The following is a 144,179-nucleotide window of genomic DNA, read 5'->3' on the forward strand; positions in this document are numbered from 1 at the left end:
GAGAAAAACAAATATCGTATATTAACGCATATATGCTGAACCTAGAAAATGGTACAGATGAACCAGTTTGGAGGGCTGAAATTGAGACACAGATGTAGAGAATAAACGTATGGACACCAAGGGGGGAAAACAGTGGGGGGTGGTGGTGTGATGAATTGGGAGATTGGGATTGACATGTATACACTGACGTGTATAAAATGGATGACTATTTAGAACCTGCTGTATAAAAAATAAATTCAAAAAATCATATTAGATACTACAAGACGAAATACGTAGACTTTAATCTGGGAGAAATCAAAATGCTTTGTATGCTAAAAGAGCCACAAGAAAAGCTGGCCACACTTTCTCTCACTTCTGTTAAAACTAAACAAAATTATCTTTTTTTTTTTACACCTTTATTGGAGTATAATTGCTTTACAATGGTGTGTCAGTTTCTGCTGTATAACAAAGTGAATCAGCTATACATATACATTTATCCCCATATCTCTTCCCTCTTGCGTCTCCCTCGCACCCTCCCTATCCCACCCCTCTAGGTGTTCACAAAGCACCGAGCTGATCTCCCTGTGCTATGCGGCTGCTTCCCACTAGCTATCTATTTTACATTTGGTAGTGTATGTATGTCCATGCCACTCTCTCACTTCGTCCCAGCTTATACTTGCCCCTCCCTCCCCCCAAAAAATACTCCAGCAACATGGGGAATACACACCCTGCCCCACCTCTACCCCTGCCTCCATCCCTGCCCATGCTCATGCCTTCCATTTTAGACGAGTGATTCCTATGCTATTGCTTTCATGTCTGTTCTTCTGCAGCCAGAATGAGCTATGTAAAACACAGATTTGATCTTTTTATCACTTAGCATTGTGGTACATGATGAATGTGATTGATTTTTAAGAACTAGGTTCAGTTTAGATTTAACCAGCAGAAGAACAACCGAGGAAACAAAGACTGTGAGTAATGGAGAAGCTGCTCTCAGAAGGCCACTAGGCTCGTCCTGTGGGTAATGGAAAATAAGCTGACAAGACTGTCCTTGGCTCTTCTGAGGGCATCACACCAAATCATGCATGTGAATGGACACTTTGCGAACTGTGTTGCTGGTCAGAACACTTGGTTTGTGTTCTTTTCTGGACACTAAGAGCTAGAATAAATGTCATCTGTAGCTTCCTGAGGCTCAGTTAGATGTCGACTGGGGAAACAAAGCTTAGGGAGCAGGAGGTAGGAAATGTTGGGGTGTGTAACCATAGACAGTGGAACACATGTTTGGAAGAAGGTGTAGACGGCAGCGTTGTAACAATTGGTAATGCGAAGGAAGAGGAACCTAAAATTCTGATGATGGGTGTTGTTCCAGTGAAAATCCTATTTTATTATTGTTGAATTTTTCTAAGCCTTTGAAGAACATTTCACGAATAGGGCAAGGTTCTCATTTGTCATGGACACTCAGCCTCCTTAAAGATTCTGTTGGTAGTTTTGGCAGGTGTTACGGATGTGAATCTTGTGTCATCCGGATTTTTATATATTACAATACGGCAGTAGGGCCACAGGATGCGGTGAGGTCAGTATGAAGTTCAGTATCATCAGTGACCAGGGGTGTTGCAGGATTAATAGGTATGAATGTTCTTTCTGAGTTCCTTAATCATGTCCTTGGGGAGAGGTTCGTGCTTCACAAGTAGTTAGGAATGGACTACCGTACTTCGTTCTGGACAACAAACACCAAAAGTTCCACGTTACTTTGTGAAAAGTTTGAGAAACATTTCATTGGCCTGAAGGCAGGGTCACAGCACAGAGGTATTTTATCTGCTTATATCTACTCATGTAAATCACATAGGTGTAGAGAACTCTGAATATGGGCAGTGTCAGATAAAGCTTGTATTGTTGGGTACCATGGGGGTTGCTTTTTTTTTAATTGGAGTATAATTGCTTTACAATGTTGTGTTAGTTTCTGCTGTAGGACAGAGTGGATCAGCTCTATGTATACATATATCCCCTCCCTTTTTAGCCTCCCTCCTACCTCCACCCCCCCATCCCATTCATCTAGGTCATCACAGAGCACCGAGCTGATCTCCCTGTGCTATACAGCAGCTTCCCACTAGCTATCTATTTTACACATGGTAGCGTGTATATGTCCATGCCACTCTCTCAGTTTGTCCCACCCTCCCCTTCCCCTCCTGTGTCCACAAGTCCATTCTGTACATCGGTGTCTCTTTTCCTGCCCTACAAATAGGTTCATCAGTACCACTGGATCCAACTTTCAGTGAGAAGTGGTTTGGCTTTCAGTGTCCTCAGTAAGGAACTAGCACTGAAAAAGTTCTGGAAGTTATGGGAGAGGGCTATTGATTCCAAATATTAGTAGGACTCAGATGATTTGAAAATCAAAACGGAAAAAGAATCAGACATTATTCTTTCTGTAAAAGCAGAAGGCTAGTTTTGTTTTGTTTTGTTTTTTTGGTCAGCTATATACCTATAAATCATGATTTCATAAGCTTTGGCCCCAAAAGTGTGCAGTCATCACATTTAGGGGCACCAGAAAAAGTGGGAGTTAATAGTAGTATCTGTTTTTCTGTCTGTCCAGGGCTAATGCCTAAATGTGGGAGCTAGAACAGCTGAAGATAGAAGATGGTAGCAGGTCTAAAAGTATTTTCCCCGACCTCATTTTTTAAAGCCAGTTAGTCATTATCATGGACCATGTTCCCATTGATAAATATACATAACTACTGGGTATAATGATGTTCTTGTCTGAGAGGGGGAAACGATTGAGATTTGTGCTGCCCCCTTGGGAAAATTCTCACTTTTTTGTCTCCTCTGCAGGAAATGTCAGAGGTAAAATGAGATGACCAACCCTAGGAAGTCACCCCAATTTAATCAATGCCAGTGGTTTAGTATTAGCTAATACTAACCAGGGGAGTATATTTGCTATTTAATCTAGACTGGAGAGAAGGAGAGAGAAGATGAGCCAAGAAAGCCTTGGACTTCAGAAGCCCCCCAAAACTGTGACCTCAGAGAAGTGAGTGGGAGCTTGGTGACTGAGTTCCACAGCATTGCATTTACCCATAGGGAAATAGGTAGGGTTCACAGCACTGTCAGCCCCATGTTAAGCTTTGGCCTGGAGAGTGAAGAGCCTCCAGTCACATCTCTTGGAGTGGGATGTGTTGCTTTCTCAAGTTTCATTTTGAGGACTCAGCAGCTTCAAAGCATTTGTTCGTTTGTTTGGTTCTTGTGTATTTTGGGGGGGGAACAAGGTAAAGTAAAATGATTAGGCAAAATATATCCATATTAAGGTCATATGCAAGGCATGATTTTACCCGATGTTCTTTGCCATTCTACTCCATCTAGGGAAATTTCTCTCAACTCCTTTTCATTCTCAAGCCCTTGTTTAAGTGCTCTCATGGTTTTGGCTTTCTGCACCACAGGACGGCCCCTAATAGACAATAAATATACTGCTCTGGAGATGAATTTCAAATGTTGAGTCTTCCAGCAAAATTGAAATTTAGCCAAATATCTTCTCCCATTCCTGTTTTTTATTCCTTATAATTTCTGAGAAACTTTCCTGCTAGCAGACCTCTCAGACAGTGACAAACTGGATCCTCATTAAAACAAAGAAAGGTTAAGGGGCAAAAATAACCTATTTAAAATGAGGTAACTCACCAGTCTTTCAGCTGTAAATTGACAATAGGATTTATATAAATCCATAATTGTATCTCTTTTACCTGCAGTTAGGCTAGTTAATGATAAAAAAAAGTATACAGCTGATTGTGTGGCTTTAATGAGGATTCTTTTTACAGAGTTAAAAAAACCCACCAAATTAAATTCTGCCAATTTACTCCATTGCAAATTGAGCACCACCCTGTGAGAAAAGAGAAAAAATAGAGGAAAAAGAAAAGAAAAAATAAAAGAAAAAAAATCATCAAGTAGCTTAAATCAGTTACAGCTAAATGTGTAAGTCAGCATGTGCTTTAGCCTTTAGTCATGAAGAATATATTAGATTTTAAAAATAAATGGCTTTCTGCTGAGCCTTCATTGCAATGGCTTTCTGACTTTTAATTAAATTTTCAGTACTTGTGGATGCTTGCTCATGTACCCTGGCCACAGAGCCCGAATTGCCTCCATCATTAAGAGGAGTGGAAAACCCAATTGGAGATTATTAAGCTTGTTCATTTCTTTGTTATCAGTAGCTGGTGATACTCTCTCGTTTTTACTTGTTAAGTAAGGATGGAGCTTTCTACCAGCATATTTTTCAAGAATGAAATAAGCTCTTGTAAACAGAGCATGATTAGCCCTAATGCAGGAGCTGGTTAAATGTTCCTCATTATACATTTCTGGTCTGTTTCATCAGTGTTAAATGAACTTAATGTAAATTAATAAAAACAGGTTTGCGTTATTTGTAACAGGATTGAAAGTAAAGAAGAAAACTGTAAGCAACACCAAACTCAGCAACTGAAGTTTGCACTTGTCCTCTGTTGCCCTTTCTATTCTATGGAATTGAATAAATTGTTCCAAAGGTTTAATATTTAGTCTTTTGGAATGGAGCACTACAGTTTAGGTCTTACATTAGAGATTTGCTAAAACTGCTAATTTGGTGCTTTTCTGCAAATTTTATCTTTGCTCCTTTTGAACTTCCCAGAAACAAAGAGATTTATGAGAATTATGTATTATTGTAGGAACCAATCTCCAACAAAGGAATTTGAATTTTTATACCAACAGGGTCAAGAACAACATAATTTTGGCTCTAGACCTAATGGTTGGTTTTAAATTCATATTTGTTTTGATTTCTAAAAATGAGTTCATTGCAGACACAAGACAAATGTGTGATGTAAATTCACATTGTTTTAAACAGCGACATACTTAAAATACAAGGCTTCTTCTCCTAATTAAGGGGAAGCCAAACTGAAAAGACACTTAAACATGCACAGAAGGTCAAAAAGCTAAGGGTCGGTAATCTAAGTGATAAAATGGTTTATCTCTGAGATGTGGAATTAGATGCCCATGAGCAAGTAAGAATAATTGGGGATCCCAGCATTTAAAATTTCAGGACCTTCATTAACTAAAGTCGAATGTGCCTGAATTTCAATCTCCTTTAGATTATATTGTCAGAAATGTGAGGCTACAGGGACTTCAACTTTGTGGTTGTTGATGGGGCTAGTGGAACATCCGTATGTGATAGTTGTGGTTATTTGTTACCTCCACAAACATCGAATGCTCACAAGGGCTGAGCTAGTGTTTAAAATTTTGTGAAACCAAGATAAAAGCTACTAAGTTATGGAAAAATGTATCATGCACCTGAGGATGCAATCTTATTTTCTGTAGGAGTTTTCTGGAACTTAACTTTTTACTAAAAATTTTGTAGCCCACAGGTTCCTAGTGGATATTAACCATTTGTATAATGTCAGTGGTAACAAATTCTAAGAGAACGTCATGTTCACAGTCCAGAAAACACAGAACGTATTCCACAAATATCACCCATGGCAGATATAACTAATTGTTCACAGCACTGTTTCCTGCTCAGCCTGGATTAGCCTCAGACTCCTTCTCAGCACAGTAATCTAGGCACGCCCTACCAAGAGATCGCAGTTGTTACCTGAGATGAGGCCTTTTTTGCCGTCACTATTCTAATTAGTGAAAGTTTGTATTCCTTAGATTGAGTTAGAAAATCTTTTTAACTTTTGTGGCTGAAATATTTTAGATTGTTTTCTGCCTTAGTTGGGAATGGTGAACACATTTTAATTGTCATGTCATGATTCATTTTAATCTTCACTCCCTGGAGATCTTATTGTGCTTCAGTGCCATCATTATGAAAATTAATTTTATTTTCATAATGAATTATATATTCAGAAAGCACAGCAGATTAGACTGAAATTGTACTGAACTCAGGATATGTACTGGGAAATTTCTCTTTCTCCCTCCTTCCTTCCTTCCTTCTTTCTAATGAATCCTGGATTCCTTGGGATATGGTCGTATAACCAAGAAACTATTTACGTTTTCCAAAGCATGGCTTAGAGGAAAGGCAGAACGTAGGCTTTCTGAAATGTCCGGTCAATGTTAAAAATGTTGTCCATCTGGTTTTGTCACAGAGTTCTCCACTTTGAACTTCAGCCTCCTTCTGCTTTGTTGCTCTCTGTTTACCTTATGCCCTGGTTCAACTTTGATCTCATCCTCTGACATTTCCATGCTGGCTTCCTTGTTACTGGTCCTTTGACTGGATTAGGATACATAGTTCTCTCTTCTCTTACTCCCCAAGTAAAGCATTAAAAACAGATTCTGATTTATTGACAGACAGCTTTTATTCAAAGAGCTCTATTTAATGGTTTACTAAATATATTAACTAAGAGAACAGCAAGCTGAAACCCATTCTTGCTGGTATGTAATAAGGACCAACCAGTAATTCTATGTGTGTCTGAGTGTAAAGGTCACAGGGAAAAGTTTAGGCATTTCAGAACAGCCTCAGACATATCAAATCTTAACTTAGTATAAAGAAAGGAAATTTAAAGATTTGACATGTTGCCTACAGGTAGAGTAAATGTGGTAACAATAAATGGCTCTAGATGATCACAAAATCAATTTAAGTGATATACGAAAGAGTAACAAGAAAATATTCTTAAAATTGGAAGAAAAAGGAATGAATCATATGTTTGTGAAATAATAATAATTTAATAATAATAGTAGTGATGATGATAAAACATTAATTGAAGACTTACTATGTGCTCACGCTACTCTAAGAGCTTTAAATATATTAACTAATTTCATAATCACTACAACTCTATGGGGTAGCTACTATTATTTTCTCCATTTGATGAATGAAAACACTGAATCGTAGACAACGAATGACTTGTTCATTGTATACAGCAAGTAAATGCCAGAGCTGGGAATTAAATTCAGGGAATCTGACTCTAGAGTCTACATTGGTTTAGTTGTGCTTTCTGAAGCCAAGTGCTGTGTTTTTCTCTTAGCATTCTTGGACTTACGCTAAGAAAGAAGCTTTGTAGGTACAGTCGCATCTTGAGCCAAGCTCTTTTGGCAGAAATAATAATGCTAGAAAGAGTAGGGGAAAAGAGAGGCTTCTGGAGACTGATAGAAAATGGGAGTATTACCCAAAGGGCATTCACTTTTATCAGTACAAATGTGCTAACCTCCAAGAAGTCAAAATGAAGCAGAAATCAGAAAAGAGTCACCAAATCTCAGACTTTTGCATAGAACTGGACCTAAAGATAGGATTATTCTTCATTATTAATTTCCCTGATTTCTTTTATGATTAGGTGTTGGGGAAGAAATGAGATTATTTGTTACTTTATTGGATGGTTTGAAAATGTTCATAGGCACCAAAGGAGGTGAGTGACCAAAGCTTCGAGTTGGTGTTAAAGCAAGAGCTGGCACAAGTCAAGATGAGGTGCTGGGTCAAAATCTACCATCTAGTTAGGAAGCAGTAGAACAAATGAAACTGGAAGGTGCAGGTAGGTGATCTAAACGAAGTCGATGGCGGTGATGATGATGGTGAAGTTCTGGGGTAGGGAAGGTCTGGCCATTGGTTGACACCCTGATCATCTGACAAAGTTGATCGTGGTGTACCCTAAAGTAGTTGCTTTTAAGAGCTTTCGGTGTGTTTTGGATCAATTCTAAGAAGTTGCCTTTTAGAAATAGATTACTACTCTTTTCATACTTATTGAACATCTAATATGTATGAAGACTTGTGCAGAATCCTAAGATGAACGCAGGGATCCTTATAGGTAGATTTAAAAAATGATAGGCAGTCATGTTTTCCTTTGGCTCCACTCATCCCCCTCATATTAGCAATGCTGACATAGTTGAGGGTCACTCGGAGCGGTACCATCAGCCATCCATTTAATTTTCATTAAAATTCTCTCTTCTCTGCCACCTTTCAGGCAGGTACTGAAAGGGCCTAGGTAGGTGCTAATTTGCACAGTTAGAACATCCTCTCCACTATTCATCCTTCCACACATAGGCTCTTTATCAAGTAAATGTACACAGTGTGTTAGAACCTAAAAATATGACACAAAAACTTGAAAAAACTGATGAGGGAACTAAGAAGTTATAATTCTGACTTCTGAAATCTGCAGTTTATTTCAGGGAAAAAAAGAAAGCAAAGGAAGGAACATTTCTTATTCATATAATCTTAGGAATATCTTAACAGGTGGTGAAATTTCTTTCTAGAATGCTAGGTAATCTTATCAGTTGAAAGTAATCCCTGTGATATTTAGCAGAAGTGAGGATTGCCACAGAGGCTGCTCTGCCGGACTTCCTTTGGAGGGTTCTTTGAAGAACTTTGAGTGGTTTTCATTCATGTTTGCCAGTTTCACAGATTTTCTCAACATGAATTCAAACAGCAGAGGGAAACCCTAAATGCATTTTTTTTCAGTTAATTTTCTGAGAGGAGTTTTCTCAGAACCAGTCTGGCTTGTGTGTCACTCTGATAGGGCAAAAGGCCCCAAACATAACTATTCAACTTGCCCGGTCCTGCCCTTCTTTCATTTGCCCTGCAAAACAGCCCATGAATGGATCAACTGGCATAATTGGGAAGCTATGCAATAGCAATAAAATGCTGTAATAATAATAACTACAACTTATTAAACACCCAGTCCATAACAGGCGCTCCACGTGTACCATTTCTTTTAGTTCTTGTGGCAACACTGCAGGGCGGGTACTATCCCTATTGGTTGGTTGGGAAAAGTTAAGTGATCTTAGCCCCTCAACCAGTGGTTGAGCTGGGGTTCAAAGAAACCTCTGCCGATTGTAAAGCCAACGTCTTCAACACTACACCATCCTGCTTCCCTATCTTGCCTGCTGTTAAAAAAATTTTGTGTCACCTACTCCATGCCAGAAACGAAGGAACAGCCATCGCCATGTTAAATAGTTAAATACTTCGAGGGGCCAGTCAGCCCCACCTGAGCATTTCTGATCACTGTTTGAGAACTAACGCTTTGGGCACAAGCTTAAAAATTAGGCAGGTGGGTTGGCTGGATGGGATTTAAGGCCCGGGAACTCTTTGCTGAGCAAGGTGCTCCTTCCTGTCAGAATACGTTTCCATAGAGTCCTGCAGCCTGCAAGCTGGTAGCACCTCCTCCTGCTTCTGCCTCCTAGTGGGCTGTCTGAGGGAGGCTATACATATGTATTAAGTTATTAGGCGGTGGTATGGGTTCTCACAAGTTCAAACACAAAGCATGCTGTGTCTCTGCTCGAGCATCTCCAGGAGGGCCTGGATTAATAGAAATGCAAATGGAGCATCTGCACAAGGCCATATGATTAGAGCCTCCCCCTCACACCTCAAAGTCAAGAGCAGAAAAACACTGCCTGTGAAATACAACAAAAAATGGTGATATAATATGCAAAGTCTGTTACCATTTCAACAGCAGTCAGCAAAACATTTCTACTCACACCACTCAGAACAATTCTGCCCCAACTTTATTATGTAAGCTAATGTTTTTCGTCGGGATAAACTTGCCGTTGGTGTGTTAAGAGTCCCTACTGACTCCTTTAATGCTTAAGATTCTGCACACCCTTGTCTGGCCCATTCTGGAAAGATGCTATTAAAAGAAGAAGTGGGGCTTTCATTTTTTTTTTTTTTTTTTTCACCTCTGCTCTCTTCATCTCTCTGGGGTAGAAATGCGATGGTCAAAGAAGGAGTCAGCCCAGAGTTTACTTTTTCGGCTTTAGGAAAGGGCTAGTGATCTCAGCCTGCCAGGGCCCGCCTTCCAGCCTGGTCTGGTGTGAGTCATGGCCTTCCCCAGGTTGGTCTGGGCTGGAGGGCCAAGTTTCAGGTTTCATCTCCATTTGAGTCAGATGGCTTCCATCTCTTTTACAGCTGCACTCTTAATCCTGTGCATTGGCAGATATCACTCTGTCACTTCTCAGGACAGGGACCAAGTCCCAGCACTGTCACCAGCAGTGTTCCGTATAGGTGTGTGGGATGATCGAATGCATGAATAAGCAAAAGAACAAAAAGGCTGCTTGCATCTCAGTGCGTGCTGTGGGCAGGAGGGGTCTGTGTGAGGGAGTGTGGGTGATTTAGTGCAGCCATCCCCAATGGAGAAACAGCTCGGAACCCACCTGTAACTGTCCCTTGTCTCTTTTTTTTTTTTTTAGCTGTACGTGGGCCTCTCACTGCTGTGGCCTCTCCCATTGCGGAGCACAGGCTCCGGATGCGCAGGCTCAGCGGCCATGGCTCACGGGCCTAGCTGCTCCGCGGCATGTGGGATCTTCCAGGACCGGGGCACGAACCCGTGTCCCCTGCATCGGTAGGCGGACTCTCAACCACTGCGCCACCAGGGAAGCCCCCCTTGTCTCTTTTTGCTAGTGTTTCCCCTCCCTGAACTCATCCTTCTTCTTTGCTTCGGTTGGTTAATTTGGCCGATGTTTGCCTATATGACTTTAAAAAATAATCTTTCTCCAGTCATGATCCTGCAGGGTTATATACTTGAGTGAAGGATCACAGCTCTTTCCTGTCTCACAGCTACAGGGGCGCCTATGTGGCTGGGAGTGAGTCACGTCTAGGGATAGTTTGTATTTTCTACGTTCAGGCAGCTTCATGCTTTGAGGGACTGCTGAGTTGCTGGAGAAGTCACTGAGAGACTCATCGGAATTGGTGCCTATGTTTATACTTAGTTGTATTTCTGGAGAACATTATTCATTAGAGTACATTGCTCATGAAGTGTCGCAGTAGATTTTCTTACCTTATTCATACAAGACATCCCATCTACTGCCTTCTTTTATTTTTTTGTTATTATTATTTTTTAATTTTTATTTTATATTGGAGCATAGTTGATTAACAATGTTGTGTTAGTTTCAGGTGTACAGCAGAGTGATTCAGTTATGCATATACATGTATCTATTATTTTTCACATTCTTTTCCCATCTAGGTTATTACAGAATATTGAGCAGCTTACTGTAGTGACACTCCAATACCACCCCGGTTTCTCACCTGGGCTAAGCTATCTTCTTCTGGCCTCTGGGCTCTCTCCATCATTCAGTTATACACACACACACACTTCTTCCAGATTCATCATGCTAAACATAGCTCTGGTAACTCTTCAGCTAAACATCTTCAATGACTTCCCATTGCCTAATAAGTAAAATGCAAGCTTCTTATTCTGGCATTCAAGGCTGTCCAGGATCTGGCCCAGCCTGCATTTTTCAACATTTTAAATTGCCTGTACTCCATTCACACCACACAATTCATCATTCCCTCTCACTGGAAACCCCTTACCACTGTTCACTTCACTTAAAATGGAGCTCCGTCTCAGCCCTACCCCACGTGCAGACCTGTCCTTCAGGAAGCATCTTAACTGTCACCTTCAGTTTGAAGCTTACCAAATGTGTCCCAGTGATTTCTTTGTGTGACTGCTCATCGCACTTTGTCCCTCTTTTACCCAGTATCCTGATTTCCCTTGTGTTCCAGGTGATGCTTGTCCCTTGGGTAGGTAGGCGATAGGTATTTATTGAACAAGTGAAAGAATGTTGAGTGACTGAGTACCTCTGTCTTATCTCCCTTTAGAGTTTGTGAGATTCCTGAGGGGGCAGCAGTGTGATGTAGCAGAAAGCATTCGGGCCTGGGGGTCGGAGAGACCTGGGTGGGAGCTCTCTGCCTGACTGTTTATTAACTCGGGGCCCTGGGTGAGCTACCCAGCTTCTCTGCACCTCACCTCTATCAATGCCCGTTGAATGTGTGAACTTCTGTGGATTTTTTTTTTTGTTGTTCATTGGCATGTTCTGTACTCCCTGGAAATATTGAAAAGCAAAGCATTAGTTGTCTTACAGATACAGAACATTCTCTTCACATATAAATCATGACATGAACTGGCCTCATAATATACACCACAGAGCTAGTAAGATTTCACTTGAAAAATAATGAGGCAGGTAAGTGTTACATGATCACATTAGCATCTACCCCTTTGACAACTAACTCTGAACAATGGAAACTGTATGTTTGCTTTTAAAGACAGACTATACGTTTTGTTAGTTTAACTAATTTGGGCACCTGGTAATGGAAATGACACAAGGCTGCTAATCCAAACATCTATGATGAGGAATTCCTTGGAAAAAGAGAGAGAAGGAGGGAAACGTTTCCACAGTGATTTCTTGCATCTGCAATCCTAAATCTAATTTAGTATTAGTGCTCCTGACAGGAAAAGAAATTTCAGGACAGTTACACTTTTGAAGGTTTTATTTGGTTTAACCTCAGAAATAACTGTACTGATGGTGCTGGGTGCTCTCAGGTGCGGGTTTTCTCTCTGAAATAACGGATTCTTGAGTTTCTTCTCTTCCTAAAATGAGGTCTGAGGTGCTGTTGGAGCTTCTTGATGAGTGGCTTTAACTACTGTGTGATGCAACAAAAAGAATCCTCCACCCACTTCGTGGGGTATTTCTTTGAGAACACGTGGGAAGGCGGGAAGCCTCACCTACCACGACATAGATGTTAATGTGATGGGCAGCAGGCCTCGCTGAGCCAGGTTCCCAGCATCGTCTACCTCCCCTGTGACCAGGGCTGCTCTGTGCCCCGGCCACTGAGTTATGAAGAGAATTCCATCCATGTCTCAGGTCCTCTCTGGCAGTCATTTACATTTTGTTTACAGCATTGTCTCCCTTTCATGGCATTTGTCCTTTTCTTTCAAAACTTCCCTCTGGCCTCTTGTCAAACTACAGTAGTAAACATAAAACTCATTTTTCTGTTGGGCCTGAGCTGAACAGCCAAACAAGTGTCTGTTATAAGATCATCGATCTTATAACAGACACTACAGGTGTCCTATTACATTATGTCATAGCATTGGCAAAAGAAGGAGTTCCAGTTTCGGTATGGGATGTAATTCAGCACAGGACTAGATTTTTATTTGTATATTTTTGCTTTTTTATTTTTTCCTTGTCTCATATAATCTATTAAGAAATCTCTAAAAAAATCACTAACATTTATGTAGTTCTTTACAGTTTATAAAGCACTTCTCACAAAATTCTTCTTTTTTAATAGAGCATCCCTGTAAACATGATGTTGTTTTTAGTATTTATATTTTTCTGATGATGAAACTGAGGCAGGGAGGTCTCACAAGTTAAGTAATGGAAATCATGGGTCACCTTTTAATGGCTACAGCCCTGCCACCTGCAGACTTCAGTAACACCAGGACTCGGAACTCCACTCTCCGACAACAAGAACCTGGGGCACAAGACAAGGCCTGGTTTCCAGAGCCTGAAATAGAACTGGCCTGAAGGTTCCAGACCATGAAGTCGAGAGCGATCTGAGGCGTGGAAGAAGCCCAGATAAAAGCCAGGCAGGCAGTTTAGAAGTGTCATTCTGAGGGGGCAGCAGAAGAGGCAGATCCAAGGAGGAGGTAATAGGATAGAGCTCGTGCCAGCACACCAGGCTGTGAGGGTCTAGATTAAAGTTGGAGCTTGGCGGGAATCCCTGAGTCATAAAAAATAGCCGCAGCCCTTTGGTACAAGGCATTTGTAGCCCTGGCCGTGATCTTAGAGAGCGAGCTCCGATGTCAGATCATGAAATTGGGAATGTCGAGTTCATCCTTAAGAATGACAGTCTCCAGAAGATACAGCAAATAAAGTGAAGAAACATCTGAACACGTTATGCATGGAAATAGAAATGGCACTGCATCTAGCGATTCCTAGGCCATCTCTCTCTTCCTTCTTTCTTTTCTCTTCTTTGACTTTCTCATCTTTCTCTATCCTCCTTCCCTCCTCCCACCTCCCTCCTTCATTTTGTTTCTTATAGTACAATTACTTGACACTTTGCTAGAGACTGTGTGAAGCTCCGGGGATGCAAATATGACCGAGAAAAACATTTCCACATTTTTGTCAATGTGGAAAGCTGTGTGCCTATTTCTGAATTATTTTTGTCTACATTTTTAAACTTTTCACCTCAAGTAGGTGAATTCATGGGTTGAAACAATTTTTTAATCATTTTGGATACTCTTACTGAGTGTCTGTGTGTTTTTGTGTTGTGTGCACACACAAAGAAATATATTACTTACTGACTGGGGTATTTAAGTATGATAAGGAATACCCATAGTTTGAAGTCGTGAGTTAACTTTTCATATCTCTTGTAGCTTTCATATAGCCCAACTCATTTGTATAAACCCAGCAAGCAGGCAATAAATATTTGCTGATTTATTATCTTTTTTTTCCCACTAACTTCAAGCTTTCCATAAATCTCTGGTCCTAGAAGAGAATGGTTTGTATTTCAGTATTTTAATATACTCTTCCTATATGATTTAAAATACACTTTATCATTCTTCACCTTGCTTTCACTTGTTGGCTGGATGCTTAAACAAAGCAGGTCTGAAGACAGCATGGGGGTTGGTTAAGATAGCTGTACAGGTAATGTGTAGAATCCTAAACCCTTTGCTATGGAAGCAAAAGTGTTTTGGGCTTGAAAAATGGAGACTGTCTTTCTGTGTAGACAACAGTTAGCCTGGGTAGCAATGTATATTTTTAATTAGTATTCTTCATTAATAAACATTTTCCTTTATGGATCGCGTGACTGTGCAAATATTACAATGTTCAGGAAGAGGGTAGAGGAGTTAATCAAAATATACAAACTGACCCTAGAGCCTCACTTTTCTGAGAATCTGTGTGTTAATGGTCATGAAAGAACTTTGAACAGGAAATAGCACTAAATCAACAAGAGGTATTATATTATTACCATTTAGCATTAACAGTTCATCAGCATGCACTTTCCCTATCCCAAGATACCAAAATTCAAAGCACTGGATAGATTTAAGCTTTACCTTCATGGGCTTGTCACTGAGATTCAAGAACAGTTTATGGAAAATACTACCTAATATTCTAATTATGTATGTCTATTTTATTTGAACTCAGACATTTCAAAATCCCTTGTGCATAGTTTTTCCAAATGATCGCCCAAATCAAAATTACACAGGCAAAAAGGAGGAATAATTAGCAAAATGAGAAGCTAGATTTGGGGCTCATATCATTTTCTATTCTCTATCATTTCTATGCTAATTGCTTATCTTGGGAGCCCATTCTGGGAAGTCGTAGGAGGTGGATTTTCAATATGTGTATACCTGGATGTGGGGCCTTGCCAGTACTCTTCAAGCAAGTGAACAGCATCTGTGGCCCCGGAAAATCCTCCCTCAAGTGATATGGGGAGACAGCAATTCCTCTTAACCGAAAGAGACTCTCACCTGAGATTTTCCAGGGGCTGATTCTAATTCACTGTATCTCCTGGACATTTTATGAAAGAGAAAGAGGCAACTAAGGAATATTCTCCCACTCCACAGATAGTCTCACTGAAGTTATCTGTCTCAAGTTGTAGATTGTGGTCAAAAGTAATACCTAGCCCTGAATTTATTGTGTAGGTAATTCACCAACCTAAGTAGAAGATCAGATAGGACTACAAAGTCCAAGAAAAAAGAAAGTATTTACAATGGTAACAAAATGCCTATAGGACCCCCTCGCTTTTCCCAGCCCCTCACCTCCCAAGCAGATAATACTGGCTACTAATTGCTTAGTAAATCGAAAGACAGATTTATTTCAGCCAGCATCAGGAGAAGATCATGGAAGAGACGGGAGACCAGATCTGAAAAGATGGACTAAGCCAACTGGATTCTTTTGAGAAACTGAGCAAGTTGCCAGTGAGGAGATGGGACAGAACAGGATGCATCAAGAGATGTCGAGGTGGAGAAAGGCCGTGATGGGCCACGTGCAGGCTGAGGAAAGCCAAGGACGCTGGCCGATAGGGAGGAGAGCAAGCCACCAACCCGTGTCAACCAGAGACGGATCACAAAGGCTCCAGGAGAGATGAGCTGTTCCCCAGAGCCCTCAGGGACTAGCATTAGCTCCAGTGAAGCCTGTTGCAGTTCTTGGGCTCCATTAAGATCATTATATTTGTTATCACTCCAGTGTATCCTTATATTCACTTATTTGTCACCCCCCTCAGCGTGTTCTTTGAGTTAGCTTCTGTTTCCTGCAATCACATCAACCAGACATAAACCTCTTTTACAAAAACAAACAACACTCCTCCTTCCCACAGGAAACAACCAACAACGTTCCTCAGCATCTATTACAAAGCAGGTTTGCATTTATCTCTACAATGAGAGATAACGTAGATGGTTGGCAGAAGCCATCTTTTTCTTGCTCCGCTGACTTATTGCTGTTTAAGGGCTTTTGGCAACCCTGGTGGAGATCAGGTCACCTAAACTCATGGTCCTCAACCAGCCTTTATTCAACTGAGTAATCTGCAAAATAGTGATGTGCAAAACCTTTCAAAGTGGAGACTGAACTGACAGTCTTGTCTGGGGTTTCAGTGGTTTCTAATACTCCTGTCAAAGTTCCTTGTAGAACTGTATTGATTAAGTCACCGCTGCTTGCAGGAGGGCGGGGCGGTGGTGAGGGGGGAGAGAGAGAGAGAAAGTAAACAACTGAGTTATGGTGATGACCTAGTCCTAAGTCATCAGGTAGATCTCCTTGCTAACAAATTTCCTGGTTAACAGGCAGGTTGTCACACGGAACAATGCCCTCATTCAGTCTCTTTGAAAGCCAATGATCGGAGTCAGGGGCTTCCTATCGCCCTACATAATGCCAATACATCAACAGTGTTCTGCGGCTAGCTGAGAACCCCTTAGGCCCTGCTGTGTTGCAGCTCTCCTGAGTGGTAGGAGAGAGAGAGGGATCTGGACCTGTTTTGATTTCTTGAGAAAAGTTCTGAGCTTGTTGTTATGTGGGAGGTATAAGATGGAAGAGGATATAGGGCATTACAGATACCCCAGATATGAAACAGAAAACATCTCTCTCCATCAGGAATTTGTACACAGGGGTATGTTCCTGCTGTGCTCCTGAAGTCAGCGTCTGGTCTTTGTGCTCTCATTGCCAAGTGATGGATCCCAGGCATTTCAGGTAACAAGCTACCTGCTGTCTGAGTGGAAGTATTTAAATTCCTGCTGTTTTTCATCATTCAAGTTGTTTCTCCCTATGTTTCTCCTGCTAGGGAGCAAGGCTGCCATATGTACAGGGCCACATGGCTGGCAAAACAGGAGGATCATATTTGGTATTGGATTTATTTGATGGCATCATATTCCTGGCAGCTGGGCTTAGGCAGGGTTTGCTTTGGCAATTCTGGGAGGAAGGTGTCATCATTTTGCTCTAATTTATAGACTATCTACTGAGTTCTAGTCTAAGCTGAAAGGCTGGAGGCATGTTAGTGTGATGAGCATTGCCTAACAACTAGGATGGAGTCGTCATAATTATTTTGAATGTTAGCTTCAAACCTTAGAGACATTCAGTTTTGAGGAGTGCTTAAGATCTTGGGTTCTGGTGTGGAGAGGCCTGGGTTCAGAGCCAGGCTCCACTTCTACCACTGTTTGGCGTGGAGCAAATCACCTCACTTCTCCAAGTCTCAGTCTCCTTATTTGTAAAGTAAGGATAAAACAGTAGCCATCTCACAGGATTGTTTTAAGGATAAATGAGGTGACGCCTGTGAAGCCCTGCCCTTATGTCTGTCACACAATGAACATTCAATAAATATTAGCTATGTAGGCTTGTGTCAGATGTGGACAGCTGGTCACTTCTTATCCTTCTCTTGTACCTTCCTTGACCCAGTTTGCAATGCTCAAAGTATTAGACAGCTTGTAGAAAAGATGTAAGATTTATTTTCTACTTTTTTCCTTTAAATATTTCAGGAAGCTGAACTTTGCAAGATTCATGCCAAATGCAAAGCAGTTCAAAGGAGTATAAATGCTGGCTTTTTTGGTGGCCCTGCCTTTCAGAAAATACTAGGTACGTGAGACATGAAGGCAATGTGATAATAATTCTCTGTGTCATAAGTGTGTCACTGAGTGTTATCCTTAGCTTTCTATTGGTGACTTTAATTTTAACAAATTTGTTTCATCTCTCCTGTTCTGTTCCTGCTGGCTATAGCCCAAGTTCAAGGTCTAGGCACATAAATGGAATCAAAGAATCATAGATCTTGGTTGAAAGGGACTTGAAACGTTGTTCATTCTTGTTGCACGTGGCAGCTTGCTCTTTTGTCATGCATGTTTTGGGTATACTCTGGTGGTTCTGGAAGGTTCTTATGGAAGAAGTGTTAAGAAGGCATTATATGAAGAAAAGAAGGTGATTGTAATGTAGTGTCATAAGAAAGTCCACAAAAGCTTTTTGAAGAAGTGGAAAAAGAAAACAACAGATGAAAATAAAGGAAGAATAATATGTTTGAAAAGTTAGACTATATAAGAGTGAAGTTTATGTTTGAATTAGACTGCAACAGGAAATTTTCTGGAGGTTATAGGAATGAATATCAATATTATCAAGACTTATGAAATGTATTTAAAAGATACCTTAAGTAGCTTCTGTTTCTAGAAGGCCCAGAAAAAGCTCTCCTTCCAGTGATCTATTAAAGTCGTGAATATTATGATCAAGACTTAGTTTCTGAAATTACAATGTAGGGACTCTTAATTTTACTTGACTTTTTTTTCTAAGCAATAGATTTGTCTGCAAGTCGTGAGAGTCATAATACTAAATAATCATGTTATTGTTCAAGATGTTCAGCCATGAAAAAACCCAGTAATGATGCTGAATGGACTGAGAAAAAAAAAAAAAAGACCTACATTCATATTTTTTATTTCAAGTACCAAAGTTGGATAGTTGAGAAATTAGCCTGTTCATTTTATGTTTCTGGAAAGATGAAGGCAAGCTTCATTTTAGTCTCTGCAGTCAGACATAGCCAGATGACATGCCAGAGTAACAGACCACACTGGCAGCTGTAAACAAGCTAATCGTTTTATTTATTAGAGCGATAGAACATGCATAATACATTGGACTCTTGTTACCTATAGAGAATTGCTCAGTTATAGCAAGATAGAGGCGGTACTAGCTGAAGAACATTTGTGTAATGAATCCACGTGTGTAGGAAAGAAGACAATAATTTATTAGAAAATTAGTAATATTATTGAAGAGTCTGTTGGCCTGGGCCAGTCGAATAGTCACCATTAAGTAATTACTTTAGATGCAGCAGGTGACCTTGTAACCAACTCAACTGTTCCAACCTAGAAGTTTTCCTAACGATAGTTTGGGCTATTAGTTTAGGAGAATGCCCAAGGAAGAGAATGAGGTCATAATAAGACAATGCTCTACCATAGAAGGCATTGACAGAGTAAGACCAGATCACTGGAGGTGATAATTTTGTAGAAGTGTATATTTTAAATAAGGAGGGTATAAATATAGGTATATCTTTCAGAAATAGCCATATAACTAATTTAATCCTAAATTCTTCTTTCAAATTCAGGTGAAAATTCAGGATATAAGTCACCTGAGTGGGCAATATCTTCGTAAATTAATACAACAAAGTGGATATTTCGGTGGGTCTTATGTAATGTAGCAAATATTAGAGAATTTGTAGCAAGTATGATTCCTTGGGGAGAGTGGTTAACGAGGAAAATTCCTTTAAAATGACTTTTTTCTTGCTTAGTGTTGCTGGCATCAAGTCTAGTTATTGATTTGTTTTCCATTTGCTACTTGATTTGTTTTAGAGACTGACACTTTTACAAGCTGACATCTCAGCATACAGACACTTTTTTTTTACTCCACTGAATGCAGTTGATGCTACTTACTTGATGCCATGCCTAGCAAAACCTAGTTAAAGGTTTCTCTTTGTGCTGCAATCCATCACTCCTTTTACAGTTCTTCTTCTGGAAGAGTGTAAACTGACTCCTGATTTTGGCATCTGCTATCCACCTTTCTGGCTGCTCCCTGCTGCTTCTTGATATCACTCTGTCAGGTAGACACTTGAGGATTTCATTGCTACCCAATTGTGCAGCAAATTTAAAATTATTTTACAGTTTTTTTTTTTTTTTTTTTTTTTCCCTGGTACGCGGGCCTCTCACTGTTGTGGCTTTTCCCGTTGCGGAGCACAGGCTCCGGACGCGCAGGCTCAGCGGCCATGGCTCACGGGCCCAGCCGCTCCGCGGCACGTGGGATCTACCCGGACCGGGGCGGGAGCCCGTGTCCCCTGCATCGGCAGGCGGACTCTCAACCACTGCGCCACCAGGGAAGCCCTACAGTTGTTTTTTTCTTTAAAGTTCCTGTTGAGATCATTGTGATGGATGAGTGATTAGCAGGAAATTAGGTACTGAAATAGAAAATTGATCAGCTGCTGTCAGTTGGTTATCCATTTATTTATTCTACCATTTGAAAAACATTTATTATTTGGCTATAAGGCACCCGAAGATTTAGAAAAAGATAAAGTACCATGTCCCTCAAGGAGCTCTCAGTGTAGTGAACAATTGCAGGATCACCTGTTCGATAAAACTCTGGAGTAGATCAACTTGGTGCGTTTCTATTTTTGCTGCTTCTATCTTTTCTTCCATGTCTTTTTCCTAGAGCCATGCAGAGCACCTGCACTGGGTCCCTGTTCTTGTGGCTTTTCTGTTGTCCTCTGTAGCATCAAAATATAGCTGCCCTATGCGCCTTTCTTTTGGGCTTTGTTCTCTCCTTTGGGTATAACTGAGTAATTTGATAAAAGACCCACGCCAGTGTGTTCATGCTGTACCCTTCCTGGGAAGAGATGTCTCTTTGGGGACAGAGTTTCTCAGGTGCCATGGACATATGGGTGGGCATTTGTTAGGTCAGGAATTCCTTAGGCTGCTTTATCAGAGACTGAAATAATGAATGCTTAAATGAATGTTGAAAGATGGTAAAATAATTTCTGTCTTTTGTGAAAGTTTGTGCTGGTAGCTCTCCAGGGGAGTAGGACAGCTTTGTCCCATGAGGTAGTAACACCTAGATTCTTTCTGTCATGCTGTGCTACTGTCCTCTGTGTGCTGACCTCATCCCCAAGGCAGGCTCGCTGCCACGGTACCAGGGTCTCACCCCAAAAGGTGTGGGAAAGAGGACATGGAGGGTAAGCAGTTTCCTTGTCAGAGCATGACCTGGACGTTGCATAAACTGATTTTGCTTAAATCGTATTGGCCGGAATTGACTAAAAGGCAATACCCATGTTAATGGAATGCTGGAAAATCTTGTCCCTAGGTGGGCCCACTGAAAACCACAGAGGGCATTTTTATGAAGGAAGAGGAGAGTGGGTTTTGGGGAAAATCAGCTATCTCTGCCTGAGTGTGTGTGTACAATCTTTCATCAGAGAAGGACCATGTGGACCCTCAATTGATCATGTGATTAAAGCAGAAAGAAGCAACGTCTCTAAATGCAGTGTATCATTGCAAGTGTTTGAAAACTGACAATGTTTCAACTGGCTGTTGAAAGGTTACTTGCACTCCTTTCCCCAGTTTTTCTGAGGAATACATGGGCATTAAAGACGTCTATTCCAATTGAAATTGGCACAATTAACTCGTTAAGGAGTGCTGTTAGTTTTTAAAGCACACCTGAAATTTTTTACTATTCCCTTTATAGCACTTGAATTTATCAGTATATGTCTGGTTGGGCATCTCTGGTGAGCCTTGGAGAAGCTATTTTCGTGCTAACGATGACTGCTTACAACCCTGTTATGAATCCCATTTTGAACCAAAGTCTTTCTAGTCTAATTTGTTTCCACTCAGTTCAACCAGTGTGTCATGAGTACCTACTATGTGTCTGGTACCAGATGCTAAGGAGCTACAAAAAGATGCAGTCTCTGTTTTTCAGCATCTCTCAAGGTAGGAGGTGAGACAGACAAATACATAAAAAGCTTTGAGTGCAGGATAGACAGTGATATGTGTGAGGCTAGAAACACGAAGAAAGTACTCTAGGAGCACAAGAAGTGAGGGTGATTCTGAATGCAAGGGCCCGGAGGGAGAGACTTCATTCAAGTTATGGGATTTAAGCTGGAAAAACATATGTGTGCCATTTCACTTGGCACACATGGGGCAAAGGCTCTCTCCGGCAAGTTTGTGGTTCTTAAGTAGTCTGATGTTGCTAGAACTTAGGGGGTACAAGCCATGGTAGGGGAGGAGAGGACTGTTGTGGGGAGGTAGGATTAGAAACACTGATTTTTGGAGTCAAATCATCTAGGTTTTTGCATACCAAGGTAAGAGACTAAGAAAACTCTGGGAGTGGTGTGTAGGACATCTTAGATGTTGTGTATGATAGCAGAAGTGTGTGTGTGTGCGTGCGTGTGTGCGTGCGTGTGTGTGTGTGTATGTGTGTGTGTGTGTGTGTGTGCTTGGGGGAGATAGAAGCCTTGAGACGGGGGACTGGTTAAGAGGTGATATTACTGGTCTAGGTGAGAAGAATTAAAAGTATAAACTAGGCCTGGGGCATAAGTATGGAAGTGGGACAAAGATTGTGAGAGTCTGATAACAACTGGTTTTGAGGGTGAGAGAAAAGTAGAAGGGGACTGTCAGTTTTTAAGCCTGAAGTGCTGACAAGGTGATACCACCAGTCAGATAAGAAACACAAGTAAATTCATGGAGATAATTGGGAATATTAATACCCACTACCTCTTATTGTGCAAAGGATATCCAAAGGCCTTGGAAAATAAAGTGCCAAATTACATGTAAGATGACATTTTAACCGACGCATTCTAGTGGGCTGTCTGGAATGTTCCTCCCTGATGGCAGAGGCCATAGCTGGTTTATTCCCCACTGGATACCCAGTGTCTGGTAGGAGGCCAATGACGATTAGCACAAAAGGCTCCAGAAGTCCTTACTAAAGAAACAAACTTTGTTTAACCCAGTATCTCATTTGGTCCTGAACTCTTTTGATGAATCTATCCTGTAAATGTCTCACAGAGAATTCCCCAGAACACACTTTGAGAAATACTGCCTTAGGCTAATATATGGTTAATGGTTAGATGAATAAGATAAATATCCTAAAGAGAGAAGGAAATTGGGGTCTATGTCTGTCTGTCTGCCTATCTCTTTTTCCATCTAACAGACCCAAAGGTAGTGAGATCTTCGGAAGGAGTGTCCCTTGGCAAAGGCATAGCCACAAAGAAGGATGAATGGTTGACCTTTCCCCCTCACCTGATCACAGCTTTTGAAAGACTCACCATCAATTTTAAAATGTGTCTTTAAAGCTCTAAATATGGCCCTAGGACTTTACTCTTTAGACTCAAGTTCAAGATGATGGTCACAAGCATGTCCTGGAGGCAGTTTTGAGCTTTTTAAAAGCTTCATTTAGTTTTCAAATGTTTATCAGTGCTCCCAGCACCCTGGAAGGCCAAGAGAGACCTTCAGAATTCAATAGAAGTGCAGAGAAAGGAATGGAGCACAGTGTTTAATTATTTTTTAAATATATGCTGTTGGTTCTATTATAGAGGAAAAAATGCAACACACACACACACACTGCAGGATTTATACATTATCTGTTGTTTGGAACCTCTGTGAGGGATGGTTAATATGCAGAGAAAAAAATATCAATGCAGGGATGTTTATTCCTTTGTAAGGAGAGTTTTTAAGAAGGGAAGCAATGCTTTCCTGATTTATTGCAGCATAACCTTTTTAAAAAGTAGGTCCCACTGAAAAATTACAAGGCATTTTAGTAATCTCTGCTCTATATATGTCAGTCAATATTATAATAACTATATTACATAGGCACTGTTTTACAATAATCAAGCCTGGAGTCGAGCCTTGGATACCAGGATCCTTGGAGCCTAGCTATACTAAAGCACATGTTCTGTAACTGCTTATTTAATAACTAGTGGCCTTGCTTGCCTCTTGTCAAAAAAGACTCTTATTTCATGAATGATTAAAGTGCTAGAAACCGAAGATTTATGGCTCTCTCGCTCAAAATGCTCATGTGGCTCTTGTCTGATTAAAGGTACCTATTGTTGAACATATTTCATTTACAGTGTAATTCTTGGGTTACCAAGGTAACATTCAGGTTAATCAGCTGCACCACACTTTGCCTAATTGAGGGAGAGCACTTCAGCTCCCACTTCAGTCCCTGAGAGATAGCAGTCCTTTTCTTTTGATTTTTTTTTTTCAGTCTGACATTTGGAGGCTGTTTCAGATGCTCTTGACTTCAGAACTGTTTCCCTCTCTGGCCCTGACACATGGTACTATGCCCTCACATTAGCTGCGCTTGAAGAACTGGGTTTTACAAAGGCTGTTTTCCTATTTGTTATGTGTAAGTAGGATCACACTATTATGTACTGTTCTCTGGCATTATAATAATATGGTTGAAGTTATAATTTTGCATATTAAGATCAGCACGTTGGAACGTGTTTCCTATTTTCTCTTCTTGGTTTTCTGAGTGCCTGTCCACCTGAGCAGATGTGAACGAGATATTTTATTTGAAGCTGGGGGTTGAGGAGACTAAGCTGAACTTCCTGAAACTTTATTGGACAAAGCTGTTAAGTGAAATTTCTGTGTCATTTAACTCTTTCTTCTTACTTCATTTCCCTCTGAAAAAGTGCCCAAAGTAACCTCTCTGGTCAGCTGCTGTTGCTGCACTAAGGAATCAGATACATATAGCGTCAACCAAAGTGAAAATGGGTGGCTGAGGATAACTGTTTTTGAACTGTTGGAAACAGATATACAGATTATTTAGTGTCCAACCTCAAGAGCCGTTGTTTGAGAGCTAGTCTATGAGATCATGCAAAAGCAAGGCCTCTAAAAATTACTTTGTAATACGCCCATGAAGCTGAAATTCAACTAGGTGAGTTTTGATCTTGACTAGAGAAAATAAGTAAGTAAAACTAGTTCTGATTAGAGAGCTGAAAAAGGATTCCACTGTTTTGTGTTCTCTAGGGGGTTGTAGTTCTTTCTCATCGATGAGTAAGATATTAGGTCTCTTTATGTAATATTTGCTATAAATATTTCCCTAGTTTGCTATTTACTTTTCAATTTTAATTATCTTGAATGATTTAAAATATATATGTAGTTAAATAAGACAGCTTTTACTTTGTGATTTCTTTTACTGTTTTAAGCTTAGAATATTCTCTAAAACTTTGATATTTGATACTATTTCTTTTAGCTTTTGATAATTATTTTTTAAAACAACTGAACTTTTAAAATTCAACTGGAATTTAAGTGGGTACATGGTACAAGGTAATGACTAAATAGCCTTCTTTTCCTAATGGGTGATAGCACTGTTATTGAGACAGTATTCCTCTCCTCTGCTGACTTTTGATTTCTCCTCCATCATGTATCACATACTCACATGATTTATTTCTGAGCCACCTACTTTGTTATTGACTTTTTAGTCTATTCTTGTGCTATAATCATGCCTTTTTTTTTTTTTTTTGCGGTATGCTGGTCTCTCACTGTTGTGGCCTCTCCTGTTGTGGAGCACAGGCTCCAGACGCACAGGCTCAGCGGCCATGGCTCACGGGCCCAGCCACTCCGCGGCACGTGGGATCCCCCCGGACCGGGGCACGAACCTGCGTCCCCTGCATTGGCAGGCGGACGCTCAACCACTGCGCCACCAGGGAAGCCCCATGCCTTTTAATTAGTATTAGTAATTAGTATTAATCAGAATCCAGTAGGACTAGTGTTCCACCAAAGAATGAGATTCTTTAGTATCAGTAGATAGCAATAAGCCTTTAAATTATTATTTTATTATTAGCTTATGAAATGGTATCTCATGAACCTGTTTGGATTTAAACACATATGTAGGTTCCAAAGTATAATAAAACATATTCATTCAGCTTTAGACTATTACATATTTAAAGAGCTGTTTTTCTGTTTATTTGTTTCAAAATCTCTCAAAAGGATATCCAGCACACATTATATGTCCATGCCGTGAAACCTGGTTTTAGAGAAATTTTCTCTGTTCTAAAAGCAAGCTGCCATTAAATCTAGGCACAAAACAAAGTAGAGAAGATTAAAAATGGGAAAAGCTGCCATTTTATACTCAAGTATTACTAAGGCAATTATGGACATCCTTGAGCAGTAGGATTATGCTTCTTTCTTGTCCTCTTCTCCCAGCCCCTTTCCCCCTTTAAAAATATCTTTTAAGTATAATTAAAGAAGTTTTGCATGATACTTTTTAGTTATTCAAGGGATAAATGATATATCCTTCCAATAGTCATCATGATTCTAGCAATGATTATGAATTTGAGAATGTTGATCTCTTTGAACTTAATGTCATCCTTGTATGCCTGTGGTGTTATACATGTTACAGGAGACATAAGCTATCTATTTTATTCTAAAAGCACAGTCTGCTCTGGGTTGATTACACTGTCTACCTGAATTTAGCTGTTTTCAAATAAGGATTTTTAGCCAGATGTAATCTATGCAACTTTTTCATGTTCTAAGAATTAGCATTTAATCTCTGTTTAACCGAAATTTAGTTAGCACCTCTGTTGACACCTCTGCATTTTAACACTGGGATTTCTTTGTGGGACACAATTCCTTTCAATCAACTTAATATCCCATCTTGGTCTCTAGGGGACAATAATTGAGTTTAGGCTAGTTTTAAATAGCTATAAGGACAGGGAACACAGATGGGTATTTCATTGATTAACACTAACCCTGGCCTAAGGCCCCAGTGTCAGGCATTAGATTAGGACATTACGAGGAGAATGACAGAGTTTTGGTACTTTATTCCTCTCAATAACATTCTTTCACATATTAAGTTTATCCCCCCCTAGGTAGCTACTTTATCATGCAGAAGGCCTTAATCCACTGATGTGACTCTCTCTGCTCTCACTTTGATGCAGCCTCTGTTTACAAGAGTAATGCGGCCTGTGTAAGACAAAGTACTCAGGACAAGGACAACTGAATAAGGCTTTTAGATGCACAGTGATCCGACCTAAAAACAAAACAAAGCAAAACCCACACTGCGCGCAAACACACACACAAACACAGACACAAACCCACAAGCACAGGCGCACATGCACACACAAATGCCAACAAAACTGAGGCTTTTTTGGAAATGCAATTATGGTGCTTGCATCCTGAAGAATCCAACATTAGGATTTCATCAAGAAGACCCTACGTTACTGATCTCCTTGTTTGGCACTTTATCTTTTCTTCACCTTTGACCTTTCTTTCAGGCTCTCTTCAAGGCGTCGTGAACGTAAGCCCTTGTGGTGTTCTTTTAGAAGTAGGATTGCTGCCATCCCCTCTGGTGAATTGAAGCAGCTGCCGGAATCAGTGACAAGGTTGGGTCCAGACTTGGTATCCTGGCTGGGAAAGAGATTATGGGTCAGTCCCCAGTGCTAGGATACAAAAGATTCAAGCAGTTCAGGATTTTTTGGATATCCGAAAAAGATTTCATGAAATTTGTAAAGATCTAACAGTGCATTGCAGATTTCACGTGGTCTAAACAGCTTATACTAAACCAAACTCTCGGCAGTCAGTAAATGGTGTTTTCACAGCTATGCAGTTTTTCCAAGATTGAACTGCGCTGGAATAGTTTAATTCCACCAGATTGTGTGGCTGCTGGAAGAAGCAGGTGGCCTTTACATTTAGCTGCTTTAGCTGTTAAAGGGTATCCTAAATTTAGAGGACCCCCATCTTACACTGTGAAGATTTATATGCTTACCCTAATAAATTTAGATGATCAGGCAATGCCTTTATTCTTCAGAGCACTGGTGAGTTACAAGGTTAGATACTGTAGGAAGTATAAATTTCTGGAGGAAATAAATCATTTACTTATTTATTTATAAAAATAAAATATTTTTCCCGTAAAAGGAATAAACAGTACCTTAAAAGACTTATGTTTTATCTTTTGTCATCATCTTGTCTTTCACCAACGTCTCAAGAGAAAATCTTCTTTGAGATTTACCTAGGGTTGAAAGTTTTTAAAAAAATTATAATATTCTTACCTAAATGTAATTGTGAAGAAAGGTGTATTATAATTACATGTTGAAATTGTATGTTTCTGATTATCCAAAGTGTAACCTATCAAAATCTTCAGCATTTTGAAGGGAGAGAATTAAGTACATTTGTTCCTTATAGCCTTTCTCTTTCTTTTCCTTCATTTATTTTTCCTCCAAAAGATTTTACTAGGAATCTGCAAGATGATTGTTTGGTATTGTATAGTGATCCCTGTGTGTTAAAGATAGTAATAAATAAGCAAAAAGGAGGAAAGACTTATTTTCTTTCTTAATTAAAAAAAATTTATTTACTTTATTTATTTATTTTTGGCTTCATTGGGTCTTCGTTGCTGTGCGCGGGCTTTTCCCAGTTGTGGGGAGTGGGGGCTACTCTTCGTTGCGGTGCACGGGCTTCTCACTGTGGTGGCTTCTCTTGTTGCAGAGCACAGGCCCTAGGCACGCGGGCTCAGTAGTTGTGGCCCGTGGGCTCTAGAGTACAGGCTCAGTAGTTGTGGCGCATGGGCTTAGCTGCTCTGTGGCTTGTGGGATCTTCCTGGACCAGGGCTTGAACCCATGTCCCCTGTGTTGGCAGGCAGACTCCCAACCATGCACCACCTGGGAAGCCGGAAAGACTTATTTTTAAAAGATAGAACATTTGGCATAACCTGCATATCCACATCTGAGACTGTTGGAATGGCCAAAGAGCAAATCCTCTGGCATTGACCATCGCTGCGGTCAGGGGCACACAGACATTTACCCGGTGCTCTCACAGTGCATCATTGCTGTCCTAAAGCAACCTCCTTTAGTTGAGTAGGACTCACTTGGGGAGAGTGGCATTTTTTTTTTTTTTTGCGGTACGCGGGCCTCTCACTCTTGTGGCCTCTCCCGTTGCGGAGCACAGACCCCGGACGCGCAGGCTCAGCGGCCGTGGCTCACGGGCCCAGCCGCTCCGTGGCATGTGGGATCTTCCCGGACCGGGGCACGAACCTGTGTCCCCTGCATCGGCAGGCGGACTCTCAACCACTGCGCCACCAGGGAAGCCCAGAGTGGCATTTTTTAGCTCTTCACAGCAGTTGTATGTTTTGGAGGCAAACAGTGATGGTTCATATTACTCTTTTCTCAATTAGTTGGAAATTTGCTAACTCATTTGTTTGGATTAATTCAACAAAAATCCATTGAGAACATAGCATTACCAGAGTACATACACATACGGAGCACCAACTCTGGAGCTTCCTGCCAAGAATACCACTTCATCTAGGCCAGGACACACATCATATCAGAGACTTACAAAGCTGCCACAGATCTTAAAGATCCTCTGGTTTTGTAGTTCCCAAATTTTCATCAATCAAGACCTCTTTTATTATTTTATCTCTCTGGTACCCACATTTTGAAAGATTTGAAATGCTTTACTTACGAGTTTGGTTTCCTTTAGGCTAAAAAAGAATTGCAAATAATTCAGGAATAGTCATCTATTTGGGGGGTCGATTCCTGGAGATTTTTGGGGCCCCAGTTTGGGTATCTGTGGTCTCAGGTGACCTTGTTCTATCCATGAAGGATTTGCACTTACCTGGGCCCCTCCTCTCCCCATCAAGATCACAGAGTTAGTTTGAAGCAGAATAGAAACCAGGTTCTGGGTAGAATTGTCTAGTAAGTCTAATCAAAGTTTTTCAGAGAACAGGTGAAAAGTGTGGTGACGGTTTTTCACCTCTGGACCAGTGGAATCCATCTGAAGGAAAATGTATTTTTATATACAATTAATCTTTCCTTTTAGATGTTGTTTGGGAAACTCCTAATGACTAAATTCTCACACCAACAATCACAACAAACAAAGGCATTGTGTGCTCCTCCTCTCTTGACACTCTCACATGACTTTCATCATTACAAAGATTGGCTGTTATGATATTCATATGAATCTGACCTGAGCCAGCAAAAGCCAGGGAAATCGATTAGAGAGGAAAATTTGGCCTCACATCTTGTGTTCCCATGGGGGCTGCCTGTAGCCGCTGGGCAGCCAGGAGTTGGCAGGTGGCTCATCTGTGACACAGTTCTGAAAAAAAATGAGGTGGATGCTGAAGCACAATCCTTCCAAAAAAAAAAAAGAAAAAAAAAAGTCCCTTTGGTCCATTCAGATTCCCACCTAAGCTCATGCTTTCATGCCATTTGAGTCCTAAATGAAAGCTACTATATAATGAGGCAAAACTCAGATATGGAAAATGAGGCAGTTGGTCTGAATTCCTAGGTTAGATTTCTTTTTTCTAAAGTGATAATTTGCTAATCTCGTGCTGGTGGATTTGGTCCCTTGCATTCTCTGGCAGTCAAGGAAAAGTTAGCTCAAGTTTTGCTCCCTCTGCCATTAACAGATGGCACGCAGATCTAAGCATAAGCTGTGGCTCCCCGGCCACAGGGAAAGGGTGAGGGCCGCTCCCCTGTGGACACCCTCAAAAGGCCCTAAGCTTGAGTAGCACAAATGAAAAGGTCTAGTGCTGGTGTTAATTACGCAGAAACCACACAGAAAGTGCTGGCTGTTACTGAGTTGAGAGGTTGGGCATCTCTTCTTCCCCAGATAAAAGGCTTGATATGAAAACATTTTGCAAAGGACAATGAAGTGAAGATTAGCATAATCTTCTGCAGTATCCTCAGTAAGCTATCCATGAGTGAGTTGCTTTTTTCTCATTCCTTCGGCTCTAATGTCTGGATTTAAGGAATGGTATTGTTACAAGTAGGCTTTGTCCTTGGAGGCTGACAGTTGTGTTTTTCCCGCCTTATATGATCATCCCAGTTGCTAGTCCCCTGCTCTTTGGGTAAGCAGACAATGGAAGGAAAAATGAAGTGTCAGTTCATTGACAGAACCTCTCTCTGCTATGTTATTCTTAATCCAGACTCTTCAGGGTTTTTTCTTTTCTTTTCTTTCTCTCTCTCTCTTTTAAATATTCTGTCACCCATGCTCCCTGTTTGAATAGGGGAAAGTCCATTTAATATCATCCTGAGGGAAATATAGAGCAAGTAACACTGAACTTTGGAGCTTTAGGCAGCTTTAAATTTAAAAAAATTCAAATTGTGTTGTTTTCTCTGTACTTCAGTCGGAACGTTAAACTGCCGTTCTTATATTTTATATCAAAATGTGAGTAGCTGTTAAAACGGCTATTGAGACGTATGCAACTAAAAGACTTGAGTGCTGCGGTTTTTCACGGGAAGAATTTAACCACTTGCATAATGCAGCTTAATGCGGTTCTCTCGGGGGCTGGTCCGGTGGCTAATGCCCTCATGTGTTGGCCACTTTGATCCTGAATGCCCCGTTTTTAAGTCTTGCTATGGCTGGTTAAGCTAGTGCTCTGTAACCCCGGGGACAACTTGAGGGTTCTGAAAGTCATGAGGCACAGTCCTCAAGATCAAAATATAAAAATAGGTCTGGGGTCAGGGAACTCGACAGGCCCCCGGAAGCTCTCCACTTCTACAGCTGGAGACTGTCTCTTATGTATTTAGAATTCGTCATTAGGATTCTTACAAAGAAGTGCAGTATGGGATTGCTGCAGGGCAGGCTCTTTGAATCCTATTCCTGATAAAAAATAAAGAAAAACCCAACTTCTGGCTGCTGACAGGAGACAAGGCGAGTATAAGGAACACATTAAAAAGCAGCTTATGCCTATTTTTTTAAATTAATTAATTAATTTATTTATTTTTGGCTGTGTTGGGTCTTCATTTCTGTGCGAGGGCTCTCTCTAGTGGCGGCGAGCGGGGGCCACTCTTCATCGCGGTGCACGGGCCTCTCACTGTCGCGGCCTCTCGTTGCGGAGCACAGGCTCCAGACGCGCAGGCTGAGTAGTTGTGGCACATGGGCTTAGTTGCTCCGCGGCACGTGGGATCTTCCCAGACCAGGGCTCGAACCCGTGTCCCCTGCATTGGCAGGCAGATTCCCAACCACTGCGCCACCAGGGAAGCCTGCTTATGCCTATTGATGGCTGAAGAAAGGTTAGAATGGCTGGGTTTTGAGTTTGGGTGAAAACCTGAGAGTTTATTTATTATACACGATGAGTTTGGGGAGTCACTGGTGCTTTTTAAAGGCTCGGAGAGCCCATTAGTATAGATATCTTAAAAGCCTGTATCAGACCATTTGTTGACCTTCCCAAAGTTCCACCAAGGCCAATTTTGACATGATTTCCACTGTGGACCTAGACTGTCTACCTGTTGTACTGCCCAGGTTTGACCCATCAGACTTAGCTAAGATTTTCTTTCCTTGTAAGAATCCCTTGAGTAGATCTGATTTTCTTTCACTGAGGTAGCTCTTCCACTTGTCTGTAATCCAAACTGAGATCAACACTCGATGCAACCAAAATCACCTGGGCCTGGATCAGCAGCCGAAGGTCACTATGTTGCTATGGTATGACATCAAAGAAGAAAGGGACTTTACGTGTCACCGGATAGTTACCGTACCATGATACCGAACTATGACTGGGAGCCAAAGGTCCAACCAAATCACTCCACCATGAGATTTGATGATTTGTGTGGTAGAGTGAAAGGAGTACTTGATGTGGAGCCCGACACACCTGTGAGTTCCAGCTCTGCTCTTAGCTGCTGGGTGACCGGACTTCTGTGAGCACTGTTCCATTATCTGTGCAGTGGTCATCTCAGCGGCAACTCCACAGTTCTGTTGAGAGGGTTAAAGGAGATCAAGCCTTTTAGAGCAACCTGTAAACTGTAAATCTTTACACCTACAAAAGGTGTCATTATGGTACTTTTAGAAAGATTCCCATGGAACATGAATTCACTTAGCAAACAGTGTTGAATGCTTACCATGTACAGACTCTCTGAGCCTAGGGGGATTACAAAGACCAATAAGGCACAGTTCCTGCCCTCAAGGAAGTCAAGATCTAGCAAGAAGCAGGCAAAACCAACCAACCAACTGATGAAAACAAAACCAAACCACCTTGTGCCAGGAACCACTATAACTTTATGAAAGTCTAACCCTTCTAACAAGTATTGGTGGAAAACTTGACTGTGTACACTGCACTGTGCTGAATATTTTGGTGGTGGTGGGAAATCCTGAGAAGTATGATGTAGTCATAAATACTTATAGTCTACCTGGGGAGGTAAGACATACACATATGAATTCCTTTACCTACTAACATAAGGCAGTAAAATATGAATGCCAGATGAACAAAGTGCAGAATAAATAAAAATGAGACAGCCATAATTCCCAGAGAAGATGAGATTTGAGTTGGCCAAGTCCGAGAACCCTTAGAAGTCTCATAGCACTTCATTTTATCTCCTTGAAGCACTTACTCTGTCTACTGTATGTTCATTATAAATAATAATATCATTATTACTGCTCCTGGTAAGCTCCCTGAAAGCAGGTTCTTATCTTACTTTTTTTTTTTATCTTCTCTGATGCTTAGTGAAATGCCTAACACAGAGTAGGAACTCATTATAATAATATTTGTTCAGTGAATACAGGTTAGAGGTATGACTTAATAGACAGGATACTGGAGACTTTATTTCCATTTGCGTACCCTCAAATCATTATTCTGGTTCACCTCGGTATCTTTCAACGTGTCCAGAAGCTTTGAATGAGTAATGTACATGTACATGAATGTACATGAAGTACATGAATTTTGAATGAACACACCTGGAGCTTCTTTCTCTTCACAGGCTAACCAAATGCCTTGCCCACACCATTTTTACATCCCTTGAAATCCCGCTTCCTCAGTGAAACCTTTGTCTCTGGACCAGGAAGGTACTCACATCCCTCTTGCACTCCCCACCCCACTCCCCATAGAAAGCACAAGAGGGATTCTTTTGCCTTTTTCTGTTTTCCATTTCTCAAAGAAAAATTTTCCAAGGTATTTTCTCTGATCTCCATTCCAATAATACTCCTTTCCTAGTTCCATCTCTAAAATACTTTGATTTACTTTACCTAAGTAGGGATTCATGTAGTGGGCCAAAGTCTCCGTCTTGTAGCTTTCCCTCTCTACAAGGTGCTGACTGGTGATTCTAAGTTCCTGGAAGTCATTGGGGCCATTTAATTTACTTGTGATAACAAAAGTGCAGTGCTTGGTGCAGTTAGAAACTTAATAAATGTTTGTTTTTTTTAATAATAAAATGAGTCATTTAATCAATTCTTCCTGAACATTTCTGAGAATGTTAAACTTATGACATTGCTGTAGCTTGAAAAGTTTGGTATTTTGCCTGGTTCCTTTTTTGCTGGAAACTTGCTATGGTGTTAGCAGTATGAATAGTTGACCACACTATGCTATTCTTTTCAAAACCTCTTCTGTGAATGGGACTGGGAGGTTTCTGGGTTATACAAGTTGTAGGTGGTATGCTAATGGCATAGAATCTTCTAGAATTATTTTGGAATGGTTTGTTAAGGTGGTTTATTATTCCCCTATTTACTTTCTCCTTCAGGTTACTCTACGTGCTCAACCTGAAGCAGGCTGACAGGCTGGGAATGATTAATGTAAACAACTCATGCCAGTCAGTGGCCTGTGCTGGTTCATTTAGAACTCAGTAAACACTTTTCTTTGAGTGCCACTGCTCTGCTACAACAAAGTTGACTCTATCGCAGCCTTTGCTGTCTCTGTAATGTAAAAATGTCTCTCTTTGTATGTCTGTTTTTATTTCTCTTGTATTTCTGTTGTCTTCTATCTAGGACACTGTATTTTATCAGACTTGATTTTCTAAAAACTTCTAAGTTACCAGTAATATATGTTAATATCAATGCTAAATAATGGTCACTGAAGTCTGAAACAGTGAACATTATTTTGAGGGGAAAAGAACAAATATCTAACACAACTAGTTCCAAATTCCCTGGCTGGTCTGAGAACTGTGTCAAGCTGTGATGAAACCCCCAGGAGATGGCAAGATGATGTTTAGTTGAGAAAGAAAGGCACTTAAGCACTGGGTAAAGGAAAAGGGAAAAGAAATAATGCTGCAAAAAGAGAGCTTGAGGAAGCACTTAGACACTTAAGTATCTTTCATAGACTCTCCATGATGCAGGTCACTAAGACTGCATTCACTGTCACTGTGGGTCTCCTGCTCTTGGACCACAGGCAAGGAGGACTGGGCCACAGGCATTTTTGATATTATTAAAAAGAATTGAAAGCCAGCAGGATCAAAACGCCCTAGAATAGTTGTTAGACAGTTACTTCTTATGTAGTTTGGATACAGTGGTCATCCTTTTGGGACTGCTCAGGGCAGAGGTGTTGCAAACCCATGCATGTTGTCAGCTGTGCCTTTGCTACACGTGATCCTCTGGGATTAAGTTTTGCCACGCATGATCCCTTGGGGTTTAGTTTATCACTCAAAATGTGGGTGAGTTTATTAAATTTGATTGGAATGAGGGAACTTAAAGTGCATTGATGTTGGTGATGGAATATATTTCTTTAATTTTTAGTAAAGAATCTAAACAATATGCTAACTTTTATTTATTTATTTTTAAAATGTTGATTTATTTAGTTGGTTGCATCAGGTCTTAGATGCGGCAGGCAGGCTCCTTAGTTGCGTCATGTGAGCTCCTTAGTTGTGGCATGTGAACTCTTAGTTGAGGTATGCATGCATGTGGGATCTAGTTCCCAGACCAGGGATTGAACCTGGGCCCCCTGCATTGGGAGTGCGGAATCTTAACCACTGTGCCACCAGGGAAGTCCCCTATGCTAACTTTTAAAAGACAAGTTTAGAAGATGAATTGGATGAGTGATTAGTTCAAAACATTAATCTGTAAGGACAGGGGCTGACCCTCATCCAGTTTTGTACCCTTAGCCTAGAGCACAGGTCCAGCAAAAAGAAGATGCCTGATAAATACTCGACGATTTACATTACATTTGTCTGCTTTGATTTTAACAGAAAAATACCTAGAGGGAAAATGATATGACTACCCATCTGGCATAAAGTGACTTATTTTGGTGAACTTATTAGCAACTGGAATAATTTGGAGCTTTTGGCCAATGAGGGTGAAAGAAGCAGCTGACTCGAGAGCATGATGTGATGGGAGGCTCCCCTGCCCTATTGTTTGAAATTCTCACGATTAAATATGTGCATTTGAGTTAAGGCATAGATTTTAGAAAGCTTTTGTTAAAATGCACATGTGTTATCTGGGATGGGGAATACATTCATTTGTGCACACCCTGTACAGATTAAGTAGAGGAGAGCAATTCCTTGAGTGATCAGGACCCAGAACAGATAGGTTTTGACTGGAGCTATGGGTGAGGAAAGGAGACATGAAATGTATGGTACCATTCACCTTGAAAGCTACTGCATTAGACAACCAGGATACAGACCTGGATGATATAAGGGGTAGGTTTTGGATGCTACATACCTCAGATTCTGTTTACTCTTTTGATGCTGCACAATTGTGATGTTAACCTTGTAGCCTGAATTCTAAGAACCTAACACACTTGTCCTTAAACATGCTCCACCACTTTTGATCTAGTTTGTGTTAAATTCAAGAATTTTGACTTTTCTGATAGAGTAAGGGGGGATGAGTCAGACCAGGCGGCAGCCCAACACTATTCCAGTCAGGTTGATTGTGTGTTGTTCTCAGTGAGTCTACGTCTTTTTGTTTTGGTGAAATACCATAGAAAAAAGCTGTTACAACACCTATTACAATATTTCCAGAGTGGCCCAGCAGGAGAAAAAACATTCAGGAGAGGGAGATTGGAATGTAGAGACAAAATAGCTGGGTCTAAGAAGGGTTGTAAAAAAATGAGGGGAACAGGAGCTAAATGTAGCAATTACGTGAAAATCATAGTACCTGTACTGGACTTTGGAGTTCCCACCCTTGCTGGAGTATCAACATTTAGTGGTCCATTAACCTTTGTGAGAGGCAGCAGGGGACGATATGGTTCGAACCTGACACATGAACAGTTAAGACCGTACACTCACTGAAGATTTGAAGAGTTCTGAATAGTCACTCTAATGGCTGCAAGCTGAAAGGTTATGCTTTCTCCCAGTTCCCTCTCCTCTTGAGGTCTAATGGACTCATAGCATAATTGAAAGTGTATACCTTCTCTGCAACAGATTGCTTTACCAATGGAGGAGAAGCGGTGGACTCATATAAGCAAGTATTTATTGAACATCTCTCTAGGTCTGCGTTAGGAGGGGAAGGAGAAGTCTCACTACTCTCAGATTAAGGTGGTGTGGTGTCAGCGAAAGAGCAACGGATTCCGAGTCGGGAGATTGGCTTTGATTCCCAACTCTCCACTTCGTGAATCCTGTTGTGTCAATAACATCTTCAGCCTCAGTATCCTCATCTATGAAATCCACAAAGTTCGACGTGGTATATCTACCTCAGTGGGCCATAATGGAGATAGTGAGATAGTGTGTATGGATGTGCTGAAATATCATACAACTATAATATTATTTTTTTATTTATAAGACTGATGTGCATGAAAGAAAAACTAATACTTTTTATACAGTGCGTATAATTAAATATTTAGTGTAGTTGGGTATTGTAATAAGTGCAGTAGGAAGTCAGAATAGGGAGATTGTTGGTATGAATTGCAGAGGCCAGGAAAGTTTTTAGATTATTTCCATTTTGCTATGTGCACTTATTCATTCCTCATCTTTCTGAATGTCTTCTTACCCTTGAACAAAGCAGACGTAGTTAGCACTGGCTGCCTTTGTTCCCTGACAGTAGTTAAAGCTTCAATTAGGCTGGTATCCATTGAAAGTTGACATACCCATTTCTTTTACGTATTTGTACAGGCACAGAATCAAGTCTGTATTTGGGTTGTGTTGTGGCAGGGTTTGAAGTCATGTTCAAAGATCTAAAAGAACTGAATGACTGAGGACACAGAGTAGAATTCTAACCTTCCGCTTATGTGCAAAATCAAAAACATGCAAAGTTTGTGGTATCTGAGCTTCATCTGATCGTTCGAACATGAAAGTATAAAAAGAAGGCCCAGAAATAGGAGTCTTGTCTGTTTGGATGTTAGTTAAATAAGTACATAAGATAAACAGTTCATGGAAGGTTATGCAGCTGAATTTTCAATCAGAATGCACAGGAGACTATTGCAGTACCGTCTCCTGATAACCAGAGCCTGCTGGGTTTGTTGCTTATCCTACTTAGGCAGACAAGGTTGTGAGTTCTAATGCTGTGAGCTTTAGTACACCCATATCTTCCTCTCTCTGAAACTTTGTTAGATCTGCCGACTCACACCCCACTTTTCTCTGTCTTAACATTGTTTAGGATTTAAGTAACAACACCTTAGTTCAGCCACGCCTCTGCCTCCTTGATATTGTTCCTTTCACAAATTTTCCTCCATGAGTGCTGGAATCAGTTGGATTTCTTGGACAGCTCTTGCCTTCTTAGGGAGAAGAGGGATTTAATCAGAAAATGAAGGTTCCTGGTGGTCATAGAGTAGGAAGGGATGCTGGACACTGGGGTATTTATGGACTAAACATAGGGAGTCCTGAGAAGTGTCCCTATCTTATGCTCTCCATAATAAGAAAAGGGATCATGAGTACAGTGGTGTTCTTAAGTCCACTGATCTTCAGGTAGTAGGTACCCTGCAAATGTTTGTGGAGTGGGACAGTTTGTGGAGTGGGGAAAAGCAATGGCTCCAGAGTCAGAAAGACCTCAGTTTGAATCCTGTTTCTTCCACTTGCTTGTTGCATGACCCTGGGAAAGTTATTTCACCTCGGTGAGTCCGGCTATTCTATTTTTACAGAGGAAGCAACTTAAGATCTACCATTTGTGGTTGTTGTGAGAGTTCAGTAGTGTGGTGTTGGTAAAGAGCTTTGAGAAATCACTGCTTGTCAGAGATTCAGCGTGCAGTAAATGGCAACTTATCACCATCATAATCATGAATAAATGGAAAATTCTAGCCTGCTGCATTTTCTCAGTTTTAATTTGAGTTCTTCGCTTTTGCCTTGTGAGTATCCAGGAACACCACCCTTGGGAATGAGTCTGTGCTGATTTCAGAAGACAAGGGCTAAGGTCTCTCCCTCTGCAGCTCCTGCCTCAGTGGTTCTGACAGCTGCCTTGTTGCAGTGAAATCCTCTTCCCTACCTTGGGCCTGTCCCAATCTTTATCTTTGTTCTTATTTTTGTTAACCTGTTTCTATCTATCCTTTTCACCCTTCCATCTTTACATACATGCTCTATTAACTCAAATGCCAGTATTATGAATGTACAAAGAAAAAGAATACAAAGTCAGATAATAGGCCAAAAAACCCCCAAACCCCAGAGTGAAATAACCATAACAAACAAAACTTTCCCAAGCACCAAAATGTTTAATAAAAAGATTGCATAAATTATCTGTTTTATTTTTCTGTGTTAAGTTCTTTCATGCCTTTGATATTACAAAGTGAACATCTGCCTCAAAAATTTCTGTACTGTATGATGTCCTAAGTATCCATAATAATTATTATTATATGCATTCATGTATATACACATAAACATATACATTTAAAAAACAATTATTAAAGGAAAGCGCAGTAAGAACCTATAGATAAGAGAATTTAAAAAGTAGCTGAACCATACCTAAAATATGCTCCAATTGTTGAATCTGCTTCTAATCCCGCCCCAACTGTGAAGGGATTGCCCATTCCCTAGACATGTTTAGAGACCAATAAATTAGTGGAACAGCTGCCTAAATGGGGCATTCTTTAGATAATGTGATTTTAAAGAGTTTCAGTAAATATCAGTGATAAATGAGAGATTTGGGTTGCAAGTATTAGACACGAATATTGTAGAATGTGAAAGTTGGAAGAGACCTTAAAGATGTTTTAGTCCAATCACCTGTTGTTATGTCTGAGTCACCATTTTGATAATATTTTTGCCACGTGGTTGGCTAGCCCATGCTGGCACACATTCAGTGATGGGGAACTCACTGCCTTCCAAGGAAGCTCATTCCATTCTTAGACAATTGTGAGTATTAGAAAGCTCTTCCCTATATACTGAGACAGTATATTTTTCTCCAGGGATTCTTCTTCTAACCAAGGCATGGATTTTATCTTTCCAGATTTATTGAGATATAATTTCTATTTTATTTATTTATTAAAAAAATTTTTTTTTAAGATGTTGGGGGTAGGAGTTTATTAATTAATTACTTTTATTTTTTTGCTGTGTTGGGTCTTCGTTTCTGTGCGAGGGCTTTCTCTAGTTGTGGCAAGTGGGGGCCACTCTTCATCGCGGTGCGCGGGCCTCTCACTATCACGGCCTCCCTTGTTGCGGAGCACAGGCTCCAGACGCTCAGGCTCAGTAGTTGTGGCTCACGGGCCCAGCCGCTCCGCGGCATGTGGGATCCTCCCGGACCAGGGCTCAAACACCTGTCCCCTGCATCGGCAGGCGGACTCTCAACCACTGCGCCACCAGGAAGCCCAAGTTTTCAGTTTTGGTGAGGTCTAATTTGTTTATTTTTTAAATGGATTTTGCTTTTGGTGTTATATTTAAGAAAGCTTTGCCTGTGTCAACGTTGCAAACATTTGCTCCTATCTTTTCTTTAATAAATTTTAGTTGTAATTCTTATATTTAGGTCTGAAATCCATTTTGAATTAGTTTTTGTGTGTGCTGTGACATAAAGGTCTAAGTTCTTCTCTTCATCCTCCTCTTTCTTCTTCAAAAAGATAGAAGTTCTTTTTCGTATATAGATATCCAATTGTTCTGGCACTATTTGTGGCAAAGACTATCCTTTCCACGTTGAATTGCCTTGACACCTTTGTAGAAATTCAGTTGAACATAGATGTGAAAGTCTATTTCTGGACTCTCTATTCTCTTCCACTGATCTATACATCTATCTTCATGCTAATACTACACTATCTTGATTGCTGTAACTTTGTAATAAGTTTGCAGTCAGGTAGTATAACTCTCCTAGCTTTGCTCTGCTTTTTCAGAGTTGTTTTGTCTGACCTTGGTTCTCCATATTTCTATCTAAATTAACCTTGTCAATTTCTGTAAAAACTTCTGCTGGTATTTTGCTTGGGGGTACATCACATTTATAGATCAGTCTGGGGACAGTTGCCATCTTAGTGATATTGATTCTTATGATCCATGAAAATGATATCTCTCTTCATTCATTCAGATCTTTAAAAAATTCTTAGCAATATTTTGTAGTTTTCATATATTTCACGTCTTTTGTTAAATATACTTATGAATATTTTATTCTTTTTGATGCTATTGTGAATGAAATTGTTTTCTTAAGTTTATTTTAAAACAGTTAATTGCTATTATATAAAATAGATTTTTTTTGGTATATTGTTCTTGTGTCCTGTGACCTTACAAAGCTTGCTTATTATTTCCTGTAGATTTTTTTTTTAAGTTCCTTAGGGTTTTCTATACAAGTTCATTTCATCCATGAAAAAAGACAGGTTTTACTTCTTCCATTCCAATCTGAGACCTTTAATTTCTTTTTTTTTCTTTTTGCCTAATTGCACTGGCTAGAACCTCCAGTACAAAGTTAAATAAAAGTAATGAGAGTAAACATCTTTGCCTTGTTTCTGATCTTAGGGGGAAACCATTCAGTCTTTCACCATTAAGTGTGATTTAACTGTGGATTTTTCATAGATAACTTTTTAAAAAAATTGTATATATTTGACACATAACATTGTATAAGTTTAAGGTGTACATTGTGGTAGTTTGATACATTTATATATTGTAATATGATTGCTGTTGTAGTGATACTTATCACATATGTAACCACCCTTTTACTCTCTGTTTTTTATGAGTTTGGCTTTTTTAGATTCCACATATAAGTAGTATCATACAGTACTTGTCTTTGTCTGATTTATCTCATTTAGCATAATGTGCTCAAGGTCCATCGTGTTGCTGCAAATGGCAGAATATCCTCCTTTCTCATGGTTAAGTAGTACTCCATTATGTTATACCACATCTTTTTTATCTATTCATTTGTTGATGGGTATTTGGGTTGTTTCCATATCTTGACTATTGTGGACGATGCTGTAACAAACATGGGAGTGCATAAATCTTCAAAATTCTGTTTTCATTTCCTCTGGGTATAATTGTTGATTGTATGGTAGTTCTATTTTTAATTTTTTGAGGAAACTCCGTATTGTTTTCCATAGTGGTTGGGCCATTTACATTCCCACCAACAGTATATAAGGGTTCCCTTTTTACTACATAAGGGTTTTGGAAGCATCGTTCTAGTCTTTGTTGAGTTTTTTTTGTTTGTTTTTGATTTTTGTTTTTTGTTTTTAATTATGAATGAGTTTTGTAAGTGCTTTTTTTTTGTCAATGTAAATAATCATGTTTTTGTTCTTTATTCTATTAATATAGTGTACTCGTTAATTGATGTTTGGATCAATTAAAGCAACCTTTTCTTGGATAAATCCTATTTAGTTATGGTGTGTAACCTACTTTATGTATTGTGGGATGTGGTGAACTAATACTTTCTGAAGAATTTTTGCATCTAAAGTTATGAGGACTATTAAACTTCTATCTGTTGTTTAATTTTCTTGTGATGTCTTTGGCTTTGGCATCAGGGTAATACAGGCCTCATAAAATGAATAGAGAAATTCTTTCTCTATTTTCTGAAAGGATTTATATTATTTCTCTAATTTTTAGAACTTAACCAGTGAAACCTTTTGGAATTTTTTTGTGTCTGTGTGTGGAAAGATTTTTAAATTCCTTATTCATATTCTTTATTTGATATATGTTGATTCAGATATTCTATTTCTTCTTTCCCATCTTCATTGTTATAATTGATAGATATAAATGTATATGTTTAATGTGTGCAATGTGATGGTTTGATACAAATATACATTATGAAATGATTACTGCAATCAAGTTAATTAACACACTCCATCACCTCACAAAGTTACCCTTTTTTTTTTTTTTTTGGAGTCGTAACAATACATAAGCTCTTAAAATCTACTCTCTCAGCAATCTATGTATTTCTTCTATCAAGACAGTTTGATAATTTACATTTTTCTAAGAATTTATGTATTTCATCTAGTTTGTCTGATTCGTTGCCATAAAGTTGTTCTCCTATAATCCTTTTTCATTTCTGTCATGTCTGTAATGATTCCCCACAGCTCTATAAAAAACTTTCTTTTGCAGACTCACAGATATAGAGAACAAAGTGGTGGTTACCAGTGGAGAGAGGGAAGGGGGAGGGGCAATATAGGGTTAGGGAGTTAAGAGGTACAGACAGTTATGTATAAAATAAGCTACAAGAATATATTGTACAGCACAGGGAATATAGCCAATATTTTTTAATAACTATAAATGGAGTATGGCCTTTAAAAATTGTGAATCATTATATTGTGTACCTGTAACTTATATAATATTGTACATCAACTATACTTCAATAAAAAATTAAAAAGTAAAAAAATAAGAACACATGAACAAGCAATAAATAAATAAAATAAGCTACAAGGATATATTGTGCAACACAGGGAATGTAGCCAATATTTTATAATAACGATAAATGGAGTATTACCTTTAAAAACTGTAAATCACTACTGTGCATCTGTAACTTACGTAATATTGTACATCAACTATACTTCAATTAAAAATATAAAAAATTTGCTTTTGCATAGTTAGAAGCCTCTGTTAAGAAGAAAATTCTAATCTTTAAAGAGTAGAGGTTTGACTCATTTCAATGGGGTTAGATCTTGCCGTGGGAAAGTTTACCAGGTAGTTAAGTTGTTCTTGCTAATCAGGGAGGAAAAAAGGTTTTTGAGCAAAAGTCAACTTAGGAAAACGGTTGCTTTCTAAATCAAAACTTCGATTGAGGAATTCAAAGGCACTACAGTAAGTGGGGGAAAAGGTAAATGGAAAGAACATGGTTATGCCTGATAATATTATAAACTTTTTCCAAAGCTTAGATCTGAACTTAAATCATAAGTTGGATTGAAGAAGCTCTTCTGTATCCTAGACTTGAATGCCTCTGATATGAGAATCATGAGCACAACTTTCACCCATGTAACGTTTTCCTTTATGAGCTCTCTGGCAAAAGCAAGTTTTGTGAAATATTATTGCATTGTTGTATAAATGAAAAATTGCATTATAGATTTGTTTCTCGTACTATAACTTAAATATAACTTAAAATAAGAAAGGAAGCGATGCTCTTGACCTGGCTAATAGACCAGTTTCGTGAGTTTTAGAGTTTGACTGGGACTATGAATAGACGGCACATAATAGAACAAATGTAAGCCACCCTGGGGGAAAGGCTCTTCCCCTATTTTGTTCACTGTCCTATCTGCAGTGCCCAAGGCTGTGCCTGGCCTATGAACGAATGAATGTTTATAGCAAGTAATAAACATAGGCATGAACTAAGAGCCATGAACATACAGAGGAAAGAGCAATCTATTCAGCCTAGAGTGATGAGAGAAGGTATCCAAAGGAGGTGGTAGAAACTTTTCACTCTGGGCTTGAGCTGGACAGACCTTCATGGGGGAGAAGCATTTAGGCAGATCAAGTATGAGAAGAGGCACACTGCATCATTATGCCGGGGCCCCCTCCACGTGCTCCTGCAGCGTTCTGAACCTATTTCTGTCCCTGAACATATTACACTGCAATTCTCTTTACCTGAGTAGAGAGATGGCTCAATCATGGCATCCTGGCAACCTTGCACATCTCCACTTAGGCCAAGCAGGCAAGACCTGACTGTGACCTGGTCAGAGTCATGGTGAAATAATTCCTCCTGGGGTAATGGGAGATGAGCCAGATGAGGAGCCACGACGTGGCAGTTCCTTACATCTTGTGGGAGACTGCCACAGGGTATTCATCTCCTGAGTTTCACCTGAACACAGGACTTTCCATCTCATTTCCCATCCTGCTCCCCTTCGAGCACATCTGCAGGCTTCTGTGCAGGTCTCTCAAACTGCTCGTCTGTAATCTAGAGCTGGCTCCTCCACGGCAGAGTGACCTACCACTCGTGCCATCTGTTGTCTGGCCCCTTCAGCTTACTGTCATCCTGCGGGAATAGGGATGCAGGAGCTGACACCATGCTCTTCTTGCTTTAGCTGTCTGTCTACGTGATAAAATGTCTGAACTCATTTGGGCTTCATACCTCCTTACTCTATGTGTTACCGAGTACAAGTTCGCTCTGCTCGCCACATGACAGGCCAGTGAATCGGAGACGAGGTGTTGAGGCAAGGAATATGACTTTATTCGGAAAGCCAGCAGACTGGGAAGATGGCAGACTAGTGTCTCTGAAAAACCATCTTATCGGGGTTTGGACGCCAGTTTCTTTTATAGCACAGAGACGGGGAGGAGATGAGGAAGTAAAGTAAAAAGGCCATAAGTTTTGCAAATATCCCCTGGAATGGCCAGCCTTGGGGAGGGGATGTGTTAATTTCTTCTTTTTTTTTTTTTTTTTTTTTTTTTTTTTTGCGGTACGCGGGCCTCTCACTGTTGTGGCCTCTCCCGTTGCGGAGCACAGGCTCCGGACGCGCAGGCTCAGCGGCCATGGCTCACGGGCCCAGCCGCTCCGCGGCACGTGGGATCTTCCCGGACCGGGGCACGAACCCGTGTCCCCTGCATCAGCAGGCGGACTCTCAACAACTGCGCCACCAGGGAAGCCCAATTTCTTCTTTCTTGTAGCCATCCACAGGTGGAGCAGGGTCCCTGATGTTTCTCTGATCAATGCCACTTTGGTTTAACATTCAGGCAGAGGGGCAGGGTTCCCCGGGGCAGGGCGTTATGTATAGACAGTATCTTTTTAGCGAACAAAATCAGCAGAAAGCAAAGGTTAAAATAAGAGAAACAGATCCAACGTGTAGTCCGATTTGGCTCTTCTCTGTTACATGAGCAAGCCAGCCTAGCAGTGGCATTCGTTGCTGCTGCTAATGACTGCTTTCCCATCAGACAACTTCTCTGTCCCCACCACTACACTATGAGCTCATCTATATTCCCAATGCTTAGCAAAAGGTTTTGCACAGTTGCTTAATGTGTATATTTTGACAGAATGAATCAAAAAGTGAGTACACCAGCAAGTTTACTTTGTCTGAACTAGAGGGGGAATGTGAGTGTGTAGGGATGGGTAGGAGAAGAAGATACAACAACTGGGTCTGACTGTGGAGGATCTCATATGCCATTCAATGGAGTAGGTAGGGCAGTGCCCTGAAGACTTTAAAGTAAGAGAATAACGTGATTATATCTGTCATTTAAGAAACTTTCATAGTAAAACGAAGATTGAAGATAGGGAGATCAATTAACCAACTAACCAGCTAATGGACTAAAAATTCATATGAGAAATGATGAGGGTCTAAATTAAGAACACAGTAATGAGACTGAAAGTAAGGAACTAGATTACAGAGGATTGTATTTATTTTTGTTTGTGTTTACTTCTTTGTTTTTTGTCTTTTTATTTATTTATTTTTGGGTATAAGTAGTAGAACTGGTGCTGATTTGCTATAAAGAAAAAACCAGAAAACAAAGATCAATAAATGTAATTTCATAGATGTTCATTTTATTTTTTTTGTTGGTTTTACTCTAAGTGCTTACTGTTTAATTCCTTGACTTTTTTTCATAATATTAAAAACAATTTTGTATTTAAATAATTATATCTAAGCATCCTGAACTGTTCTGTTTTAAAATCTGGATTAAACATTTCTGAGGTGACCAAGATATTTAATCATTCCGTTAACTTGTACCTGATCACATCTGACAGTAGCAAAATCTACCATTGGATACGACAAGATTACAAGCACCTTGAGGGCAGGAATCAAGCATTATTTAAAATTTTGTATTATTTATAGCACCTATTATGGCATTGGACCCATAGTAGATGTTTAATATTAATTGAATGACCAAATTCACCTATTTAATTATGTAAAAGTCTGACCTGAAAATCTCGACTTCTTTAAAACAAATCACAAATATAAAAGTAATTTAAGTATAGAAGTCACGCCTCATAAAGTCTTTGATCTTCATTTTTATCTTCTCAAATAACAGTTATAATATACCTAATCTATTCTCAAACATATCATAAGCAATTCAGATTTAAATGAAATAAAAAAGATCCCTTTCGTTTAGAAACATGGCATTTAGTTAGGGAGGGAAGATATAGCCTTACATGAAGCTGCTAAATGACAAAGCAGAATGAATCTTACTACCTGCTGAAAGCTCTCCAAAGGGGGAGGACATTGTGGGATGATTTCTTAGGGATAGATTTTGCAAAAAGGTGGATCTTTATAATATTTTTATTAAACTGAGCTTTGCATTAAGTATGGATTTTTTCCAGTTTAATTTTTTCCAGTTTCCAGTAAAAATGCCCTTTAGGTGAGGAAACATCTGAGCAAACATCCACAGAAGGTAAGAAGAGGGGAAGTTTAGAGGCCAAATTTTATATTCAGAGAAGCGAAATCACTGTAGTGAGAACTGTTTGAGAGCATGTATATAAAATCTACGACGAAAAAGTGTGTGTTGTTTTTAATGATTCACAGTACATTTACAGTTGTCATGTAAATTACTGAGGAGCACCCAAATTGCATCCACCCTCAGCATCTCAAGAAAACAGGATGTTCTTGAAGGAAGAATCATTGAAACATCCTTTAAGAGCCTCCTAGAAGAGACTATTAAACTCATGCATTGGGCTTCAAGTAAATGAAAGCTCACTCAATGGACAGTTTAAACTAATCGATAGTTTTCTAGTAATCACAGTGTATTACTGATAATCTCAGGGCACTTTATCTCTTATTCTAGGGATCAAAAGTTGGCACATATGTACCTAGCATTGGAAAAGTGGTTTTAGTAAAACTAATTGTGGTTTTTGGGAGAGTGTTCAAGCACTAGCCATGTAAATTTTTAACCTTCGAAGAGCTTATCTTCTTATCTGTATAATGGACTATTACTGATATAGTCCTCTGTCCCCTGGTTTCTCCAAAGCCCAATAAACTTTGTTTTTTCTTATTTTGTTAGTAGCTTCATCCCACATCATTAGATTATTGTTGGCTACTTGAGGCAGAAATGCATTATATGCTTATATGTTACCCATACTGTTTAGGTGCCTGATAAATACGCCTTGACTGACCAACTGACCAAAAAGCCAGCTCTTTTCTCCTTTTTCTCAGTGGAATCCACAGCTGCGCGCAGATGCCTGTTCTTCTGGACATTGTGTTAAAATGGTTTGTGCTCTTTGTAGAAAGTGGACAGGTGGCAAATCCAAGATGACTACTATTGAAATTGTACCATTATGTAGGGGCTCTGGTTTTATATATGATAAGTTTCTCAATGTATAGAATTAATGCCTATTCTACTTCTGAAAAATATGTCAGGTTTCTTAATATAATATAGAACAATTAAATAGAAATAACCTAAAAACTAGTTAATGGCAGCAGAGGCTCTAGTTTCTAGGGTATTTGGATACAGAAGCTCAAGTTTCTTAATATTGAATGAGAGGTTAAAAATCTGCTTAAGTCCTTATTGGTACAAGTAAACAGAAATATAGGGCATTGTAAAATTGGTCTGTGATGCATTTAAATTCTGAGATGGCTGGAGGGTCTGAGCTGGAAGAAGCAGAAATTTTCTTGGTAGCCTTTTCCTTTTGATTGTGACCCCTCATCCTGGGGAAATGTACCCTGGCCTGAAGGTGGCACGTGCCATGCAGTTTCCACATAAAGAGTGTTTGTTGTTTCAAATCCCTACAAGGTTCTGAATTTTCTCATAACTAGATCAGAATTGTAAAAATGTAAAAATATGCCCAGTGGTTGTTATGATGGACTAGATCAGTTATATCTTATTGTTATTTAAAATACCCAAAGGAAGATATTGAAAAATACTTAAAGTTGGGTTGGTTGCTCTAGCAACAAAGCCAAGCTTCTGAAGATTATCCTTAGTGACTGCAGCTTTGGCGGCAGAGCAGCAGAAAGGAAAAGTAATTAGTCCTGCAACTTTGCTTTCAAAACTTGGCTTTAAGTAAGTAGACGAGCAGCAGATAGCAATGTTTATAAGCTTTGAAATAAAACTTGGAAATCATTTTAGTTTTCAATAGAAATGCAGAACATGTTCTTCATGTAATTTCTGTTTATAGCAAGAAAAATTTCACTGGTATTCAGCCCAAAGAGACGAGTGGCTGTGAACACTAGGTTACTGGGTACCAAATGAAATAGACATGAAGTTGGGAGGATATGAGTTTGACCATATCAGGTATTTTTGTGTAAAGAAGAATCTTTTTTTTCTGCCTGTTAGCAACTTGTTTATGTACCTTTGAACAAAGACCAACTTAAGGCAATTGAATTATAAACAGTGGTGATTTTTATTGATTATACTCTAAATAATCTAAATTATGGACAATATAAGGAGAGAGCTGGCTAGTGAAAAAAAAAAAAGAAAAAGAAACAAATCTTTGCTTTAATCTGCAAGTTTAATTTAGTTAGGCCTTGATGGGAAGACTGGAATGTCTAGGGACTGTTAGAGTTATCCTGCTTCCTCCTTTCCCAAAATTGACTTATGGCATTTAAACAATAGACCAAACATTTTAGCTGATGGATTTCATTTAAGTAAAGCAAGAAAAGGCTGGAGTACAATTTGGATTTTTAAAAGTCTGAGAGAGCTGAAGAAAGTCTGATTCATATGATAAAGAATCCTCAGCATCTTGACTTAACGGGAGACATGATGAATTAGATGTTCAGGTTCTGAAGCTTTCTAGGCATTAACATTATGACCATAATCCTATGACTTTCGTTGTTTGTTGGTTTGTTTGGTAATGCAGGAAGGTAATGCTTTCAGTCATACTTTTAGTAAAGCTTCATTAGGTCCTCAGAAATGTTCTCTTTTGTGGTTCTAGAATATGCTCCTAGGCACAAAAGATAACATTCGAACGGTAGAAATGGTTTGAAATGTATTGACTTATAGAACCTGAAAATCAATGGGAGAAACTGATATCATTTGACCTTGACTTTTTAATGTTGAGGTGAGTTTAATAAATAAACTTTTAACCTTGGGAACTTTAAGTAATATGAAATGGTCCCCAGGTTTCTCTTCTTGGGGCCTGGGTTTTTACCATTCTATCTGCTACCTTTTCCTTTCCTAATCACAATTATCCAGGACTTAGTTCATCACAGTGGTAGACTTTAGTTCAGCTCATCTTAAGAGAGCCACTTCTGTGCCCAGCAGTATGTTAGACACTGTGGGAGTGCAAAGATGAATAAAATAGCCCGTAAGGTGTTCGTAATGTAGCAGAGGAGGAGGAAAATCTGTGTAACTAATTATAATTAATACAAAATAGAAAACTTACAGGAAGTGGATTTTGAACCCTGCCTTGGCAAAGATGAAGCTTTATGGCTGAGGGAACAGCAGGAACAAAGCTGTGGAGGCCAGCCATGTCTGAGGAACTGTGTAAATTGCCTATCTTGCCTACTCTATCTTACTATATTACGGTATACTACTCTATCTTATCTGCTATATCACAGTATAGTACTCTATCTTACCTGCTGAAATGCAGTATAGCTGAAGCACTGTGTTTATGGTTAAATGCAGTATTAGTAGAAGCTGAAAAATAGGTTGAAGTCAGATCATGGAGAACCTTGGTGTGGAAGTCAAAGTTTTTTGAGTGACATAATAATAATGGTGATTTTAATGAGTGCTTTATAACCTGTAAATTTCTTCCACATTCGTGTGTTTTAGGATGATTATTCTGGAGGCAAAGAGTGGGAATAGATGGTAAACAGGAGAGCCAGTTATAAGTCTATTTTACTCATAAACTAGCCCATGCTATCTTTCCAGCCTCATCTCCTACTGCTCCGTTTCTTTATTCACTAAATATTTATCACATGTTCACTTTGAGCCAGGTGCTATTTTAGGCACTGAGGACACACTGGTTAGGAAAGAGGACTCAGGCTCTGCCCAGTGGAGCATATGGAAAAATGGAGGAGGAGTTAGAAATTAATCAAATAATACCACACATAAATATACAATTCCTGATGATTCACTTTGCTGTACACCTGAAACTAACACAACATTGTAAATCAACTATACGCCAGTAAATTTTTTTTTAAAAAGCAAAGAAATATGTATATAATTCTTGACTTTGACATGTTCTAAGAGGAAAACACCTAGGGAATTCTCAGAATGTATAAGTGACCCTGACTCAGTCTGGGGTAGCATGGGGTGGAGTGGAGGGAGAGATGGTCAAGGGAATTTTCCCCATGGAAGTGATGCTTGAGTTGAAATATAAAGGATATGTAGAAATAAAATAGGACAGGGTGGGGATAATATTCTAGGAAGAGAGAACAGTGTGTACAGAGCTTCTAAGGCTGAGTGGGGGGAGCATTACAGGTGTAAGTAAGAGAAAGAAGGCTTGGCTGGAGAACTACAAATGAGACAGAAAGGGGCATGATATATGCTGAAGAGAGAAGCAAGGGCAAGATCAAGCATGACCTTGTTAAGGATTTTAGTCTTTGTCCCAAGAGCAGTGGGAAGCCTTTGAAGAGTTTTAAGTGGGAGATTAAGAAATGAGATTTGCATTTTAAAATATGATTTTTACTACTGTATAGGGAATTCATTGGGAAAGCTAGTTATGAGGGTACTGTAGACATCCATTGAGAGAGAGCCTATCACGGGAATGGTGGTGAAAATAGCAGCAGACTGAAATGAAAGAGTGAAAGTATAGTTTGAGATAGATTGGATATTGGAGGTAAGATCGAGGTGTCAAACACATGTGCTAGGGTTCTTCTGGCTTGTCCAACTTGAAGGATGATGGTGTCATCCCTAGGATAGGGAACTGAAGGCAGGTCAGGGTGGAAACTGGGGCTCTGGGAATTTTAGACATATTGAATGAGAGGAGATATTCAAGTGGGGAAATGTATATATGTGTCTGGAACACCAAGCAAATATACTTTCTGGGAGTCGTCAGATGTAACTAAAGCAGTGGAATTAGATATGTTTAGTTAGAGAGTGTACTAAACAAAGAACCAATGACTAAACCTTGCAGAACTCCAGGAGTTCATGCCTTTAGGGCATGAAGCCTATATGAAGCCTATATGAAGATAGGCTTGCAAAGGAGGTTGAGAAAGGGCTGCCAGAAAAGATCAAAACCAAGGGAATCTGGAGCATCCTGGGAATCAAAGAAAGTACTTCTAGAGGAAGGGAGTGATGTGTTTGAATCTTTCAAAGGAGATATAGTAGGCAGTGTTTTTCAAACTTACATATCCATGGAGCCTTTTCTCCAATGAATATGAGGGCAGCACAATTCCAGTGCCATCCAGCCCTCCATTTCCCTACATAAATTCAGTAGGGAATTTATGGAGTGATAAGTAACATTTATCTGAACAAAGCTTTACATAACACTACTACTAATTTTTAAAATAAAATACTTAGTGACAGAGTTATTGTAGCAGATATGAGAATCTTCTTAGATCTGTTAATAATATCTTTGGATGTGAGATATGTGTGACTTGGAGAGGAGATTAAAATTGAATTCTGATTTGAGAATAAATATTTTAGTAATTAAGTAAAAATGTAAACCAGAAACCTTTCTTTATTTCTATGTTTACTGAGTAAATATGAACAGTGGCTTTCTTATGAAGAAATACAGTTGTCCACTAAAATATTTTAGAGTACAAACGTAAAACTTAAACCCATTGTTGTAAATAATATATATTGTAGTAATATCCTAGATAGATGTAAGGAGTCTCCAGGAGATTTTATGATGTGCTTTCTTTGACTGCCTCTATTACTAGGTGGAATTCACACTATGTAGTGGCAACAACATACAAATGTGCATATGTGTGTTTTTCCCCATTTCCTTTACCGTGTAAAACTTGCATGTTCTCTGCAGAAATGTACACGGAGAGATTGTTGCTCTCATCTGTCCATTTTGCCATATAATTTTTACAGCTGTTCCTCAGTTGTTAATATATTTCTGTGGAATATGTGTAAATAGACATGAGCAAACTGTCTAAAAGTTATTCAGCTAGTCAGTGAACCATGTAATCTGTTGGTTCAGAGACAACAGATAATAGAGTGAGATATTTTCTTTACCATCCACACACTCCATGTAGCATCTAGGCTCCAAAAGTCAATTTGTGTTCTGTTGGGGCATGTCTCATCACACTATATTATCACATCAGGGATAGGAAATTTGGATAATGACTATCTGATTTACAAAAAAAGGAGACTATTTAGTGAATTGAATATCTGTGAGATGGGAATTTTGAGCTTGAATTTTGTTCCATCCTTAGTTAATTTGATATTCTATATGTGTTTCATCACTGTTTTCCTCTCTTTTAACAATGTAAGTTAGAAATAACCTTGTTAATTAGCATCTATTCTTAGGTTGATGACATGACACAGCCAAGACAGAGTGGGAACATTCCATTACGACCATAGCACAAGCAGTAAAACTCCTTTCTAAAGGGAAAAGCAACCATGGACATGAAAATGAAGGGTACCCCTTATAGGGGTATACTTAGAGAATGTACCTGTTTTGAAGAGTCAAAGGAAGTGTTAGACAAGAAACTCACTGGGTAACCATCCTCTTGTTTGGCACATGCACCTAACAATTGGGTGGTAGCATGTCGATTCCCCTCCTTAGAAACTTTCATTTGCTCCCTGCTATCTCAACAGTTAAGTCCAATTCCCTCTGCACTACGTTGCAAATTTACATTTGTGTCTTTAACTCTGAATCCCTGTCCTCCTACCAAATCGAGCTAGTCTAACTCCTGTGTGTGTGTTTATGTGCGTGTGTGTATAGCATTTTTAACCTTCTTTGATGGTCCTGTTTCCCCATCATTTCTACCTGTTCCATTCCCATCTATCTCATAAGGCAAAATCATATTCTTTCTTGTTGATGGAGCTCTTACTGACTTCTCCTGGCTAGAAGCTATCCCATAGCACTTCATCTGCACCTCTTATAAGGCAATTAACACCTTCCTTTATTTTGATTATGTATATACATGTTTTATTTCTCCTTCTAGACTGAAATCTCCTATTTGTGGAATTGATGGCTGGTGTGCTGAATCAATGAAAGGATGGGATAAGGAGAAATTCTCAGACAGAAGGGAAGGTGTCTGTCCAAGGTAGAAGTCACAGTAGATTTGAACTTCTGGAATAACCTGGAATCCATCAGAATTTTCCCTGGAATCACCCTTAAACTAAGTGTGGTTATAGAGATGTGTTCTTCTTTTCTTTACTAGATTATAGCTTTCCTTGTGCAAGAAGGGCTCAATAGATTGGTTGATAAGTGGATTGAACTGGAGCAGTACTTGTCAGATTGGGTGGGCAGGAGTTGGGGAAGACTGGCTGGTGGACATTGAGGATGTGGTCTCCGGTTAGAGAGCAGATCCTAGTTTAAAGTTGTTTTGTATTCCAGTCTATGCTTGTCTTTCTCTTCTCTGAATTTCTCTTTCAGTTATATCAATATGACACAGCTTAACACTTACTTGGCTCGTTTGCAATAGCTTTGCCTTCCCATCAGGTTGGCAGCTTCTTAAAACCAGAGACACTTTACCTTCTTTTTGTTGTTGTTGTTGTTAAGATAAGACCTAGAACAATTTCTGGAGCATATGGACACTCAAACATCAGTTGATCTATTAATCAATATATCAATTTTTTAGATGGTGTATTACTTGTATTTAATTAAAGAGTTATTTATAGAGCACCTATTATGTTCATGGCACTGTGCTTTATCCCTCAGCAAATACAGACAGCTAAGTTGTGGACTCTAAAAGTAGCTGCAATCTACTGGCAGTCTAGTAGCGCTAATTCAAAGAACAGTATGATGTGTACCGTAAGAAAGGTACAGTCAGTCCACAGTCTTCTCTGTCAAACTTGGAACATTTGGATTCTGATTAAATTCCAGGCCTTGAGTTTTCTCAAGCTGGTATCGTCCATGGTACCACACTAGACCAACAGCTAGGTAGAGGTTAGATGCACTAAACGTGCACTTGAATGTGAGTGTTTGAATGTGAGTGTGGCCAGGGAACTGGGTAGACTGAGGCTGATTGTGAGACAGTTTGAAGAAAGATACAGAAACATTTATTTGCAGGTTTTTCCAGGTCCAGTCACTTACATATTTTGTGCTTCAACTTTTTTTCAAGTTAATTTCTTTCTGATTGTCAAAATAATATGCAATCATTGTATAAAATTTGGAAACGAGGTAAAAGTCTAAAGAATGAAGTAAAATCTTCTGTTGTCTTACTCTCTATAAATAGCCATTGTTAACGCTTTTGTGTGTAATATTCTAGTTCTTTTTCTATACATGCCTACCATATTGTATATACATTCTACATAATCATATATAACATGTATTTTAATGTATAATATATTATAGTATATATTAAAGTCATACTTGTATCCAGATTATGATAATCTCCTTCATTTACCAATATCTGTGTGAACGTTCCTCCATATCATTAAATATTCTACAGCATGATTTTAAGTGGCTGCTATATAGTCATCATACGTATATATCATAATTTATTTAACCAGTACCTTACCATTGGACATTTTATTTATTTTCTTTTTAAAAATTTTCCCGAATACTGTAACTAAATCTTGGGATAGATATGCTTAATGTTTTCTCTTCCTATAATTTTGATATAATTATAGAATAATGGAAGTGACATTTAGAATCGGGAAACAGACCAATTATTTTTTATTGTTGAAGTATAATTGATTTCAATATTATATTAGTTTCAGGTGGACAACATAGCGATTCAGTATTTTTATAGATTATACTCTATTTAAAGTTATTACAAAATAATAGCTCTATTTCCCTGTGCTGTACAGTAGATCCTCGTTGCTTATTTATTTTATACACAGTAGTTTGTGTCTCTTAATCCCCTCACCCTGTCTTGCCCCTTGCCCTTCCCTCTCCCCACTGGTAACCACTAGTTTGTTCTCTGTATCTGTGAGTGAAACAGACCTGTTCTGAAATTGCAGCTCTATTTCTTACCTTCGTGAGCTCCAGCTTTCTCATCTGTAGATGAGAGTGGCAAATGCCTCTGCAGTTCTCAAGGTTGCCGGGAGGAGTAAGTAAGAACATATGTGAAGATTCTTAGCTGGGTTATTAGTTGGGTTTGATGTAGCATAATAGAAGATGGCCTAGCTTAGGTTATCTATGTTCTCTTTCTTTGTCATTTAGAAGTCATCATGTGACCTTAGGTAGATGAACTAGTGCTATAGGTGTTGCTTCTGCTTACACTGGAGCAGTGGGTATACATGGTTGGTTGAGTATTAAGAGGGGCCAGTCTGTAAGGCTTCTGGGCTGTGAGGTGCAATCAGTTGATCCATAGAGCTTGAGGATTAATTTAGAATTCATTGTACTTTTGGTATGGCTCATTGGCACACCAGAGCATAACACAGGGCTGACCACTGCACAGGAGCCTGTCCCAGTGCAGATCTAAGCGGGAACTCAAAGCAATGTACTCTGTGCCCTTCTAAAAAAATTTTTTTTATTCAACAATCGTTTATCAAGCAACTGCTGTTTGCCAGGCAGAACGCTCAGGGCTGCAATGACAGGAAACTGCCCGGCCACAGTGGAGGAGACAGACAGGTGAACAGCCAGTTACAGAGGAGTGTGATCAGTGACACAGTAGAGATGTCACTCAGAGCACTGGGAGAATCCAGGCTAAGGGGATCAGGGAAGCCTTCTTGGAGGAGGAGCTGTCTAAGCGGAAGAATGAATAAAAGTTCTACAGGCAAAAGTTTTGCCATGGAAGCACTATGTACAAAGGCCTCGAAGCTTGATAACGCAAGGCAGGTTCTTGGAAATATAAATAGTTCAGTGAGGCCAAAGTACAGAGCATGAGGTTGGGCAGGGGAGGGGAGCTGGGAGAGGAGAGGGATAGCAAGAAGGGAGATTGTAAAGGTGAGCAGAGCCCATATTTAGGAGTTGAACTTTATCCCAAGCATGATCAGGAGCCATGTAAGGGTCTTTAAGCAGTAGATTGACAAGATAAATTGTTTGTATTTTAAAATGTTTCGATTTTCAAAAGCATTTCATTGCCGATGGGCGTCGTGTGAAGATTCCATTTTGGTTGGTTAATGAGCAGATCAATTGAAATGAGGCAAAAGTCTCAGTCTTTGGCCACCTGGCAGCATAATCACATGGAAATGACTCATTGTGGAGTTTTTTGTCTGTCTGCAGCCAAATCTTCTCCATGCATAGTCTACCTATTCTAGAACTTAGCAGGTTGGAGATGGACCAATTTTCCAGGTCTATAGAAGAAGCAAAACTTTTTGCCAATTTTATAGAAGGGGCAGTGTTTGAGGGAAGAATGTATAGCTTCAAAATAGACTAGTTCCCCAGGAAATGTTTCACTAACATGAATGAATGTGTCTAAAGAATGTTTGGCTTGAGGGACAATTAAGGGCTCAGTCTTCTTCATTACATGACTGTAGCAAACAGTGTTGGCTGCCTACCAAAATGCGTCCACTTTGCATATGTGTTGGCTGAAATGGCCCTTACCTCCAGTTCCAGTGGGGTTTATCTTGATTGGTCCAGGCCAGTCGTGAGAAATCCATTCCCAAGCAACTGCTCTGTTTAGGGTTGCCTATTTAAGCTAGTTCTAGACAATGAAAATGAGTACGAAAGAAAATCTGCTAGAAACTTCTGGATAGTGGTGTATGAAGATGTGATACTTGCAAAAATGTGACCTAGAGGTTTGCTTGCCAACATGCTGAGGATGGCAGATCAGGAAGGAAAACCTGGGAGCTTAATAACAAAATTGAGCCTCTGAATTAACCACCCAGGAGCCTCCCTGCCTCAGGACTTCCTGTTATGTTTAAGCATCCTTTTGTCGAGCTTTCTGTTATTTACAGGCAAAACTGCCCTATCTGATACCACCACCATGTCTATTTATAAGTCTTCTTCAAGATTGGCAGCCCACAGCAGGCATAAGCTATGCATGTCTCATGCTTCTACAGTACTTGCAGTATTGTTGTCACAGTAATAAAACTTAGCATCTGGATAGCAATCAGTTTGCACAATGCTTTTATTTCATTTGGTTCTAACAACCATCTTGTAAGTTGCGGGTGTTAAAGTATATTACTAAATATTTAAGGGTTCCCAGAACAGGTACTCATCTCATGCTCACCTTGGGGTATCTGAGCTGGGGAGTGTCCTATTTATTGAAACTTGATCGATTTCTTGAGAGTCAAGGAACAATAGATTGGAATTAATGGTTGGTCACTCATACCAGGTCATGGGAACAAAGAGGACGAGAGGAAAGGCCATTTTCAGTTTCTCGGGGAGGGTCTGAGTGGGTAAGGCACTAACCCTGACTCCAGACAATGAAATGCCTGGCCTCTGTCCTAGGACACTGCTTCTCTGTGGGGTGGAATCCTTCAGACACACGTGTGTATTACTTCATTGTTCTCCTCCCAGCCTGTTGGTATTTGCCCCCAAGTTGAGAGAAGGGGAGATAAGAAACTGAGTGTGTTTGATAAAAGAGTGTTAAGACAAAAAAGTACTGTGAAATACCAAGCATCTTGGGCTCCTTTTGGGGTATCTTGATAAAAGAGTTGCAACATTGGTAGAAAGGGAGAGCTTCTCTACTTCAGGGAGAACAGTGAGGACAGCTGAACAGATGCTGGGCAGTATCAGTGGCTCAAAGACTAGGTGATATAATTAACTAATCCACAAACATTTATTGAACAGTGGTGAGTAAAACAAATACGGCTTTTTAAAGGTGAAAGGTACCTATACTCTAGTAGTGAAGACAGATAACAATGAAGTAAAAAAGGAAATAAAGGAATATATAATTATGAATTGTGATAACTGCTATTAAAGAGGAAGAATAGTATATGTGAGATAATAGTGGGGTGAAGGGGCTGCTTTATATGGGGGGTCAGTATAGGCCTCTGTGAATAGATTACACTCAAGGTGAGACCAGAAGCATAGGAAAGAGCCAGCCATTCAAAACGAAGGGATAGGACAGAGTGAGGGTAGCACATGGAGAGAGCAGGTACCGGGCATAAAGGACAGCATGTGCAATGGTCCTAAGGTAAGAAATAGTTGATATGTTCAAGGAACTGATTTTCTAGTCAGGATTCTTTTATCACGCCAGGAGAGTTTATTGAACTTTTACCTTGTGTCTAGTTTTGTCCTAGGAATTGTGTAGGATAGATATATATATATGTATGTGTAGGCTGGGTTGTTATAGAATACTTAATACTTGATGAGACTTAAACTGGAATGCAGAAAAGTGTGTGGGATTTAAATGGGTAGAGGGGAGAGGGTGGGAAGCAATATGTGGAAAGATAAGGAGTAGAAACGAACACGGTGTATTTGCAGGGCAATAACGAGAATGTTTCTGAGAGTGAGAATAGTGGATAATCTTGAATTAATTCTTCTTAATTGAGGGTTAACAAGCAACTATCTGAGATTCACAGGATATCGCAACTTCTCTCCCTTTTAAACTTTACTACGCCTGTCCACTTACTTAAATTAATTAGGTCAGCCCAGTGCTTCATAAAGAAAAAATAAAGTAAATATCCTGCTACTGAGACTCGATTTCAAAGCACACGACTACTAAATTTTCAATGGCAAACGTTCCTGACCTCCATGTTTCCCCATCTTAGAGTCTATCCTATTTTCATTGTGTGTGTTATCACGCTGCAGATCTTTTACAACGTTTTACACTGTTTGAGCCGAGCACCGGCGAATGGCATTTTCAAACATAGGTCCTTCACTCTCACGGCTCCACGGAGGTGGGGAGGGGCAGGTAGCATTGTGTCTGTGGAATGAATGAGGAAGCAGAAGGGCAGAGAGGTTAAGTGACTTGTATAAATCACACAAGGGTCGGGGGCTGTGTGTGAATAGGACTCAGCCTCCAAACTTTCAGTCCAGGGCTCTGTCCACTAAGCCCCCTTTCCACTGCAGACAGCTCTGAATGCTAGAGGAAAAATGTAGTGTTTCAGCCTTCCAGATGGAGAAATGAAAACGTGAGGTGGTGCATGGAGAAAATTTATTTCGCTTTGGGTGAATGTTGCAGAATCATTTACCCTTTTATTTATTTATTTTAGAGGATCATACATCTTCCAGCACCCAAATTGTACCACATTACAGGCGATGTGGGCAGTTAGAACTTTCGGGAAGTAGAGGCTCAACCCATGAGTGGCATCACACTGCCACACCTGTCTTCCTATCCCTGTTCCTCACTCCTGTTCCAGAGAGCCCTTGCCCTCGGGACCATCCCATCCAGACACATCACAGTGCTTGTTCTGTCAGTCCACAGGTCACCCTCCGCCTTATTCCGGTAGTTGTGCTGCTTCCAGATCAATGTCGTTTGTGCTGTGCTACAACTTTGAGGGCTAAAAACTGTAGAAAGTGCCACATTTGAGGTTTTCACCCTGGATGGGCATGTGTTGCTCTTCACTCTGTCTTCCTATTTGGATGCAAAGCGTCCTAAGTAGGGCCTGCCTGCTGCCTTTGCTGCCGCTTCTCCTCCTCCTACCCCAGCACTCAAAGCCCAGCAAGACCTGTGTTCACAAAACCTTTTCTAGCAACTTAGTCTTGGAATCAAGTCTTGAGTACAACCTTCTCTGAAATAATCACTTTCCCAGCGAGTTGGAAGAGTCTGAAAAGTAGTTACAAATGAAAAGTGCGTCGTTCCAGCCTAAGCTATTATCCTACAGTTGCATCACTCTACAGTTGGAACTTTTTTTTTTTATCTTGACCCTGCATTTTCTTTAAATCTTGACCCTACGGGGGAGTTCTAATGAAATGGTGAATTGGTTTCTGCCCCACTAGAGAGAGACAATTGAATATAAGTTGTATTAAATTCAGAGAAACTAAGACCTATCCTGTGTGAGGTTTTCTAGATAAATCTGCGTCTGCCCTATACATTTTTAATGACAACGTGGTTTCAAACTCAGTGTTATTCAGTACCAAATCAAAGCTGACTCACGGAGAAAAATACTGTTTGATTCTATTTAGTCCACATTTCCCTCCCCACTTTCGGGTGTCTGCCTGTGCAGTTGGGGGTGGGGTGGTGTATAATACGGTCTGAATACATTCTTATAAGTATTAGAAGTATGGAAACACAGAGCCCTCCATGACCCCCAGAGCCCTCTGGTGATCACTGGTGTTTGTTGTTGGAAGAAGGCAAACATAAGCATAGAAGTGTTATTGAACAGAAACCCCTTCAAAAATGTCTCTGGGCTTTTGTTCTCGGGGTTGCATAGCGGTAGGGGGCCCCCTCCTCAGAAAGCATACTTATGCAAGTATTAAGAACTGGCTGAGATAAGAAGTAAAGCTTAAGAGACCTTCATCATTAGCTGCTAGTGGTAGAGATTAGTGATCCAACTACAGGATTACAGACGGAAAGAGTGCCAGTGTTGGTTAATTGTTCATTAATGCTTGTAAAATAAGCCAGCTGGAGGAAAACTGACCATTGTCTGCTCTCTCAGAGTGAAACTAAATTGGATCTGCTCATCAATGGCGGTATTGATGTCAGGAAAAAAATAAACTACACATGTAAACTTCTTCCCTATGACTCCCACTCAATTTAAAATATTTAATTAAAAACTGTTATCCTAACAATGACTGAGTTGTCAATGCATCTTTCTCTCTGCGGCTGACCTTTATCTCAACTAAGAACACCTTCCTTCCCATGCATTTGCTCTTTTAGTTTTGCTGTGAAACAAAATAAAACAGATTTCCTAAAACAGCCGGTAGAGATACAAATAAACCTTATGATTTATGGTTATAACTTTGAGATGTAGTGGGCATGCTACTTAAAAATCCCAGAGAAATTTAGGCCCTCCTTTTCCCCTGCCTCCCTACTTTGTCCGTTCCCTCCCCAACTCCAAACCTGCCCCGCCGTGGTAAGGCTCCCCTTCCCGCCCCCGGGGCCCAGGCCCGGACAAGGTTAAATGATTTGCCCAAAGTCACGAGTCAGGAAAAGAGCCAAGTACGTTTGCCTTCTTTGGCCTTATTCTAGAAAACGTCATTGTAAGGTCAGAGACAATATAGGTAACTCTTCCTGAATCCCAAAGTAGGAAAAATTCAAACGTGTTTCCTCCAGTCTTTGTGTTTAAGGTAAGTTTATTCACTCAGAAAATATTGAGTTCCCAGCACGTGCAACAGTGATGAACAGATCGACACAGTTCCTGCTCTCATGTGCTCACAGGCTAGTGCGACCAGACAATATCCTACAAATAAAAATGGAGGAGAAGTGTGACGCAGGGAAAGCAGTGGGTGCAGTGGGGGGGTTATCACAGAGGGATGTTTGGGGTGAGACATGGCCTCGCTAAGACAGGAGCTGAGGGCTGAGTGAGGGGTAGTCAGGCAAATCTGGGGCAAAGGGATTACAGGCAGATGCTGGGGAGCTTGTGTGAAGACCCTGATGTGCGAAGGAATCTCAGTGTGTTGCAGACACAGTACAAAGGAGAGGATACTCGCACAGAATTTGGAAACAGGTGCAGGTAGCCATCTGCAGAGGTGACCCCCTTGACGAGTGGTTTATAAGTATGTGCTGCTGATGAGCCTAGGCTGTGAGTGTCTAACGAGAAACACTGTCCGACCCCTGCCTCCCCCTCCTACATCATCTCCTCCCACGTCTTTCTTTGCTCATTATGCTCAAGCCACAATGGCTTTCCTTCTCTTTCTCTAATACCCAACCCCATGTTCCTGTGTTTGTCAGCCCTCTGCTCTCACACACATTTTATCGTTTGTGAACCCTTCTCTCTGTTCATTCTTTCACTCATTCATTCGACAAATGTTTATTGAGTGTTTACTAGCTACCAGCTCGAGGCACCATGGGTTTATCAGGAAACAAAACCTTCTTTCATTGTCAGTTCCAGTGTCACCTCCTCAGAAGCGTATTTCCTTCCTATTACATGGACCTTCTTTGTTACTTTCAGAGCAGGTTTCACACTCTGAGGTTGTCGTGTTTATTGCTTACGTATTTGTTGCATATTTCTCCCTTAAAATGCAGGCACCCAGAGGGCAGGGACAGTGCCCCTCGGGTTCATCACTGCACCTCCAGGACCTAGAACAGTGCTGGACACACAGTCTGTAAATACTGAATGACCAAATATAGGACAAACCCCGCCCCGCCCCCAGATTACGTACAGATTAGACAGCGGCTGATGTAAAGTGCATTTCTGTGAAGTGCATTTCCTTTTGGGAAGTAACGTTTAGAGAGCACTGATGGGCAATCCTTAATTGAATGCCAGGGTGGTGTGCTATTGCCACATTCTATAGCCACGCTGCTGTGCTAGCTTTTAAAACCTCACTTTTCTTTGTTTAGATACATTTTAAAAATGTACTGATTTGGTTGAATTTGTTGTATGTTTTGCTTTATAAAAATGCATTTATGTGGTCAGTGATAAAGACACTATTAAAACCTAAGATTTCCTTAACTTCCCTGGTTAAATAGCTATCATGCAGAATTGAAGGTCATCATCACAGAAAGGATGCTGGTAGTCGGTTGTTATTTTGTATTTCACCTGATGCTAGAATGAAATGTACAAAGTCCCTCATTTTATATCTTGCGCTCTAAGCATTTCATAGGCATTTATTTATCTTCAAAGCACACAATCGAGCAGATTAGAGGTAGACTTTCATGATGATTCCCTCTTTTTATTAATCAGTAAATTGTGATGCAGAGACAGTAAATGACTCTACTGTTATGCCATTTCAGGGTAGACTGCATATGACAAGTTGAGGTTCTGCATCAGACCCGTACCAGGGATTATGGGGTGAGGTGGCGTGTTCTATGGCAGACTTGCCATTGTTGGTGTTGGTTATTGCAGCAGGAAGTGCATATTAGCTTAAGTAGAAGGTAAATTTGGTATCTAGGATCCCTTGTTATCGTGTAGCTATTCTTTTGGCCTTTTCTGTGGTTCCTACTAATTCCTGATTTCTGCCTACCTTGCTTCTGGCTTGAAAAGCCTGACACATTCAGCTGCCATTGGTTAGAAGCAAGGCAGCAAACTAAAAAATAGGCAGGTATTCAGACAGAAATAAGGATGGGCTCTCACCATGTTCTCTCTCCATGTTGCAGTGTGTTTGTTTATTGATATAAGAGATTTTTCAGGGTAATGTAATAAAATCCAGAATCTTGATTTCAGGTTGGTCCTGTTTTGAGTCATTTGAACTATAACTTTCAGTTGAACTGTCCACTGGTAGTTGTGAATGGCAGCAAGGTTTTCAGAGACCCAGAAGTGTAAGACAGTGTGCCAACACCCCTACAGCTGATTGCTTTGACTCCAATGTACTGTTTAAAATGGTTCTATTTTCGTTTAATAATATTATTCAGAAAATCTCTCTCTTGGCATTGGGGTTGCAAGATGAAAAGGAGAGATTCTACAGTTCAGACCAAAAGAGGACTGATGGAGAGAAAAAAAGAGAGAGAGAATGAGAGAGAGAGAGAGAATGAGAGAGAGAGAGAGAGAGAGAGAGAGAGAGCAAGAGACCACCAAGTGTGGGTTGTAATCCCAGGCTGACATGGCTCTAATTTGGAGAAAGAGGTCTGGGGGTGATGGGCCCTGGAGGGCTTGTGCAGGCCTTACAAATAGGGGTTTGGGGAGCAAGTTTATCAGTGCTGACCCAGCTCTCATTGCCAGTGATGGTGGGGTTGCGTGAGAGTCCAACAGATTGCAAGTGGCACTTTGTATGGTCAGAATCAGTTTTAGCAAGTTATAGGGATGATCTTAACTCCCTACACCTTGCATCTTAAAAACAGTTTTTAAAAAAGCTTTTCCTCACATCTTTATAGCAGTGACGAGCAAAATTCAGCTTCTGACCATCTAACTATATCAAATTCCCTATTGCATTGTCTGAGTCTTATTTTTATATCTTCATAACACTGGTGAAGAGGGCCAAAGAGTCTGCTTACCGTCTGTATTACTCTGTTCTGCACATTAGGCTCCACAGCAGAGGGCAAGGTCCTGGGGCGAAGGGAGTAGTTTTATAGGTAAATCTGTGGATTCACCTGGTCTTTGCCAAAGTGTGTCAGTTAAACCATTTTCTAAAGAGGTGCTTTCAAGTACAAAGTTCTTTCAGATGCAGAAACAAATAAAATAAAATAAAAAAACAGAGAGAGTCTAAAATCTGGAAGGTAGGATTTTCACATCTTAAAACAGACATGTTCATAAGTACATTAAGGTACATGGGCAGATTTAATATTTTAATATTGATGGTTTCTTAAGGGCTTTTCATCCTAATTTTTGGGGGGAATTAGTATGAAGGGGAAGAAATATATTCCTTGTATACAAAGCCATCCCGCTTTTATCATGTGAGGAAATTTAATAATATAGTTGAAGTTTATGAAGCTCTGGCACGGTAGCAAGTGTTCAGTCTTTCAGTAATCTACATATGGTCATAAGGGGATCTTAAAGCACAAATCAGGTCATAGCATTTATTTCCTTTAAAACAGCCTATTGACTTCTTACAAGCTGAAAAAGTTCAAGCCAACTTAGATAAATTGGAACTGTCAGGAAGTGGCTTTTTTTTTTTCCTACCTTGGCCATCACCCTTGATGATATTTTGGGCAGATTCCATTACTTTCTGTCACTTTTGGACATTAGAAAGCCTTCTTTTTCATTATTAATAATTTGTCTACTATATATCAAAACTTCTGTTTCCTAGTTAATTCAAAGCATGACCCTTCTGTTTAGCTACGGTTCAAAACTAATCATGGAGAAGGGGGTCTGAGCCTTTTCTTTTTCTGACTCCAAATTCTCCCTTTCCCCCTTTGGATCCTCCGAGGTACAGGTGGAGAGGAAGGGAAGGAGGAAGGAGTACTATTTGCAGCTCTCTGAGAATTGTAATGCTCTGTTAAGGCAGCATTCCAGTGTTAATGCCATCTTCAGGGCATACTCCTTGGGAGTACTCCTTGGGAGACGCTGTGTGGCCCTCTGCATTGCATTGTTCCCTGATTCAGGGGCTGCTTGCCCCCTCACTTCCTGCCTTCCTGTGGTAGACCTCTGCCCTTTTCCATGGAGTCTCCTCTCCCCAGCAGGGTCCTCTTGGGCATGGTCCGTTAGAGATGACGGGAGCCGGGTTGCCTTCCTTAGCATCCGTGTGGCCCAGGGGAAGACAGACATGTCGTTGCCTTACCAAATGGGAGCACTTGATTAGCCACCTGCTCCTGGCTTCTTGCCTTGCCTTCACTGGCATCCCTTGCCAGCCTCAAGCAGGTACCTGCTTCTTTCTTCAACATATCATGCCCTAGACCCCTGGATACGTGCCTGAGGCTTGCCCAAGAACATTTTTGAGTTCTGCTCTGATGGTAGCCATGGGAAGGCCTACTGGTTCTTGTCTCTAAACAATCATCTGACTTGAATTTGACAATAAAATCTCTTCTCTCAGAGGTAATTCCAAGCCTTGTGAGTGTCCTCTTGGGGTCTCCTTCACTTGGCTTGAGGTTGATGTAGGTGGGAGGAGAACTGTCACAGCACTCCCTATTCTTATTAATTCCCTCTTTTCCAAGGATCTTCTCAATAAATTTCTAGCTATGGTATAGGCTGTTGGTGGTGACAAAGTTTGGTTAGCTCTGAATAAGTCTTACATCAGCATTTCTGTACCACACTTTAAAATGTGGCATGTTGATTACCATCCTTCTTAGCTTTAAGGTTTTAGCTGAAATTCAAAGGCAATAGGAAAGTTCCATTCCACTTTCAGTCCACTGGCATTTAAAGCCTTTAACAGTCTTGTCAGAACATTGTTTTTTTTACCACATCTCTGAACACGCCTCTCCTGTCTCTTTGTATTTTCCCCCTCTGCTATGATTTAGCCATAACTTCCTTTTTACCTTCTTCTCCTTCCAAATGCAAATGCTCTTCTTTTTTTTCTGTCTCAGTGCCTTTGCCCCATCTTTGCTTGTTGAAATTTTACTCATCCTTGAAGGTCTTTCTCAAATGTCATCTTCTCCATGAAGTCTTTGCAGATCTGCCTAATCTAACTAAATCTCATCTATCCCAGTACTTGCTTATAGCACATTTTGTTCTATGGTCACATTCAATAATGCCCTCTGTTAACACTATAGTATTGTTACAGTCTTCTTTGTATTAGATTTATTTGTGTGTCTGTCTGCCACGATAGGTTGTAAATTTCACTCCGTTCATTTATTCCTTAATTCAAAACTATTCATTCACCTTCTCAGCACCAGAGAACATATTAAATGATGGGGATAAAAAGATGAGTAAGGTACAGTCACTGAGCTCAAGAAAGTTATTCTTGGAGGGCAGACAGAACCTAGAGGTGTGATATTTAAGTGTCAGTTCACTGAAATACACACTGGGAGTTGATTAAAAGATAAAACAGGCAAAAATATCTCCCCTGAAGGGGCCCACAGTTTAACTCAAGAGAGAAGGCAACAGTTGACGCTTAGAAAATGTCAATTTAGTAATTCCACAAAGATTTATTCCACATTTTCTATGCATCCGTCACAGGAGTGGGCAATGAGAATATAGTTGAGAATAAGAAAAATCCACGTTCTCACATAGCTTAAATGCTAGCAAAGAAAAGAAGAACAACAATTACGAGAGGTGAGTTTTATGAAATGGAAAGTATAGGGTCTAATAAAAGGGGTCAGAGGATACTTGAAATGCTGTTGAATTCGCATTTATTGAGATCACCTTAGGAATTTATTTAGGATGCATTTGTTTATTGCATTTATCGAGATCTTATTAGGAATTCTAGAAAATTGTTGTAGGGTTGGAAAATGAGCTTTACAGTTAGGTGACATATGCACAAGTGTCTCCTGACTCATCAACTTGCCCCACTGTCTTGAGGAGGTCTTTGAGACCATATCTGTATTGAATCAGAAACGGTTATATAAACAATGCCTGTAAAGCTTTGAAGTCATCTCTTTCTAGCTCAGAAAAGTGAATATGTTGATAAGCACAGCCACCTTCAATCTCTGTACTGAACAACCTCATGGGAGCCAACACCACATTTTAAAAATATACATAGGATGACTTCAGCCTAAACACATTGTTGGTAAACAAAAAATAAGTATCCTTGTAGTCCTCATAGTACCATATAGAATCTTGCCAATAGTGGGCCCTCAGTAAATATATGTTAAGCTTAATTCGTTCTTGATTCGAGTAGCCCTCCAGTGTTATAAAATTGGAAAACTGTCTTCCACTGATGAGGTGCTATCACACGTAAGTGCTGGAATAAGCTGAAGAGTGATTTTGACAGAAAATGCTAATTTTAGATAAAAAGAGAGAAAATGCTTAGATACACCAAATTAAACACCCTTAGGTGATTATTTTAATTTTGACAACTAATTTATAGGCAAGTAAAGGCATGCATATGTATGTATACCTGTACATGCTCTTGTATCCATGAAGCAGAAACTGGTATCACACAGAACATTTCTCTGTGGTAAGTATGGATGTTTTTAGTGGGTGCATCTGACAGCACTCCGAATCTATAAACTCTCACCAAGAATGAATATGTTTCCACATATCTTATCATGAGTGGTAAGAATGAGCAGCTTTTGTTGGGAATAAAATTATTTTCCATGGATTCCCAGAGCACTTGAACAATGCCTGGAATGTAGTGATAGGAAACCTTAACCACAAAAACGTTTTCTTCTCTAAAACTGAAGTATTTGTCTTTTAGGGTAACCATTCTTTCATTTGTCTATAGTCAAATCCATAAGGCTATTTCAGAAATAATCGTTATGAACAATAACTAAAGAAATAAGTTAGAGGAGCTCAAATAGTCCCTCAAGCAGAATCTGTCTCTGACTTTCCCAGCATGCATGTGAATGACTATTAGGATGACTTTGATTAATAATGCAGTGTATGGGCTTCCCTGGTGGTGCAGTGGTTGAGAGTCCGCTTGCCGATGCAGGGGACACGTGTTCGTGCCCCGGTCCGGGAAGATCCCACATGCCGCGGAGCGGCTGGGCCCGTGAGCCATGGCCGCTGAGCCTGCGCGTCCGGAGCCTGTGCTCCACAACGGGAGAGGCCACAACAGTGAGAGGCCCGCGTACCACAAAAATAATAATAATAATAATAATGCAGTGTTTCTGAAAGTATTTTCTGAGAAACACTAAGTCTGGGATATTAATAGATGATATCCCCACCCCACCACCCAAGAAAAAACAACGATTAATTGGTCAAATGAATTAACTTAGGGAACACTGAGTTAAAGTAAACAAATTTGACTTCTTAGAGCCTTCCAAATTTAATATGCTTTGTGAATCTCCAAGTGTTTATATAGTATGAAGCATTTCCCAAATACATAGGAACATGGGATTCTGTGACCATATTAAGACCAGTGTTCTGAGGAGCACACTTTGGGAAAGATTAGTGTGGTAGTTTCTTATATCTAGGATAACTGCTATTTCATCTGAATTTACTCAAGCTAGAGACTTAAAGTAAGGAAATGCTAGCTAATGAAGGGAATGCCAGCATTAGTTATTGCACGTTAGTGGGTACGGCATCGTGTTTATCACTTAGAGTTGTCACTGAGGCACCTTCAGTTTACTGTACTAGGCAATTGGGATGTAAATAAATATGACACCTTATATGTAAAGAGATTGTGGTCTAGTGTGGGGAAGAATACAAAAATCAGTCATTTCAATACAGTGATGTAATTGCCAGGACTGAGGCATGTGCAAGATAGAACAGAAGCCCAGAGAAGGGACACTTAACCCACCCTGGGCATTCAGGGAAGACTTTCTGGAGGAGGTGATGCCATCTTAGACTCTTAATGAAAGAGTCAGAGTTAACTACATGGTGGAGGGTGGAGAGAGGCAGCTTCCAGGTAGAACATCATGACCATAAGCATAGGTGAGGGAAACTGGGGAGCTACAAGCATTTGATTTTTGGTATTACAGAGAGAGGAATTTGAAAAGGTATCACTATTGAAGAAGAGACTGTAACAGTTGGGAGAGGGGAAGGCTGGTAGAGTGCCTGGGGTATGGCACAACCACTTCACTCAACCACACATATAACGTTCAGGCCACAACCAACACCAACCTTGAACGTCACCTTTAGATGGAGGAGAGTGTTTTTATTACATCAAGGCAAAACACACCTACAAGGGCCTCAAATAACTAAACTTGGGTCTGCGACAAAAGAGGAAAAGAACAGTGATGGTCTTCTAAAGCAAAGAGGGGCTTCTGAGAGGAAGATCACACCTCTCACTCTAGCTCATTATACTGTAGCTGGCGGACTGAGCAGAGATGTGCTCAGTGTAGCAGCTCATTAGCAAAAGAAGAACTCTGACATTAGTTAAAATGTTGATAGATGTGACAGGTGGCGTGAAGACAAGATGGTGTTGTCAAATTGTAGTGGGAGCCCTCCAGCCTCGTGCCTTGCTTTATATAACCAGTTTATGCAGCATATATTAAACTGTTAAAAAACGGGTCTTTGTTGAGTAAAGCATACTGGGAAAGTACAGATTACTGTTTTGTGAACTGGACCAAAATCTGATATTCTATTTTTAAAAATTTCCTTATGCTTAGTGCTTATAAATATCCAAATCTATTATTTGACTTTATCTTGTGTCATTTTGGTTATACGTAGCATAGTTATCCTCATTCTCTCTTATCTCCAGATTCTCTATTTGATCCCTTTTATCTGCCTAAAAATGTGCCCTGGGCTCCTCTATTGGGGAACAATGAAAAATCAAAAACAAAGTAGAAACAATAAGAAAATCTTTCCTAGATCCAAGATCTTTTTGAATTTCCATACAGTCTTCTCTTTCTCTCATCACCATGATTGGCTAAAAAAGATTTTCATTCACTGCTCATCACTTCCAAACTATGCATTCACTTTAAACATTGGCAATATAGTTTTAGTTTCCAGCACTATAAGGAAACAACTCTTTCAGAGAGCCTCAGTGACTTCCTACTAAGCAAATCTGATAGCCATTTAGTTTTTTCTAAATGTTTCATTGTTTATTCTTCGTAATCTCTCCATGCCTGTAGCACCACTGAAACTATAGTATTCCTGAAACGCTCTGCTTTTTTCTCTTTAATGGTATGTGTATATACACTTGGTTTTTTTTGTTTGTTTGTTTGTTTTAAAATGTGTATTGGTCAGAAATTGGAAAAATAATTATATATTTTAGACATAAGTTGTCAAAATGTAAAATATCTTTACTGTTAGTTTCTGCTTTATAACAAAGTGAATCAGTTATACATATACATATGTTCCCATATCCCCTCCCTCTTGCATCTCCCTCCCACCCTCCCTATCCCACCCCTCCAGGCGGGCACAAAGCACTGAGCTGATATCCCTGTGCTATGCGGCTGCTTCCCACTAGCTATCTACCTTACGTTTGTTAATGTATATATGTCCATGCCTCTCTCTCGCCCTGTCACAGCGCACCCTTCCCCCTCCCCATATCCTCAAGTCCATTCTCTAGTAGGTCTGTGTCTTTATTCCTGTCTTAGGTTCTTCATGACATTCTTTTTTCCTTAAATTCCATATATATGTATTAGCATGCGGTATTTGTCTTTCTCTTTCTGACTTACTTCACTCTGTATGACAGACTCTAGGTCTATCCACCTCATTACAAATAGCTCAATTTCGTTTCTTTTTATGGCTGAGTAATATTCCACTGTATACATGTGCCACATCTTCTTTATCTATTCATCCGATGATGGGCACTTAGGTTGTTTCCATCTCCTATACACTTGTTTTTCCTTCTAAGGACTTGGGTGGAAATCCCAGGTCTGCTACTTATTGTGTTACTTGGGGCATATTATTTAACTTTTCTGAGTCTCAGTTTTCTCACCTCTAAAAGGGAGGAAGGATAATACCTACCTGATAGAGTTGACTCAAAGATTAAAATTAGGTAACCTGTGTAATATCATTAGCACAGTAGTAGGTACTCAACAACTATTAGTCCCCACCTTCACCCATCTTGGAAATCTCACCAGTACTCATTGCCCTAAGTATTACTTCCATGATTGAGCCCCCGATGTGTATATTCTTAGCTTCTCTTCTTCTTGCTATTCATCACACACCTTCATGTGGATATCCCACTGTCACCTCACAATTAGTGTATCTAAATGAATTCACATCTTCTCTCCTAAACTTGCCTTTCTCCCATATCTCTCATTTTTGTTAATAACACTATCATGTCCCTAATCCTCCGGTTAGAAATCCCAGTATTGTTTTTGATCTTTCCTCTCTTTTGTCTCTCTAACCAGTGGTCAAATCCCATAGATTTCAATTCTAAAACATCTCTCAAACTTCTTAACTTCTTTCCAACATATCTGCCATTATCCTGTTGTAGGCCTTCATTATCATTGCTATTGTAGTAGGTACTTACCTAAGCTCCCTGTTTTCAGTATTTCTCCACTCCATCAGTGTACACACACATAAACAAATTGTATTACTATATGTTGTTGGTCTTGCCATTTATCCCTCTGTGCAAAAACCTTTCCTTGTTTTTCATCGCCTGAGTCCAGTTTCGTGATTTAATGACTTTTTTGTTCTGACCACAAATCAAATTTCCAGCCTTATCTCCAACTTCTTGTACTGCTCCATTTAAATTGAGTTTTTTATTTCCCCCATGTGCTTTTCCGCTTTTGGGCTGACTCTTCGGTTTTTGTTGCCCATCCCTCTTTATATATATGACCTGTTCAAAAGTTTGGCCCTGATGGACCTTCCAGTTGGGGAATCCCAAAAGTCAACAAAGGCTTTACTGATTCGGACACCTAGATGTAATCGTTTCCTCCTCTAAACGCCCATAGTACTTTATCTGTGTCTATTTTATGGCACTTTAAGTGTCATTCATTGAGAACCAGTGAAAGAATCCATAGGTATGGCTGTTGAGACATTAGGGACTCACTTGCTACCTATGTACACATTAGGTCAGGATTTGGCAAACTAATCTGGCCTACCACTTGTTTTTTATACAACCATGAACTAAGAATGGGGTTTACGTTAAAATAAATTTTTTGTGTGGTAAAATACACATAACATAAAATTTACCATTTTAACTATTTAAAAATGTATATACTTCAGTAGTGCTAAGTATATTTACATTGTTGTGCAACCAATCTCCAGGACTCTTTTTATCTAGGAAAACTTAAACTACACCCATCAAATAACTCCCCATTTCTCCATTCCCATCCTCTTCTGGATACCACCATCCTATTTTCTGTCTTTATGAATTTACTACTTTAGGTACCTCATACAAAGGAAGCCATATAGTATTTATATATTTTTTTGAGTGGCTTATTTCATAGCAGAATATCCTCAAGATTCATCCATGTTGTCATAAGTGGCAGGATTTCCTTCTTTTTTAAAACTGAGTAAGATTCCATTTTAAGTATACACCCTTTTTTTTAATCTATCCATCCATTGATGGACACTTAGGTTGCTTCCACCCTTTATCTATTACAAATAATGCTGCTCTGAACACGAGTATACAACCACCTCTCCGAAACCCTGTCTTCAGTTTTTCGGGTATATACTTAGAAGTGGTATCACTAGATCATATGGTAGTTCTATTTTTAGAACAGTATGAGGAACCATCATACTGTTTTCCATAGTGGCTGCACCATCTTACATTCCTATTAACAATGCAGATGCTTCCGATTTTTCCACATCCTCCCCAACACTTGCTATTTTCTGTTTTTTTCATAATAGCCATCCTAAAGGGTGTGAGGTAGTATCTCATTGTGGTTTTGATTTGCCTTTCTCTAATAATTAGTGATGCTGAGCATCTTTTCTTATGCTTGTTGGCCGTTTATTTATCTTCTTTGGAGAAATTTCTATTTAAGTCTTTTGCCCATTTTAAAAAATTGGGTCTTTTGTTGTTGTTACACAACATATTATAGTTATATTATATATATATATATGTATGTATATACACACATATGTATATAGACTCCTTATCAGATATATGATTTGTAAATATTTATCTCCCATTCCATAGGTTGCCTTTCCACTCTGTTGAACGTGTCCTTTGATGCACTGAAGCTTTACATTTTGGTGTAGTACAGTTTATCTATTTTTACTTTTGTTGCCTGGGTACACCTTAAATAGTTAAAAATTCAAAAGAAGAATGATATTTTGTGATGGATGAAAATTATATGAAATTCAAATTTCAAAGTCCATAAATGAAGTTTATTAGAAAACAGCCATGTTCATTCATCTGTGTATTGTTTGTGGCTGCTTTCATGCTACAAGGGCATAATTGAGCAGTCGGAACACAGACTGTCTGGCCTGAAAACCTATTATATTTTCTATTTGGCCCTTTAAAGAAAAAGTTGACCCATCCCTGTGTTAGGCCATAGTTTGCATCCTTCTTTTGTTCAAAGGTCCAGTGTAGTATCTTAAATAGATTACGAATTGGTAGGAGGAGACCCACCTGCTTTTCTCCCTGATTTATTTAGGCAGTGATATAGAACTTAATAGACATGAAGAGGCTGCATGGGGTAGATACTGATGCCTTGAGGGTTGTCTTTTGCCCCAGTGGGGACACTGATTCTAGTGACTCTCTGCACAACAGATTTGGGCCCCCAGAGTTGAGAAAACTGCCAATTCTTGTTATAACACTACCTTTTTACATGCAGGGCTTATGTCATCATCTTGGAAGAACGCACATTAACAATCATTGTGCTTCTGTATAAGTAGTGTTTATAAGCAACAGAACTCCCCTGGCTCTTGACCTAACTCAGCATTTAAAAGACTGTATCCTAATTAACTGGAGGAAGCAGAGTCTGAGCCCCAGGCATCCCTGACCAAAGTTGTTGCCACCAGCTTTTCTGTGTCTTGGAGAGTGATTCCCAAAGGCCTGCCCCCTACCCCCTGCCCACATATCTGCCACCCCCCTAAAATCCTTTAGATAAAAGTTTCAATACTGAATGAACTCTGAGGCCCATAATCACAAACTACTTTCCTATATCTGAAAAATCCAATTCTTTCTTATTTCTAAGCAAATGTGTACTTGTGACAATGGGGCCAAATAGATTGCTTATCCAAAAAGTGAAGCAGAAACCTAACACATTAGCAAGGGTTGGTGGGTACAAGCCACATAATTAACTCTGGCTACTTAAAGCAGAAAAGGATTTGTTAAAATATATGATGTACCTCACAGGATCTCTGGGAAGGCCAGAGAACTGTGTAGGCTGGGAAAGTGCCCAACCACATCGTGAACTCTTCTAGCAAACTCCAAGGCAGAGCTGCCCTCCACTTAACACTGACTGTTCTGAAACTGGACACCAGAAGTTCTGTCCCAGCCACCATGGAAGAATCAACTCTTTCTTTCACAGTACTTTTTGGGTGGTCATATCTTCCTGTGCATAGCCATCTCTTCCTGTTACTTCTACATTTAGGTTTATCACATTGTTGAGACCAGTGTCACAACTCTGCACCACAGCTGCAAAGGAATCTGGGGAAGTACAGTTTTTAGCTTTCCAGCCCTTGGAATAGAAGAATGAAAATGAAAAGGGGAGTGGATGGTTTTAGTTTAGGCAATTGACCTATCTGTCACATCTAATTTGGATTCTTTATCATTAAAGTTGTAGGATCAAATACAAAAATGATCTTAAATGTATAGGAGAGACTCACACAAGCACCAGCTCTGCTCTCTTGGCACTTTAAATCAAGACGTATAAACACTGATACAGATAAGCACATATAGAATCCACACAGACAGTAGGAGAAATGTAGCTTGCTGATAGATGATCTAACGTTATCAAGTATTAAGCACATTTGAAAATTACGTTTAGAGACAGAATTGAGAGGAAATTTTTATCTCTTTTTGGAGTAGTTCTGGAAGAAACGTCTGTGGAGGCAGTGGGATTGCAGAACATGTTTGGCTAAGGGAAGAGCACGCTGGAGAAGATGAGGGGTATATGAAAGAATGGAGCATATAACAAGCAGGACTCAGGAGACACCTCAGAGACTGGAGCTTGAGGTTTGGGCCAAAAATGCACTTGGCCTATGAGGAGCAGAGGGAAAAGACTGGGGAAATAGATGGCTTGCAGGAAGCCTGGTCCTTTAAAATTTCTCAGAAGGATGCATGTTACCTGTCCTCTCTGAGAACTGATCAAGTCAGGTAATTCTTCAGGGAACGAGTTCTCTAACAGTTGCGAGGGGTAACAATATGTGATGAATATTTCCCACACATTCCTACTGAAGCAGCTCTGCGGGTTTGGGCTTCAAGACGTTTGTGTTTATCCAGTTTTGCCACCTGATGGGATGGAAGGAAGCATGATCTCATCACCTACCAGCTACTGCCAAGCAATCTCTTTTCCAGATATTGTAGCCATATTTATCAAGCTCTTTGTGGCTTTCTGAATCAGCACTTTAGCTTATCATGTTCAGCTCCATGGGGACAGTTTGGGGTTTATCTCCTGTTCAGTGCCATTTGGTGATAGTTGAGCCTTCTGCTTGCCTGTAAGTGTACCAAGAGCAATGAGAATACGTAAGGTGCAGATGCACTAGAAGAAATTCATAACTGCAGCACCTGCCTTGTTTGTTTTGTTCTTGGCCTGTTCTTTAAGTAAACCACAAAAGGTCCCCTTCTTCAGCAGCATCCCATTGAGGATGGTTAACATGTGTGATTTCATTCCCTGGATGTATAGCAGAGCCCCTTTATTCCTTCTCAGTTTCCTATATTTCCTAACTTTTTCCCACAACGTCTACTCCTCGGTAATTTTTGCTTTGGTTTCTGTTTTCTGAATTTGCTATTCATTTTGCTCTAGATGATTATCAATCTAAGCTGGGTTGTGAAAAGTAGAGTTATTCAAAATATGGTTCATAGATAAGCTACCAGTCTTTAAACCATTTTGTTACTGACCTGAGTTGGAATAATCCAGAAATTACTAACCATACTGTTTAACTCAGCTGACATTTATTGTTTTGGCAGCAAGGCTTTCTTGATGAAGGAAGCAGTGCATTGATTTAATTTTTGATGCAAGTTCCTTGTCTTATTACAGACTGGCATTCTGAGTAGCACTGATATAGTGTACATTGTTTTCCAGAATTTTCTATAAAAGTTAGGCCACTATAAATATGAAGTGACTATTTAGAACCCATATTATCTATATTAATTACTTTGCACTCTGCAAAGCATCACTTTCTTTTAAAAGAGACTCAACCCAAAGTACTCCTCAGAGAGAATGGAATAAAATGCCAAAGGAATCAAAGCAAAGATATTCAGTCTGTTGAGGTTGGGGATGCTTTTATTTTTTTTTTCATTTTTGCACACCCCACTCAACATAGCATCTCCTAGAGGTGACTGCATAAGGTAGACACTCACAAATAGCTTAGTGAATGGAATCTTCTCTTTCTCAAGTTAAACTTTTTCTGTGTCTTGTTTAAAGAAATTTAAACTGCTCAGGTTTCTGCTGGAGTTTCTGAAGAATGTCTGTGAGCATGCAGTGACTTGAATCCCTGACAACAGCTTCTCACCCATTGCGGGGGGAGCCCTGATGAGGCTCGTGCCCTTTGCAGAAGGCATCCTTGGTCTCATCATCTCCTCAGTGTAAGGGAGACTCTTCCATCAGAAAACTTTTCAGTTTCTCTTTCTGACATTTGACTTCCAAGCAGGAATCACAGGTGCCCTTAACCCCATGTTTTACGTTTTCCCCAGTGATTTTTTTAAACTTAAAGTTAACATGCTGAGATTCTGGAAGTTCTTTTTTAAAAAAACCCGAACTCTAGCAGAGTGGGGAAACATAAAACTTGACAAAATAAAATAATCAATTGCAAGTTGGTGAACCTTCAAAGAGTATTAATTCATTTGGATAAACTGCAGTTAAGTAACTTGTATCAAGCGAACTGGGTTAGGTTGGTTAAAAGCAAGGAAAAAAAATTCTAAAAACTACAGTGGGTAGTAGTTTATGTGTCAAGAAAAACTGAGAGAATTTTTGAAGCTCTGATGTCTAGCAGATAGCACTTAAATCATTTTTCTCCAAACTTCAGTCATAATACTTCAAAGAGTTATAGCCATAATACAAATTTTTAGACTAAGAAGTGGTGTTTGAAGTTATTTTATAGGATTTTGCTGTAAGGGCTCCAATTGATTTGTAGTAAGATAAAAGAAGAAAACTTTATTTTCAAAGCTTTGTCAGAAAAAGCTTACCCTCCATTGGTCGTTCTGCCACTATGCCTGCAGGGCGTGATGATGTAGACACTGATATTATATGCCTATATGAACTGAGTGGGGCTTACACCTCCTGCTGTTTGTGTTATGGTTAAAATCTGTCACAAAACTGGTGGTGATTTATTAAATGTTTAATGAAGTAGGACAGAAACTACAAACAAAAAGTAGAACATCACATTAAAATATAATAATACATATTACATTTCTATTTTTCTTCCCAATTTTCACTTGCTAAAAATGATAAGGGCACATTTGGACATCCAGACAGCATAAAAGGAATACTGAGAAGTACCTACTCATGTTGACAAAGGATATGCTTTAGTTTTATGCTTCGCTTTCTTTTTCTTCTCCATAAGAAAGAAAAAGCTCTGTCCCTAAAAAACAGAGAAGATGCAAGCCTTGCTTACTAACAGCTTCTTTGTTAGATTTTCTATTAATAGTATACAAAATACTTCACTATCCATGTAGAACTAGATGACAGATTTGAAGCGTGGAGTTAAACGTGCTGCATCAATTTTATGGAATTCTATTTAAATATTGCTCTAGTGAACTTTCATAAAGTTCATAAACATGAAACAGTAAGACAATAAACAATCATAGGCATGTCTGAAATGTGTCTTTTTAAAATAGATTCTATTTTTCCCTCCACTATAGGATCTATGATACCATTTGAAATGAAAAAAGGGTGTTTTTACATTGCTCACCTAGCTGCCTGTATGTCTCAAGCTAATGTCTGTTGCGTGTGTGATCACACGTGTGCGCGCCCAGGGTAGTTGCTATTTTCATTATATTATTATATTATGTTTGTTACTCTCTTCTTGCTATATATTTTACTCCTCTCCCTTATTCCCTCTCTCCTTCTCTCTCTCTCCTCTAAACTATTTAATGGATTTGTAGTATCAAGTGATTCCTTATGTTATTGATTCTGATTTACTTAATCCTTGTAATGGAGATTTATAGACTAAGTGAAGATGGAATTTTGAAAATGCAGAAATATTGATTTTATGAGCATAAAATTATATGCATATAATTTATAAGCATAAAATTCCAATATAACTGTATGAACATCTTGTTTGCGTTAAAATTTCTAAAAGGTCTTGCCATTTATGTTATCTGATATAGCCTGGCTTACTAGAGGATCATTTCTCTATAGACTTGGTTGATATGAACTCGACGATATCATCCAATAAAATAATTGAATGATTTATTTGGAAGAGGGATGACCTAACAGTTAGTTGATTGGCTGACTTTTTCACTTTTTAACTATCCTTCTCCACATTTAATAGACATAGATGACCTGGTGAATCTATATAGTTTTAGCTTCTAAAGTTTTGCTTCATTCACTCATTCATCCATCCATCCATTCATTCATTCATATTCATTCACAAAACATTAACTGAACCCTACTCTGCATGTTCTGTAGAAAACACTGGGAAAATAGCAATGAGAAAAACAGATATGGTCCCTGCCTTCATGGAATTTATAGTCTTGTTAAGGAGACAACAAAAACAAAACAAAAAGTTGCAATAAATTCTATGAAAGAAATAGTGCTTTTGTTATAAAAACTTGGAATTCTTTCAGATCAGTTGAAATAGGATGACTCGTAAGGGCTGATTGAACAACAAAGTGAATCATCACACAATTACATCTGACCAAATAACTCAAGTAATTTTTATGAGTCTGATTATTTCAGTTATCTGGGCATATCAAATAAAATTAACCATGGGGCAGTCTGACCAGTTCATCACTTATTGATCTAAGAACTATTGGTCTGGTATAAACTTTTTTTAAAAACAGATTTTTTAACTGTTTCTTGCTGGATTCAGTATTTCTTGATATTTCTAAGTTTCACCATTTTAAACAATTTGACTTTAACCAAAATTACTGTTACTTAAAAATTAGAACTTGAACTATTTTACATTTAAAAATGAACATTGTCCACTGTTCATAGGAATGTAAATTGGTACAAGCAGTATGGAAAACAGTATGAAGCTTCCTTAAAAACCTAAAAATAGAGCTATCATATGATCCAGCAATTCCACTCCTGGGTATATATTCAAAAAAAACAAGAACAGTAATTTGAAAAGATACATGTACCCCAATTGTGCATAGCAGCATTATTTACAATTGCCAAGATATGGAGGCAACTTAAGATATGGAGGCCATCCACAGGTGAATCGAAAAGAAGATGTGGTATATATATTCCAGTGTGTGTGTGTGTGTGTGTGTGTGAGTGTGTGTATACACACACACTCACACACACACACACACATACTGGAATGTTACTTAGCCATAAAAAAGAATGAAAATTTTGCCATTTGCAACAACATGGATGGACCTTGAGGATATTATGCTTAGTGAAATAAGTCAGACAGAGAAAGACAAATACTGTATGTTTTAACTTACATATGGAATTAAAAAAATAAAATGAACAAATGGCTATAACAAAACAGGACCAGACTCACAGGTACAGAGAACAAACTAGTGGTTACCACTGCGGGGAGAGTGGTTAGGGGAGTGGCAAGATGGGGGAAGGAGATTAAGAGGTACAAACTCCTAGGCATACAATAAATAAGATACAAGATGTAATAATATACAGCACAGGGAATATAGCCAATATTTTATAATAACTTTATATGGAGAATAATCTATAAAAATATCAAAGCACTATGTTGTATACCTGAAAATAATATAATATTGTAATTATTGAAAATAAGTATATTTTCAACTATACTTAAAGAAATGAACCTTAGGAATCACTTTAAAGTTTGTAATAATGAATTATTATATTCTTTCCTTTAATTCTTCCCCAAAGACAGAACTATGTACTATTTATAGATAGTTTGGATATAATCTAGTATATTTAGATGTACATAACTCTCACATTTGGAAAAATGCTTTGGTCATCATGTTAAATAGTTAGTTTACATATCAACTGAGGAACAGAGTGATAGAGTAGGCCAGACTGCCTGTAGGCCTGGTTTCCAGCTTTGAGTTTTCTACAGCTTTGTAAAACTGTAAAGAAGCAAATTCACGCAACTCAACAAATATTCAACAAGAGTTTATTTAGTCCAAGCCATTCAAATCTTTATAAAAATTGAACTATCTTTAAGAAAATTACCATGTATTTTTGAGGGGAAAAGCAATTTCAGTAGTAAGAAACATATGATGGAATAAAATCAGAGTCATAAAGAAGAATCAACTAGGAACTAGCATTGTTCAAATGATATATAAATCATAGGGAGAAAAATAAATCTGTGAAAGCTCCACACAGGAGCTGGCATGCAGAATGGGTCTTCAAAGTAGATAAAATTTCAGTGAGCAAAGATGGATAAATGGAGGTTTCCAGGGAGATAGCTCACCACGAACAAAGGAACAGAGGCAGGAAAGTATGTGTCAACCTCACTGACTTGGAACTGTACACACAGCAGAATAAAACAGTTTTAACCTCTCTTCTTCCCTAGTATTTCAGTATTCTCTCTTCCTCCTCGTGTGATCAAATTTTAAAATTGCTTTTCGGATTCTCCTGAGTCTAGTTGTCCTACCCCAATGCAAGGGAGTGCAGAATCAACTTTGATAAAATGCCCTACGCATAGGTGCTCAATAAATATTTGTCCAATAAATGAATAAAAGAATGAACCTCTGCTCTCCATCCCCTCCTCCCCTGCCTTCCAATCTCTTCTCTTTGGTCCTGAGAAATCATCAGCTCAAAGGGCTTAGAAATAGAAAAATGATTCAGAAAGTCATTTTTAAGCAGGACCTCTTAGCTCGCAGTCCCAGGGGAAGGTACCTAATTTGTGGCAACCACGGGTTATGCTAGAGGAGGATCACCCCCTTATCCTTGAGGTGCTTCTCAGTGAAGCCGAGAAGGTTTGCAGTTCATCACTCTCTTTGCTTTGTCACTGCCTGTGGCTACCTTGGAGATAGTTGAGGGTGCTATAGCACAAGCAGGCTATCCAAGGGGGAAAACAAAGGCAGTTGTCTTGGGAGAGTTCTAATCCACTCATTTAAGAAAAAAGACACCTCTGGCTTCCTGGGGTTGCAGGGTTACTTTCACCTGGAATCTCATTCTGTCAGCTTGGTTTCATGTCCTCCACGTAACTCATCGGATAATTCTGCACCAGTCCCAGCAGACACATGCCCAGAGAGGCCAATGGGCTTTGTTAAAATCATTTTTTTGTAATACCATGTTGCAATGTTTCTAAAATTTTTAAATCATCTTAATTTGCTTTTAATCTTCCACTCAAAAAGGGTTTTCACCACATTTAATCAAATTCCAAAAAGAGTAGACTTGAGGACCTTGGGGATGGTTATCCTTAGCCTTGGCTAGGGATACCATGTCAAGGTTCCTGTCCTGCCAGCATGTCACAATGCTGCCAGGGAAGGCATTTGCTGTTTGTCATTCTCTCTATGGGGTTCTCACCAAGCACCACTGAGAACAGCTTATTCCTCCATTTCCTTTTTTGACAACACTGGGGATTTGAACGCAGCATTGCCGGCTTTCCCCATACCGAGTGCCATACTAAAACAATTGGAACTAAAGACACCCTTTCACATTACACTTTGGCACACATTATTGGTATCTGCAGGTACTTTTATGCCTTGTTAAGAGGTGGAATTTTAGAAAGGTGTCACACTGCTTTTAAATACCTTCTGTACTTCACAGATTCATCATAATAATCACCCAAATTGACAGACAGTAAAATTTCAACTTTAATTTGCTTAGCAGTCATGGAAGATAACACAGTGTGAACAGATCCTCTGAATAAGCTATAATTGTTCTGTTATACCCATGTATTACCCTTCTCAGAAAAGGAAAGAATCTATAACAAGACAGCCTGTTGAGCCTGCTAAATGAGAAAAATGAAGCTTAATTAAAAGATCTATCTTTGCAATAAGGGAATTATATTTGTGTGTGTGCGTGTGTGTGTATTCTTTCCTCATTATAAAAGATTCTGAGGTACATATTCCAATCATACTTTTATAATTATCTGCAAGCACAACACATGGCATACTGGGCTTCATTACCCACATCGCTGTATTTTACTTTGCCTCTGTCAATAGGAAATGCAGCAGAAAATGGTGAACCAGTTATTTTGGAAATCCAGAGCTACATTATTAAAATCAGAAACATCCTTTGCTGAGATAAGAATGCAAATCTATGTACCAGTGTTCTTCTTGCTTAGTCCACAGGACATCTAGTGGTAAGCTGTGCAGTAGCAGCAACTCACTGAGGCCCCTGTTAGCATTTTCCACTGCCAATACCTTTCTTTAGGGATGCCAGTCTTTTCTTTATTGCACTTCTGTGGAAGCAGAAAATGGGCTGTCTGTCCCAACTGCAAATTTTTTTTTAATGGAAAACAAGCACAAGCTCATCAGTCAGGTTCAGACAATCAAACGACATCTCTATAATTTAAGTGGAAAGAGAATTTCAAAAGAAATGTGTACCTAAACTACAGATCATTACTAAGGCAGTGAGTTTTAAATTTTGGTGATGTTGTATGATTCTCATGGGTAACTTCTCTTTCTAGACATTGTGATGAACTTTCTAAGTGATCTCATTTTTCTTTATACTGTTCTCAGAGTTTTGTTTTCAAAACTTTCTACTCCTACTTGGGCAGGATTTTTTTTTTTTAATAAGGTAATATAAAATAATAAATACATTTTATGTAGTTACTACAAGTTATTTAGCTTTTGCACTCAAATATTCATGAATGTTTCCTTACTAATTTTCCTCTCAACATGCACTTTCAGTATTTAATATGTAGATAAAAATGGGAACTCTAAAAAATGACTGACGTGCTGCAACAAACACTATACAACAGGCAGGGCATTTTGCTCTGTATAGATTGCAAGAATTTGATTTCCCAAATAGATTTTTGGGAATCAATATGACCACATTCTTTAATTGCTTTTAAAACCAGTATCTAAAATATAGACACAAACTCCTGTGATGTGGCTATTCGTAGGTTAATTAGGTAGTAATGAATGAGGTGCCGTAGTTAGCATAGAGTTAGCACAGCAGGATTTGTTTCAGCATGAAATGATGTTGAGTGTTAAAAATTTAATCTTTATGTGCTAATATGCATGGCATACCTTGTTAATTATTGCCAAAAGATTCTTTCTACTTCTGAACACTAACAAATGGGTAATTCAGAAATAGATTGTTTTGTAGCTGTCCGCACAGATTAGTTTGACAAAGTCTATAAGACATGTGAAAATTATATAGCCTTTTAGTGAGAATACTTACAATATATAACACACCAGTTGTAAGCATTGTAGTGTGGGACACTGACGTCTTAAATAAATTAAGTAGAGGTAATTTTCAGTTTTTAAACTTATTTTCTTTTAAAGCATTCATATCTGAATATGAAAGTATACTTACTGTGTATAAAAGCATATGCTTCTTACTGTTGTTGCCTTCTCAATTTCTATTTTCCTTCACCATTGAAGGAAAGTCTCATTTACTTTTGATATCAGTAGTTCTGATTAAGCTAATGATGTTGGATTTCAGAAATAGTGTTAAATACATAAAATATTAAATTAGGTGTGCAAATACAATTACTGAAGTAACATCTAAATTTCATGACATTTTGGTATCATCCACATCTATAAAACAAATAGTAAAAGTGAGTTTTATTATCTGCTTCATTATTTGTAACTCTAATTTAAAATCAGTAGCCAAATATGAAACAAGCTGGTTCATTAGAGATTAAATAATTACTTAATCATCTGTTTTGTGAAAATAAAACAATGAATTTCACAAAGTAATTTTCTTTAATTGAGGCATAATTGATATATAACATTGTATTAGTTTTAGATGTTAGATATAATGATTTGTTATATGTACATATTGCAAAATGATTACCACAATAAGTTTACTTAACATCCATCACCACACATAGTTACAAAGTTTTTTTGGTGATGAGAACTTTTAAGATCTATTCTCCTAGAACTTTCAAATATATATTACAGTATACATTACAGCATTGTTTACTATAGTCATCATGCTCTACATTACACCCCCAGGACTTATTTATTTTATAACTGGAAGTTTGTATCTTTTGACCATTTTGTATCAAGTTTGCATCATTTGACCATTTTGACCAGCCATTTTGCCCTGGCTGCCTATGGCAACCATCAATCTGTTCTATAAGTTTAGGTTTCTTGTTTTGTTTGTTTGTTTGTTTTAGATTCCACATATAAGTGACATCATACAGCATTTGTCTTTCTCTGTCTGACTTACTTCACTGAGCATAATGCCCTCAAAGTCCATCTATGTTCCTGCAAATGGCAGGATTTTCTTCTTTTTAATGGCTGAATAATATTCCATTGTATTTATATTTTTTCTTTATCCATTTCCTTTATCCACTCATCTATTGATGGACACATAGGTTATTTTCATGTCTTGGTTATTATAAGTAATGCTGCAGTAAACATGGGGGTGCAGATATCTTTTTGAGTTGGTGATTTTGTTTTCTTTGGATGACTACCCAGAAGTGCAATTGCTGGATCTTATGGAAGTTCAATTTTTAATTTTTTGAGGAATCTCCATACTCTTTTCCATAGTGGCTGCACCAATTTACATTCCCACCAACAGTGCACAATGGTTCCCTTTTCTTCACATCGTTGCCAACACTTCTTATTTCTTGTTTTTTATTTCTTGTCTTGTTATTTCTTTCTCTTTCTGAAAGTTTGTTATTGCCGTATAGAAATACAACTGATTTTTGTGTATTGATTTTGTATCCTACGATTTTATTGAATTCGTTTAATAGTTCTAACAGTTTTTTGGTCGAGTCTTTAGGGTTTCCTATATATAATATCATGTCATCAGCAAATAGAGACAGTTTACATCTTCCAATCCAATTCCAATGCCTTTAGCTTCTTTTCTTTGTGCCTAATTGCTCTGGCTGGGACTTCCACGACTATGTGAATAAAAGTAGCAAGAATGGGCATCCTTGTCTTGTTCACAAAACCATTTTTGGTAAAATCCTATTTAAATGTTTTGCAGCAGCATGATTTCCAAGAACTACTCAATTATACTGTCTTGTACATATTATATTATGTAACAGGTGAGATATGCAAATATGATTTTATGGCACTAGGAGGCCCAAATAGTACATCTTTTCTCCACTCAGATTGAGAACTTCTTGAGAGATAAGCACAGGGATCAGGCAGAGTGAGATCAAAACCATACCTTTTAAAAAGGGCTTCCCTGGTGGCGCAGTGGTTTAGAGTCCGCCTGCCGATGCAGGGGACATGGGTTCGTGCCCCGGTCCGGGAGGATCCCACGTGCCGCGGAGCGGCTGGGCCCGTGAGCCATGGCTGCTGAGCCTGCGCGTCCGGAGCCTGTGCTCCACAACGGGAGAGGCCACAACAGTGAGAGGCCTGCGTACCGCAAAAAAATAAATAAATAAATAAATAAAAATAATTAACTGATAATACTTTATTAAGGAGAGCTTTTGGCACAGTGGATTTGCTAATATTTTACCCTGATTTAATCAGGCTTCTCTATCTGGTCACATAGGTGACCAACACGTGCATCTCTGTCTAAATGAGGAGAGACTGTCTTGCTAAATTTACCACTTGGGCAACAGAACTGGTGAGAATGCACCTTCCTTGCAGATAGGCAGAACTGAAGAACAGAGAAAAGTAGGGCTGAGCTGAGCGATACTTGCTCAGTACTTCTTTGAAACTCACTGGTCAGTCTTCTTCCAGGGTAGCTTTTATGGACTGCATTGTGTTCCTCTCCCTCAACACTCCATTCATAGTTTGAAGCCCTAACCCTCCATGTGACTGTATTTGGAGACAGGACCTTTAAGGAGATAATTAAAGTTAAATGAGGCCATAAGGATGGTGTTCTAATCCAATAGGACTGGTGTCCTAATAAGTAGAGAGACCACAGGGATACATGTACACAGAAGACAGGTCATGTGAGAACACAGGGAGAAGAGAGGCTTGGGAGAAACCAACCCTGATCTTGACTTCCACTCTCTAGAAAATGCATTTCTGTTGTCTAAGCCACTCAGTCTGTGGTCTTTTATTATGACAGCCTGAGCTGACTGATACTGTGGCCCAGCATTGCTCTAGTGGACGGTTCTTCATGTGGAAATAAGATTCACTCTAACACGAGCTGGGGAGTAAGATTCACTTTAACACGAGCTGTTGTTTCACAGTATTCATCCTGTCTCCTGGACTAGATTAGAAAGGTCTCAGGTTCAAAGACCATGTATTCTACTTCTTTATCTTGGCAAGGTAATTAGCACATTTGTACTAGATAAATACTTGTATATTAATAATGCTTTTGCATTTTATAGACTGTTCTGCCTTTTAAGTTTTATTATTTTCTTCTTCCCCCTAAATTCTGTGCATGACACTAACTGACCATCTTCATTACTAGTGCAAGAGAGCTAAATCTCCAACTAGAAAGCTCTGCTTCTGTGTGAGGATGTTAATTATTGTGTATTAATAGTATATCACCCTGATGAATGTAAAACTTTCAGCTAAAGAATCACAAAGTGAAAGTTAGATAATCTCATTGCAGTTGTCATGAAAATATAGTTGCTTGAGGGTTTGTGTTCAATCTATGCGTGAGCTGCTTTACATTTTTTAAAGAACTTTTTGGAAATATTTTTTAGCTTAAAAACAGTTACAAAAATAGTACAGACAGTTCCCACATTGCCCTCACTCAGATTCCCCTAATGTTAACATATCATATGGCCTTAGGGAAATTATAGAAACCAGGAAATTAATATTGATACAATTTATCAATGAATCTACAGACCTTGTTAGAATTTTGCCAATTGTCCCAGTACTGTCCTTCTTCTGAACAATTGCCACATTGCTCTTAGCTGTTCTTAATTTCCCCCAATTGTTAACAGTTGTTCAGTCTTTGTCTTTTATGACCTTGATATTTTTGAAGAGTACCAGTCAATCATTTTGGAGAATATTCCTCAATTTCTGTTTGAAGTCTTCTCATGATTAGATTAAGGTTATATATTTTTGGCTAGAAAACCGCAAGTAATGTGACATTCTCAGTGCATCATATCAGGAGATGTGATGTCAGTGTAGCTTATTACTGATGATTGTAACTTAGATCATTTGGTAAAGATGCTGTCTGCCAGGTTTATCCATTGTAAAGTTACTGTTTTCCCTTTTTAATTAATAAGTGAGGCAATACTCTGGGACTCAAAGTATTCCGTTACTCATCACACTTTTGCCTACTAATTTTAGCATTCATTGATGATTCTTGCCTACAACAATTATTTCTGTGGTGTCTGCCTAATGATAATTTTCTACTTCCATCATTCCTTTTAATTTATTAACTGGAATTCTATAGTAAGAATGAAATGCCCTTTCTCCTTTCTTTTTCTTCCTTCCTTTCTTTCTCTTTCTTCCTTTCTCTCTCCCCCTCTCTCTCTGTTCGTTCGTTCTTTCTTTCTTTCTTTCTTTCTTCCATGGATATAAATATAGATTCATGGATATTTCTTTTATTCTATTTGTATACAAATTTTATAAATCAATAAAGTCACTCTTCTAGCACCAATTAATATTAGACTTGGACTTGGAATGATGAGGCTGGTACGTTCTGATGTGTGTTAGTTGTGAAAAATAGAAATGGTACACGGCAATCTATGCCCTCAAGGCGTTAGTAGAATAACTGGGGAGACGGAGAGACACCCCAAAAGATACAATGATATTATATTTGTATAAAAGCTCAAGACGACAAGAGAAGACACAGTAAGATGCATAAACACAGTCTATGTTTGATTGCCAAATGAGGTAGTAAATGTTAACGCACTAAATGTTAAAGCTGACCACCTATGTTCTGCATAGGCCTGTTTCATGCTGCTCTGACTTGGAAGAAATCATAAAGCAAGTGCCATATTTTCCAGAAAGAAAAAATACCTCCTCATACCTATTTTCCTCATAGGTGAATACTGACCATTTATTTATGCATGAAAGTACAAGGAAGTCAATTAACTTGAGGTATAAAATCTCATAATCAGATTTGAGCTGCCTCTTTGGCCCTATATTAAAATTTTCTTCCTTAAAATCCACACCCCCATCTCATTCCAGGCACATGGAACTTAATTTTCCAGACTTAACACATTTCCGTGCCTCTGTACACACTATTCCCACAATCTGGAATGCCTTTCAATATGTCTGGAAAATTTATTCTCATCCTTTAAAACCAATCTCAAAAATCACCATCTCTCAGAAACAGTTAACTCCTCCATGCACACTTGTTTTCTGTCTCAGTACCCCCATTGTTCATTCATGGTTCATTCTAGATCTTACTGGTCAGTTGCAGTTTACCTGTCTCCTCCATGGCACTGAGACTTCACCAAGGGAGTAGCTCTGTCTTATGCTGTGCTATGCCTCAACATCTAGCTGAAACAGTGTCTGCAACAGAGCAAGTACTTGGTAAATGCTTGTTGAATGAATGAATGAATGATTCACAGTTGAATAATAAAACATTTTACAGATATACCAACTTTCTTTCAAAGATAATATTTCAACATATTTTCATGAATTGGCAACATCATAATTTCCCTTATTGGTGAGGTGCTTTGTCTTAGCCCACCTAGTCAGATCATTGAGGAGATTTCTTCCTGCTTATGAATGTTAGTTCTGGAAATGGTTGAATTGAATATCCACCTAGCCACCACTTCTCAATGTTATAAGAATTAGCACAGGACACAGGCTCTTAGCATATTGAGAATGCAAAAAATGCAGCATGTAGCCTTGCAGGCTGTTTCGGATTGTATCAAATCTGTTGCCGTATTTAATACTACAACCTCTGAGTATGGAAAGAAGTCAATAGATATGTGTACTTTATTTGTAAAAATACTTGGAGCCTGAAAATATCTTGCTCTAGGATTAAAATTTCATAATACCAAATTTAAATGCTTTTAGAGTCAACTTTAAGGGGTGTTATTTTGCCAAGTGAAAATTTTTTTATAATTCAAATATCCTTTAATATATCCAGGTTAAAACCCTTAATATTCCAGGTTTTCTTAAAATGTGCTTGCCTAAATTGCCTAAACTGCCTAAAACAGTTATTTGATATGTCTCTAGAAGTAGAAACCATAATGTAGAAGAATTCTGATGAGAAGAGTCAATAGAATTTTTAAAACATTGAGATAATTGGGAAAGTCAAATTTTAAACTGTTTTAACGAAGACAAATTTAGGATTTAAGTCTCATTCATAAGTACCAGGAACCCACAATCTCCACCTGTAGGAAAACATTTTGTTCTTGATTAATTGATCCATTTTCCGTAAATCGACAGCTTCATTCCTTAGTCTCCATGAAGAAATAAAAACAGAACAGATAGGGTATTAAAGAGCTTTCAGTACCCCAGGTACAAATTTATTTGAAAAGGAAATATTTTCTACAAATTGCCCAGCATTTGCTTCAAGTACCTTGAATCTTTGTGATTATATGTACTATTGAATTTATGTCAAAAAAATTTTAACTGATGTCTGTGTTCAGTTATATTGTTTCATGACTAAGCCTGATGGCAAATGATCTTGCTTATTAATACATTCATTAGAGTAAACTTGTAAAGCTTCTCCTTGCAGTTTACTGAGCTAACCAGGCTTCAAAAAAAATAAAACCATCCTCTTCAAATATTGTACATGGGTCTGTTTCCACAACCAGAAAAATCTGACAGTTCCTCTCCAGCATCTCGCCTTTGTGCACTTGCACTTTTGAATTTAATGAATACCAATGGTGAGTTCCCACACAAGGAAAAAAATCTATTTAATACATCTTGTCATAGAGGAATAGGTCTGTTTGGTTCAGGGACTGGATGCCATATTCTGAGCTTGATACTTGAAAGGAAATTGCATTTTTTTGTCAGACATTCACAAAAATTGAACTTTCTTAAAGATATAGGACTTCTATTGAAGCTGTGTCTGAGAGGCCTGAGCAGTGTTCACGAGGTCCATGCATCCCCTCTGGTCTGTTTGCACCTGAGGTCCCATGGCTGCACTGTTTGTGGGAGGGTGAGTAAGTGGAATATGAGACTGTGACTCTGAGTAAGCCACACCAAATACAAATGACTTGCCCATTTTCATCATCTGGTACTGTCTGCATCCCTTCTTTCCTGAAGATGTGACTAGTTAACTATTTTCCAGAGCTACTTAGGATGAACTATGAATGCAATGAATGCTATGATCAAGAATTTTAAGAATTACAAAGGGAGAGCTAATGTATATATATATGTGTGTGTGTATATATATCATATAGATTATATATACACACATATATATACTTATACATTCTGTGTTTAGATAATTAGAAGAGGCATGTATAGGCCATGCTTATGAATACATACACAAATATATACACACACATATAGACCTTCAAAATATATGTATACATACATAAATATTTGTGTGTGTTACACGTGGGGTGTGTGTGTGTGTGTGTGTGTGTGTCTGTGTAGATGAGACCAACTAGTCTAGAGTTCTGGAAAAGGCATAGGACATTATATCAAAAGATCTAGATTCCAGTGTCAGTCCTGCCACTTATAAACCAGGTTGCTCTGGGTAAATGACTTCATTTACTGAAGTCAGTTCTGAGCCCAAGTTTAATGTAATATAAAACTAGCGTTGTTATGTCTAGCTCAGCTGCATTCTCTGACAGAATTATAAAAATCAAATGGGATTTTACGTGTGAAATAATTTTGTCAAGTGTAAAGCACTTACGTCAATGTGAGTTAACATTCACTGATTCATTTTTTAAGCAACAACTATGTACCATACTAAAGATAGGTACATGATACAGTTCTTACAGACTCTCCCTCAATAGTTTAGTCTACATGGAAGTGGGTCAAAATTCAGAAACTTATGTGTAGTGTGATAAGCCTGATATTAAATTCTCATTTGTGTAAGTTATTTTGGAAACCACAGAGAAGGGGCTTATGGCCCAGTGTGTCGGGGGGAAGGAGGTTTCTTGAAGGAAATGTTGCATGGGCTCAGCCTTAAAGAGTGAAGAGGAGTTAAAATAGTGAAGGAGAGCAGGAGAACAAAGGGTATTTCAGAGAAACAGCGCGAGCACAGGTAGAAAAGCCGCAGACTGAGTGGGATGTCAGAAGCATTTGGGTATTGTTGGATAGCAAGAGGTAAGGGGGGGGGGGTCGGAGAGTGTTGCGACATAAGTAAGGGTGCTCAGGGTGAGCCGCATCCAAGAGGAGAATGGGAACTACGGAGGGGTTGCAAGCAGGCCAGCTGTGTGGACAGATTTCCATTTTAGATAAATCACTCTAGGGCTGTGTGCATGATAGACTTAAAGGGGACAAAACTGAGGGAAGAGAGACCTGCTAAGAAGCTGCTTCCATAGACAAGGCAAAGGTATCTCGGCCTTGGCACTATTAACATTTGGAGCCAGACGATTCTTTGTGATTTTGGGGGGTGGGTGTGGTCTATGCACTGTAGGATGTTTTGCAGCATCTCTGGCTTCTAACCAGTAGATAGCAGAAGAATCCACTCCCTACCCCTAGATATGACAACTAAAAATGTCTTCAGAGTTTCCAGGTGTCCCCTGGGAGGTACCGTTGCCTTGGTAGAGTATCACTGGCCTGGGTAAAAGTTGTGAAGGGTCGTTCTAGCACTTTGGTAATTGGCAATAGGACAGACTCCAGAAGACTTTAGGAGGTAGCATTGACAATCTCAATGATTGGTTTGTTGGAGAGGAAGAAGGAGGGGGAAGAGTCAAGAATGATCCAAACTTTTGGCTTTGTTGACTGGTTATGTCTCCAATTAAGATGAATAATAAAAGCGGATGGGCATTTAATTGGATATGGCCTCTTTCAGTATTTTGGCAGCAAAAAGGTAACTGGTCCTTCCTTATGTTCACTATCAGTAGATTTGACAAATATTAAAAGTTTATCTTACATGTCAATTAGAGTGAAGGTGAGGGGAATTTACTGGGAGAAGGGGAGAAAGAATGAATGGCTATCTCTGTTTAACAGATAAGTAAATCTTAGGGTCATAGAAGGATGTGAAATTGTCTGATCCTAGGGAATCAGGAGATATTTGCATAAACCTTCAACTTAAATGGGAACCCAATATATTTCTAATTCTAGACCTCTTCTCTATAACAGAGAGTTGTGTAGAATCAGAAGAGCAGTGGGCTGAGATGCCCTGGTGATACACTTGGTTGCTTTGGGGAAAGAATTTTCAGCAGTGAACTTGGGGAAGGGAAACTATACAATTGCAATGAGTTGAGTGTAAATTTAAGTTATGGTAACTGTAGATTAGATTTTTCTTTATGTATTTAATTAATTAATTAAATATAGTGGCTATACAGTATTCTATAAGTTATAGGTGTACAATATAGTTATTCACAATTTTTAAAGGTTATTCTTATTTATAGTTCTTATAAAATATTGGCTATATTCCCCATGCTGTACAATATATCCTTGTAGCTTATTTTATATATAATAGTTTGTGCCTCTTATTCCTCCACTCCTGTATTGCACCTCCCCTCTTCTCTTTCTCCACTGGTAACCATTAGTTTGTTCACTGTATCTGAGAGTCTGCTTCTCTTTTGTTATATTCACTAGTTTGCTGTATTTTTTAGATTATGCATATAAGTGATATCATACAGAATTTATCTTTCTGTCTGACTCATTTCATTTAGCAAATGCCCTCCAAGTCCATCCATGTTGCTGCAAATGGCAAAATTTCATTCTTTTTAATGACAGAGTAGTATGCCATCATAGGTATATACCACATCTTCTCTATCCAGTCATCTATCGATAGGTTGTTTCCATATCTTCGCAATTGTAAATAATGCTGCTGTAACATTTGGGTGCACGTATCTTTTTGAATTAGTGTTTTTGTTTTTTTTCAGATGTATACCCAGGAGTGGGATTGCTGGATCAAATGGTAGTTGTATTTTTAGTTTTTTATGAAACCTCCATACTGTTTTCCACAGTAGCTGCACCAATTTACATTCCCACTAATAGTGTACTGGTGTTCCCTTTTCTCCACATCCTCACCAATATTTCTTATTTATGTTCTTTTTGATGATAGCCATTGTGACAGGTGTGAGGTGATACCTCATTGTGGTTTTGATTTGCATTTCCCTGATGATTAGCAACGTTGAGCATCTTTTCACACGCCTGTTGGCCATTTGCATTTCCTCTTTGGAAAAATGTCTGTTCAGTTCTTCTGCCCATTTTAAAATGGGTTGTTTGTTTTTTTGATGTTGAATTGTATGAGCTGTTTATATATGTTGGATATTAATCCCTTATTGGTCATATCATTTGCAAATATTGTCTCCCATTCAGCAGGTTGTCTTTTTGTTTTGTTGATGGTTTCCTTTGCTGTATAAAAACTTTTAAGTTTTTGTTTGTTTGTTTTCTGTTTTCTTTTTTTGTTGAAGTATAGTCAATTTACAGTGTTGTGTTAGTTTCAGCTGTACAGCAAAGGGATTCAGTTATATATACATAAATATCTATTTTTTTCAGATTCTTTTCCCTTATAGGTTATTACAAAATATTGAGCATAGTTCCCTGTGCTATATAGCAGGTCCTTGTTGGTTATCTATTTTATAGTAGTGTGTATATGTTAATTCCAAACTCCTAATTTATACCTCCTTTTCCCTTTGGTAACCATAAGTTTGTTTTCTGTGTCTGTGGGTCTATTTCTATTTTGTATATAAGTTAATTTGTATCATTTTTTTTAGATTCCACATAGGAGTGATATCATATGATATTTGTCTTCCTCTTTCTGGCTTACTTCACTTAGCATGATAGTCTCTAGGTCCATCCATGTTGCTGCAAATGGCATTATTTCATTCTTTTTTATGGCTGAGTATTATTCCATGGGATAAATACATCACATCTTCTTTATTCATTCCTCTGTTGGTGGACATTTAGGTTGCTTCCATGTCTTGACTATTGTAGATGGTGCTGCAATGAACACTGGGGTGCATGTATCTTTTCAAATTATGGTTTTCTCCGGATATATGCCCAGGAGTGGGATTGCAGGATCATATGGTAGCTCTATTTTTAGTCTTTTAAAATACTGTTTTCCACAGTGGCTGCACCAATTTACATTCCCACCAACAGTGTAGGAGGGATCCCTTTTCTCCACACCCTCTTCAGCATATATTAGTTGTAAACTTTTTGATGATGGGCATTCTGACTAGTGTGAGGTGATAATTCACTGTAGTTTTGCTTTGCATTTCTCTAATAAGTAGTAATGTTGAGAATCTTGTCATGTGGTTTTTGTCCATCTGTATGTCTCCTTTGGAGAAGTGTCTATTTAGGTCTTCCACCCATTTTTTGACTGGGTTATTTGTTTTTTTCATATTGAGGTGCATGAGCTGTTTGTGTATTTTGGAGATTAAACCCTTGTCAGTTGCTTCATTTGCAAATATTTTCTCCTATCCTGATAGTTGTCTTTTTATTTTGTTTATGGTTTCCTTTGCTGTGCAAAAACTTTTAAGTTTAATTAGGTCCCATTTGTTTATTTTTGTTTTTATTATCATTACTCTAGGAGGTGGATCCAAAAAGATATTGCTGCAATTTATGTCAGACAGTGTTCTGCCTATATTTTCCTCTAACAGTTTTATAGTGTCTGGTCTTACATTTAGGTCTTTAATCCATTTTGAGTTTATTTTTGTGTGTGGTGTTAGAGAACGTTCTAGTTTAATTCTTTTACATAGCTGTCCAGTTTTCCCAGCACCATTTATTGAAGAGACTGTTTTTTCTCAATTGTGTATTCTAGCCTCCTTTGTCATAGATTAATGGACCATAGTGTGGGGGGGTTATTTTGGGACTCTATCCTGTTCCATTGATCTATGTGTCTGTTTTTGTGCCAGTAACATACTGTTTTGATTACTGTAGTTTTGTAGTATAGTCTGAAGTCAGGGAGCATGATTACTTCAGTTCTGTTCTTCTTTATCAAGATTGTTTTGGCTATTCAAGGTCTTTTGTGTTTCCATACAAATTTTAAACTTATTTGTTCTAGTTTTGTGAAGAATGTCATTGGTAATTTGATAGGGATTGCATTGAATCTGTATATTGCCTTGGGTAGTATAGTCACTTGAACAATATTGATTTTTTTCCATTCCAAGACCACAGTATTTCTTTCCATCTATTTGTGTTGTTTTTAATTTCTTTAATCAGTGTAGTTTTATTTCTAGGTATTTTTTTCTCTTTGATGTGATGGTAAATGAGATTGTTTCCTTAATTTCTCTTTCTGATACTTCATTGGTCGTGTACAGAAATGCAACAGATTTCTGTGTATTAATTTTGTATCCTGCAACTTTATGGAATTCATTGATGAGCTTTAGTAGTCTTCTGGTGGCATCTTTAGGATTTTCTATGCATAGTATCATGTCATCTGCAAACAGTGACAATTTTACTTCTTCTTTCCCAATTTGGATTCCTTTTATTTCTTTTTCTTCTCTGATTGCTGTGGCTAGGACTTCCAAAACTATGTTGAATAAAAGTGGTGAGAGTGGGCATTTTTGCTTTTTTTTTTATAGTTTGGTTAACAAGAGGGAAAAGGGGATTTATGGTAACAAGAGGAATCTTGAGGCTAAGAGGAGTACATTTTTCTCAAAATGTGAGAGATCTGAGCTTGTTTGGGGCCTAAGGCATTAGGGTGTGTGGTGGGGTAAAATGACAGATCCCAGAAATTCTGAGAATAAGGATGGGTCAAAAGAACAAATGAATTTATTCTAGAATAGGAAGAGGGACACATTCTTTGAGACTGAAGGAAGAAAGGAAGGAGAGAGCCATTTTATTATGATTAAATTTGTAGTTAGACATTCTGGAAGCTGAAGAAAATAATTACTGATGGCTTTTGTGATGAAAAGGGCCTCTGATTATCTGCTAAGAGTGAAAGCAATGTGAGTCATGAAGAATGGAATAACTGTGGAAGAGAACTGAGGAGGAACTGACCAAGAATGAATGAAAGAGACAGGGCAGAGCTGCATTTAGACAAAATGAATTTGTAGCTGTGTGGTTTTTCTCGAAGCAACAAACTGATGCCTAGGTATAGAAGCACAGAAAGTAAATTATAAGAGTGATATAAGCTGTGTTTTTCTAAGTGAATATGATGGAAGTACTAGAGTGTAAGGAGATTCAAAGGTGTTGATGAGACAGTAATTCAGATGATCAGTCATGAGGTTCAGGATGGGGGAAGAAAGAAGTGTCCAGTTCCATATTTACTAGCAGTTGGAATCTGGGCAAGTTGCTGAAGATGATGTGTGTGAAAAGTTTCTAACCAGGTACCTAATACATAATAGATCCTCACCAAATATTAGTTTCCGCTCTCTCTTTTCCCTTCTAGGAGAAGTAATAAAGGTAAGGAGGCCAGTGCCACCAAGCAAATGACACATTCAGAGTCTCAATCTCTTTAACTGTTAAATTGACATGATAATAATAATTGCTCTCTTTCCTCTATCTCAGGGAGTCATTGTAAGTTGTAATATAATGTGAAATTATAATCAGTGTAAATTGTAAAGTATTAGAGAAATGTAAGTTATTATGATTATAAATCCACATTATAGAGTAGTCAGGTAAATTTCATGGTCTTAATTATAAGATACAGTTCAGTGATACCTGTGAGTGAAAATATATTCTGCCATGTCATATCTTATTTTCAGAAATTGTATCCATGGTGGAAATAATAAAAGTAGCATGTGTTTTATTCCAGAATGATGGAAAAAGTATTATGATCATGTCATGAAACTATTAATATAATGATTATACTATATGGTAGAAAGTGCAAAATATGATTTGGGAAATAGATAATAATGAGGATTGGTGGAAAGCTGACTTTTTTTTTTAACATCTTTATTGGAGTATAATTGCTTTACAATGGTGTGTTTCTGCTTTATAACAAATTGAAGCAGCTATACGTATATATATATATATATATCCCCATATCTCCTGCCTCTTGCGTCTCCCTCCCACCCTCCCTATCCCACCCTTCCTATCCCACCCTTCTAGGTGGTCACAAAGCACGGAGCTGATCTCCTGTGCTATGCAACTGCTTCCCACTAGCTATCTATTTTACATTTGGCAGTATACATAAGTTCATGCCTCTCTCTCACTTCATCCCAGCTTACCCTTCCCCCTCCCCATGTCCTCAAGTCCATTCTCAACATCTGCCTCTTTATTCCTCTCCTGCCCCTCGGTTCTTCTTAATCTTTCTTTTTTTTTTTTTTTTTAGATTCCATATATATGTGTTAGAACCTGGTATTTGTTTTTCTCTTTCTGACTTACTTCACTCTGTATGACAGACTCTAGGTCCATCCACCTCATTACAAATAACTCAATTTCATTACATTTTATGGCGGAGCAATATTCCATTGTATATATGTGCCACATCTTCTTTATCCATTCATCTGTCGATGGACACTTAGGTTGCTTCCATGTCCTGGCTATTGTAAACAGTTGCAATGAACATTGTGGTACATGACTCTTTTTGAATTATGGTTTTCTCAGGGTATATGCCCAGTAGTGGGATTGCTGGGTCATATGGTAGTTCTATTTTTAGTTTTATGAGGAACCTCCATACTGTTCTCCATAGTGGCTGTATCAATTTACATTCCCACCAACAGTGCAAGAAGGTTCCCTTTTCTATACACCCTCTCCAGCATTTACTGTTTGTACATTTTTTCATGATGGTCATTCTGACTGGTATGAGGTGATAGCTCATTGTAGTTTTGATCTGCATTTTCCTAATGATTAGTGATGTTGAGCATCCTTTCATGTGTTTGTTGGCAACCTGTATATCTTCTTTGGAGAAATGTCTGTTTAGGTCTTCTGCCCATTTTTGGAGTGGGTTGTTTGTTTTTTTGATATTGAGCTGCATGAGCTGCTTTGTCAGTTGCTTCATTTGCAAATATTTTCTCCCATTCTGAGGGTTGTCTTTTCACCTTGTTTATGTTTTCCTTTGCTCTGCAAAAGGTTTTAAGTTTCATTAGGTCCCATTTGTTTATTTTTGTTTTTATTTCAATTTCTCTAGGAGGTGGGTCAAAAAGGATCTTGCTATGATTTATGTCATAGAGTGTTCTGCCTATGTTTTCCTCTAAGAGTTTGATAGTGTCTGGCCTTACCTTTAGGCCTTTAATCCATTTTGAGTTTATTTTTGTGTATGGTGTTAGGGAGTGTTCTAATTTCATTCTTTTACATGTAGCTGTCCAGTTCTCCCAGCACCACTTATTGAAGAGGCTGTCTTTTCTACACTGTATATTCTTGCCTCCTTTATCAAAAAATGTGGTGACCATATGTGTGTGGGTTTATCTCTGGGCTTTCTATCCTGTTCCACTGATCTATATTTCTGTTTTGGCGGCAGTATCATACTGTTTTGATTACTGTAGCTTTGTAGTATAGTGTGGAGTCCAGGAGCCTGATTCCTCCAGCTCCGTTTTTTGTTCTCAAGATTGCTTTGTCTATCCGGGGTCTTTTGTGTTTCCATACAAATTGTGAAAGGTTTTGTTCTTGCTCTGTGAAAAATGCCAGTGGTAGTTTGATAGGGGTTGCTTTGAATCTATAGATTGCTTTGGGAAGCATAGTAGTTTCACAATGTTGATTCTTCCAGTCCAAGAACATGGTATATCTCTCCATCTGTTTGTATCATCTTTAATTTCTTTCATCAGTGTCTTATAGTTTTCTGCTACAGGTCTTTTGTCTCCCTAGGTAGGTTTATTCCTAGGTATTTTGTTCTTTTTGTTTCAATGGTAAATGGGAGTGTTTCCTTAATTTCACTTTCAGATTTTTCATCATTATTGTATAGGAATGCAAGAGATTTCTTTGCATTAATTTTGTATCCTGCTACTTTACCAAATTCATTGATTAGCTCTAGTAGTTTTCTGATAGCATCTTTAGGATTCTCTATGTGTAGTATCATGTCATCTGCAAACAGTGACAGATTTATTTCTTCTTTTCTGATTTGTATTCCTTTTATTTCTTTTTCTTCTCTGATTGCTGTGGCTAAAACTTCCAAAACTACGTAGAATAACAGTGGTGAGAGTGGGCAACCTTGTCTTGTTCCTGATCCTAGTGGAAATGGTTTCAGTTTTTCATCATTGAGGATGATGTTTGCTGTGGGTTTGTCATATATGGCCTTTATTATATTGAGGTAACTTCCCTCTATGCCTACTTTCTGGAGGGTTTTTATCATAAATGGGTGTTGAATTTTGTCAAAAGCTTTTTCTGCATCTATTGAGCTGATCATATGGTTTTTCTCTTCAATTTGTTAATATGGTGTATCACATTGATTGATTTGCCTATATTGAAGAGTCCTTGCATTCCTGGGGTAAACCCCACTTGATCATGGTGTATGATCCTTTTAATGTGCTGTTGGATACTGTTTGCTAGTACTTTGTTGAGAATTTTTGCATCTATGTTCATCCGTGATACTGGCCTGTAGTTTTCTTTCTTTGTGACATCTTTGTCTGGTTTTGGTATCAGGGTGATGGTGGCCTTGTAGAATGAGTTTGGGAGTGTTCCTCCCGCTGGCATATTTTGGAAGAGGTTGAGAAGGATAGGTGTTAGCCCTTCTCTAAATGTTTGATAGAATTTGCCTGTGAAGCATCTGGTCCTGGGCTTTTGTTTGTTGGAAGATTTTTAATCACAGTTTCAATTTCAGTGCTTGTGATTGGTTTGCTTATATTTTCTATTTCTTCCTGGTTCAGTCTTGGAAGGTTGTGCTTTTCTACGAATTTGTCCATTTCTTCCAGGTTGTCAATTTTTTTGGTATATGGTTGCTTATAGTAATCTCTCATGATCCTTTGTATTTCTGCAGTGTCAGTTGTTATTTCCCCTTTTTCATTTCTCATTCTATTGATTTGAGTCTTCTTCCTTTTTTTCTTGATGAGTCTGGCTAATGGTTTATCAATTTTGTTTATCTTCCAAAGAACCAGATTTTAGTTTTATTGATCTTTGCTACTGTTTTCTTCATTTATTTCTGATCAGATCTTTATGATTTCTTTCCTTCTGCTAATTTTGAAGGCTTTTGTTCTTCTTTCTCTAATTACTTCAGGTGTAAGTTTAGGTTGTTTATTTGAGATGTTTCTTGAGGTAGGATTATATTGCTATAACCTTCCCTCTTAGAACTGCTTTTGCTGCATCCTATAGGTTTTGGGTCATTGTGTTTTCATTGTCATTTGTTTCTAGGTATTTTTTGATTTCCTCTGATTTCTTCAGTGATCTCTTGGTTAGTAAGAAGTATATTGTTTAGCCTCCATGTGTTTGTATTTTTTACAGATTTTTTCCTGTAATTAATATCTAGTCTCGTAGCATTGTGATCAGAAAAGATACTTGATACAATTTCAATTTTCTTAATTTTACCAAGGCTTGATTTGTGACCCAACATATGATCTATCCTGGAGAATGTTCCATGAGCACTTGAGAAGAAACTGTATTCTGTTGATTTTGGATGGGATTTTCTATAAATATCAATTAAGTCCATCTCATTTTTAATGTATCATTTAAAGCTTGTGTTTCCTTATTTATTTTCATTTTTGATGATCTGCCATTGGTGGAAGTGGGGTGTTAAAGTCCCCTACTACGATTGTGTTACTGTCAATTTCCCTTTTTATGGCTGTTAGCATTTGCCTTATTTATTGAGGTGCTCCTATGTTGGGTTCATAAATATTTACAATTGTTATACTTCTTCTTGGATTGATCCCTTGATCATTATATAATGTCCTTCCTTGTCTCTTGTAATAGTCTTTATTTTAAAGTCTATTTTGTCTGATATGAGAATTGCTACTCCAGCTTTCTTTTGATTTCCATTTGCATGGAATATCTTTTTCCATCCCCTCACTTTCAGTCTGTATGTGTCCCTAGGTCTGAAGTGGGTGTCTTGTAGACAGCATACGTATGGGTTTTGTTTTTGTATCCATTCAGCCAGTCTATGTCTTTTGGTTGGAGCATTTAATCCATTTATATTTAAGGTAGTTATCAATATGTGTGTTCCTATTACCATTTTTTAAATTGTTTTGGGTTTGTTATTGTAGGTCTTTTATGTTTCCTGCCTAGAGTAGTTCCTTTAGCATTTGTTGTAAAGCTGCTTTGGTGGTACTGAATTCTCTTAGCTTTTGCCTGTCTGTAAATCTTTTAATTTCTCCATCAAATCTGAATGAGATCCTTGCTGGGTAGAGTAATCTTGGTTGTAGGTTTTTCTCCTTCATCACTTTAAATAGTTCCTGCCACTCCCTTCTGGCTTGCAGAGTTTCTGCTGAAAGATCTGCTGTTAACCTTATGGGGATTCCCTTATGTGTTATTTGTTGTTTTTCCCTTGCTGCTTTTAATATTTTTTCTTTGTATTTAATTTTTGATAGTTTGATTAATATGTGTCTTGGCGTGTTTCTCCTTGGATTTATCCTGTATGGGACTCTCTGTGCTTCCTGGACTTGGTTAACTATTTCCTTTTCCTTAGTAGGGCAGTTTCCAACTATAATCTCTTCAAATATTTTCTCAGTCCCTTTCTTTTTTTCTTCTTCTTCTGGGACTTGTATAATTCAAATGTTGGTGCATTTAATTTTGTCCCAGAAGTCTCTGAGACTGTCCTCAATTCTTTTCATTCTTTTTTCTTTATTCTGCTCTGCAGTAGTGATTTCCACTATTTTTTATTCCAGGTCACTTATCCGTTCTTCTGGCCCAGTTATTCTGCTATTGATTCCTTCTAGAGAATTTTAAATTTCCTTTATTGTGTTCTTCATCATTGTTTGTTTGCTCTTTACTTCTTCTAGGTAAAGTAAAGAGCAAACAAATGCTTGTTAAGCATTTCTTGTATTTTCTCCATTCTCTTTCCAAGATTTTGGATCATCTTTACTATAGTTACTCTGAATTCTTTTTTCAGGTAGACTGCCTATTTCCTCTTCATTTGTTTGGTCTGGTGTGTTTTTACCTTGCTCCTTCATCTGCTGTGTGTTTCTCTGTCTTCTCATTTTGCTTAACTTACTGTGTTTGGGGTCTCCTTTTTGCAGGCTGCAGTTTCTTAGTTCCCGTTGTTTTTGGTGTCTGCCCCCAGTGGCTAAGGTTAGTTCAGTGGGTTGTGTAGGCTTCCTGGTGGAGGGGACTAGTGCCTGTGTTCTTGTGGATGAGGCTGGGTTTTTTCTTTCTGGTGGGCCGGACCACGTCTGGTGGTGTGTTTTGCGGTGTCTGTGACCTTATTATGATTTTCGGCAGCCTCTCTTCTAATGGGTGGAGTTGTGTTCCTGTCTTGCTAATTGTTTGTAATAGGGTGTCCTGCAGTGTAGCTTGCTGGTCGTTGAGTGCAGCTGTGTCTTAGCGTTGAGATGGAGATCTCTGGGAGAGCTTTTGCCGCTTGATATTGTGTGGAGCCGGGAGGTCTCTGGTGGATCAGTGCCCTGAATTTAGCTCTCCCACCTCAGAGGCACAGGCCTGACACCCGACCAGAGCACCAAGACCCTGTCAGCCGCACGGCTAAATCAGTGCCTCCCCATGTGATCCACGCCTAGAAATTACTTGGAGTATCTCGTCCAGCTGCTAGTGGCTGCCAGCATTTCTAGGCTTGTGACTACATCAGTCTTCAAGGCCAGCATCTTTAACTCTCTGCTCCATCTTCACATCACCTTCTCCTCTGTGTGTGGTTGGATTTCCCAGAAAGCTGGCTTATAATCAACTAGTTTAATTGCTGGGGAGGTGATAGGGGAAAATCTGCCTGCCAAGAAGACCTAGGTCAAGAAAAAACTGATTTCATAGCCAGGAGATGCTCATGACAATGGGACATAAATTCTTCTGTCTCAATCTACTCTTAGGAATGGTCACCAGAGCCTGTTTTATCCTCCTAAGGGAAGAAGTTGCCATCTAAAAGGTAGGAGTAAGGAAAGATAGGTTATTCCTCTGACAGATCCTTACTTATTACCTACATATAACTAAGTCACCTATAGATCCTCACTGGCTTTATGAATAGTGTGATTTTAGGAACTCCAAAGATATTTTTCCACTTACTTGATGTAAGAATTGTCACAGACTCATTTAAGATAGAAAAGTCTGGTTAAAATAATAGGTTAAAATTTATCCACACTGAATTAGTGAATGCCTAATTCCTGCTTTGATAGAGGCAAGAGGCTGGCTAGGCATAGAACACCTGAAATAGGGGTTGAGGAGGGACGAAGTCACTAATGAGAGGGGAAAGACCACAGAAAGGTAGATTGGGAATACTGAAGACAAACTAAACTGATTTCACAGGTAGTCCTTTTTCTGCAGGGCGTGAACCCTGCAGACATCACATGGCTCTACCACCCCTCCAGCCACATCTTTTAAAGCCTGTCTTTGTTATTAAGGAGTTTCATCATCTGTGGATTGAGATTATTTCTATTATTACTTCTATATTATTATTTCTATAATTATTTCTATTTTCTATCCAGAGTATAATCCTACCACACAATAATTTTTAAAACATTTTGAAAGTTTATTGCCAACCACATTAATTGTTAGATGACAAGGAGCCTATTCTATAATAAAAATAAATTTTTTATTGATTGTTGTCAGTAAAAATGTATGGCTTTGTGCAAGTTATCTAATCTTTCTCATCTTTCCTTATCTCCCTATAAAATTAGAGAAGTAGATGAGTTGATCTCTAAAATCCCTTCTAATTCTAGATTTCTACCCTTCTATGATACAGAGTGAAAGGTATGTTAGACAATGACAAGATCCAATTTATTCAATAGTTGCCAATCAAAATACAGTACAGTATATTGACCAGATTGGCTACAGTCCAAATGACTAGTCTGTTGATAAATAATATGAAGATATCAGAAAAAGTTAGTCAAAAGATTTTCAGATCAGTTGTAGGAGGATAAAAATAAGCCAAATAAAGCCAGTGGAAGAAAGCAAGTGAAAGATTTTGAATTGAGGTTAGATTAGTTCTTCTATAGGTACAATTCAGAGCGTTAGCTTCTCAGTGTTTAAGATGTTACTCTAATGAGGCAGGTTATGGAAATACGTTGACTCATCCCAAAAGAATGTTCAAACCTAGTAAAATAACAGCACTACATATTGAGAATTTCAGGATTGCAATTTTTGGTTTTCTCTAGCTTTGGTAATCTGTTGGTGAATAACCAGTCTAATTTTCAAGCCACATCCATATGTATATAACTGGTTTGAAAAATTCAATGAAAAATATGTTTAAGCATCCAAATCTATAGTGTAATCATTGGTTGTTGTTGTTTCTTGTCTGCTTAATACCCCATAACAAGTTGAACATTTTTTAGCTATTTTAGCAAGTCATACACAGTCTTGTGCATATGATTACAAGTACTCCAAATTATTTTTCTTTCAAGGGCTCTGAAAGTATTTCCTCAGTTGATCTCTTGGGTCTCAGAAAAGTTACTTTCTTTTCTTCGGTTACCACAGAAGCAAGGAAGTCATTTTCATTTCCACGTACAATAAATCAATCAACATTTATAGAACACCTATTTTGTTCTGGGCCTTAGACTAAGCAGTGTGGTGAATACAATGATGAATAAGAGATGACCTCTGCCCTCCAGGAAATCCAGGCTCTTAGATAAAAGGTACCAAACAGACAATATCAGGCAGCATATAATAAGTGGTGTATGAGTGGCCTGGGAAATAAGAGTTCTAGTGTTTTGAGGTGGGAGAGATCATTTTAACCTGAGGTAGTTAGAGAGGATTTTGGGGAGTGTGTGGGGAAGGCCTGAACCTTGGAGGGCTGACAGCTTAAGGCAAGTAAGTAGAGATGGGGAGAGCACATAGGCAGAGGAGACAGAGTGAAGAGTGATAGTGCAGTGCTGGTGATCTGGCCAGCCTTGGTGGGCTGTCCTCGATGTCGGGCCATGCTTAGGGCGCAGGGCTGGCCTAGGCCTTAACTAGAGACAGACATGTGGCTGATAGCAGAGGCAACAATGGGGCAGCAAAATGCCAGTCTTCATTCTTAAGTGAGATATAGCACTGGTGGGCTCCGGTCCTCTGGCTCAGAAAGCACTGGCACCTGGGTGGCTCCCTGGGAGCTGCTTCCCCCCAACTTGGAGGCAGGACCTTGGGGTGGAAGCAGCGCTGGAATCCGTGCTCTGCTGTGAACTAATTCTGTAAACTTAGTCAAGTCATTTATATAACTGTGCCTCAGAGTCCTCCCCCTTTAAGGAAGACACCTGGACTAGGTCACCTCTGAAGTCTCCTTACATGTCTATGTTTGGTGTGTCTCTGTGGAGTAACTGCCTTCATCCTCCATAATGTAACTGAAGTACTCTTTATAAAGAGTAAGCTCATTATCAAGGCTTTTTCATTGATAAAGCTAAATAAAGCTTCTTTGCATATGGCCCTTATTAAATGCAGGTGAAAACAATGTAGGTTGATGATTAAGTCCACCATCTGGGTTCAAATCCTGGTCTTTTCAGTTACTAGCTTTGTGCCTTTGAGCAAGTTACTTAATTTTTTCTAAGCCTCAGGTTTCTATATCTGTAAAAAGAGGATGACAATAGCACCTATAGATTATGATTTACTGTAAGAGTGAGTACACGAAAGTGCTTAGCATGGTGCCTGGAAGGTGGAAAGTGTTCAGTACATGTTAGCTCTTTTAGCTTTATTAATATAATACTGTTAGCTGTTGTAGGTCCTTATTCACTTTTTAAAGTGATTTTGAAGAATTAAGTAACATAGGAATTACATTATCAGGTAATTACAAACTTGGAATTGTTGTATGTATTACAGATTGACAAGCAATAATAGAAAGAAACCCAGTAAGACTAGAAATTTGAAGCAGAAAATAACTAAAGTTTAACATAGGAAGGAGCTAAGTGCCTGGAGATAAATGATTGGAAACAGAGATATCCAGTGAAAGGCAGAAATGCCTCAAAAGCCCTAGAGTCACAGTAAACAGCACCTGGAAACTGAACCTGCAAAGTGATAAGATGATACGGTTCTGGACACCTGACTATTAGAAAGGTGTTAACCAATAAAAAAAAGAGTGGAAAGCAGAAAAAGAAGGCTCGAGGGACTAAAATTTGATTGAAGATTTTTGAAAACTAGACATGTATATCACAGAGTAGCAGATCTGTCTTATAATATGCTTGTCAGGCTCGCAGACGGAAAAAATAGAAACATCGGGGAGGGAGATGAGATAAAAGAGTGGTGGGATCAATTCAAGTAAAGGAAAGCATTTCTAATGGCCAGCCTCCCTAGGGACAAGAGAGAAGCCATTTACATCCCAACAGGACAGAGCCCCAGAGAACGCACTGTGAAATTGTCTGCAATTGGTGGGGACTAAACAAGGTAATGTTTCCAGTTACTGTGAAGCCATTCAAAATTGCCGCCCTGTCTGTGTCGGGACACCACTGTGACTCGACAGAAAGAAGGGCCTGTCCTGTCAGATTAGGAGTTAATATTTGCACAGTGTTTAGCGTAGTGCTTGGCACTAATTGAGATATAAATGTTAAATAAATGAAATTAGAATTTCTGAACATATTTGGCAACCGAATCAGAATTCATTAGTCTTGTTTCAGGGATGAGCAGGTCTGCTTGCCAACTGAGAAGACAATCAATTATAAAGTCAAGCCAAGAAAATTCTTTTGGAAGCAATGTCATTGCTGTGCCATGACTTATCAATATAACCAAAACTGGAGGTCAGTGTGTAGAGAACCCCTCTCCCTTCAGCCAGCTGGCAGAGCAAAAAGTTTTAGGAAGCAAACTATACAAAATTTCACAAGACTTCTGTTCTGAGAGAGTATTATTACTAGAGCCTCTGGGATGCCTAGCTTCTCTCATCTCCATTAAACTTTCTCTCAACATTTAAGAGTTTACAGTTGACTGCAAAACTTCGGCTCCTTTTCCTCTGCTCACCTGCTGACACGTATCTGTCTGCTGTCTGCTCCACTGCCCTGTCATTTCAAGGAGACCAGTCTACTTGGCATCAGTAGGAAAGACCATTCTTTTTGGTAGGAAGCTAGGTTGGACTCTACCTCTTGATCATTGCCAGATAGATATTCACCTTGGAGGGAAGTTTGGTTATCAACATTACAGGTTCTTCTCTCCTCTAAAGAAGATCTCTCTGTTGCCTTCTTGCTTCATCTTTTTCCTCAAAGAAAATAGAGAGAACTCTGCTCAGGCCTTCTCCACCCCCCCACCCCACCCCACAGTGATCACTTATGGAAATCCCAATGGGTGACTGGACCAATTTGAAGTTAAGCTGATAGTGGGTCAGCCTCTATAGACATTCTTCCAAGGCCATAGCATGTCTAATGTGACTCTATTCCTGACTCAACCTCCTGAGGAGGTTGGTGTGGTCGAAACTTAGTGCAAACAATGAATTCTGAGAAATGTCCATAGCCAGTACTTTGTTTACAAAAGACTTTCACTTGTGTTCTCTCGGGTAATTTTTACAACTCTCCCAGTGGTGAGTCAGGGGAGCATCACCAGTATCCTTTTACACATAGGTAAACATATCTTTAAGTAATTGCCTGATATTACACATGTATTAAATGGTAGAGCCTGAACTCTAATCCTGGACTTTTGAATGAAAGTTATGAGTTCTTCCTCCTTCCTAGGGTTGAATCTGATGTCCCGAAATGTAGAATATATTTTTACATTTCTACTAGATTAATCAGTTTTCATGTTATTTTGATGATCATGTTATAGTCAGTTTCCTCATAATGAGATGGAAGGTTTCTTCTGCAGTTTTTAATTCAGTGATTTGTTTAGTCCTTTCTTTTTTCATCTTCCTTAACTCAGAAGATTCAGAACTCCCATTCATTTAGTCTATTATAAAAATAATAAAATATTACAAAAAGCTTAAGAGGGCTTCCCTGGTGGCACAGTGGTTGAGGGTCCGCCTGCCGATGCAGGAGACACGGGTTCGTGCCCTGGTCCGGGAGGATCCCACATGCCGTGGAGTGGCTGGGAGAGGCCACAGCAGTGAGAGGCCCGCGTACCGCAAAAAAAAAAAAAAAAAAAAAGCTTAAGAAATAGAAAAAATTATTCATAAGTCCTTCACCTAACCCAGTTTAGCGTTTTATTCCCTTCTAGTCTTTCTTCAGAAACACAAGTTTTTAAACACAGTTGCAGTCACAGAGTAATTTAATTTTGTATTCTCCATTTCACTTCACATTATAGAATAAATGTGTTTCTCCACTACTGTACATCCATAGCACATGCCACACCACAATTCAATCATTTCCATGTTGTTGGACTTCAAGTGGCTTCCAGTTTTTCCACTATCATAAACACTGTTACAGTGAAAATCTTTCATCAAAAAGTTATTGTTTCATCTAGACATATCCTTAGGATAAACCTCTACAAGTGAGCTCCATGGTAAAAAAAGGTATGGGTCTTGTTTCACACTGCCAAATTTCTTTTTAAACATTAAAAAAAAAGTTATATAAATTTGTACTGCAATTAGCAAGGTGAGAGTATGTTTCACTGTACCCTTGCTGATATTTGGAATTATCTTTTTACTTTTTCTTACTAGTTTAAGGGAAAAAAAAGTCTCCTGAATGTTTTCATTTGTGCTTTTGTGATTGCGCTCAAGGTAAACATTTTCTCCTAGTTGTTTACTAGTTGTTTTTCTCTTTTAGTTTCGCAACTTTTAGTTTCTGATTCCAGAGATAATATATGTCCTGAATTTTATACAGGCAGACTCTCTGGAAGGATCAGCATTTATAAGGTGTGGGTTATTTTTAAATTTTTTTTTTTTTTTTTTTTTTTTTTGGTACACGGGCCTCTTACTGTTGTGGCCTCTCCAGTTGCGGAGCACAGGCTCCGGACGCGCAGGCCCAGCGGCCATGGCTCACGGGCCCAGCTGCTCCGCGGCATGTGGGATCTTCGCGGACCGGGGCACGAACCCGCATCCCCTGCATTGGCAGGCGGACTCTCAACCACTGTGCCACCAGGGAAGCCCAAGCCCCCTATTTTTAAATTTTTAAATGCATTCTCTAATTCCCAGTAGAAGTATCTCTAGCTCTTCCTAAGTTGCAGAAATTCCTATGGGGATACCTGAGTGTACCAGGCGTGTCTAATACACTAGGCTTGATGTGAACTTTTGCTGCTATGGAGTGACCTGCTGAAGTCTCTTCTGTATCAAACACTGATGTGGCATTGGTGGTGGTCGGGAGTGATTGACAACAGCTTGAGTTTTTCAACCTAAATTTGGTAAAAAAAAATTTTTTTTAATAAACATTCTAGAAAATAATGTCTACTTTTTCCCTTTGGTTTTGGTTAAGCACAGTTTTCCTCATGTTCAAGTGGGGAGAACTTTTGGAAAATGTTGCCTTTTCCTTATAGTATTAGAAAATCTAAAGCCATACTAGACACAGTTTAAAGAAAATAGTCTTTCTGTAAAAATGTACATTTTCTATGATTCATGGAATCTGTAACACCGATTAACAAGGCCTGTCACATGTGTCACACTTCCTCATACTTCAGTAACTTTGTACACACTGTTCTTTCTCCTGGAAAGCACTTCCCTACTGGTTTGCCAGGCAGCCTCCTGTTCTTTCTTTAAGTCTCTCTCAGTTAGTGTGCAGTTGTAATTATAGAAACCACATGAGCTTGTTTAAGTGAAAGGAATTTGACAAATTTACACATCTGTGTAATCACCATCAGAATCAAGATGTTCATTTTCATCACTTCAAAAAATTCCCTTATGTCCTCTCCCAATCACTCCCATCCCATCAGCCCTAGAAAATTGATCTATTTTCTGTCACTGTAAATTAGCTTTGTATTTTCTGAAGTTATATATGTATGTAATCATACAGTAGAAACTCTTTTGAATCTTCTTTTGCTCAGTGTAATGTTTTTGAGATTTGTCCACATTGTGGATTTTTGAGATTTGTTCATGTTGTGGAGTGTATCTGCAGTTAATATCTTTATATTGTGGAGTAGCATTCCATTGTATGGATAAACACAACATGTTTATCTATTTACCTGTTCATGGACATTTGGGATGCTTCTAGTTGGAGCTATTAAAAAATAAAGGTGTACAAGGTTATTGCACAAAAGTCAATTGCTTTCCTTCACACCAACGATGAACAAGTAGAATTTGAAATTAAAAACACAATACTATTTACATTAGCAACCCCTCCAAATAAAATAGTTAGATATAAATCTAGGAAAATATGTGCAAAGTTTATATGAGGAAAACTACAAAACTTTAATGAAAGATATCAAAAGAGAACTAAATAAATGAAGAGATACTCCATGTACATGGATAAGAAGACTCAATATTGTTAAGATGTCGCTTCATCCCAAATTGGTCTATAGATTCAGTGCAATCCCAGTAAAAATTCTGGCATTTGTTTTATGGATATTGACAAATTGATTCTAAATTTTATATGGAGAGGCAAAAGACCTAGAATAGCCAACACGATAATGAAGGAAAAGAACAAATTTGGAGGACTGATGCTATCTGAATCTGACTTACTATAAAGCTACAGTAATCAAGACAGTATGGTATAGGTGAAAGAATAGACAAATCAGTGGAAGAGAATGGAGAACCCCATGAATAACTGATTTGTCAACTGATCTTTGGCAAAGGACCAAAGGCAATACAATGGAGCAAAGATAGTCTCTCCCACAAATGATGCCAGAACAACTAGACATCTACACTGCAAAAAAAAATGAATCTAGACACAGACCTTACACTCTTCCCCAAAATTAACTCAAAATGGATCATAGACCTTAATGCAAAACACAAAACTAAAAAGCTTCTAGAAGACAACAGGGAGAAAACCTAGATGACCTTGAGTATGGTAATGCCTTTTTAGATACAAAGACACAATCCTCTCAAGAAATAATTGATAAGCTGGACTTCATTAAAATTAAAAATTTCTGCTCTGTGAAAGACAATGTCAATAGAATTAAAAAACAAGCCAAAGACTGGGAGAAAATATTTGCAAAAGACATCTGATAAAGTACTGTTAACCAAACTATACAACGACCTCTTAAAACCCAACAGTAAGAAAACAAACAACCCAATTAAAAAATGGGCCAAAGACCTGAACAGAAACTTCATCAAAGAAGATATAAAGATGGCAAATAAGCATGTGAAAAGATGCTCCACATCATATGTCATAAGAGAATTGCAAATTGAAACAACAATGAGGTATGACAACACACCTTAGAATGGCCAAAATCGAGAACACTGACAACATCAAATGCTAGAAGATATAGAGCAACAGGAATTCTCATGCATTGCTGGTGGGAATGCGAAATGATACAACCACTTTGGAAGAGAGTTCAGTGGTTACAGAGCTAAACATACTTTTATCATCTGATCCATCAATCTCAATCCTTGGTATTTACCTAAAGGAGTTGAAAACTTATGTCCAGACAAAAATCTATACGTGGATGTTTATAGCAGTTTTATTCATAATTGCCAAAACTTGGATGCAACCAAGATGTTCGTCAGTAGGTGACTAGATAAATAAATCTAGGCAATGGAATATTATTCAGCACTAAAAAGAAATGAACTATCAAGTTTTGAAAAGACATGGAGGAAGATTAAATGCATATTACTAATTAAAGCCAATCTGAAAAGGCTATATACTGTATGATTCCAACTATATGGCATTCTGGGAAAGGCAAAATTATGGAGATAGTGTAAAGATCAGTGGTTTCCAGGGGTGGGGTGGGGGAATGAATGAATAGGCAGAGCATAGAATATTTTTAGGAGAGTAAAAATATGATGTGTCAATGTAGGTTCATTCTTGGTAACAGATGTACCATTCAGATGAATGATATTGATTATAAGGAATGCTTTGCATGTGTGGGAGCAGGCAGTATATGGGAAATCTCTATACCTCTCAATGCCTTGCTCTCAATTTTGTTGTGAACCTAAAACTGCTACAAATTTTTTTCTTAAAAATATGAAGGAGCTGTGAACATTTTTCCGTAGTTATTTGTGTAGACATATGTTTTCATTTCTTGGTAAAAAGCTTTGAGTGGGCTTGTTGAGTTATATGTCAAGTGCATGTTGGTAAGAAACTGCCAGAATTTTCTCCAAAGTGGCTGTACCATTTTACATTCCCACCAGCACTATGTGAGAGTTTCAGTTGTTCCACATCCTTACCAACACTTGGTATTGTCACATATTGTAATCTAAGGCATTCTAATAGGTATGTGGTGGTATCCCATTCCCGTTTTAACTTTCTTTTCCCTAATAAATAATGATGTTGAACATTTTAAATTAGTTTTAATAATGTTAAAAATGTTTAACATTTTAAATATTTTAATTAATATATGAATTGGATATTTTTATATATTCAATTTTTCTTTTTGAAAACATATCAATTTTTTCTTTTATGGCTTATTTGTATATGTTTGTCATTTAAGAAATCTTTGTCTACAGTAAGATCATGTAGATTTTCTTCACTGATTTTTTTCCAGAAGTTTTACACAGGTTTAACTTTTATATTTAGGCCTATGAGCCATTTTATATCAACATTTGCGTGAAGTAAAGGTGGAGGCATATTTCTTTCCATATAGATATCCAGTTTCCCATCACAATTTGTTAAAGAGACTATTCTTACCCCAATATTCATTGCAGCACTATTTACAATAGCTAAGACATGGAAACAACATAGATGTCCACCAACAGATGAATAGATAAAGAAGATGTTGCGTACACACACACACACACACACACACACAAACACACACACACCAGTGGAATGTTACTCAACCATAAAAAAATGAAATAATGCCATTTGTAGCTACATGGATGGGCCTAGAGATTATCATACTAAATGAAGTAAGACAGAGAAAGACAAATATCATATGATGTCATTTATATGTGAAATCTAAAAAAGAAAAAAAAATACAAATGAACTTATTTCCAAAACAGAAAGGGACTCACAGGCACTTCCCTGGTGGCACAGTGGTTAAGAATCTGCCTGCCAATGTAGGGGACAGAGGTTCGAGCCCTGGTCTGGGAAGATCCCACATGCCATGAAGCAACTAAGCCTGTGCACCACAACTACTGAGCCTGCGCACCATGACTACTGAAGCCCACGGACCTAGAGCCCGTGCTCTGCAGCAAGAGAAGCCACCACAGTGAGAAGCCCGCACACTGCAACAGAGTAGTCCCGCTCACCGCAACTAGAGAAAGCCCATGCACAGCAGTGAAGACCCAACCCAGCCAACAATAAATTAATTAAATAAATAAATTTAAAAAAAAAAAAAAAAAGAAAGAGACTCACAGACATAGAAAACAAGTTTATGATTACCAAAGGAGAAAGGCACGGGGAGGGGATAAATTAGGAGGTTGGGAATAACATATACACATTACTATATATAAGATAACCAACCAACCTACTGTATAGCACAGGGAACTATACTCAATATTTTGTAATAACCTATAAAGGAAAAGAATCTGAAAAAGAATATGTGTATGTGTGTGTGTATATATAACTGAATCACTGTGCTATACACCTGAAACTAACATAATGTTGTCAATCAACAATACTTCAATAAAAATAACTAAATAAATAAAAATTTTAAAAAATAAAATAGAAAAGAAAGAGAGACCATCCTTTCCCCACCCAATTATCTTGGTAACTTTGTTGGAAAACCAGGTGACCATAAATGTGAGGTTTAATCCTGTATATTCTATTTTGCTCCCTTGATCTCTTTGTATATTCTTTTGCCAATATTAGAGTGTCCTAACTCTTATAAGTTTATAATAAGTGTTTGTTATTTACTTTTGTTCTCATTTTTCCCTTTGTGGTTTGATGATTTTCTTTTGTATTATGCTTGAGTTCCTTTCTTTTTTGTTTTTGTGAATCTGTTGTATGTTTTTGATTTGTGGTTATCCTGGCTTTCAAGTATGTTGACGCATAACTAAATCTATTTTCTTTAATAGTCATGTAAGTTCAAACACATTCTGAAAGATCTACATTTTCCCCCCTCCTCTACATTTTGTGACTTTGATGTTTTGTTTTACATTTTCATATTTATCCTTTTCCTGTTAATTGTAGTTATAATCGTTTTTCATGTGCTTGTTGGCCATTTATATATCTTCTTTGGAGAAATGTCTGTTCAAGGCCCATTTTTGAATCACCTTTTTTTTATTGTTGAGTTTTAGGAGTTCTCTATATATTTTGGATATTAATCCCTTATGGCTGATGTGCTTTGCTGTGCAACAGAAACAATGCAATCCCTATCAAACTACCAATGGCATTTTTCACAGAACTAGAAGAAAAATTTCACAATTTGTATGGAAACACAAAAGACCCCAAATAGCCAAAGCAATCTTGAGAAAGAAAAATGGAGCTGGAGGAATCAGGCTCCTGGACTCCACACTATACTACAAAGCTACAGTAATCAAGACAGTATGGTACTGGCACAAAAACAGAAATATAGATCCATGGAATAGGGTAGAAAGCCCAGAGATAAACCCATGTACATATGGTCACCTTATTTTTGATAAAGAAGGCAAGAGTATAAAGTGGAGAAAAGACAGCCTCTTTAATAAGTGGTTCTGGGAAAACTGGACAGCTACATGAAAAGAATGAAATTAGAGCACTTCCTAACACCATACACAAAAATAAACTCAAAATGGATTAAAGATCTAAATGTAAGGCCAGACAGTATAAAACTCTTAGAGGAAAACATAGGCAGAACACTCCATGACATAAATCACAGCAAGATCGTTTTTGACCCACCTCCTAGAGAAATGGAAATAAAATCAAAAGTAAACAAATGGGACCTAATGAAACTTAAAAGCCTTTGCACAGCTAAGGAAACCATAAAAAAGACAAAAAGACAACCCTCAGAATGGGAGAAAATATTTGCAAATGAAGCAACTGACAAAGGATTAATCTCCAAAATATACAAGCAGCTCATGCAACTCAATATCAAAAAAACAAACAGCCCAATCCAAAAATGGGCAGAAGGCCTAAATGGATGTTTCTCCAAAGAAGATATACAGATTGCCAACAAACACATGAAAGGATGCTCCACATCACTAATCATTAGAGAAATGCAAATCAAAACTACAATGAGGTATTAACTCACGCTGTTCAGAATGGCCATTATCAAAAAATCTAGAAACAGTAAATGCTGGAAGGGGTGTGGTAAGAAGGGAACCCTCCTGCACTGTTGGTGGGAATGTAAATTGATACAACCACTATGGAAAACAGCATGGAGTTTCCTTAAAAAACTAAAAATAGAACTACCATATGACCCAGAAATCCCACTACTGGGCATATATACCCTGAGAAAACCATAATTCAAAAAGAGACATGTGCCACAATTTTCACTGCAGCACTATTTACAGTAGCCAGGACATGGAACCAATCTAAATGTCCATCGACAGATGAATGGATAAAGAAGATGTGATACATATATACAATGGAATGTTACTCAGCCATAAAAAGAAACAAAACTGAGTTATTTACAGTGAGGTGCATGGACCTAATGTCCGTCATACAGAGTGAAGTAAGTCAGAAAAAGAAAAACAAATACCGTATTCTAACACATATATATGGAATCTAAAAAAAAAAAAAAAGGTACTGATGAACGTAGTTGCAGGGCAGGAATAACGATGTAGACATAGAGAATGGACTTGAGGACACAGGGTGGGAGGGGGAAGCTGGGGTGAAGTGAGAGTAACATCGACATATGTACACTACCGAATGTAAAATCATTAGCTAGTGGGAAGCAGCAGCGTAACACAGGGAGATCAGTTCGGTGCTTTGCGATGACCTAGAGGGGTGGGATAGGGAGGATGGGAGGGAGGCTCAAGAGGGCGGGGATACGGGGACATATGTATGCACATGGCTGATTCACTTTGTTGTACAACAGAAACTAACACAGTATTGTGAAGCAATTATACCCCAATAAAGATCTATTAAAAAAATAAAATGGAAAAAATATATAATTTGCAAATATTTTCTCCCATTCTGAAGGTTATCTCTTTTTCTCTTGATAATGCCTTTTAACACAATTTTTGCTTTAGTTGGTTTTCTCTTTTGTTTTTCTATTCTTTGTTTCATTTATCTCTGCTCTAGTCTCTATCATTTCCTGCCTTCTGCTAGCTTTGGGTTTATTTTGTTCTTTTTTTTTTCTAGTTCCTTAAGTGGTCAAGTTTTGCTGTTGATTTGTGATCTTTCTTGTTTTTTAATGTAAGCATTTATAGTTATAAATTTCCCTTTTAGCACTGATTTCACTGTGTCCCATAAGTTTTGGTATGTATGTTTTCATTTTCATTCATCTCTAAGTATTTTCTATTTTCCTTCTTGATTTCTTCTTTGATCCATTGGTTATTTAAAAGTATGTTTAATGTCCAGAATTTTGTGAATTTTCCAGTTTTTCTTTTCTTATTGATTTCTAACTTTATCCCGTTGTTGCCAGAGAAGATAATTAGTACAACATCAGTCTTTTAAGATATATTGAGACTTAATTTGTGACCTAACATATGGGCTATCCTGGGAGATGTCCCATGTGCACTTGAGGAGAATGTGTATTCTGTTGCTGGGTAGAGTATTCTATATATGTCTCATATTTGGTTGGTTTATTGTGTTGGTTAAACCCTCTATTCCTTAATTATCTTCTGGCTGGTTGTTCTGTTCACTGTTGTGAGTGGGATGTTGAAATCTTTAGCTATTATTATAGAGCTGTCTGCCCCTTTCTCCCTTCAATTTTGTCAATTTTTGGTGGTTGTCATTTGGTGTATAAATGTTCGTAATTGTTATGTATTCTTGCTATACTGAAGATTTTATTAATATATAATGTCCTTCTTTGTCTCTTGTAACCTTTTTGGATTTAAGGTCTATTTTATCTCATTAGTATAGCCGCCTGTGTTCTCTTTTGGTTATTATTTTCATGGAATATCTTTCTCTTTCAATCTGTTTGTGTCTTTGGACCTCAAGTGAGTCTCTTGTAGAGAGCATATAGTTGGATCATAAGATTTTTTATTCATTCTGTCAATCTTTGTCTTTTGATTGGAGAGTTTAATCCATTTACATTTAAAGTAATTACTGGTAAGGAGAGACTTAACTTCTGTCATTGTGCTTTTTGTGTTTTATATGCCTTTTCGTTTTTTCGTTCCATGTTTCCTGCATTACTGTCCTTTGCGTTTACTTGATTTTTTGTAGTAAACTATTTAAATTTCTTTGTCATTTCCTCTCATGTATATTTGATGGCTATTTTCTTTGTGGTTACAATGGGGATTACAAAACTTATAACTCTCTAATTTGAATATATTCCAGCTTAACTTCAATAACATATGGTAGGTCTGGGATAGTCTTCACTCTAGGAATAATTCATCCCCACTACTAAGGTGTGACTTAATGGAGTCTCCTATAAATATAAATACTTATATTTATATCTCCTATAAATATTATAAGTGATCACCAAATATTATAAGTGATCACTATTTTGTTTGGTTAGAGTTTGAACAGCTTTGTGTGACTTGTGGGAATTGTTTACCTTACCTTACAAGTCTCTACTCACTCCTTGGCTAGCCTTGTGGAGTTTTACTCTACACATGCATAACTATGTAATCACCAAGACTCCAAGTGATCCTTTGCTGATTTCTGGAGCTGTTTTTCTATGTAGCACACTTCTTTCAAGAACTCTGCCCTGAAACATCCAGCCACTTTAGCCTCCCTGAATCCCAATTCCCTCAACTTAGTGGAGGAGCTCTAGTTGAGTTCTTTCTCCCATCGTGCATAGTCTGAAAATTGGCTTCAAGAAGTCAGCCAGAGTGATAATGTACTTGTTTGTTTCTCTCTTGGGGATCATTCTCCTGAACTATTTGCTATCCAATATCTGACAACAGTTTTGTACAGCTTTCTAATTGTTTATGTTGTGAGGTTAACTCAGGGCTTTCCTGACTTCACCACAGAAAGAAGTAGAAGATTTGGGGCACTGAACAATGCCAATTAGGTGTGTTTTGGACAGAGCAGGAGAAGAGGCTCATGGTTAGTTAAGATTGCAGGGGAAAGCAACTTCAGAAAATATAATCAGTTATTTTAAGGACGATCTTGCCTGAGCACCTGGGCTCATGTATCTTTCCTTAAAATAGTTCCAAAGTACTCAGGTTGAATATAAGTGGTATCTGGATTTTTGTTTCTTTCTGAAATATTCTTTAATTTACCATCTTAATACATGTCTTTCTATTATCACTCAGAGCTGTTATATTTATGAATGTGACTGATTCAACCAGAGCATTTGTCCATTCTACTAATTTGAGTGTTTACTGTGGAAAGGTGTTTGTCATGTGTTTTTCTCACTAAATTAAGTTGCGGGGGCATTCAGCAAAATAGGTGCCATGTGATGATGATGTGACTTTTAACATTAAATAAGAACAGCTCAGGGTATCTAATAGTTGAAATAAAAGTATTATTTTCTTAGCTTTCATGCTGTCCTCTTGAGAATTCAACAATGTTAGCTGATCTTGAGATGTTTTGCATTCACAGGAACCCTTAAGAACATTTATCCATCCCCTAGAAAATTAAGTCATCTCTTGACTCCCCACTTGGTATAACAAAATTTGGGATTGAAAATAATAATAATAGAAATTATTTTATTCAGGAGGATTTTCCCTAGTTAACAAAACTTGTCTAAATTGGCTCTGAAGCATGTAGGGGTAACAGACATTACAGATAATTTTGCTAAATTCCTCTTATTATTAATTCTGTTAACCAATACTAAAAGCTGATACTATTTACACATTTCATTTAAATCAATCTTGCCATTGATTGTTAGATGTAAAGAAGAATGCTGTAGACTAAAAAAAATCTTCTGTCCTCTTGATGTATAGAATATTTTTCTGTGCTTCCTGAAAGAACTTTTTAAACCATATTTGTATATAAAGTATATTTTTAAAAGTTGCATATTACTGGGAGTGGTGGCCAATATGTCAGAGTAGGCAGATCCTGAGCTCACCTCTCCCCATGGGCACATCAAAATTACAACTACTTACAGAGCAACTGTCAATGAGAAAACATGAAGACTAGCAGAAAAGATTTTCCACAACTAAAGATATGAAGGAGGAACCAAAACGAGACAGATAGGTGGGGTAGAGATGCAGTATAGTTGAAACCCACACCCCCAGGTAGGTGACCCACAAACAGAAGGACATTACAATTACAGAGGTTTTCCCCAAGGAGTGAGGGGTCCAAGCCCTACATTGGGCTCCCCAGCCAAGGGGTCCTACACCAGGAAGATGAGTCCCCAAAACATCTGGCTTTGAAGGCCAGTGGGGCTTACATATGGGAGAGCTAGATGGCTGTAGTAAACAGAGACTCATCTCTTAAAGGGCACACACAAAATCTCACATGCTCAGAAACCCAGTACAGAGGCAGTAATTTTTTTTTTTTTTTTTTTTTTTGCCACACCACATGACATGCGGTATCTTAGTTCCCCGACCAGGGATTGAACCCGTGCCCTCTTCAGTAGAAGTGCAGAGTCTTAACCACTGCACCACCAGGGAAGTCCCTAGAGGCAGTAATTTAGAAGGAGCCTGGGTCAGACCCACTTGCTGATCTTGAGGTGCCTGATAACGGGATAGGAGGCAACTAGGGCTCACCCTGGAAACACAGATGCTGGCAGCAGTCATTTTGGGGAGCTTGTTCAACCATGAGGGCACTGGTACTGTCAAGTGCCATTTTGAAGTCCTCCCTCTAGTCTATTAGTGCTGGAAGGTTACCTGCCCACCAGTGGGCCAACACCAGTCTGGGACTCCCTGATTCCCCACAACAAGCCTCTCTGGGACCTGGCCCCATCCACCAGCAGGCCAGCAGCAGCTTAGGGCCCCTCTGGCCTCACAGCCAGTCATGCCAGGACCCAGCCACATGCCCCAGTGAGCTGGCAGCCACCACTCAAGGCAGACTCTGGCAGCCAACTGAGCCAGTATGTCCACAGTAGTTGGCCCCACCACAACAGAGGGGCCCACACAGCCCACATAAGAGGCACCCCTATAGCATATAGCTCTAGTCACTAAAGGGGAGTGTGCTGCTGTGTCCCATAGATGTCTCTTACATAACCCACTTCTTGAAGATTGGGAAACATAACCAACCAACCTAATACATAGAAATGAACACAGAGAAATTAGGCAAAATGAGGAGACAGAGGAGTATGTTCCAAATGAAGGAACCAGACAAAATCCCAGAAGAAGAACTAAATGAAGTAGAGATAAGCAATCTATCCAATAAAGAGTTCAAGTTAATGATCATAAAAATTCTCAGTGAACACAGGAGAAGAGTGGATGAACACTATAAGACTATAGACTCTAAGACATTGAGGAAAGAAAATCAAGATGACACAAACAAATGGAAGGATACACTGTGCTCATGAATTGAAAGAATTTATATTGTTAAAATGACCATACTCTCCAAGGCAGTCTACAGATTAAATGCAGTCCCTATCAAAATACCAATGGCATTTTTTCCCATAGAACTAGAATAAATAATTATAAAATTTGTGTGGAAACACAAAAGACCTTGAATAGCCAAAACAATCCTGAGAAAGAAGAGCAAAGTTTCATGTATCACACTCCCTGATTTCAAACTATATTACAAAGCTACAATAATCAAAAGAGTTTGGTGCTGGTACAAAAGCAGACACATAGATCAATGGAACAGAACAGAGAGCCCAGAAATAAACCCACACTTATATGGTCAATTAATCTATGATAAAGAGGACAAGAATATATAATGGGGAAAAGACAACCTCTTCAATAAATAGTGTTGGGAAAACTAGACAGCTACATGCAAAATAATCAAACTGGACTACTTCCTCACACCATATACAAAAATAAACTCAAAATGGACTAAGGTCTTAAATGTGATACCAGAAACATCAGAATCCCAGAAGAAAACATAGGCAGTATGCTCTTTGATATTAAAAGATATTTGCAAATGATATATCTGATAAGGGTTTAAATTCAAAATATACAAAGAACTCGTACAACTCAACATAAAATAAGCAAACAACCCAATTAAAAATGGGCAGAGGACTTGAATAGACATATTTCCAAAGAAGATATACAGATGGCCAACAGACACATGAAAAGATGTTCAACACCATCAGAGAAATGCAAATCAAAACCACAATGAGATATCATCTCACACCTGTCAGAGTGGCTGTTATTAAAAAGACAAAAAATAATAAGTGTTGGCAAGGATGTGGAGAAAAGAGAACACTTGTACACTGTTGATGGGATTGTAAATTGATATAGAATTTGATGATATAGAATTGATGGAAAACAGCATGGAGGTTCCTCAAAAAATTAAAAATAGAACTACTATACAATTGAGCAATTCCACCTCTGGGTATTTTTCAGAAGAAAACAAAAACACTAATTCGAAAAGATATATGCACCCCTCTGTTCATTGCAGCATTATTTCCAACAGCCAAGATATGGAAGCAACCTAAGTGTCTACTGATAGATTAATAGATAAAGAAGATGTGGCATATATGTACAGTGGAAAATTACTTGACCATAAAAAGAATGAAATCTTACCATTTGCAACAACATCGATAGACCTAGAGGGTATTAAGCTAAATGAAGTAAGTCAGACAGAGAAAGACAAATACCATATGATTTCACTTACATGTGCAATCTGAAAAACATAACAAAACGAAAAAAGACTCAGATACAGGGTCTGTTTCTAGTGTGATCAAACTCTAGTGTGATTACTAGAGGGGAGGATAGTGGGGGAAATGAATGAAATGGGTGAGGGATTAAGAGGTACAACCCCAGTTACAATATAAAGAAGTTATGGGGTTGTAGTGTACAGCACAGGAAACATAGTCAATATTGTAGTAATTTTGTATGGTGACAGATGGTAACTAGTCTTATCCTGGTGATCATTTTATAATGTATAAAAGTATCAAATCACTATGTTGTATATAGCTGAAACTAATAATATTGTAAGTCAGTTATACTTCAATAATTTTTTTTTTTTTTTCGGTACGCGGGCCTCTCACTGTTGTGGCCTCTCCCGCTGCGGAGCACAGGCTCCAGACGCGCAGACTCCGCGGCATGTGGGATCTTCCCAGACCGGGGCAGAAACCCGTGTCCCTGCATCGGCAGGCGGACTCAACCACTGCGCCACCAGGGAAGTCCTTCAATAATTTTTTAAGTCACATGTTACTCTTGTGAATACCCAAAGAGGAAAATATACAAGAAATAAATTGGCTAAGATATTCGTAAAGTTATCCATATATCTCTATATGTGAGATAGGCTCTTTTAATTCCCTATTTAACTTAAAAAATTAACATTAGTGTTTATCCACATAATATTCTGTCAAGAGGATTGGTGATACAGCATATTTTAAAGAAAATTTATTTTAGTCTCTGGAATTTTCTTCCAAGCTTCTGATGCAAGTTCTGCAAGTTTTGCTGCTGGACCTTTCTTAAACACACTAGAAAGTTTTCAGACAGCAAGCATGACTTGTATTCCTTTGTAAAATGGGCTTCAATGAGTTTGTAGTCATTTAGGCCTGATAGTTGAAATGACCATGTTCATGCACATACAGACAATAACAACTAATAACAACTACATCATGATTGCTTGCCAGATTTCTTCTGTAAGAGACAAAAATTGTAAGATACAGTCCTTTCTCAGAGGTGTTAAAATGTGAAAAAGAAAGTGTTCATTTTTAATTGGATAAAATATGGTATTCTTCCTTTCTCCTTTATCTGCTCTTTCCCTGAGCTGCAATAAATGCTATGAGGGTGGTCATCGATTGGGGGAAAAAAAGAAACAGAAGCAGATAAATCTAATACTAATGATAAGAATTTTGGTAGAGGTAAAAACACAGTGCTGTGGGAACATGGAAGAAGGAATAACAAATTAATGCTATCTGTAAATGACCTACCACAGCAATAATTTAAAGATGGGTCTTGAGAATGAATAAAGGCCTTTCAACCATAGAAATGGAGGAAAGGCTGACTGGGCAGAGAAAACACCTTAAGGGAATATTAAGTGTGATATACCTAAGTAAGCATAGGTCTTGTTTATTATTCTGTAATGGATGCAGTTAACTTATAAGTCTAGACTGAATAATATAATCTTGAATGCAATAATTACTGAGACTACTTGATTAGAGATGTTTCCTTTTAACAATACTTCTGAAGATTCTTTTAACTTAAAACTTCAGACAATTAAATATAAGTTGAGAATGTTACAATACACAATATGGGAAGAATTATATACAATTTAATATATGGTTAAGTATATGTGTATGGTTATAAATATAGCGAGATACCAATCTACAATTCAGAAATGCTATACCTACAGTTTGCTTTATCTCTTAACCTTTTCACTAGAGAATTGATATGTTTTGTTCAGAAGTATCTATGAGAAATGGCTCTATCTTGGTCATGTCTAGATTATTATTTTTTTCTTTAGCTGTCTCATCCTGGGCAATTCTCTTCTTCTTCTGCATTCTCTCTTAATCCATATGAATTCACCCAAGATTGGCCACTTCCTTGTATTATGACTAATAAATTAAACACAGAGAAATTCAGGTTCTCTTTATGATAAAAATTTATATTTGAAGGTGTAAACCTTTAGTCAACTCAATTTCAAAAGCCTTCACTGTTTCTATTTTTATTTATGATTACACCAATCCATGCAGTACTGGACATATGCTTTAACCTTGTGTATGTGCTGCAAAAAAAAAAAAAAATGTGCTGCAGTAGCTCAAGAATACCTTCCTGCTAATATTTGGGAATAAATGAGGTGAGGTCGAAAATGTTTAAAGTTCTTACACTCTGTTTGCTTCCTTTGTTGTGTTGTCAAATGTACCATGTTAGTGTAGTGGCTAGAGTTTGACTTTTAATAATTTAATTTGTGTTTATGAACATATTATGGTACCCAGAAGGTATGGAATAATCAGAGATGGTTATAACATGTCATACTGAGAAGTTTAAACTGGACAATATATAGAGGGCACAGAGGGAGGGCTGGGGAAGGCCGATAGCACATGGGGGCTAGAAAGACAGTTAATGACAAATTATTGAAGGGACCTAAATATTGTGATGATCAATTTGTACTCTGAAAAGGCAAAGCAGTATCTTAAAATGGGATGCTAAAATATATTTGATTAAGCAAGAAAAAAGAGGAAAGGAGGCATAAAGAACAAAACTGATGAGACAAATAGAAAACATACAATATAATGGTTGAACCAAATCTAACCATGTCAATAACCATTTCAAATGTAGATGGTCTAAACACTCCAAATAAGAGCACATTGTCTGTTAATTGCAGCTCTATTTACAATGGCCAGGATATGGAAGCAACCTAAGTGTCCACTGACAGATGAATTGATAAAGATGTGGCACATATATACAATGGAATATTACTCAGCCATAGAAAGAAACGAAATTGAGTTATTTGTAGTGAGGTGGATGGACCTAGAGTCTGTCATACAGAGTGAAGTAAGTCAGAAAGAGAAAGACAAATACCGTATGCTAACACATATATGTGGAATCAAAAAAAAAAAAAGTTCTGAAGAACTTAGGGGCAGGACAGGAATAAAGATGCAGATGTAGAGAATGGACTTGAGGACAGAGGGAGGGGGAAGGGTAAGCTGGGACGAAATGAGAGAGTGGCATGGACATATATACACTACCAAATGTAAAACAGATAGCTAGTGGGAAGCAGCCACATAGCACAGGCAGATCAGCTCAGTGCTTTGTGTCCACCTAGAGGGGTGGGATAGGGAGGGTGGGAGGGAGATGCAAGAGGCAGGAGATATGGGGATATATGTTTATGTATAGCTGATTCACTTTGTTATACAGCAGAAACTAACACACCATTGTAAAGCAGTTATATACTCCAATAAAGATTTAAAAAAAAATCATGAAAAAAAAAAGAGAACATTGTCAAACTAGATTTAAAAAAAGCCCCAGACCCAAATACTTGCTGTCTACAAGAGGTACACTTTATTATTTATTTATTTATTTTTGTGTATGCGGGCCTCTCACTGTTGTGGCCTCTCCCGTTGCGGAGCACAGGCTCCGGATGTGCAGGCTCAGCGGCCATGGCTCACGGGCCTAGCCACTCAACGGCATGTGGGATCTTCCCGGACCGGGGCATGAACCTGTGTCCTCCGCATCGGCAGGCAGACTCTCAACCACTGTGCCACCAGGGAAGCTCCAGTAGGTACACTTTAAATACAAAGAAACAAATAGGTAGAAAATAAAAGGACAGAAAAAATATATATCAAGAAAATAATAAAAAATATTAGGAAAATAGATTTCAGGACAAAAAACATCATTAAAGATAAAGAGGAATGTTTGATAGTAATGAAAAAGTCAGCACATCAAGAAGACCAGAACAATTATAAATATGTATCCAACTACTAACAGTGCTTCAAAACATATAAAGCAAAAAGTGAAAGATCAAATCCTCCATCCTGGTTGAAGATTTAATACCCCTTTGCCAGTAACTGATAGTACAGTAAACAAACTAACAAAAAAACAGTAAAGATATAGAAAAGCCTGAATGACACTATCAATCAGCTTGACTTAATTGACATTTATAGGACATTAAACCCAACAACTTTTCTTTTCAATTGCATGTTCATGTTTACCAAGAGAGTCCATATGTTGGGCCACAAGAAATAATCAATAAATTTTAAAATACTGAAATATTACAGAGTATGTTCTCTGACCACAACTGAATTAAATTAAAATCAATATAAAAAGATATCTAAAGGACTTCTGGTTCTGGGTAAAATGAGATAATCATACTTCACTCTGTCTATCTCTCTGTAGCTATAAAAAATCTGGACAGAATTTCTGGTGCAGCTATTTTAGGACTCTGAGAAGTAAGTAGTAGCGGGTAGATTGGGGAAAAAGACCAGAATTTGAAATAATACCCAACCTGTGGTGATTTTACCTTTTTTTCCCCTTTGATATCTCCCTGCCTGAACTCAACACAGCCTAAAGCCCTGAAGTGGTCATCAGCAGAATAAGAGAGACCTTTGGAAGTCCTCTAGTTCTGGCTCAAAGAGCAGGAAAAGGGACCCGTAACAATGGAAGAGAGTGCAGAAATTTCCTTTTATTCCTTTCCATTTTCTCACTTCCCAGCCCTCAAGGAATCTCTTGCCAGTGATGGTGGAGACTGCAAAGAGAACCCACAGCGGCCCAAACTCTGAGAGTGGAGAATTTTCCTCTCTCAATAAGTATAGCTGTGATTTCAACAAGGTGGGGAAGACACATGTTGCTTTTTTCCTCTCTCTGTCCTCCTGCCATTTAGCCCCAGATGGGGATGCAGTCACAGAAGTGTAAGCTGGTGGGGTAATTAAAACAGCTGGAGGACTGAAAAGGGGAGCTCCACATAACTAGAAGGAACTGACACTGACTTTTTGAAGAATATAGGTCCCCTTACCTGCTTTAAATAGAATATTTTTTATTTTGTCTGATGCTTTGCCATGAGCCGATTCACCTTAACCATTCTCTGCCACAGTACTGTGTAGGTGATGATGTTTCCTTCTTGGGTATCATATCTAGAAGCACACAATGCCTATCTGGCCCTTTTTGGTATGTGAATTTTGATCATATGGTGAAGGTATTTCTGATTTCTCTACTGGTTTTCTCTTTTACTACTAATAAGATACACTTTAAGGGCATGAAAATATCCTGCTCCTCATCAAAATTTCCCCCTGGATTTAGTATCAATAATGATTATTTCCTGATACAGTCTTTAGTGTGATAATTGCAGGATGTTGACTTTTTCCAACTCTAGCTACTTCCACATTTTCTAGTTAACATGTGGCCTCTACTGCAAGCAAGAGCCCCCATTCCTTCAATTTATTTATTTGTCTATTTAATATTTTTATGGACTTATGAAATCCTGTTTCCTCGAGGCTTATAATTCATTACTGTATTTAATTATTTTGATGTTCAGATTGTTCCAGTTGGCACCTCTTCAAGTTGACCTCTGTGTTCTCTTTCTCTCTCTCTATATATATATATGATATATAAAAATATTTTTATCATTATATATTATTATAGATCATATAATTATTAAAATCATTATAATATAATATCTCTCTATATATATAAATATTTCTCCTTATTTTTAAGGACTTCCTTACTGTTGGCATAACAAGATGTTCTAGGCTTCTCTTATACATACTCTGTCCAGGCCTGGAATTAACCATTTATCTGAAGAGCCCTGATTCCAAGATCTGGACACTAAGTGTCACGGCAACCGGGCTGTTTTTGATTTTTGACTCTTGATTCAATGGGCAGAGCCTAAAAATTATACATGTACACGCATATATATACACACATATATACATATGTATACATATACATACAATTATACATGTAAATATATATATGCCTATACGTTGCAAATATACATACATACATATTTTAAAAATCATGACACCAATTCCAGTCCATCCCCACAGGGTTCTTTCTTGCCTTCCTCCATTGCGTATTTGTATGTCCCTTCTTCCACAGTGAGAACCTCGTTCCCAACAACACATTTATTTTCTCAATCCTATAATACATCTAAAATAGTTTCAGAATTGCTTCACCTATACTATTACAATAAACAAACCTATTGAAAGAGTTCATGATTTCTCTGCAGTTCTTTCCCCCCACATAGCTACCTATCCACCTCTCCCAAAGACTAAGAGTATATAGTCAAAATCTGTGTTCATAAGTTATTTAGATTCCTCCCTCCTTCCTTCCTTCCTTCCTTCCTTCCTTCCTTCCTTTCTCTTTTTCTTTCTTTCTTTCTGTCTTTCTGCTTGCTTTCCTTACTTCTCCCTCCCTCCCTTCTCCCCACACCGTTTTTTCTTCTTTCACCTTCACTGTGATTATGGTGTTCCTTTGAAATACCATTGGTTTCAGCTTGTTTTCAGTGTTAAGGCCCCTTCCTACCATTCTCACTGATTTCATTTTAATTTATGAATATGTAGACTATAAACATGTTTCCAGAAATCAAACTATACAAAAAGTACACTCATAGAAGTGTCACTCCCCGCTATATCATTCCCCCATTTCACCCACATCCCCAACGCCTTCTAGATAGCCAATTTCATTGTTTTCTGGTTTACTCTTCCTTTATTTTTTCATAAAGATAAGCAGACATTGCATTTTCTCTATCTTCTTTTTTACACAAAAGATAGTATGAAGGTAGTGTGTGGAGATATATATATATATTTATTTATTTATTTATTTATTTATTTATTTATTTATTTATTTTTTGGAAAAGACTTTTTTAAATCTTAAATTAAAAAAAGAAAAAAAATTCACACAGAAGAGATTCAACTTATCTACCTTGAAGAAATATATTAAAGTGTAAGATTTTAAAAAATCAAACCCCAAATAATGATAAAGATAGATATATCCTCTGTAAAATCTGAGCTAAACTATTGAGTCATTCATATTGCTTCAGTATTCAGAGTATGAGCTGAAATATTATGATACAATTTTTTTTAAATATATACATACTGTTTTGCACTTTGCTTTTTTCACTTAAAAATATCTCCTAGAAATCACTCCCTAACCATTCACAGAATCTTTCTCATTCTTTCTTTCTTTCTCTTTTTATAGCTGCATAGTACTCCATTGTCTATATGTAGCATTGTTTATTTTCCTAAAAGCCTATGTTTGAACATTTAGAAATATGCAATATTTTCCAATTACAAATAATGCTATAGTAAATAACCTTGTGTCTATTTATTTTCATATTGTTGGAGCAATATGAAAAATTCCCAGAAGTGAGATTATTGGAACAAAGGGTAAATGTGTTTGTGGTATCGTTAGATATTCCAAATTCCCTCCATAGAGGTTGAATTCCCACAGCAATGTACAAGAGGACATGTTCTCCCATATTCTGCCAGGAAATGTATTTAAATTTTAGACATTTAATTTTATTTTGTTTGTGAGTATTTCAAGAAAAAGTAACATTTTGGAATTCATCCCATCTTGGGAGAATGAATTACAAGCAGAATATCTTTTCAATTTCAAAATTGTTTGAGAAAAAACTCCAAAATCCTGTACAATAATATCCATGATAAAATGAAGAATATAAAATGCATGAAGAAAAAGGAAAACATTAGAAAAATATGATGTCATTAAAGCACATTTTATTCTTATCAATCAAACTTCAAAACAACAGGCTTTACAAAAATGCATTAATAAGACAATTTCTTATAGTTTTGGATCTATGTAGTCTAAAAATTTAAATTAAAAATTTTCTGTAATTATTACTTTGATTGTCAACCATATTCTGTAATTGAAATGAAGGATTTTTAAGAATATTTGCCAAAGTTATGTAACATAGGTACAGTTTCTCATAGAAAACGTTACTAAAAAGTGTTTTTAAAAATTTTTATTTTGTTTTGCACAAAACAGTTTATCAAATATTAAATGTGCCCCTTGAAAGTGAGAATCTACTTAGCATCATAAATGAAGATAAAGACTGCAAAGGCAATTTAGCAATGAGCAAATGAAGATACTATTATTCCTGCATTATAGTGTTAAAACTTTAACATTTGACTATTAAAAATGTTAATAAAATTTTAACTCTAATTAATTTTAAATATAAACATTCAGACTTATTATCATATTCTAAGATTTATTTAACCTCAGCTTTAGCAGAATATTGATTTTAGTCCATACTGATAATTAAGTACTTACCCAAAATCGTCATTTGGTGCATGTCTAATCCTAATTATTTCATGAATTTGAAAAAATATTAAAGATTGATCTACTATAGCAGTCCATATTATTTGGAATCTTGCATTCTACCAGCAAGATCTTCTTGGCAGGTACTAAGGAGAAATTAAAAGGCTCATGAGTGAAGATAGAAGAAAGGGAGGGAGGGAAAGAAAACAGACAGGCAGAGGGGGAGAACTGAGGGTGGAAAGAAGCAGATAGGCAGAGAGGAAGGGGAGAGAGAAGAAAAGGTGAGCAAGAAAGGGAGAGAATTCATCTGTGTGGCAGGGAGGGGTCAATTACTTTGACATTGTAACCACCTAGGTTGTTCCTCTATGAGATCAGACCCAAAGCATCTCAGGTTGGGGAGCATTTCTTTGGTTTTCAAGGACACACATACACACACACATATATAACCCAAACAAGCAAAAAAATTCTACTTCTCTTTTAGTAACACCTATAATAACAAACCCCTTATACATGTTTTGTCTTTAAATCTGGACTAAGAGGAAACTGTAGAAATTTAGAGCTGGAGGGAACCTCTGACATTATCCTGTCCATTCCCTTATTCCACTAGAACTTGCCTAAGGTCATGCTTCTGTGAGAGGTAGACTCAAGTCTAGAACATTTGGATGAAGTCCTTGGATGTCCAGTCCAATGATCCTTCTTCCAAGATGCATGAAGCCTTTCCTGTGTCTTTTGACTGAAGAAATAAAATTCCTCCTGTCAGGAAAAAAAAAAGTCTCAGCTCAAGTGCCTAATTCCTAAAAGGATACTACAGTAACTAGAATTATAGTTTCTTTTAAAAGATAAAGAAATTTCAAAATTTTATTTACTGCACTTTTCAAAAAGTTCCACCGTGAGTGGAGAGGATTTTGAAAACATCTGTTTACCAATTTCCTACTAGTAACAGAACCTTGGCAAAAATAACTAAATCACCTTCGTACTCTTCTCTGTGAAACCATTAAGCCTAGAAACATGCTGTTTTTGGCAATACAGAAATCAAAGTGGTAGCACAGCAGAGCAGATTTGTGTTAAAGAACAAAAATCCACAGGCTGCTTCAAATATCAACAAGGAGCCCTGAAATTTTCTATCAATTTCTTTTCATGGCCTTGTGACATTTTCAACTTAAAACTATATTGCTTAACATCAAGGCACTTTGAGAGAGCTTCAGTTGGAAAAGGTAATATTTGAGTGAGATTCAGCAGAAAATGGTAATTTTTCAGAGAGGTTCACTGGAAAAAGGTAATTTTCAGAACCAATTGCTGCATTCTTTTGCTGTTATTTTGCCTCTTTTCTAAGTAGCCCTAATGTCATTCATGGGCACTCTATGTCAATACATCCGTACTGGCTAAGTTGTTTGTGCAGAGTAAGTTTACAGAAACTGTAGCTTTAAGCTATGTTATTCCAGGGCTGTGAAGATCAAACAGTGCAATTTCACTTGGAAGTTTCATCAATTTTGCATCAATGTTGATGCTCGAGCTGGAGGCCTGCACCCAGAATCATAATTTCAGCCACAAAAAATTTTGTTTATGATGGAGAATCTACTTTCATATGATGATCATTGTTTGGTAATGCTGTGGCTCAGTAATGCAGCTCTCTAAACCTCTGCTGCCGACCAGCTCTTGATGGGCAAGCAATGGAGGGGCTTAATAGCTGATCTAGACTACATCAATTCATACTGTTTTGAAATACTAAAGGAAAAATAACTAGTCTTAGAATGCATATTATTATATGTTATTTGTATAAGTGGATGAACAAGTACCCTAGAAAGCTGAGACCTTTCATCTGTTCACTTTTGGAGAGCTTCGATCTTTAGAAAGGAAATGATGCAATTCAGCTTTAATGGTTTGAAATGAAGACTCTGAAATTATCAGGCTTCTCATATATTTCTCCTTTGATTATATCACCATAGAGAAAATGAAAATAAATAAATAAATAAAAACTCCTTCAATGCAAGATGTGAAGGTTGAGGGACATAGAAAGAAACATTTTAAAGCCTTTTTTTTTTTTAAAAAAAAAAAAAGCAAAACAGCAAGCCTTAACCAGCTAGCATTTTTATTCTCTGCTTTAAATTATATGTATTTGATTTCAAGTGAATATTAGTGGATTTTCTTTCATTAATCTCTGTTTTTTAATTCAGCCTTTGTGTATGAAATTATACCATAAAAAAAGTTCACATTCACCAGTTATATAAACATGTAGCCAACACAGTTGGGATGCTTTCAACTTTCCATGTCTGCTCAGTACTGAACACAATGTTTTTTTTCTCTGAAGAAATTCACTCCCACCCCCACCCACCCAACAGCACTGTGAGTTGAATACATTCAAATAATGATGACATTTCTATTTAAAATAACTATCTTTTTTTAATTTAAAAAGGATATTTCATCAAAACTCAACTATCTTTAAGTCAGTTTGTTATTTACACCCACTGAGAGAAAAATTAAGTGAATCAAATATGATCATTTTGTTGCCTTTCATCTAACTGAGACATTTTTCTCTACTTATAGTTGTTTATAAACTAGGCTCTATCTATCTACAAAATTTTATTTTTTATATCAGTTTTAGGTTCATAGCAAAACTGAGAGGAAGGTAGATTTCCCATATACTCCCTGCCCCACACATGCATGGCCTTCCCCATTATCAACATCTCCCACCAGAGTGGTGTATTTATTCCAACTGATGAATCTACCTTGATACATCATTTTCACCTGAAGTTCATAGTTTACATTAGGGTTCACTCTTGGTGGTGTACATGCTGCGGGATCTTGAGAAATGTATAATGACATGTATCTACCACTGTAGTATCATATGGAGTATTTTCACTGCCCTAAAAATTCTCTGTGCCCCATCTGTTCATTTCCTACCTTCCCTCCAGCCATTGATCTTTTTACTGTCTCTATGGTTTTACCTTTTCCAGGATGTCATAGAGTTGGAATCATACAGTATGCAACCTTTCCAGATTCGCTTCTTTCACTTAGTAATATGCATTTAAGATTCCTTCATGTATTTTTAAGGATTGGTAGCTCATTTCTTTTTAGTGCTGAATAATATTCCATTGTCTGAGTGAATCACAGTTTGTTTATCCATTCACCTACTGAAGGACGTCTTAGTTGCTTCCAAATTTTGGTAATTATGAACAGAGTTTCTATACACATCTGTGTGCAGGTTTTCATGTGGACATAGGTTTTCAGCTCCTTTGAGTAAATACCAAGGAATGTGATTGCTGGATTGTATGGTAAGAGTATGTTTAGCTTTGTAAAAAAATAAAAAAGCCAGGCTGTCTTCTAAAGTGGCTGTGCCGTTTTGCATTCTCACCAGTAACTTCTGAGCATTCCTGTTGCTCCACATCTTCATCAGCATTCAGTGCTGTCAGTGTTCCAGATTTACACCACTTTAATAGGTGTGTAGTGGTGTCTCATTGTTGTTAAAGATTTTATCCTGCCAGAACTTGGGTTCTTAGGTCTCTGTTTCAGGAATTCCTGTTACAAAGGTATAAATCCGATATCCCAGCAGATACTCCATGAGAGTCAGATTGGGGAAGTGGGGTGGCCCTTGACAGATATCAGGACTGGGGAGCTAGGGGAGCCCTTAACAAGTATCAGACATGAAGTGGGTAGGGCCCCAAATGCTGGTGGATAAATTTTACAGGAGGAAATTTGCAGGTGATAAACAGCAGGAAAATCCTAAATCCTTGAAAGGTCAAATTACACCTTTGGTTAGGCTTGAACCGCCAACAGTTGTGTCACAGAGATACCCGGTTATGTTTTTAAAGCTAAAATTGATAACCAGTTGTATCAATAATAACTAACTGAATGTGTACCACACTGAAATGTTACAGAATTCATAATCAATCATTTAAAAAAATCCCTGCTAGTCAACATGTATATAGTGTGCTTCCCAGTTTACCTTTTCTGTTTTCAATTATCTAACTTACTGAAAAGACTTTTTGTCAGCTAGTACATAAATATTTTATTAAGTGGAAGTTCTGTTACTATGTCTTTGTCAGGGTATAACATTTAATAATTCTAAAGCCTTCTTGGAAGTTAAGGCTGAAAACCAGTGAAGAAGTCATGTGCCATTTAAAGTTTGTTGCTTTTTACTCATTACAAATGTGAATGAACTTTAAGAATCTGTTTTCCAACGCATTAAACATCTTACTCTCATTAACTTTAATAACTAGTACTTCAGTTGGCCAGTGTTTCTATTTGTGTGGACTCTGGATTAGTCTGAGAATAGCCGACATGGTGGGGATGGCTAATGGCAGGGAAAGACTATCTGAAGTGACCGAGGGGAAAGCAATGACATGAATTGGCAGAAATGGGTACCAACGCCTGAATCACCTGGTTCTTTTGGAAGGACAAGGTTAAGATGAGACAGACAACTACAGCATAGAGTGGAAGGACCAGAGTTTTGGAATCACCTAGACCAGTGTTTGAGTCGCAGCTCTGCCACTCACTGGCTGTGACCTTTGCCACATTATTTATCTTCCCGTGGCCTCAGTGTCGCTTTTTTAATGCAAATGCTTATGATAGTACTTATTGTAAGTGGTGGTTGTGAGGTTAGATGAGACAGTATATTTATGTGCCCAGTCCAGAGCCCTGCAGTGGCAAACAATGGTAGTTATCATGAAGGTGTGTGTCAATGTATGAAAGCATAGCACAAGTGGGTCAAAATTGAAAGATAGTCTGAATAATGGACACTGCACATAGGATGTCAGAGTAAGAACAATTTATTCTAATAGTATTTCGTTCTATGTGGGGACAACATTTGCTACTCTAAACTTATGCAATTAAATGTTTTGATGAAGATGAGTTGTGCTTGCTTTTGGTGTTCTGCATCAGAAAACGTGCTCTGATTAGGAGCTTTGGAGTTTGGAGAGGGAGGGCTTGCTGCACTCTGGGAGAAACGACTCCACACTCACTGACTGTAATGACAAAGCAGAGCTGCACATACCACATGTCTTTACATTTCCAATGAATAGAATACTCTTTGGCACATAGTAGGAATCCTGTACATGCTCACTGAAATGATAAGTGATGGGATGAAATTGTCAGATACGTGTGACCATCTCATGAACTTTTACCCCCAAGAAACCGTGCTATGAGGCATCCCTATGTGAGCTAAACTACCATAAATAATGTTTTATAATCACAAATGCCTTTTAATAATTGCTTGTACCCCTTTCTCAATTAAGCCTTGTAACTAAATGTGTTGTCATTATTAAGACACTTAAGTGTGGCTTATTTTTCTGTTTCAAATTTTGGGTTTTAAAAATCTTTTGATGATCAGTTTTGTTGAAGCTATGTCTTTAAATTCACGTTCCTTTTCAAATAGAAAATTACAGGAAACATATCTATTTCCTAAAGCTGCAATGTCCTAGTCCACGTGATAAGGGCCTTTCAGATGTTATACCTGGACTATTTCACAGATACAATTGTAGATCCCACAATATAGATATAACGGATGTAAACAAATATAAATATAAATACACCTAAATATAAATACACCTAAATATGTAATTTATGAATATATTTATATGTAATTATAAATACATGGATGCATATGAAGAGGGTTTTTTTTTTTCCCTCCTATTTTCAAAGCTTTGTTTCCATCCAATGGGTCATTCCTGTCATTAAAATTCTAAGTGAAATCTTGTCAGACTGACATCTTAGGCGAGCTTTCCCTCCCATATTTCCTCTCAAAGACACATCCACTCAGCCTGCCTTTAACAGCCCAAGAAGTGAGATTGTTACTGATCCTGGCCAAGTGACGCAAATGCTAAAGGGCTTGTTTACAAAGGAAAGATGCTTCACCACGCTGGCAAGAGCATGGCATATTTTAATAAAGAAATTTGAGTTTCACCCAGGCTTAATTCTTCCCAGTTTCATGAATGAGAAAACACAGGACCTTCCTTGTGATGATTTGTTGGGTAATGAGATTTTTATAATTCATCAACCATTTACCTACCCGAATCTCTGGATTTCTCAACCAGCGTACATCCCTTTGTTTTGGTAATAACATGCCTTTTTTTTTTTTTTTTTTTTTTTTTTTTTTTTTTTTTTGCCGTACGCGGGCCTCTCACTGTTGTGGCCTCTCCCGTTGCGGAGCACAGGCTTCGGACGTGCAGGTTCAGTGGCATGTGGGATCTTCCCGGACCGGGGCATGAACCCACGTCCCCTGCATCAGCAGGCGGACTCTCAACCACTGCGCCACCAGGGAAGCCCCATTTTGTTTTTTTAATTGAGATTTGGAGAATTTTTGTTTTCTCCAAAAATGTACTGTGATATTAAACTTGGCTCTGGCCCCAGGTTATTATTTGTAACCAAGTTCAGGCCCCGAAGGAGCAGAGCTAGGAATAATTCAGTTAAAACAAAGCAAAAAAATAAGACCTGTCCTTTCTCCTGGACTTGCACTTTGGGGCCGTGTGGGGTATGGGGTTTTATCAATTACACCTGAGTTAGCAAGAGAACGACTCTCCAACAATAGAATTCACCTCCTTCTTGCTTCTGCTATTCAGTTTAGAGCCACAGGGACACCATCCATCAAAAGAACCTTTCCTGAAAAGGAGAATCTTGTTAAGGCTGGCTGTCAACTTGAGAAAACTAATCATGGTATGGAACAGTAAAATGATTTTATACTGCTTTTTCCTTCTCATCTACTGAGCAGGCTATTAAGGAGAAAGGCCAACAGATGTTCTGCAACCTACTAAAAATAGATAACCTGCTTTAAATATCAAGTGTGCCTGCTGGATTCTGGAGTGAAGCAATGTGTCCAGCATTTGTATAGAATGGAATTCAGATTGGAGATCAGAGGCCCACTCAGATTTGGCAGTTGAGATGTGGACTGACAGGCAGCTCCTTTAGCCAGATGATTTAATGACTTCTTTAAAATGACTGTTTTCCATGGCCAGATTATGTCAAAATGTGTGTGCTACTGCTGGTCTGGGTGTATGGTATGTCCTATGTTTGCTCAACTTAGAGTAGGAAAGATCGATTTGTGGGTTTGAATCTGCAAAATAGACTCAAGGCATTTTATTTTCTGCTTGCTGTGTTCTTTTCATCTTCTCTTCAATGTAACTCTCCTTTCTACCTTTACACTATGGTACTAGCTGAATGCTGATGACCCCATAGGACAACAGCCAAGTCGCATTTAACGGTAATCTGGTGGCCAGAGCTGACTGGTCACCCACTGATAGTGAACTGGGCCCCAGGAACACAGAGTTTCATTCTTGTTTATACCTGAGAGCAAATCCTAGAAACATTCATCCTTTAACTTTCAGTTCCTGTCCTGCCTCCTTAAAATTTTCCCTGAGGACCCAGTGATGTTCCTTCTCTCCCTTCAATGACTATAGCTCTCTCTCTCTGCCTCCCACATTCACTGTTTAGTGTTTTCTACTGCTTCCTTGGTTAGTAATAAATGCTGGCCATGGCTTTCCCTGTCTGTGCTCAACAAGTAAGTGCTTGTTGATTAATGAGATTGCAAGTCTCAGGCAGGGTGGCCTAAGTGTAAGCTTTGTCCACAAGGTGGTGTTTTGTAACTTATTGGGAAAGGACCACTTTAGGAAAAAGATGCAAATTGCAAACCTTTGCACCAAAAAATGTACATATGTACAGACACAAAAAACACCACCCACCCTATGACCCAGCCATTTCACTCCAAGTTACTTACGCAAAGAGGAATAAAAGCATATATCCTCACAATGACTTGTATAAAAATTCATATAACAGCTTTATCTGTAATAACCAAAACCTGGTAATCCAAATGTCCATCAACAGTTGAATGGATTAACAAATTGTGGTATATCCTATAATGGAATACTTCTCAGTAATAAAATGGAATGAACTTTTGGGATATATCACAAAATAGATGAATCTCAAAATCATTATGCCAAGTGATATAAGAGATAAAAATAGAATACATACATAGAATTCTAGAAAATACAACCTACTCTATAGAAAGCAGAGGACAGAGATCTAGGGAGGGATAGGTTATAAAAGGATATGGGGAAATTTGGGGGAATGATGAACATATTTGTATATTGATTGTGGTAGTTGTTTCGTGGATGCATGCACATGTCAAAACTCACAAAGTTGTATACTTAAATATATGCAGTTTATTGTACATCAACTATACTTCAGTAAAGTTAAAAATATACAAAAATAATTATGTATATATTCATGTTTTAAAAGTAAAAGATTTAGAAAGAAATGCACCAAAAACCTTCACAGTTATTCCTGGGCAGTGGGATTACAAGTGATTTTTTTTCTATGTACATTTATGCATTTTTCTAAGTTTTCTAAACTGTACATATACAGTTTTCTGTGGCAACTGTAACAAATTACCACAAATTGGGTGGATTAAAACAACAGAAATTTATTATCTCAGAGTTCTGGAGGCCAGAGTTCTGAAACTAGTATCACTGGGCCAAAATTGAGGTGTTGGCAGAACTGGCCTCCCTGGTGGCGATAAAGGGTAATATGTTCCTTGCCCCTTTCTGCTTCTGGTGGTTGCCAGAATTCCTTGGCCTGTGACCTTATCACTCAAATCTTCAAGACCAGCATCTTCGAATCTTTCTCTGCTCCACCTTCACCTCACCTTCCCCTTCGTGTGCAGTTAAATCTCGTTCCATCTGCCTATTATATGGATGCGTGTGATTTCATTTAGGGCCCACTGGGATAATTTTGGCCCCTCAGGCCAAAATCCTTAACTTAAGCCCATCTACAGAGACCCCTTTTCCAAATAAGGTAAAATTTGGAGGTTCCAGGGATTAGGAACTGATATCTTTGGGGAGTGTTTTTTAGCCACCACAGCATATTTTTTTCAATATTTCTGTGTTTTAGTTTCTTTGTATTTGATTCCTTAAAAATTTTGAAATTGGAGAAATAATAAATGAGTATGTGTTCATTGTAAAAAGTTCGGATGGTATAAAATGTTACAGAGTGAAAATCAGAGTCCACTATGATACTGACCAGCACTATGCTGAAAATAGATGTCCTTTACAGATAAGGAATTAGGCAAATTCAAGTTCAGGTGCTGTTCCCGTGAGACGCACATGAGCATAATTTCTTTTATAATAGCTATCAACCACTTAGTGTGTGTCCTTCCAGATCCATTACTGTAAATTTTTATAAGGTATGTTTGCACTATAAGGGATATTGTAATATTTACATACTATATTTGTGTATGTGAGTGGTTTTCGTTTATGTAAATGGGAATTGTACTATTCACTCCACAAAAAAACTCTTTTCTTAACAATATTCTGGGCGATAGTTCCATGTCAGTGCATAAAATTCCACTTCCTTTGTATTATTTTATTGCAAAGCTATAGCTTTATTTTATCAGTCCCTTTGCTGAATTTTGATTTACATTTTTTTTTTTTTTTTTGGCCATTAGCAATAATATTGCAGTGAACATCCTGGACATACAGCTTTGGGTGCATGCGCAACATTTCTGTAGATTAGATTCCTAGAAGTAGATTGCTAAATCGAAAAGCATATACATTGTACATTTTGATATGCGCTGCCAAGTTTCTTTCCAAAAATGTTATTGCAATTTGTACTTCTATAATATCATATAAAAATATTCTTTTGCCCACACATTTGCTCCTCGGGATATTGGTTTTTTTTTTTCTCTTTTTGACAATCCAGTGGGTAAAAAGTGGTATCTCATTTTTGTTTAACTTATTATTTCTTTGTTGCTGATGAGATTGAGCTTATTTTCATATACACTGATCATTTGTTTCTTGTTTTTAATTTGCCTTTCCATATTATTCACCAATTTTTATATTGAACTGTCTCCCTTTTTCTTATTAATTTATATATTATGGCATTTAACTCTTTGACTGTTATTTTCAATACAGGTATATCTCCCAGTTTGTCGTTTGTCTTATAACTTGGTTTATAATTACCTAGAGGTTTTTAATTTTTATGTAGTTACTCTATCTTTTACTTCATGGGTTACAACTTCCTTGTCTTGCTTAGGAAAGACAGCCTACCCTAAGATTACTAAAATATTTTCAGTATTTTTATCTAGTAGCATGCACTGCTTTAAAGATCAGGAGTATAAAAAGTCATCTAAAAGTAAAAGGCCACATGTCAAACAAATAAAATAATTTATTAGATGCTTTAAAATAGTAGATTCTAGAGCAGGATGTCTGGGTTCTTTTCCAACTATATGACCTTGGGCAAGTTCCTTAACATTTTTGTACTTCAGTTTCCTTATCTGTAAAATAAGGTAATAGTACCTACTCCATAGGATTGTTGTGTTGTGAGGATTAAATGAGTTAATAGATGTTGAGTGCTTTGAATAGCGTTTGACACATAAAAAGCAATGTCTAAGTGCTAGCTAAAAATGTACATTGGTGCTGTTACTGCCTGAAGCTAAAAAATAGGAAAAAGAAATGCAACTATTATGTTTTTGACACTTAAAATTTCTGACATCTTGTTGCTTCTGTTTATATAGTGGAATTTCTCCTGACATTGACACAGGTGCTTGTATTCATTATCATACATGATAGATACTACCACAGAGGCTCAGAGAAGCTAAGTGTCTCATCTGTGGTCACACAGATAAAAAGTGATTAAGTCAGGGCAGCTCATGTTCTCTCACTATCTCCCTGAAATGGCCTAGGCATAGATTTATATTCAGGAATTCACTCTCTGATTGTCACCTTCCTACTGGAAGATTCTGCTTCAAGGTTTGTGGCTTTCAAAGATCACGAAGACTGAAGATTACCACTAGGCTCCTATAAATGTAACTGAGTAACTGAAAACAAGTAGGTGCAGGACCTTGTTTGAACATAAGGGCCTATATTATTGTGTGATCTGCCTGCCCCTATAAAAAAGAAATGAGACAACCCATCTTAGCGCCTGTTGGTCACTACTATTCTATTATTGTTTTAACATTGTGTTAAAGATCAGTGAGAGCTAGTCAATGTTACACTAAACAAAATTTCCTTTCTTGTATCTTAAATATATTTGTTTTGATGTTCTGTATTTGCTTTTATTTCTGGGGAACATAAGGAACCCACTATCACTACTTTATCATCATCATAAATGTTGAAGCTGCCATATATTAGTGCTTACTAGAAGAGGCAGCATAGCATTATGATTAAGATATCAGACTCAGGCCAAACCACAAGGCTAAAATCCCAGCTCCACCGTTTAATTCATTGTGTGACCTTGGTCAATGTATTTAACCTCCTTATTGGTAAACTGAGGACCAATAGTTGCTTTTCCACCCATTTCTGTTACCTATTGGCTGTTTCCTCAGTCCATTAGCAACTGGACTATTTAAATGCTTATTTACTTCAGAAAGGGATATCACAGTAAAAAGAGAGAAAAGAAGATCAACACAGAGCTTTTGTGTTTCAAACTACGTTCTATAATAAATGGCAGATACCATATTATTGAAGAAAAGCCTTTGAGTAAAGATACCTTGCTCATTAGTTTAGCTTAGTTTCAAAAGGCTAAGCTGTGAAGGTGTTAGGGCATGAGCAGATGCCCCCCCTATACAAAATATGTTGAGAAGAATAGAAAAGAGCCAAGGCTGTCACACTTCCAGACTTGATGGAGTCCACAGGTTTGTCCCTGTGGAGGGAGAAAGATGAGGAGAAAGAAAGCAGCCTGGGTTCCATGGGCCTAGGAGAGGGGGCCCTGTACACCAACCATTCCTACCCCAGGTTGAGTTCTGGTGGGAGATGGAATCTCCAAAAAGGTTTGAGCTACTGAGAAGAGACAACCCTGTGCTTTGCTTAGGAAGAAGTATCTCATTATCACTGACATCCCCCATAGTGGGAGACAGAGGAGTAGGGTGACTGCATGGAGGCTGGAATCGTGAGTGAGGGATCTGTACAGTCACACAGGACCTCACACTTGACTCAGTGCTTTCCTACCGCCTCTTAAACTTATCAATGATTTCTGAACAAGGGCCAGCATTTTCATTTTGCCCTGAGCCTCACAAATTATGTAGCTGCTCCTGTCTACCCAAAGGGGTCTGAAACAATTCTGAGTGCCCAACATAAATGGGAGCAATAGGATGTCCCCCACCCACTGAGAGGGAAGAGAAGTAGTCGCGAGAGAGCTGATACCTGAAGAAGCTTTGGAGCTGGGGCAAGGAAGATGCAGTAGTGACATTCATGCAGTAATGATCAAAGGCCCGATGGGACAGCAGACATGTGGGTGGATGCTAGATTGGGTACTAGATGATACAGCATCTGAGGTTCAGATGCTTCCGACTGATGCTCTGACATCCCACTAGTGTCCTAGAAATCATGATCTCCCAGTGAAATACAGGGAAACCCGGGATAGCCCGAGATTTTGTTTCCCACATCCTACCAGATGGGGGCTCAAAAGAAATTTAATCAAGATAATTTAAAAATGACATTTTTTTTGCATGCATGAATATATGGGCTGAAGATTTTACCTACTACTCCATAAGGAAAAGTGTGACTTATTTTACTTATTTGTGCATGCACTGCTATCCATGTAAGTACTATGCATCTTGTGTCTATGGTGGTTTTATTTAAATTTAAAGCTGATGGTTTTGTTGCTTCTGTTTATATAGTGGAATTTCTCCTGCTGGCAATAAGTTTAGATGTTGAATTATTTTTCAAATGACTTTAACTGAGTAATTCTTGGGTGACCTAAACTAATTTCTTGGCCTTGTAAATCTCAGACTCTTAATTTTCAACCTTCTCTTGTTAGGGTACATCCTGGAAAGCCAACATGCCTTTTTTCAACTCTGAATTATAGAAGACAGGCAACCATCTGGAACTGGAAGAGTGTGGGGTTTCAGAAGAGCTCTTCACATCGTGAAGCATCATTCACACGCTCTCAAGTTTGCTTTGTGTTACAGAGGACTGCAGTGGCCACCCCAGCTCTCCTCCAGCGCAAGCCACTCAAGACGGGGCTGTAAGTAAATGGGATGTGTGACTCCAAAGGAACACCAAGTCTGAGGAAAATCAAACCATATGTGAAATGACATAAGGTTTCCACCATGAAAGCAAAATATTTTGATATCTTGAACTGAGATTTAAGTCAATGTTAAAAAATTGTTAAAATAGGGCTTGCTCTGTTAGAGATTAAGTTTCTAAGTGCTGGGAGCCCACAGTGTACTAAGAAACCATCTTTTCTCTGTCCTTGCAAGTGTCCCATCCATCTTTTTTTTTTTTTTTTTTTTTTTTTGCAGTAACTGGGCCTCTCACTGTTGTGGCCTCTCCCATTGCGGAGCACAGGCTCTGGGCACACAGGCTCAGCAGCCATGGCTCACGGGCCTAGCCGCTCCGCGGCATGTGGGATCTTCCCGGACCGGGACACGAACCCGTGTCCCCTGCATTGGCAGGCAGACTCTTAACCACTGCGCCACCAGGGAAGCCCTGTCCCATCCATCTTTGATAGTGTCTGTGGGCCTGATAACATGGCATGACAATGTACACACAATACCCAAAGAGCAGGTGTCAAGTAGGCATCAGCAAAGCAAGGAATAAACAGAGAAAATAAGATTGGACAGGGCTTGGGAGGTGGGGAGAAGAAATGATTTAGCTTCTAGTTTACCAGATAAGACTTATCTGAAAAAGTGTTGTAGTCCAGTTTTAAAATGATAAACACATAGGCTGAAAGGGCCCCCTGAGAAGTCATCTGATCTGTCCCCTAACCTCCAGGGAGGTTTTATCTAAACCATTTTTACCAAGAGGTGTCTGTCGTGTTCTTAATATTCTGTGGGGAAGTGGATGTGATAGCCTCTCTAGTATCCCATTACAATGCTTTATAACCACAAGAGTCAGGAAGCCCCTCTTTATACATATATATCCTTTCCTTCTCTAGCTACAGCCATTGTTTCCTGTTCTATCCTCAGCAGAGAAATGTTCATACATCTAGATACAGCTTCTGAATAATAATCCTTCCTATATTTAAAGAGACATTGTGACCTATTTATTTCTCTTCTTGAGACTAAATAATCCCAGGGGCTTTATCCTTTTTGCATTCATCCATTTTATCCCTCTGAAGTTTTTATGTCTTAAGCTGGG

At 38.3% G+C, this 144,179-nt stretch overlaps 1 long non-coding RNA gene across 1 annotated transcript; it reads left to right on the plus strand.

Moving 5' to 3' along the window:
• Positions 1-17,661: 17,661 nt before the first annotated feature.
• On the plus strand, positions 17,662-103,820 carry LOC141275696 (uncharacterized). The gene is made up of 3 exons (XR_012323901.1): positions 17,662-17,736; positions 103,313-103,368; positions 103,764-103,820. It is a non-coding gene; the product is annotated as an uncharacterized lncRNA (long non-coding RNA).
• Positions 103,821-144,179: the final 40,359 nt, after the last annotated feature.

The sequence above is a fragment of the Tursiops truncatus genome, chromosome 1, assembly GCF_011762595.2.
Source record: "Tursiops truncatus isolate mTurTru1 chromosome 1, mTurTru1.mat.Y, whole genome shotgun sequence".
In the NCBI taxonomy this organism is placed as follows: domain Eukaryota; kingdom Metazoa; phylum Chordata; class Mammalia; order Artiodactyla; family Delphinidae; genus Tursiops; species Tursiops truncatus.